The sequence below is a fragment of the Hyperoodon ampullatus genome (genome assembly GCF_949752795.1).
Source record: "Hyperoodon ampullatus genome assembly, chromosome: 19".
Classification (NCBI taxonomy): domain Eukaryota; kingdom Metazoa; phylum Chordata; class Mammalia; order Artiodactyla; family Ziphiidae; genus Hyperoodon; species Hyperoodon ampullatus.
This window is the reverse complement of record NC_136932.1, coordinates 53,931,764-54,075,942: the sequence shown is the minus strand read 5'-3', so window position 1 is coordinate 54,075,942 and position 144,179 is coordinate 53,931,764. Positions and strand designations below refer to the sequence as shown.

Below are 144,179 nucleotides of genomic sequence, written 5' to 3'. Positions count from 1 at the left end.
AAAGGGCACTAATCGCATTCACGAGAGCTCTGTTGTCATGACCTAGTCACCTCCCAAAGACCCCACCTCCTAATATCATCACATTGGGTTTCAACATAGGAGTTTGCGGGGGGAGCATAAACATTCAGACTATAAAAATTACTCTCTTGCATTTAAAATAATTTAATCATGTATATGTATTTCTAAGCAATGTATTACTTAGTTTTGTTTGTGTACCTTATAAAAATGATATTCTGTATGTAGTTTTCTGCCACCTGTTTTTTTTAAACCAGTGTTGTGTTTCTAAGATTCATCCTAAGATTATGTTCTAAGATTCATATGCTGTTGTATATAGCTGAAGCAGTTTTATGACCTACTTTTCCCACTCATTCTTGTGTTTCTAAGCTACATCCTTGTTGCTGCGTATCTGAGTGACCTTGAGCTTTCCTTCTGAGCCAGAGCTTTATTACTTTAAAATATAAACAATAATAGTAACTACCTCATAGGGTTGTTGTGAGCACAATAAATTATTTTTATACTTCCTTTTAAAAAAGCCTTCTGGTAGTTTATTGTTTGTTCCTTGTAGATACCCTGGCTTTTTTCTCTGAGATTTTTAAGGTCTTCACTTTTGGTGTCACACCATTTCATTATCCCAGTATGTCTAGGTGTGGATTTCTCTTTATTTATCATACTTGATCTATGCTGTGCTTTATCTATGCATTTATCTTTAATGACTTCAGGAAAATTCTTGGCCGTTGCCTTTCAATTTCAATTTCAATATTGCCTTTCTCCTATTTTTTTCTATTCTTTTCTTCTAGAACTCTCATTAGCCATATATTAAACCTTGTTCTATCCTCCATGTCTTTCAATCCCTCTTTCATATTTTCCATCTCCTGTACTCTCTGTGCTGCATTCTAAGTAATTTCCTCAGATATAGTTTCCAGGTTACTAATCCTGTCTGTAGCTGTTTTTGTTCTGTTTTTAACACATGCACTGAATTGTTAATTTCAAAATCTATACCTATACCTATTGGCCAAAAAGTTCTATTTGGTTCTTTTACTGATCTTTCTGGTCATTTTTTTTTCTGGTCATTTTAATAGTCTTTTGTTTCTTTATCTATTTAATTCCATATTTGATTTCTTTAAATAGTTCATAAATGGTTATTTAATAATCTGTAAATGACAGTTCCAATTCCAGTTCTTCAGTTCTTATAAATTTATTTTTTATTGTTTCTGTTGATCCTAACTCATGGTGGCTTATGTGTTGGTCGTTTTTTTTAAATTGTGAGCTCATATTTTATTGAACTTAATTTATGGAAATCCAAGGACCCAAGTTGGGAGTGGCTTTCCTCCAGAAAGTACTTACATTTGATTCTGAGGAGTGGTCTGGGATGCAGTTGATCAGAGATCTTTGAAGCTCCTCTTGCAGAACCAGGCTCAAAGCAGGAATCTCAGGTGTAATTCTTATACCTCTCAGTGTGCCCTCATGCTTTGTCTCCTTGTCCTGGACTGGTACTGGCATTTGCCCATGGCAACTCTGACTTTTATGACTGCTTATTGCTTCCTGTTCTTATTTGAGCTCACTTTTTTTCTTTTTGAGCTCTTTCATGAAACCCCAGAAAAGCTTTTAAATGCCTTTTAGTTTTGATCCAAGTCAGTGTTTAACTGTCTCATAGCTAATAGCCCTTCAGGTTATCTAACTTTCCAGTTGCCAGAAATACATGTCTGTACAACATTTCTAGCTGAGTAACAATTCTAGGATGAAAGCTGTGGAGGATTCTTCCATTAGTATAATATTAAGCTTCTCCTTTCACTAAAGTCCCTGTCACAGAACTTAAGTTGTGCAAAACGAACACTCAGTTGAAAGTATACATGTGAATTATTGTCTATGTTACCTTGGGAAAAATCATTTATCCTGGATAAATTATTTAACCTCTCTGTTTCCTTTTGTTGTACTATAAAAGGGGGATATACTTACCACCATACCTACCCACAAGTTGTAAGGATAAAATGAGAAACTGTACTAAAAACAAAAAACCAAAAAAAACAAAAACACAGAAAAAACCTTGAAAAATAGTGAGGTGAGAAACAAAATACAATGATAATTTATAGTAACTAACATTTACTGAGCACTTACTATGTTTGGCAGTTTGCTAATAAGCTCTTTATAAAGCTGTCATTGGCTGATTACAGCAACCCAATAAGATGGGTACTAATATCCTGACTTAACAGTTGAGGAAATTGAGACTCAGAAAGACTAAAAGTACAAGATGATGGTACTGTTATTTAGGAGCTCCTTATTTTCATCACATCCAGTTCAGTTGTTATATTAAAGGGCAGATGATTCCTCAAAGTAAGTTAAGTACTACCATATCTCAATTTTCTGGATGATTTTCTCTCAAGTAATGAGAAGTATTTTGCAAGGATGCATGCCCATAGAGATGCCTGCGATGTTAAAACTTCCACCCTGAAGAAGTGATGTGTTTTTGATAAAAGCAACTTAAGCTATGAAGACTCCATTGCAATTTGTACAGCTGTGTAATCGAAACTACTAAAAAGCAAGTTAATATATTATTCTACTCACAGAACAGCAGTTTGATTCCTATGACTTCTTGGCACATCTGTTTGGGATATAAATCCTAAGCAGACTGAGCAGTCACTTTCTAAATCTTCAAAATGCTTTACTAAGCAAAGTCTTTTGTGTGGTTAAGGGGAAAAAAAATTAATAGACTCCCAAGTGAGTGGAGTAGTCTAGCTCACTGTGGAGTGTTTAGGGTAGGTGCAGGCAGACTGGGAACTTGAAGAAGGTGCACTCTGAGGTAGAGGATGGCACACAAGCCTAAAAGCACCAGAAGGTGAACTCTCTTGCCAACTTGAGATAACTAAAGAGGGTCTTTGGGAAATGGGTTGCCCATGTTTGCAACATGTTTAATTTTTATTATTGGCAAGAGTTCAGATTATATTCAAATGGGCTTGATTAGAGATGCCAATTCTTACTGGCCTGCTCACATCCCTTTCTAATAAAATCCCGACCCACTGACCTTACTGAGTGGTCTGTGGGCCACATGACCATGACCATGGCTAATTGGACACCTGGTCCAAGGGCCTGACCATAAACTATATCCAGTGACATATGCCTCATGTATTTTTGTTTAAAAGGAAAAAAAGAAGTCAAATCTTCTCTCTTGGGAACTTACAATAAGAGACACAAAGGGAAGCTACAATTTTGGTATATCCTGGAACTGGAAGGCCATAAAGGTATAGAGGCTAGAGTGGCCACTTTTGTAGACAGGTACAAGATGAGTCAGTGAAGAAGGCTGGTCCGGAGAGAGAGTGGTGCTGATTCACTGAGAGGTCAGAAAGCCCTGAGAGGGATGACGGAGTGGCTGTTGCGTACTGTCGCTACAGTTCCACCTCTTCCTTAGGCCTTCTGGTTCAGTTTACTTAAGTTTTAGTGCACGTATATGTTTTTTCTATAAACTCTCCTTTTGACTTATGTCTTAGTGATGAGTAACTTATCTCTAGTAACTTGACTCAATCTCTGTTTCTTGCAAAGAAAAGAACCCAGTATGGATCAGACAGTTCATCACTATTCTGTGAAATGCTGCTCTGGGTGTTAATACCTAGACTATCCTCAAAAGTACCCTACTTGTTTCCTGTTTTAGTAGGACTCCTGCACTGCAAGTGGCAGAAAGCCACATCAAACTGACCTAAAAGGGGTAGTTTATGGGAAGAACTGAAATATCTGATGAAACTATCAAGTCTGGAGAAGGACAAGGATGTTCCTGAGCCTTAGGAACAACTGGGACCAAGGACTCAAGCCCTGTTGGAATCTAGCTCTACCTCTGTCTCTGCTTCTCTCCCTCCTTTTTTTATTTTTTCCTCTTGCTGCAGACTAACGTCTCCTCCGTGATAGAAAACATGGCCTCTGAGCATCCCAGTTTTCTACAGAGCTGTACGGTTTAGTGATTAGGGAACATGGGACCCAAGTCAGGTGGGGTGGTTTTGAATGCGAACTTAGCCATCAACTGGTGGGGAGATCTTGACCTTTAAGCTTAACCTTGACTTTTGCATAACTTCTCTAAGCCTCTGTTTCCTCCTGTGTAAAATGGAGATTAAAAATAGGTGCCTATCCAGAAAGAGAGACACAGATGTAGAGAACAAACGTTTGGACACCAAGGGGGAAAGGACAAGTGGGATGAACTGGGAGATTGGGATTAACATATACACCCTAATATGTACAAAACAGATAACTAATGAGAGCCTGCTGTATAGCACAGGGAACTCCACTTCGCTGTACAGTAGAAAGTAACACAACATTGTAAAACAACTAGACCCCAATCAAAAAAAAAGTAGGTGCCTATCTCCCAGCATTATTGTGAAGATTATGTGTGATAATGTATGTAAAGCATCTAGCTCAGCATCTGACACTCAATTAAGTTAGTACTTAGCAAAACCAGAAAAGGCTTTTCCTTTGAGAATGTAGATCTTAGCATCTGATACAAATACATTTACAGGAAAAAGGAAGGCAGGACCTTTGGTAAATTTCTCCATCAGCAAGTTGCAGGAGGTTGAATTGCAAGGGACCAGTCAGAAGTAAGGTTTGCCAAGATCTGATAGTAGATTCTGATAGCAGTTCCTTTTAACTGTCACTGGAGGGCCCCAACAGGCCTGGGGATTCTCAAGTAGGACTTAGCTCTGAAACTCACTGCTAGCCAAGGCATAGTCATCCATGACCACAGGAGGGTGCCAGATCGTCAGGATGGGGAGTTGGCACTTCACTGGCCTAGGAGACTGTTCGTGGAGAACAAGCTGAGAGAAGGAAAGAGCACCAATAAAGAAGTGTGTGCCTAACTGGCTTATTGGAGGTATCATGCCAGCCAGGGACACTGGAAACCTAGGAACAAGAAAATCCAGAGCCTCAGGAAATCTCTGTACGTGCTTGGTCTGGGTTGAAGTCTCAAACAACCAGGTCTCAAAGAGAGCAGGCTGGAGAACCAGGGAACTGGTAAAACATCAAGACAAGAGGGTTGTGAGAGAGAAAGAATCAAATTTGAGTTGAAGAGCCTACACAGAAGGCAAGCCAAGGCCAAGAAGAAGACAAAGATGGAGCCTAGAAATATGACCTAAGGCAAAGTCAGCAGAGGGCAAGAGCATCTAGGGTGCTATCTGGGTGGGGTCTGCTGAAACTATCAAACCAGTTCAGACTAAACTGTTAGAATGATTATTTCAGTCTTAAAGTAAACTCTGCTAATTAATTCAATCATGCTCCAAGATAATAGATATTAAAACACAGTTATCTGATATGGAATTATCTAATATATAAAATGGATTTGCCAGTTATTATCTAAGCTGCAGTTCTTTGTGCTCCATCAGAAAATTCATCATAGGATAAAGTTGTAGAAAAAAATGAAAGTGCTACTAGTCAGAAGTCCAGAGGCAATTTAAAGGATAATATTTATTGGGCTTCAAAAATATGGAAAATATAGAAAAGTATAAATAAAACAAAAGTGATTTGTACTCCCACAATTTTAGTTGGTCTTTTAGTCTTATTTTATTTATTTATTTTTTATAAATTTATTTATTTATTTTTGGCTGCATTGGATCTTCATTGCTGTGTGTGGGTTTTTATCTAGTTGTGGCACGCGGGGGCTACTCTTCGTTGCAGTGCGTGGGCTTCTTGTTGTGGTTGCTTCTCTTGTTGCAGAGCACAGGCTCTAGGCACACGGGCTTCAGTAGTTGTGGCACGGGCTCAGTAGTTGTGGCTTGCGGGCTCTAGAGCACAGGCTCAGTAGTTGTGGCACACGGGCTTAGTTGATCCGCGGCATGTGGGATCTTCCTGGACCAGGGCTTGAACCTGTGTCTCCTGCATTGTCAGGCAGATTCTTAACCACTGCGCCACCAGGGAAGCCCTGTTATTCTGTCTTTTACACCTACCATCACTTTACAAGTATCTCTCTATGTAACATTATTATTATTATTATTATTATTTGTGTGTGTGTGTGTGGTACGCGGGCCTCTCACTGTTGTGGCCTCTCCCGTTGCGGAGCACAGGCTCCAGACGCGCAGGCTCAGCGGCCATGGCTCATGGGCCCAGCCGCTCTGCAGCATGTGGGATCTTCCTGGACCGGGGCATGAACCTGTGTCCCCTGCATCAGCAGGTGGACTCTCAACCACTGCGCCACCAGGGAAACCCAACATAATTATTTTTAATGACTGCATATGGGAGCCATGAATTTCATGTGGATGTACCATAAATTACTTGAACACACTTTCACTCTTACTGAATATTTTGTTTTCAATTATAAATTATACTATGATAAATATCTTTTGTGCATAAAACTGTTCACATTTCTGATGATTTCCTTAGAAGCTATTCTGGGAACTTCCTTGGCGGTCCAGTGGTAAAGAATCTGCCTTATAGTGTAGGGGACATGGGTTCGATCCCTGGTCAGGGAACTAAGATCCCACATGCCGCAGGGCAACTAAGCCTGCTTGCCACAACTACTGAGCTTGTACGCCTCAACTAGAGCCTACGTGCTGCAAACTACAGAGCCCACGTGCCCTGGAGCCCATGCGCCACAACTAGAGAGAGAAAACCCCCCACGCCACAACTAGAGAGAAGCCCATGCACCACAGTGAAGAGCGTGTGCGCTGCAACGCAAGATCCCTCATCCCTTAACGAAGATCCAGTGTGCTGCAACTAAGACCCGACACAGCCAAAAAAAATTTTTAAATAAATAAGTAAATAAAAAATAAATCTTTAAAACAACAAAAAAGAAGCTATTCTGGAAAACAGAGTTGTTGGTTCAAAGAGCCTGAGTGTTTTAAGACTCTTGGTATATAAGGTCAAATTATTTTACAGAAATTTTGGCCAAATCTACATTTTTTTCTGCATTCTCACCAGCACTGAATGTTTTCTGCTTAAGTAATATGGTTTTTGATAAACAATACTAATAGAACTGTAGATTTTAAAATATTTTTTATTCAGTTGTATTTCATCTGTTATGAATTATCTGTTTATGTCTTTTACCTACTCTTCTAAATTTGAACCACAGTGTTCTTCTTATGCATTTATTTAAATAAAACATAATGAAGATTTTAAAGTATATTAACCTTTTGTCATATTAACAATTGGCATTTTTTAAAACATTTATTTATTTGGTTGCACCGGGTCTTAGTTGCAGCAGGCAGGCTTCTTAGTTGTGGCTTGCCAGCTCCTTAGTTGCAGCACGCAGGCTCCTTAGTTGTGGCATGCGTGTGGGATCTAGTTCCCTGACCAGGGATTGAACCCAGGCCCCCTGCATTGGGAGTGCACAGTCTTATCCACTGCACCACCAGGGAAGTCCTGGCGTTTATTTTTATTATGATACCTTGGTTAGAGAAGATATTTCTTTTATTTAATTGAATTTATTTATTATTTGGCATTTCATCTATTGATTTAATGATTATAAAGTTTTTCCTTATCTGAGAGATAAGATGAATATTCTTATCTTTTTATCTTATTGCATTTTCTTTTAGTATTTTAAGATTTTATCTTATATTTAATGCTTGAAATTATCAGGATTTCCTTTTGAGCTATGATACAAGGTGAGAATCAATGTACCCTTATAGTTAGGCAAAGTGCTTGTGACATACAGCCACTGGACCTGGTGAAGGAGCTTCATAGCACTCAGGGTCTCCCTGGCTTACTCCTGGGTGGCTCTAGTTCTATGCTGGTTGCCTATGCTAGGCACCATGAACATCACACACTGGATTGCTTCTGTTAGTTGTAGCCACAGGAGGATTTCCAAGGTTTTCCCTACTCCCTGGTACTTTGAAATAGGGAACCCACCTGGCCATTTCACTCCCTAGTTTATAAGAGACAGAAAAATCAGAACACTCAAAGAAAGGGGTTCACTTGGGTCTATCTCAGCTGTTCCAGGCTCTAGTGGTCCAAGCACATTGTCACACGATACTGGATACCTTGTATCCAGTTTGATGCTTTCAAACCTCTAAGGTAGCAGTGACAATAAATGATTCCCATTCTTAAATTAGGTAGTTGATATCAAAACCAGGCCAGCTTCTTCCACGTGTATTGATTGTTGCCAGAGCCACTGTTCTCTTGTGTAATTTTGGGCAACATGGCCCTCACTGCACTGTTAAGGGCATTGGTTCCAATGGTGTAGAGCTGTTTGGATCAAGGGAAGTCAGAGTTGGGAAGGAGACAAGCAAGTCATCAACTGCTAGAATGCTTTATCTAACTCTGGATCTGAGGGAAACTTTTTCTTCCTTTTAAGAAGGTTAATTTTGGTCCAGGAAAGGCAGAGGCCTGTGAGAATTCCAGGAATAACTCAATGCCTTTGGTGAACCTGGCTGAGTAGAAAGTACAAGGCCACCACGTAGACATCTATGAGGATCTCTAACACAGTTTCTGGAGTTGGCCTGGAGTCAGTCAGCCTTCTACTTACTGCCAGTGGTCAAAGAATCTGTTTTGTGGGCTCATGTCAGATTGGGGAAGTATCTCCTGAAATTGTGCAGATAGAGCATGACCTCCAGGAAGTCGTACAAGTTGCTGTTCATAAATGATGAAGACAATGCATAGGCAACACAGCAATGCCACGCATTTAGACTTAATCGTAGGCAGTCTTTCTTTCATTTCCTTCCAGATCAGGGAGAAGTTTCAGGTTCCTTAAAGTTTTTATTTTGTAAAGACCTATGCCGGATGTCAGAGATCAGTAGGAGCAGATAGTGGTCTCAGATAGAGGACTTGTAGACGTTGTAATTCTACAGAGGCAGAATTCCGTATTTATTACAAAGGACACTGGGACTGGGATGAAGGAGGTAAAGAGACTGATAAAACTGTCACAAAAGCGAGGTGGCCAGTTACACTGCTGAAGGTCTCTGACTCTAACTCTGAAGGGAATATACGTGAAGGACACTGGAACTGTTGAATGGTCTCACTTATGTAGTAGGGAGGCTTCTATACTTCTGCCTAAAACCACTTGCCTGAAGGTCTCGTGCTCATCCAGAATTCTGGACACCGAGATCATGGGTGAGATCTGGCTTGGATGGGAGCTGGTGTGATAGGAGGCACAGACTGTGATGATGGCAGAAATATGACAGTGAGGAGAGGGAGCGGGTTTTCCAGGACATGGTGGGGTCGTGGGCCTCTAGTCAGAGCCAGAAAGCCAGGGACAACACATACATTGAATGTCCCCAGCTTCTATCCATGCTGCAGTGGCCTTATATCAGGTGGGGGAGAGACCAGCCAGACCAGAGAAAGCTGTCTGACCCACCGGAGTCCATCATTGTTTCAATCTAAAGACTGGAACCCACAAACCTATGTTCCACTGGCATGTGAAACATCCCCTCATGAGCCTAAGAGCCAGGCTACCCCATGGGCTGAGGTCCAGCAGACTATCTGGTGGGATGAATGGGACCTCTTTGAACCAGGCATCAATAGATAAAGTAGCCCGCTCTTTTTCAGGCAAGCCCAGCCACCCAGCCTGCTAGCTGTGGAACGAATAGAAAATGCCAACTAGTTGAGTTGAAACATACCTCACTTTATTTGGCCAATTGTTTGGTTTAATTAACAGACACACTTCCAGACACACTTTGTCTCAGTTGTTATTTTCAGTTTAACATTGAATCTTAATTCAGTCCTTTTAAATAATGACAAAGGAATGGCATTGCAATGGGCCTGTTTTCCTGAACATCTTTCTGTTACTGTAAATAAGTATATTTATTTCTGTAAATAAATGAGATAAAACCATGGTTACTTTTTTTTTTTTAATTTATTTATCTCTTTTTGGCTGCTTGGGTCTTCGTTGCTGTGTGCAGGCTTTCTCTAGCTGTGGCAAGCGGGGGCTACTCTTCCTTGAGCGGGCTTCTCATCGTGGTGGCTTCTCTCGTTGCGGAGCACGGGCTCTAGGCATGCGGGCTTCAGTAGCTGTGGCACATGGGCTTAGTAGTTGTGGCTCGCAGGCTCTAGAGCGCGGGCTCAGTAGTTGTGGTACACGGGCTTAGTTGCTCCACGGCATGTGGGATCTTCCCGGACCAGGGCTCGAACCCGTGTCCCCTGCATTGGCAGGCGGATTCTTAACCACTGCACCACCAGGGAAGCCCCATGGTTACTATTGAATACAACCACTGTAGTTATTATGTCATCATGATATAGAGCATAGTGCAGGGCTAGTAATTGATAGCCTGCTCCCGGGCAATGTTTATGTTAACCTTCCCTCTGTCCACCCACCTTGGCCTTCTGAGGCAAAAGTGGAGCCCATTACTTCTCAATGACATGAATTATCTTTTTTTTTTTTAGTTTTTTTGTTTTGTTTTGTTTTGTTTTTTAAATATTTACTTATTTATTTGGCTGTGCCGGGTCTTCGTTAAGGCATGCGGGATCTTCATTGCGGCATGCGAACACTGAGTTGCAGTATGTGGGATCTAGTTCCCTGACCAAGGATGGAACCCGGGACCCCGCATTGGGAGCATGGAGTCCTAGCCACCGGACCACCAGGGAAGTCCCATGAATTATTATTTTTGTATGTGGGGATGACATGGTATAACTATGTCCTCAGTAGATTTATGCTTTGAGTTGCTTTACAAGTTGTAGTAGCAGATTTGCCCTGATTGATCAACGTTCTGCAGTTAGGGTCTATATTAGTTAGAGTTCCTCAATTGTACACAACAGAAACAGACTCTGGAAAATTTGAGTAGAAAATAAATGTTTTAGAAGGATAATGGGGGGCTCCCCTGGTGGCGCAGTGGTTGGGAGTCTGCCTGCCGATGCAGGGGACATGGGTTCGTGCCCCGGTCTGGGAGGATCCCACATGCCGTGGAGCGGCTGGGCCCGTGAGCCATGGCCGCTGACCCTGCGCGTCCAGAGCCTGTGCTCTGCAACGGGAGAGGCCACAACAGTGAGAGGCCCGCGTAACGCAAAAAAAAAAAAAAAAAAAAAAAAAAAAGAAGGATAATGGGAAATCTGGGGAATCTTCCTAGAGAAGGACAGGAACCAGGATATCTCTAGAGGCTTGGACGGCAGGAAGTCCTTGACAGTCTAAGGGCACAGGTACGGGACAATGGGTGCCAACCAGATTTTCAGTGTCCAGGTCACATCATTCAAGATTCATATCTCAGGGGCTTCCCTGGTGGTGCACTGGTTAAGAATCTGCCTGCCAATGCAGGGGACATGGGTTTGAGCCCTGGTCCAGGAAGATCCCACGTGCCAAGGAGCAACTAAGCCCGTGTGCCACAACTACTGAGCCTGCGCTCTAGAGCCTGCAAGCCACAAATACTGAGCCCACGCGCCGCAACTGCTGAAGCCCACGTGCCTAGAGCCCATGCTCCACAACAAGAGAAGCCGCTGCAATGAGAAGCCCGGGCACCACAACGAAGAGTAGCCCCCACTTGTCGCAACTAGAGAAAGCCTGCACGCAGCTACGAAGACCCAACGCAGCCAAAAAATTAAAAATATTTTTAAAAAAAGATCCACATCTCAGGAGAGCCTGTTGGCCTAGCTCCTTGATTATGGGATAACAAGGCAGTTTGATTTAGTCCCACCAAGACTATACACACTGGGGGCAAGGTAGTTTCCCAATCAGAGTGCTGTTCCAAAATAAGCCTTTTGTGGTACAAGGGCTCCAAGCCCCAACTGTCCACAGTTGCTCTAATCCTGAGTGCCCCAGGACTTGCTCTCCTTCAGTGGCTTCTGCAGCTCTCCTAGGGTCAAATTTGAATCCTCACCCCTTCTCCTGGTCACCAGGACCACCACATGTCATTGTCCTCCACCACTGTGGCTGGGACTTTGGCTGCAATGAAAAGGTTTCCTACAATTACAACTTTTATAGCCAACAGGCAAGACATTTTGCCTACAGAGAAATGATAGTTCTGTTTTTAGGCCCCCAAAATACCACATGGATCCTAAAGTTTTCAGTTCTCCAAGTGAGCTCCCCAAGTGGGAATATTTGAGTGCACTCCTCTGTATCACACTCAGGAATACTTCTCCCTGCCAAAGTCATCAGTGTCCTAACCTGAAGCATGTTTCATCTTATTCTAACCAACATCAGGGTGAATTCTTTTCTTGATCGTGCTCTCCCCTCTTCAAAGGTATTCCTAGGCTTATCCTCCCTCCCAGTGTTTCAGGGGTGGTATTACTCCCAAAGTCTCCTACGCCACTTCTCTCATGAAATGAGGACTCCTGGTTGTGTCCGCTGATGTCCCAGAGATGTGCAAGTGAGGTCCTTAATGTGACAGAGTTTAAGTGTCAGCTTGTGGTAGGGTATGCAAGGCATGTACAAATAAGAGGCTCCATATTGTGCTGGGGAGGCTAAACTTATCATGGGCCAGGATACATGGTGGGGGTTGGGATCGTTTCAGTGGAGATAAATTACTTGGAACTCCAGCTTGAATCCTGTAGCAACAGAAAGCAACTAATCTGCCCTCTACCACATATGGGGCCATTCTGATAAGAATCAGCACTGTGGGAATAAGGTCAAGAGTCTAGAGGACTCCCAGGGCTGAGGAATATGTGTTACTGGTACTAAAATTCTAAATGCACTTTCCCACAGAAATACCGTTATAAATAGTGGTCAGGGTCTTTAGTATTATTAGTACAATATTTAGGTACATTAGGGTTCTGTAAGCTTTTGTGGGCTTGCCTTGGGGCAGAGACACAATTTGTAGTATTGTTTCTAGAGGAAAACTGGTTCCCAGTTCCAGACAACAACCCAACAAATAAACTAATAAGCTGGGAATTGCCTATCTTGAGGCTTTTCACCGGTACACACAACAGATTCATAAGGCTTTCGTAGTCAACATGAACGTACAGCCTGTAGTCTAAGATATTGACTCTGAGCCCAGAAGCCCTCCTCTGCCCCTCTGTCCTCTCTCTGCTGAGGGTTTTGATTTAATTCCTCATAGCCTCAAGAGTCCATCAGAGGCTGTATCCCCAGATCCACCTGCAGGCATTCCACTAAGTTAAAAGCTTAGTACAGTCGGCCCTCCACATTGATAAGTTCTGCATCCAAGGATGCAGAGGACCAACTATGGGATTTGAGCATCCATGGATTCTGATATCTGTAAAGGGTCCTGAAACCAGTTCCCCCACAAATACCGAGGGCTAACTGTACCTTTAATCCTAAAGTTTTAAATGGAAACTTTTCAGAATTACAAAAAGGCATAAAGAATAATGAATGCTGGTGGCGCAGTGGTTGAGAATCTGCCTGCTAATGCAGGGGACACAAGTTCGAGCCCTGGTCTGGGAGAATCCCACATGCCGCGGAGCAACTGGGCCCGTGAGCCACAACTACTGAGCCTGCGCGCCTGGAGCCTGTGCTCCGCAACAAGAGAGGCCGCGATAGTGAGAGGCCCGCGTACCGCGATGAAGAGTGGCCCCCGCTTGCCGCAACTAGAGAAAGCCCTCGCACAGAAACGAAGACCCAACACAGCCGTAAATTAATTAATTGATTAATTAATATTAAAAAAAGAATAATGAATGCTTATGTCTCCATCTTCAGAAACAAAGTATGAACTATATAGTTGAAGCCCTTATGGCCTGTCCCTGATCTTATCCAATCCTGGCCCTAATCCAAGTGTTTGGGGATGGGGACTCAGCCCATGTTGTAGAGGTATCGATTTTAGGAAGTGGAGAAAACAGTCAGTATGTGTCAGGCCCATATTCTACAAGGAGACAGGGAAGGCAGTCCAGGAAGAATCAGGACAGGGTGTCTCATGAGCCAGACTTGTCTAGCCCGGCAGATGGTCTATGTCTGACAAGCATGGAATCAAGGCCCGGAAATCAGTAATCATAGGAAAGGGTGGGCAAACATGGAGAAAGTCTCATCAGAGAGGCCACCTCTGTGAGTTCAACATTTCTAGGCTACAGGAACAGGGCAATCATAGATAAAAGTCCATTCACTCACTCACTCATTCATTCAGTCATTCATCCAACAAATTAATCCCTGTCTAGGTCACAAGCATTAGAGGGGAGAAATATAAACAAGAACAGCAACAACAACAAAAATGGCCCTGTTCTGAAGAAACCTTGACTAGAAGAGGAGAGGACATATAAAAATAGTTACAATGTAATAGGGTAAGTTAAAAGATAAAAGGGGGCTTGACAGGGCTCAAGAGACAGGCTGGGTCAGCATCAAACCCGTACACCAGGTGTTAGTTTAAGAAATAATCCAGAATGAAGCTTCTTAGGAAGGGAGTGGAGGGTTTGGTGGCACAGTGAGGATCTAAGGGATGATCTGGGCCAAAGCAAGGAGATGAGATGGCGGAGGTCAGAAATTCAGATTCAGTGGGTAGAGATGAATCAGGAGCAGACAGAGATCTGGAATGAAACTGGAGTTAGGCACTGGACAGGTGGGACAACTGTCACCTTGTGCTTACAGGTCCTCCTTTAGCTACCATTCTAGATACCACCTTCCTGACACCACCATTTGGACTCCATAAACTGCTCTAATCCCCATACTTCTCTATTTCTGCTTCTCTTTACCCCACCAGACACTTATTTGTGTCCTTAGGACTCCTGTCTGTTGGTGAACAATTTCTCCTACTTCTTCAACTTCTTCACAGAATTGACTCTAGTAGACAAGATGTGGAGTACCTCCACAGCTCACGAAGACCTCATAGCACCTCCCCTCACCAATAATGGTTCCTCCCCCAACCCTCTACTCTCTACTGGCCACAGATAGCTAGAGTTGATTTCTGTTACATGCAACTTAGAGACCTAGGTCATCTCCCACCACCTTCTAGCCTGAACTGAAACCTGGCTTTCCCCTGAGGTTACCACTTCCCCTGCAGTCCTTTCAAGTAGGAGCTATTTATTCCTCCCTGCGCCACGTAGAGAGAGGCACTAGCAACATTCTTCTAGCTCCTGAAGCTAGAAATTGAGCAGTTTCTCCTCTATTCTAGTATGGAAAACCTGCCCCACTGAGATCCGTGCCATTCAACTAGCCACCTTCTCTCCTGTCATCTGCCAACCTGGTTACACCCTCACATTTTGTTAAACGCCTGGCTCCTTTCTTCATCCCGTGGGGAGAGGGATTTTGCTGACTTTGTGGAACACCCACTCAGTGTCCCAGCTTCTTAGTTCCTTGACCTTTCAAACTCAATGTCTTCACTTCCCAATCTACTTCAGTGTACTCCTGTGACCACACCCTGTACTTTGTCACCACCAGTACAGTTTCACCATGGAAAATGTAAACTCTCTATCACTATGCCTACCCGTCCAGCTCTCTCTGACACAATCTGATGGATTGAGGCCTCTACAAATTTTCAGCTATGTTTTCAGCTTATTGGATAAAGCTTTTTACTTGTTTCTCATTTTACTTGCCCTTTCATCCCCGGCAATCATTACAAACCTTCACTATTCGTCCCAAGCTCTACACAATCAGGTGAAACTCTGTTCCTTTATTAATGTACTCATTAATACTATTCAACAAATATTTATTACATACCTACTATGTGCCAGGTACTGTGGCTACAATGGCACAGCTTTGCCAGTGAGGAGCTCAGAGTCAAGAAGGAGGCCAATCCAATAATCACAGAACATAATTACAAACCATGATAAGACCTGGGGGTGGAGCCAGGAGGTAGAAAGGAGAATTTCAGGAAGAAACAGCATGAGCAAACCTCTGAGGCAGCATGGAGTGTGGTGTGAGGAAATGAAACAAAAAGACCTATATGATTGGAGACAGAAAACTAGAAAGAGAGTGGAGCCAGGGGAAGCTGAGTGAGGGGAGTGATAGGGTAAGATCTGCACTTTGAAAAGACCATTGTCGAGGGATGAATAGGTGGAGTCCAGGGCCTTTTTTAGGGCAGTGAAACTGTTCTGAATGACACTGTAATGGTGAATACATGACAATATGCATTTGTCAAAATCCACTGAACTGTATAATACAAAGTGTGAACCCCAATATGAAGATGGGCTTCAATTAATAATCATAGTATATTAACATTGGTTCGTCCACTGTAACAAATGTACCACATGAATACAAGATATTAATAATAGAGGAAACTGGGGGTAGAGTAGAGCGGGGGTGTCAGGGAACTCTCTGCTCTATGTGCTCGACGTTTGTAAACCTAAAACTGCTCTAAGAAATACAGTCTACTAATTAATAAAAAATAAATAAGGGTGAGGGAGAAGACCACTGGCTGCTGTGAGGAAAGCAGATTGGAGGCAGAGGAATTGTGGGCAAACCATTAGAAAGCTGTCTCAGAAGTCCAGACAAGAGAAGGTGGTAGCTCGGACTAGAGTGGTTATAGAGAAAAAGGAGAGGGACTTCCCTGGTGGCGCAGTGGTTAAGAATCTGCCTGCCAATACAGGGGACATGGGTTTGACCCCTGGTCCGGGAAGATCCCACGTGCCACGGAGCAACTAAGCCCATGCGCCACAATTACTGAACCTGAGTTCTAGAGCCTGTGAGCCACAACTACTGAAGCCCACGCGCCTAGAACCCGTGATCTGCAACAAGAGAAGCCACTGCAATGAGAAGCCTGCATACTGCAACAAAGACCCACTGCAGCCAAAAAATAAATTAATTAATAAATGTTTAAAAAAAGAAAAGGAAAAAGGAGAGAAATGGATAGAAGATGGTATTGACAAGACTTGGTATTGGATTGGATATGGGTTGGGGACCAAGGACCACTAAGATTTCTGGCTTGCCCTACTTGATGATTGAATGATGTCCCCTGATGATTAAATGAGGGTCTAGGACAACTTTATCAACACTGTTACTACTTTTGCTAAGAAACCATTGAACACAGATTCTCAGGATGCATGTAAATATGACGCTCATACGAAAGACATTTCATTGCCTGCTTTTCAGCTCTGACTGTGATGATTCCCCACCAGACCTTGTTTAAAAGGGGGGCGGTCATCGCATGAGTTCTGTTCTTTTTTTTTCTTTTTTTTTTTTTTTTTTTGCGGTACGCGGGCCTCTCACTGTTGTGGCCTCTCCCGTGGCGGAGCACAGGCTCCGGACGCACAGGCTCAGCGGCCATGGCTCACGGGCCCAGCCGCTCCGCGGCATGTGGGATCTTCCCGGCCCGGGGCACGAACCCGTGTCCCCTGCATTGGCAGGCGGACTCTCAACCACTGCACCACCAGGGAAGCCCATGAGTTCTGTTCTTGTTTCAACCATTAACTGAAGTAGACAAGGTTATTTGGCTTTTCTGGGCCTCAGTATTTACACCAGTAACACAAGAAAGCTGAACCAGATGGCCTCTGAAGGGTAGTACAGAGTTGGAATGGGGGATGCCAGTGGTTTCCGGTAGCCAGAGGTCTTCCAAACACTGAGTACTCTTCATGACTGTCTCTCCCCAGCCCCTGGGCTTTCACAGTGAATGCTAATATAGCCTATTGGTTGGTCATTGTTCTCCTGGCAGAGCTACAGTTCCTGGATTCCTGCTTCCGTGTTCCAGGACCGTGACTAGGGTCTCTGCATGAACCACCATAACCTCAAGTAGCTATGGACCAACATCAAATACTTCTCTCTAAGTCAGTTTTGGGACACAATACCAGATGGTCCCAGAGAAACTTTAGTCCTCTGTGGGTTTTTATTTCAAAATCAAACCTGTCTTCAGACAGCAGAACAAATGTGCCGAAATCCTGTTCCAAAAACCAAAATACACAGACTCCCAGGAACCACCAGCCCTTTAGTCAATCTGCCTTCTAGAGAACGCTCTTACTATTCAGTACTCCTGGGTTTACCTCCTTTCCAGCCACACCACTAACACAGCATAGCACCTGTAGCCAGTTGAGCCATGCCAGCTTTGTTGCCAACCACAATCAACAAGGTAGGGGGCTGCCCCTCGATCTGAATTTCTCCACGTAAACTCCTATCTATGGGTTCCTACAGGGGAACTCAGGGTCATATGCTTTAGTTGTGGCCGTGATGCCTTTGCATACCATGGCTTGTCTAAAACGCTTCGTTGAGGGAATTCCCTGGCGGTCCCGTGGTTAGGACTCCGTGCTTCCACTGCAGGAGGCACGGATTCGATCTCCGTGGTCGGGGAACTGAGATCCCGCAAGCCGTGCAGCATGGCCAAACAAACAAAAAATAAAATAAAATAAAATAAAATACTTCATTGAGAACTGCCTAAAGTAAACACGATGACATAAGTCTGGCATAAAAACCAGCACTGTGTTGAAAGCTTTGGCACTTAGGCTCAGACTAAGGACTGTCTCAGAGGATCCAAAGGCCTCTTGCTCTTGCCACATCTTCCAGCCAGCTCTAGGAAGCACACCTCATGGAAACTATCACTGATTTATCCCTACCTAAGGCTATGATACCTTCCAGCAAGGAACAGGGCAGAGCTTCCCTACGCCTCACTCTGGCCATGGTTTGAGTGATGAACTCTGCCTTACGTTATGTTCAAGACCACTCCTGCTCTCTGCCCTGCTTCCTTCTCAGAGTCCCTGAATCAGATAAGTGCCTTCTAACTTTCTATCTCATGAATGAGAAAGCTCCCTATGGATGACATCCTCCCACATTTAGATTACTGCTCTGGAGTGTAAGCTTATCCCCCAGTGGTAAATATGTTAATTCTATATACTGTCTGCTACACTATAATTTCTTCCTTCTATGGGAAGCTTATTATTAATAGTGTGAGTCAAACTGCAGTTTCCTGGCCAGCCACTGTATTAATTGTCCTTGGTCAGATGCCAGCCCTTAGTCTGATCAGCTCTGTCTGGGGAAAGGGGAGTGTCCGTCGTAATAAACAGGACGACCTATTGCTGCTGCTCCTGGAGGCAGCCAGTTGGTCCACAGAGTTTCCAGCAACTGATCCCAAGGCCTGGATTGAACAAAGAAACTGAGGCGATTAGAATACACCTGAAGGACTTTTGTGATGATGTGATGAATGTCTCTCTTTCTGACTAAACAATAAGCTGCATGGGGGCACATAGTAGGGGGTCAATAGGTATTTTTCAAATTAATGAATAAATGCATAAATAAAGCTGAAAGGCGGTAGGATTAAGAGAAGTTGGGGAAGTCAGGAGGAAACTTGAATGAGTCAAAGCTTTGACTAAGTCAAGTTATGAGTAACCTAAGTTATGAGTAAGCAGAGCCTATTATGCAGAAAAGACACAGAGTAGATGGTAAGAAAGCCAGGAGGTAGTGAGTGGAGAGTGTGGCGACACACAGGGAGTGGCTGAGTCACTTTAGTAAAGATTCACAAAATCTGTGGCTGAGGTCTTGGAACTGCCTGGAATCCACAGCCGCTCTCCTATTCCTGTTCTTCCTTACGCTGATGGCTCATCCTTCCCTGGGTTTCCATAAATATGTATCTTTATAATAAACCATTTATTAGGAAAGGTAACTTGAGTGAATTGCCATTTGTTGGGGGGTCTCAGCTTTGGGCAGCCTGAGGATAGTACATGAACTCCAAGGAATCCAGTTATTATTTGAAGCACATTATCCCTTTCTGTGGCCAGCCCATATGGAAGTGTCCCGACATGCTTGAATTCAGAGTGGAGCTGAGGCTCAGTCTACAACTCCCGCCATCCATATCTTATTTTTTTACTCCACATTTTAAGAAAACTCTCTTATCATTCTTGAGCTAGGGTAGCCAGATTTGCTTGGCCACATCTGCATTTTAAAATGGAAGATTAGAAGGAAAAAAATAAGTATTATTTTGGAATAATATTTATGAGTTATGAAGATCATTTTTGTCATATCATCAATAATTACTGCTTGATTATTATGAGTCATCAATTGGTTAATTAGACAGCCATGCCGTCATTTATCCCCATGGTCCTGAGCCATTTTTGGTGCCTGTATATATTGGTTTCTATTGCTTCTAGAACAAATTACCACACCTTTAGTGGCTTAAACAACAGAAATTTATTATCTTACAGCTCTGAAGTTTTGAAGTTCAACAAGGGCCCCGCTGGACTAAAATCAAGATATCATCAGGGCTTCATTCCTTTCTGGAGGCTCTAGGGAAAAATCTGTTTCCCAGGCTTTTCCAGCTTCCACAGGATGCCTGCATTCCTTGGCTCATGGTACCCTTCGTCCATTTTCAAAGCCAGTAATGGTGAGTCAAGTCCTCTTTCCATCATATCTCTCTGACCCTCCAGAGTCACATCTCCCTCTGACTGACCTCACCTGGAAAAGGTTCGCTGCTTTTAAGGACTCATGTGATTACCTTGGGCCCACCTAGATAGTCCAGAATAATCTTCCCATCTCAAGGTGTTAACCTTAATCACATCTGCAAAATCCATTTGCCAAGTAAGGTAACATATTCAACATACTTGCAGGTTACAGGGATTAGGACATGGACGTTTTTGAGGAGCAATTATTCTGCAGTTACACACTGTAGTTCCAAATTCTTTTATGTTTTATTATCTCCATTTTATAGTTGGGGAAACAGAGACTCAGAGTGGTTAAATAATATGTGCAAAGTCACATAGCTGTTAAGTGGTAAAGCTGAAATTCAAACTAGATTTGTCAGACACTAAAACCCATGCACTTTCACTATGTCACTTGGCCTCCCAAATTTTCTGTGGAACTTAGCTCATCTATTTAAAAATTGATACACCACCAGACAAAAGATTCCTTCAGGGGCTTTAAGATTGACATTTTTGGACTCTTTAAAGACGTACTTGGCATTGCACATCTGAAAGGAAAACATATTTCTAGGGCAATACTCTCTATTTCTCCACTGAGGTGTAAAACCAGAAAAACTACTAGACACATTAAATATTTTCCTCAGAAAGACACCGTGGATAATCCTGCCATTTTATTAGCCAGGAAGGCTGTGGACCTGAGGACTGCCCATGGGGATTTACTGATCCGATTCATGATCCAATCAAGTCTCTTTCCATCAATGACCCTCAGATAAACCTGCCTCCAAGAAGTCAGTGAAGACAGCACTGAAATACTTTGGATCCAGAGAACTTTGTCAAGTCTCACCCCCACTCCTAATCATACAGTGACTTATCACCAGCAAGAGTACAGGCCAGGCTCACTACAGATGCATTGTCACCAGGGTGAGAGGACTATAATGGCTGCTGAGGCTAAGAGAGCGTGTTGCTTCTGTATTGAGAGTCCTTATTTGCTGGATCTGGGTATGTTCTGTATGTTCTGTATGTTCTCCCTTCAACCCTGCCTCTTCCACATTTCCTGTGACCCTCTCTGACGCCAGCTGTTGGACTGATCAGCAGCTCTTCTCCCTGCAGATTGTTTACATGTACTTTGGTCGCCCTATCTTGCTCTGCCCTCTGATATTTATTTACTCACCCTTGATTTCTGTCGATTAATTGGCCTTTGTCTTATTGCTGCTCAAACCCTTGCACTTCTCGTTGCTGCCTTGTTCTCTCATAACCCTCAGCCTGCTGCCACATTCAACATGAACACTGTTTCTCCCTAGAATTCTATATAGGTAGACTGAGCATAGAGTACTTTGGAGCCAACTTCCCTTAGGCCCTTCCACAGTCAACAGCCATTTATTGAGATCAGCAATGTCTTAGGACTGGTGACTTTTTCTTGATTCTATCATTTTGTTACTATTTGTGTTTTTTAATGCATAATGTGATTTTGGTGCTTACTTTTTATCCTTGAATCGCATTCTTCTGCACCTCAGAATGTGCTTCTTTGCAGAGCTTGTTGTGTGTGCTTCTCTCGGTGGACACTCATAGAGAGGGATTCATTTGTGTGCTTCGCAGCAAATGCATTTTATTTTTCAGATCAGCTGAACTCCTTAACGCTATTCAGTAACTGGGAAGGTGGATAATAACTGTTCTCATAACAAATCTTCCAATAATAATAACAAGCATTTAGTAAGTAGTTCACATAAGTCTCACGTAATATTACTTAATCTTCCCAACAACTCTCCAAGACAAATCACTATTTTACAAATGACGAAACTGAGGCTTAAAAAGGTCAGGTAGGGCTTCCCTGGTGGCGCAGTGGTTGAGAGTCCGCCTGACAATGCAGGGGACACGGGTTCGTGCCCCAGTCCGGGAAGATCCCACATGCCGCGGAGCGGCTAGGCTCGTGAGCCATGGCCGCTGAGCCTGCGCGTCCGGAGCCTGTGCTCCGCAACGGGAGAGGCCACAGCAGTGAGAGGCCCGCGTACAGCAAAAAAAAAAAAAAAAAAAAAAAAAGGTCACGTAACGTGTCCAAAGTCTCCTCACTAGCAGGTGATAGACAGATTCAGGAATTCAACCCCATTTTACCAGCTTCCAAAGTGCAGATGTCCACTACCCATTATTGCTGCTGTTGGTTCAGATCCTAGTTTGCAACATTTTAAGAAAGAGAATATCAAATAGCCAGGTAAGCAGCAAAAAATACCATAGAAACAAAGGGAATTTTGATTACCCTCTCCTGATAGGATAAAATGGAACAAAGGTGGCCAAGTAGGGTAGCATCCTAGAGGGACCAGGATACAGTGCCTGGTCCCCTCACTGCCCTAGAGTGGTGCCAAGGTATGGAGCCAATATGGGTAGGAAAACAAGGGGAGGCAATGAGTAAGTAGAAGCAAAGGGGACAGAAAGGCCTATAGCCTCGAGGAATCCCCAGCATGGAAACAGACATCAGTGGACTTTGTTATAAGACTCCCACGTCAACTTGCGTGGATTTGCCAAGTACAATAACACAGTCTGAAAGGGACCAAACTAGAACAACGGGCAGAATAAGAGACAGCATATGGTGGCTCCAGCAGCGAAGAAATGATCTTGAGTTCTGAGGCAATCGGCTTGTTTGGTTCTTTCTATCAAGGATCTCCTGCACACCCTCTTAGGGTGATGGTGACTGAAGGAGAGGAGTATGGTTGACCTGGGAGGGGTCAGGAGGTTGTTGGCTAATGTGTGGAATTTCTCACCCAAGGCAGTGAGAGATGCCCAAATCATAGAAGCCAGCAGAGCTGAGAAATGTTCAAGGAACCAAAATCCTAGAAGCTAGGAGGAGAGTTTGGAGGTAGGAAGTGAGTGAGGAATGTCACCCAAACAAAGAGCCGAGAAAGGGAGGCTGGATAGAACAGTGGAAAGAGTATAGCATTTTGGTCGAAAACAGCTCAGCCCTTTCATGGTTCTTTCCCAGTCCACGAAGACTGTAAAGGCTTTGTGGCCAGCCTGTGGCTGCTCACCCCCCTGCTCCAGTTTCTACCAAATCCACTTTCTCTGTCCTGATGGTCTCCATTTCTGTCCTGTCTTCCTGTACCTACCCTCTGCTGCTCTGCCTGTTTCTTTGGCTGGGTAAGATAATTCAGTAAGATAAGATAATCTAAGATAATCCTCTTGGTCCTCTATTCCAGCTTCAACCCTTGCCAGTGCCCAGATTTGCTATGGCCCCATGCTCTGCAGCCTGCAGGCTGTCTTACCCAGCCAACCTGGTTCACTCATCCCAGAACACCCCCCTGAATCCTTCTTAGAGCTAGTGGTGTTCCTTCCATTCCACCTGGGGACCTGTAGAGTGTTGGCTGTGTGCCATACCACGGACCATGTCCTGCTAAAGATTATGATGTTCACTTAGAGGTTGGGGGGAATGTGTCCATTAGAGCAGAGGAATCTGTAGGCTTTTTAGGTTAATAGGAATTGCTAGGTTTTCCAGAATGACAAATAAGAAGACCAGAAAACCCATTTACTGAGCCACTAACCTTGAGCATCCTTTATAACGACATTTTCAAGACAAGGCAAGGAAATGTTTCTTTCTGTCATGCACTTTATTCACGTATACCATCTATAGGAAAATACATGAATCTTAAGTATACAGCTGGATGAATTTTTGCAAAATGGACACACTAGTTTAATCAGCACCCAGATTAAGAAACAAAACATTATCAGCATCCAGTCCTCTCATATCCCCACCTGATTACCACTCCCCATATGATAACCACTTTTCTGACTTCTAACAACATTGATCAGTTTCTTCTGTTTTAGAATTTCACATAAATGGAATATATATTATGTATTCTTTTGTTTGTGGCTTCTTTGGGTCAACATTGTATCTGTAAGAGTCATCCACGTTGTCGTGCATAGCAGTAGTCTGTTCCTTTTCATTATTATATAGCCTCTTATATGAATATATATTGAATGAACTCTTTATTCATTCTACTGCTGTTGGACATTTGGATTGTTTCCAGTTTTTAGCTATTATGAATAATCCTGCTATGAGCATTCTTGTACATATCTTTTGGTGAACATATGTATGCATTTCTGTTGGGTATATATCTAGGAGTAGAATTGTTTGGTAAAAGTATACGCGTGTTCTATTTTAGCAGATACTGCTAAACAGTTTTCCAAAGTTGTTGTAACCAAGGATTTTTTTTTATCCTTCCTAAATCTCTTGGATCCAGAAGGAAAGGGGTGCAGCGGCAAGCAGAAATTTGGCTGGCAGTGCCAGCAAGTGCGAGTTAAAAGCAGCTCTTCCCTCTCCTCTGCCATTGTGTTTGTCAGGTAGTTTTCTTTCCAAGGCAAAGGGCTTGGAAAATAGATGCCACCCAGCTGCAGTTGGCTGGTGGAATTCCACAATACCAGGGCTTAGTATGAAAGAATCTCAGCTAAGTCAATATAGGATACCAAGCCAGAGGAGTTAGAACAACTGAAAACTGGGCAAGAGGTCAAAGTCCATGTGGCCTAGAGGAGAAAGTGGAGCCCCGTGAAGAAAGAAGTGGGATTGACACAAAGAAAGAGGGAGGGCCAAGAATCCAGGATGAGGAGAGAAAGAACAAGCAGGTGAAAGGTGAATGGGAACGGGTATGTGGTTCATGACCAGCTTTTATACACCAGCCTAGAATGGTCAACCAAGTTAAAAGAAATGGGGAAAAAAAAATCAAAACAAAATAATCTCATCCTACTGAAAACCAAAGCTGACTAAGCCTTGTTTGGAAACGTCTTTTGAGGATAATTGCAAACTTCTGGGAACTTGAATGGAGAATGTGGGGGTGGAACAAATATGGAGTTTTCTGTCAGAGATGTAATGTTTGTGTAACACACATCTCTCCAGACCACTCTAGTTTGACACTACAATTGGATAATATGGACAGAAGCAGCCTCCACAAGAAGGTCATTGGAACCACAGGTCCCTTCTGTACCTCTCAAGGATATAGGGGGGAGACAAAGTCTCACATGCATTTCTGAGTGGCTATTCACTGACTCATATCATTAACCACAGCCGGTGTGCAGCCACTTCTCTGCTGAAGTAGAGAGAGATACCTTCCTCCCACCTGTTCCATAATTAAGCCACAAAAAAGGGTGACTTTGGGCCCTGTTTTCTTGGGTGTCTTTAACGGTACAGGATGTTCATTTGACTTTGTCTTTCACTTGAACAAGAAACTGAGATGACAATGTGAGTGATTTCACAATGCGCCATACTCAAAAATCATCTCTTCTTACTGACCTCCCCCGGCCCACCCATGTACTTCCTAATACTAATTGTGTGACCTCAAACAAGTTCCTCAACCTCTCTAATATTTAACTTTCTCGTGGGTAATATGGCAAGAAAAATATCTACCTTTCAGAGTTACTGTGAGGACTAAATGAGATAATATGTAAGGGGTCACCCTTGGTGTTCCCCTACCTCCACGAGAGGAGTGACTAGTCTGGCTGGTTAGATTCCAAGACACTGACCAGGCCATTTCCCCCAGCAGATAGCGTCATGCATGATGTGTTGGATCATACGCAAGAGAAGGATCGCTCCGGGTTTTTCTCCCTTTGTCCCCATGGGACCGAGTGACCATCCAACCCAGGCATGCGCTCGGGCTTAGGGAGAGGGAACAGCTAGGCTGTAGTTACACTGTGAAGGTGTGGCCTGGTTCAGCCAGTGTCCATTTTGATTAGGCAGCGTCCTAGCTGTCCTAGTGGTTAGATATTTTTAATTTGCCCCTGAGAAAGGGCCCTGTAAGCCTCCAGTTCTAGGACCTCAGACCACCTTATCAGAAAGTGTAAGCCTAGCTAAAATTCAGGTGTTATTTTTCTTCTGTCACTGTCTCCTGTGTATAGTCCTCTCTCCAGACCTGGAAGGCGGGGGATGGTTGTGGTCTAAGGTGGGATTCTAGTATTCTTTTTTTTCTTTAATTTTTACTAGGGTATAATTGATTTACAGTGTTGTGTTAGTTTCAGGTGTACAGCAAAGTGAATCTGTTATACGAAAACATATATCCACTCTTTTTTAGATTCTTTTCGGATTCTGGTATTCTTAAGCCTCTTGATCTAATATTAATTAATGGGACTCCAAACCAACCATAACCTTTAACATTATTAATATTAGTACTGTTTTGGTTATCTATTACTGCTTAATAAACCACTCAAAAATGTAGTGGCTTAAAACAACAGTCTTGGGTTTTTGTTTGTTTGTTTGTTGTTTGTTTGTTTTTGGCCACACGGCTTGTGGGATCTTAGTTCGCAGAGCAGGGATTGAACCCAGGCCCTCAGTAGTAAGAGCACACAGAGTCCTAACCACTGGACCACCAGGGAATTCCCAACAACAGTCTTGTTGGGAATCAAGATCACGCAAGCTGTGCGGCGCGGCCAAAACAAACAAACAACCACAGTCTTTTGTTGTTGTTGTTCTTAATTTCTCGTGATTGTGTGGGTTGCCTGGTTGGTGCTCCGCTGGTCTCATCTGGGTCTCTAACATGGCTGTAGTCAGATGGCAGCCGGGGCTGGAATCTCCAGGATGGCTTCACTTCCAGGTCTGACACCTTGTCAGGGATGTCCAGAAGGCCAGACCCAACTGGGATGGATGTTGGCAAGGCAAGAACTCACTTTCTCACCGTGAAGACCCAGGGCTTCTCCCTCTCCACATGGACTTATCAAATGGTGCTCAGGGCTCCTGCAAGCAGAAAAGTAGAAGCTACCAGACATTCTTAAAGCATAGGCTTGGAACAGACACAGTGTCACTTCTGCCATTTCTATTCCTTAAAATAAGTCACACGTCCAGCCTTGATTCAAGGGGAGGGGCTACATAAGGATATGAATGCCATCAAGCGTAGTTGACTGGGGGGTCACTGATGTAATTGACTTCCCTAAGAAGTATTAGTATCAGTTTCATTTGCAGTCTCTAGATTTAGTAAATGTACACCAGGATTTACCTCTCTTCTGACTCAGGATAAGTTTTTTTCTGCATATGGTACAATCTCCATAAAGAGTTTCCTGAGAGTTGGGGGTCTCAGTGTATATATAGGACTGGTCATATAAACCCACGGATCCAGTCACTATCATTTGTATGTGGTTTAATTTAAATCATTCAAATAAAGCCTCTGTTGACCCGCCCTCTCAAATTTGACCTCGAAGGGCTGTGTAGAGGATTAAGTAAAATCACCTATGTAAATTGCCTGGCACTCTGTGTCAGTAAGAACTCAATAATGGTAATTATTATTTTATTATTACCAGGGTCCCTAGGGTATTGGGCTGGCCTTGGTAAAACCGTAATGAGATGACTTTGGGACGTCCCAGTTTCCCAGGGCACATCAGTGATTAATACCCAAGAAAGCGGGTGGAATTGTTAACCTGAGATAATGGGGACAGAACAGGTTATCAGCTGCCCACATGCAAGACGAAAAGAGAATCAACAAGTGCAGTGGTAGGAAGTATCAGAAAAATAACAACAAGAAGAAGAAGAAAAAATAGAAATAGTCTGAGGTCAGGTGAATTGGAGAAAAGAATTTAGAGGATAGATATCAGAGCAAAAGGAAGAATCATTTATTTCTTAGTCAGCAATAGACCCCTAACAGGTGATAAGGGTAAGCTAATAGAGAGATTACTTGGGAGGGGAATGAGATGAGGAGCTGCCAGTTTCCAGCTTGCAAGGAAGACAGAGCCAGGTACTGACTAGACTGAGAGAAAGTGGGACCTACATTCCCTTTGGAGCAGTATCAGCCTTCCAACACAACCAATTATGGATGATCCAGACAGCGGAGGACAAAGGAAAAAACAGCCCTTGGAAGGTAATAAATCAACTCTGTCCAGAGTGAGGAACCTGAGCCAATCAAAACAGCTTTGGTCTCATCATGATTACAGGGTTAGCATTTAGTCAGTTTATAACTCACTATCTAGAAACTTCCTTTTCCCACATCTGTTACTCAAGCTTTCCTCTTAGTTCTCTGAGAAAAACATATAATCTGTTTGAGAACAAAGAGATTAAATAAGATGTAAGTAAAATCATAGAGGTAAAAAGCATTTTGTAGACTTACAAGTACTCTACAAGTGTCAAGTGCTATTATTTTTAAGGGAAGCAGATTCAAGTGTTGCTCAGGGAGGGGCGTGTTAGAGCCCCATGACTGAGGTGAGCAGCTAAAGCTGAAGAGGGAGGGGGAGTTGTAAACACCACAGAGAGATGGTAGCAAGACCATTGCTAATTGTTGCCCTTCTGAGCCCTCCTCCAACCCCGCCACCCCCCACCACCCCTCGCCTCTGACCCTCACCTCTGCCCCTTTTCCCAACAGCCCTGAGAGAGAAAGTGTTTGGTATTATTTACATCCAACTAAGTTTGTGAACTGAAGCTGCAAGGAAAAAGCTAATGAATATTTAACCACTCTATTAAATTAATAAACAAATATCTAGATACAAGTAATTCAGAAAGAAGTGCTGGGAGTAAAGCATAGATAATCATCTCTCTCCTAGCTTCATTTCTACCAGGGAAAGAAGAATTTCTGAACAGAAAGGGAGCAAAATTTATGGGGAAATACTTTAGCAGTAGGCTGAAAGGAGGGCAGTCGTCGCAATAATTTAATTTTATCATAAACACAGCAGGAGGGTCTTGTAGGGGCTTTTGGTACTAAATTAGCCTGAAGCTACAAAGCTGTAGAACTGTATCAGAAAAGATGTTTGACTTTGTCTATAAGGTTCAGTATAATTTTCACTTATTCTTTAATTCAGCAAGTATTTGTTGAGTATTTATACATATGGTCTGTCTGCCCTCATGGAACTTCTTTTCTGGAGGGTGAGACAGAAAATAAAATAATACATAAACAAACAAATATGTACGTGGAATTTCAGGTAATGATAAATTCTATGAAGATAATTAAATTGGGAAGGGGGATGGAGAATAATTGTGTACTCATAGTATATTTGTTCCCTCTGAACTTAGCACGGTAAGGGTCCGTAAGTGCCAACCAAATAAATGAATAACTGACTGCTTCCTCCCAAGTTCAGGCCCTCACTACCTCATGCCTAGCATATTGTCAGTCGCCAATAGGGTCATTCTGCGTACATTCTCCCTTTGTTTTCAGGCATGATGCACACCATTGCCTGATTTAAACTGCAACTTTTTAAAATAGATTTTATTTATTTGTTTGTTTATTTATTTATTTTTGGCTGCGTTGAGTCTTCCTTGCTGTGCATGAGCTTTCTCTAGTTGCGGCGAGCAGGGGCTACTCTTCGTTGCAGTGTGCAGGCTTATTGCGGTGGCTTCTCTAGTTGTGGAGCACGGGCTCTAGGCGTGCGGGCTTCAGTAGTTGTGGCACGTGGGCTCAGTAGTTGTGGCTCACGGGCTCCAGAGCACAGGCTCAGTAGTTGTGGCACACGTGGCATGTGGCATCTTCCCAGACCAGGGATCAAACTCGTGTCCCCTGCATTGGCAGGCGGATTCTCAACCACTGTGCCAGCAGGGAAGCCCTGAGCCCCAGGTTTCTCATCTGAGTGAAGGGAATGACAGCACAGTTGTATTGGTGAGGTTAGGCTAAGTTATGCTGCAGGAACAAACAATCCCAGATCTCAATGGTTTAATACACATGAACATGTATTTACCACTTATTTGATATGTCCACTGTGGGCCAGCACGGACTTTGTGTCACCTGCACTGGTGGAGGCTCCACCCTCTAGTAAATGCCTCAGACTCCACGGCAACTAAGTCACATGATCTCACAGCAAGGGAGCCTGGGAAATGTGAGTGGGCAGATAGAAGCTGTGGAGCATCCCTGGCACACCCTTTCCCATGCCCCACATTCTAGGCAGGAGGCTCAGTGTGTTGTCTGCTTGTTATGTTAAAAAACGGAGACAGTCTCTAGGTCCATCCACGTCTCTGCAAATGGCACAATTTCATTCCTTTTTATGGCTGAGTAATATTCCATTGTATATATGCACCACATCTTCTTTATCCATTCCTCTCTTGATGGACATTTAGGTTGCTTCCATGTCCTGGCTATCGTAAATAGTGCTGCAATGAACATTGGGGTGCATGTATCTTTTGGAATCATGGTCTTCTCTGGGTATATGTGCAGGAGTGGGATTGCTGGGTCATATGGTAGCTCTATTTTTAGCTTTTTAAGGAACCTCCGTACTGTTCTCCATAGTGGCTGTATCAATTTGCATTCTCACCAACAGTGTAAGAGGGTTCACTTTTCTCCATACCTTCTCCAGCATTTATTGTTTGTAGATTTTTTGGTGATGGCCATTCTGACCAGTGTGAGGTGGTACCTCATTATAGTTCTGATTTGCATTTCTCTAATAATTAGTGATGTTGAGTCTTTTCATGTGCCTGTTGGCCATCTGTATATCTTCTTTGGAGAAAAGTCTATTTAGGTCTTCCACCCATTTTTTGATTGAGTTTGTTTTTTTTTTGTTTTGTTTTTTGTGGTATGTGGGCCTCTCACTGTTGTGGCCTTTCCCATTGCGGAGCACAGGCTCTGGACACGCAGGCTCTGGACGCGCAGGCTCAGCAGCCATGGCTCCCGGGCCCAGCTGCTCCGCACCATGTGGGATCTTCCCGGACCGGGGCACGAACCCGTGTCCCCTGCATTGGCAGGCGGACTCTCAACCACTGCGCCACCAGGGAAGCCCAGTTGTTTGTTTTTTTGATATTGAGCTGCATACGCTGTTTGCATATTTTGGAGATTAATCATTTGTCCTTTGCTTCATTTGCAAATATTTTCTCCTATTCTGAGGGTTGTCTTTCCGTCTTGTTTATGGTTTCTTTTGCTGTGCAAAAGCCTTTAAGTTTCATTAGGTCCCATTTGTTTATTTTTTTGTTTTTATTTTCATTACTCTAGGAGGTGAATCAAAAAAGATCTTCCTGTGACTTAATGTCAAAGAGTGTTCTGCCTATGTTTTCCTCTAAGAGTTTTAGAGTGTCCAACCTTACATTTGGGTCTTTAATCCATTTTGAGTTTATTTTTGTGTATGGTGTTAGGGAGTGTTCTAATTTCATTCTTTTACATGTAGCTGTCCAGTTTTCCCAGCACCACTTATTGGAGAGGCTGTCTTTTCTCCATTGCATATTGTATATTCTTGCCCCCTTTGTCATGGATTAGGTGACCATAGGTGCATGGCTTTATCTCTGGGCTTTCTATCCTGTTCCATTGATCTATATTTCTGTTTTTGTGCCAGTACCATACTGTCTTGATTATTGTAGCTTTGTAGTATAGTCTGAAGTTAGGGAGCCTGATTCCTCCAACTCCGTTTTTCTTTCTCAAGATTGCTTTGGGTATTTGGTTTCTATACAAGTTGTAAATTTTTTTGTTCTAATTCTGTGAAAAATGACATTGGTAATTTGATAAGGATTGCATTGAATCTGTGGATTGCTTTGGGTAGTATAGTCATTTTCACAATATTGATTCTTTCAATCCAAGAACATGGTATATCTCTCCATCTGTTTGTGTTGTCTTTGATTTCTTTAATCAGTATCTTATAGTTTTCTGAGTACAGGTCTTTTGCCTCCTTTGTAGGTTTATTCCTAGAGATGTACAGCAAAGGGAAGTCTACTCAACATTCTGCAAAAACCAGCTCCCCAGCAGCCTGCGCTCTCTTGGCCGTGACAGTCAGAGCCTTGCTTTGGGTGTAAGTCGTAACACCTGGTGCTGGTGAGTGGTGAGCAACCTAAAATGCATCTTTTATCATGCCACTTTTCTACTCCAAAACCTTCAGTGACTTCCTATTGCCTTTTTGTTTTTTTAAACAAAGTTTAAAGAAAATAGTACATTTATCTATCACTGAATCTTATTTATTGATGGAAATTATTTCTCTCCTAGGTGTTATTAAAGACGTGGTATCCTTTTACTATTATTATTAACCTGAACAACTTTACAGGAAAGAAGGTAGTAAACAGTAAACTGTATTTATGTCACTCCAAACCTTTGAACTATGAAATCACTAGACGTTAGCACTGAGAATGGCCTTGAAATCAGTCGAGATCAACGCCTTCATTTCATAGGTGAGGAAACTGAGAACAAGCAGATAAATTGCTCAGATATGGATACCCAGCCAAGTGAAGGCCCTGTCACAACTAGAACTCAGCTCTTCTATTCTCTTTCTTTCCACTACACTACATTATACGTATATTTACATATATACATTATACATATATTTCTACATGGTTTAATCAGAATATACGCTATTTTGTGTCTCTTCTATTCACATTACTCTATGTACACATTTCCACGTGTACATTAAGCTAGGTTCTTGTCATTTTTGGTAGCTACATGGCATTCCATCGTATCCATATAGGCTCTGGTCCTTTATAAACCATCATTTTGAGTTGCATACGAAAGAAAACTAGCCTACACTAATACTTTGTGTTAACTGTTTTCAATAGTAAAATAATATCTGGGGCTTCCCTGGTGGCGCAGTGGTTGAGAGTCCGCCTGCCAATGCGGGGGACGCGGGTTCGTGCCCTGGTCCGGGAGGATCCCGCGTGCCGCGGAGCGGCTGGGCCTGTGAGCCATGGCCACTGGGCCTGCGCGTCCGGAGCCTGTGCTCCGCGGTGGGAGAGGCCACAGCAGCAAGAGGCCCACGTTATGCAAAAAAAAAAAAAAAAAAAAAAAATCTGCTACTTTGTAAATTAAGTTTGAAAAAGTCATACATTCTTAATCTGGTTTACTCATATTTTCTTTTCTAACACCGGGCCTGCTCATTTTGTGTGTTTTCTAAGTGCCATTTGTATTTAAGTTTTTTAAAGTATGCAAATAGGTCAAGGTATAAATAATATGAAGTATGAAATTATTTTGCATTGGAAACTGCCAAACCCACTTACTACTGATTCCAACTATGTACATATTTGTGTTCCTGATCATTCTTTGTAATTCATCTTTTTGATCATGGCTGTTCTACATTTGAATATATAAAAAGGGCTTTGGGGGCTTCCCTGGTGGCGCAGTGGTTGAGAGTCCGCCTGCCGATGCAGGGGACATAGGTTCATGCCCTGGTCTGGGAGGATCCCACGTGCCGCGGAGCGGCTAGGCCCGTGAGCCATGGCTGCTGAGCCTGCGCGTCCGGAGCCTGTGCTCCGCAATGGGAGAGGCCACAACAGTGAGAGGCCCGCGTACCACAAAAAAAAAAAGAAAAAAAAAAGGGCTTTGGAAAGTATTATTCTTTTCCGCCTTCCATCTGAAAAACAGAGGGAAAGAGTCTTAAACAAAGGTGAATACCTCCAAAGTTCATTCAATACTTCTCAAAATGTCTCAAGATTTATGTCTTTGGGAAAATTAAGCCCAGAATGGTAATCTAATGATCATTTTGTGGTGTTTCAGTATCTTATTTTTCTTGAAATTCATTACTGTAAGAAAAAGCAGATTTAAAAAAATTTTTCTAGTTCATATTTGAATTGGGTATTGAATGGACTGCTTTGCATCCAGAGAAAACTTTAAAGAGCAACACACTCATAAATTGAGCTTTTTTTTTTTTTTTTTTTTTTTTTTGCGGTACGCGGGCCTCTCACTGTTGTGGCCTCTCCCGTTGCAGAGCACAGGCTCCAGACGCGCAAGCTCAGCGGCCATGGCTCACGGGCCCAGCCGCTCTGCGGCATGTGGGATCTTCCTGGACCGGGGCACGAACCCGTGTCCCCTGCATCGGCAGGCGGACTCTCAACCACTGCGCCAGCAGGAAAGCCCATAAATTGAGCTTTTTAATCATCGTTATTTTTGTAGTTCCTTCATTTCAACATTTGAAAATCACTAACCATGGATGCTGTGTAGAACTAGGAGTAGGTAAGAACTGAAGAGTAGAAGAAACTTCTCATAGGTAGCATTTCTTGCCCAAATTGTTAATAATAACTATCATTCATTGAGCCCTTACTCTAATTGGCATTGTGCTAAGCATTATTACTACATTATATCATCTAATTCTTATGGCAGTTTGGTGTTATTACCCCCATTTTACATATTGGTAAACAGAGGTTTGGAGAAGTTAGGTAACTTGCCCAAGGTCACACAGCTAGCAGAATCAGAATATAGAGCTTTAATTCCAAAGCTTATGCTTTTCATACACCACACTGCCTCTGTTTGGCAAATCACTGAGGGAAAGGACAGTAGTTTACCTTTGGAAGGGTCTCATAGGGGAGAACTACATAAAGGGTGAGGTGGTTCCTATGAGAAGAATATAAGTCCTTTTATTACTTGAAATGTAACATCTATTCTGGACATATAATTTAGTAACTTATCCCACATTGAAAGATAAAGGTTTTGAATGAATGCAGTGGGCTTATTAAAGAAAAAGAAATTACTGATTATTTACATAGTTTTCATGTTTTTTAAAAAGAAGCCTTCTAAAATCAAGCATGTCACATATTACACATACCTGTCCCAGAAAAAGACAGATGAATTTGTTTATGGTGAGCAGAGAAATGAAACTGGTATCATGATAATACATTTCCTCATCAATGATGACTCTTCAGCCTTTGGATCAATCTTCATTCTTAAGAGGTTCCTGACTTGCTTAACTTGTGCAATAGAGACATTTTTTTTTTTAAAGATAGAAATTCAGAAGGCTGGCTTAATTTGTGCTGAAATTCTTTAAAATTTGACCAGGTAATATGATGTTTTTCAATACAGCATACATGATTTGGCTGCCCAAGATATATCTATTTTGAAAGTAGCTTTGTTGAGGGAAAGAGTATTAACAAAGGAACCTAGAAAGGTAGAAAACATGCTATGGTAGCCAGCCTTCAAGATAAACTAGAACGATCCTCATGTATTGGTATTCCCCTCGTACATTGAATCAGAGCTGATTTGTGTGACAAATAGATTACTGTAGAAGTGACAGTGTAGGATTTCTGAGGCTAGATAATAAAAGACATTGTAACTTCTGCCTTGGTGCCTTAGGTCCCTTGCTCTAGGAAAAGCCACCTACCGTGGATGCAAGGACCCCTGAAGACAGACCTATGTGAAAAGATTCTGAGGTCTCCTGCCAACAGCCAGCACCAACTTGCCATCCATGTAAGTGAGCCACCTTAGAAGCAGATCTGGTAGCCTCAGAAACTGTGAGAGATAATAAATAGTTGTTGCTTTAAACTGCTAAGTTTCAGAATAATATGTTACACAGAAATAGATAATTAATATAGATGTTGCTACCTGGAAGTAAGATTCAGCCATAACAAAATCCTAAGATGCATAAGTAACTTTGGAACTGGACAACAGACTTTGGGGAGAGTGTTAGTGAAAGCCTAAAGTACCTTGAAGAAACTGTTAATAGAAGTATCCCACTCTTTTATATGGCTGGCTGCAGGTGAAGGCTTGCAAAAAAATGAGATAATGTAATTGGAAACTGGAGGAAAGACAATCCTTATTATATAGTGGCAGAAAGTTCAGTAACACTGTTCCCTGCAGTAACCAAAAGGTAGAAAATGTGTCTAATGAACCGGGTGATCTAGCTAGGGAGATTTCCAAGCAAAGGTTTCTTCTTGTTGCTTGTAGTAAAATGTGAGAGGAGAGAGGTAAACTAAAGGAAGAACTGTTAAAAGTTTAAACAAAAAGGAGACAGAATTTGATGGTTTTGAAAATTCTCACCTTCTCTGAATGGCAAACAATGCTAAAATTAAGATGTAGCTTCTGAGCTACAAATCCAGGGCACTGCTAGTAAAACATGATCCTAAGATGAAGCCAAGAGAGTGATTGTAAAATCTTTTGTTACAGTCTCAGAAAGATTTAAGGTTGTGCCTCAGAATACTATTTGGCCAGACAAAAAATCCTCTAAAGAGATTAAAGGTATGTGTCACACAGTCTCTCAATAAAATGATAAAGCACCTAGGAAGCTTAAGGGCATTGTCCATCAGTTATCTCACCAGAAGCCCAAGGTAGAGAAGAGCTTATCTGAAAGATATTTGTAGGTGTGGCTTTCATCTAATGGAGTGGACCCCAATAACATTCATGGAAGGCTCATAACATTTAAAAAATAAATATGTATGAAGAAACATTGCCATCTTGGACCAAAAGGGATAGAGATAGTACAAAATGAAAAGAGGTCTTTGGACCCTCTAAGTTCCACTGGCAAGAAGTAGGCTGAGAAAAGTTCTCAGTGGTAAATATGGACTATCTTTCATTAAAAAAAAAAAAAAAAAGAAAAAGGAGAAAGGGAGGATGACTCAGGGGTCAGATCCAAAACTCCAGAACATGGAGCTGAGAGCCAGGGAGAATTATTCCCAGGATTTGAGACTTAATCAAGGAATGTTCAACATTTGTTCAGCTGTTTTTCAGAATTATAATGGACCAGTGACTCCTCTGTGCCCGCCGTTTTCCCTCTTTTTGAACAGTTACCCTGCTACACCTGTCTCACCATGGTGTGTTGGGTGTATGGAGGGGCACATAAGTTGTTGTTTTAGTCTCACAGGGGGAGAGGAACTGTACTCAAGGGGCTGTACTTAAGGAACTACACCCAAGGAGCCTCAGATGTACCTAGACCTGATTTAGAGGATGAGATGTTGGACTTCAAGCTAACTCTATAATGAGATGAGACTCTTGGTGACTTTGGGAGGAAATGAGTGTATTTTGCATGTGGGAGGGACATGAATCATTGGAGACCAGAGGATGGACTGTGGTAGCCATCCTTCAAGATAGCCCTTAATTATCCTTCCCTCCTTGTATTCACACCCTTCTGTAGGCCCCTCCCACACTCTATCATAGTTGGTCTGTGTGACCAAAATCATATAGCAGAAATGATGGTAAGTTACTTCTGAGAATAGGTTATTAAAAAAACTGCACCTTCCATTCTGGTATCTCTGTCTTTCTCTATCTCTATCTCTTGGATAACTCCCTATTGGAGAAACAAGCTGCCATGTTGTACGCAGCTCTAAGGAGAAGGCCACCTGGAAGAATACTGAAGCCTCTGGCCAATGGCCAGCTAGGAACTATGTCCTGCCAACAACCATGTGAGTGAACTTGGAAATCAAGTCTTCAGCCCTACTCTAGCCTTGAGGTGACTGCAGCCCCAGCCAATATCTTGACTGCAACCTCATGAGAGACCCTGAGCCAGAACCACCTGGCTAAGTCGCTCTCCGATTACTAAACCTCAGGAACTGTGTGAGATAATGAAATGTTTGTTGTTTTAAGATGTAAAGTTTCAAGGTAATTTATTATGCAGCAATAGATAACAAATGCACCAGCCCAAGAGCCAGGACTTCACAGCAGAAGCTGAGACCACAGAGGGAGTTCTGATGCACTCTTGCATATTGCCCCATCATCATAACACCTAGTACAGACCCTTGCTCATAGTAAATTTCAGCAGGTATTAAGTGAATGAATGAGTGAATGTCAAAGTCAGTGATAGAAATGGTATAAAACTCTGTTACCTTCATCTATATTACTATTAGATCCCTTATATACTCTTGGTGGAACCAAGAGATTCTAGAATAATCTTCCTATTTTCTTGGCTGGTCACATCTTTTGAACTCCTTTGAACCTTTTCTTGGGGAACGAGAACAATAAAATTGCAAACCGGTTTGTATCTTGGCAGGAGTAATTATCCTGCGTGACCAAAGTCTTGCCTGGAACCTTTTAGCAGGAGGAGGAAGTTCAGCAAACTGCACTTGTCTCCTCTCTCAACTTTGGCTATTCTGAGAAAAATCATCTGCTCACTAAGAAAGGAATGCTCAGCATTTTGCAGAAGTGATTTCCTCTACTTCCCTATCTTCCTTGCTGATACCTTGATGGAGGGAATAAATGTGAAACAGAAAGAAAGGATGTTTTCAGATAAGCTCCTCTTAATTAGTTCAGGCCTCTTCACTTCCTGCCTGGATTAGGACAATGCCCCCAACAAGTCTCTTGGCATCTTGTTTCTAAAAACAAATCTTAGCTCAGCACTCTCATGTTTAAAGTTTTCAGTGGTTATTCATCCTCTTCTGGACGGAATCCAAACTCTTCATGCTTTGGCCTTGAGGGTTACTTCTTCAGCCAAATCTTTTCTCCCCAACACCAGCCTTTCCAGTCCTACCCCTCTTCCTCTGTCCCTCTGCTTCCCCTCTCATCTGCATCTCCTAGCTCAACCCAGCTCATCCTTCAAGATTCAGTTTCAACTGCCCATCCAGGAAGTTCCTCTGGAGCCCCTCACAATAGATTAGCACACTTTACAGACCTCTTTGGCCTTGGGCAAGTTGCTCTCTAAATCTCAGTATCCCAATCTAGAAAATTGGGATAATATAGTATGTACTTACCTTAGAAGCTTGTGGCAAGGATTATAGATAAGTAATGTAAAGTACTTAGCACAGGGCCTGACATATATTAAGTATTACATATTAGGTGATAAATCACACCAATTATTTAATCCAATCTCTTTATTATGTTTGAGGAAACAGAGATCCAGAGGAGTAAAAATGACTATCTCAAGTAGAATAAAGATAGGGGGAGGGGCATATCTGATTTGCATATGCAGGTTTACAAGCCAAATTTCAAAGTGAGGAAATTAGGGGGAACTGGCTTCAAATTTAATATTAAAATAAAACATTTATTGAGAAATAAATGAGGTTGAGAGTCGATGCTGTACTACTAAGAAAAATGGCAAGTCAGGGCAACTGTCAAGATAATTCAGGATATTTGAGGCTTAGAACTGTAAAGTGTTCTTATTGTCTCAACTTGCTAATTTACTTTATCTGTTTATTTCTATTTTTAACTAAGAGTGTCTGTGCATTCACTAAATAAAATGGTTTGTAATGCCTCAGCCTTTTGTTTTCTATTGAATTAAGTACAACATTAAACTATTAACATGACCTTAAGGAAATCAATATTGTCCCCAGGCTCAAGACCACTCACTCCACAGCTTAATTGGTCCTTGGCTCACGGGCCTAGCGGCATGTGGGATCTTCCCGGACCGGGGCACGAACCTGCATCCCCTGCATCAGCAGGTGGACTCTCAACCACTGCGCCACCAGGGAAGCCCAGCTTTCATATTTTGACTGTAGACTTGTATTATCCAACACAGTAGCCACTAGGCACATGTGGCTGTTAGGGCACTTGAAATGTGACTAGTCCAAACTGAAATGTGCTATAAGTGAAAGTGCATGCAGATTTTAAAGTTTTGGTTAAAAAAGCAAACCATCCCAATAATAAATTTTTATGTTGACTACATGTGAACTAATAGTATTTATGTTACATTGGGATAAATATAATACATAACTAAAATTAATTTCACCTATTTCTTTTTCTCTCTTTTAATGCGGCTACTGAAAAAATTCTAATTATTTGTTTAGCTCTTGTATTTCTACTGGACAGAGCTGCTCTAAACCCTGGGATTTTTCAGGATCAGGAGGGGAGTATAAGTCCTGAGGCCAAACATTGCCCTCTCCCGGACTTTCTCAGTCTCTGGTGATGTAAGTCTGTCACCCTTCCTGGAGGCCTGGCAGCTCCATTTTCCCATTCAGAATGGATCCCTTAAAAGGATGAAGAAGTTAAAGAACAGTTTTATTTTTTTATTTTTTAACATCTTTATTGGAGTATAATTGCTTTACAGTGCTGTGTTAGTTTCTGCTGTATAACAAAGTGAATCAGCTACACATATACATGTATCCCCAGATCCCCTCCCTCTTGGATCTCCCTCCCACCCTCCCTATCCCACCCCTCTAGGTCGTGACAAAGTGCCGAGCTGATCTCCCTGTGCTATGCTGCTGCTTCCCACTAGCTATCTCTTTGGTAGTGTATATATGTCCATGCCACTCTCTCACTTCGTCCCAGTTTACCCTTCCCCCTCCCCGTGTCCTCAAGTCCATTCTCTATGTAAAGAACAGTTTTAAATGTAGATCACTGAGTGAATCCATGTTTCAAAGAGTAGAAGACAATAGGTGATTATTGACTCAAGGCAACCTCTCAGTGCCTCTTAAGATTCCTGGTTGGCTCTCCTATTTTACTTGGATTATCTCTTTTAATTGTCACAACAACGCTAACATATATGCGCTATTATTACATGCATTTTATAAATTAGTAAATGGAAGTTAGGGAGCTAGCAGGCATGGTGTGGAGTTTTGATCCTAGTTTGTCCAACAGTCCAAGTGCCATATCTAGCAAGATTATGAGCTCCTTGTGTATCCTGTACCTTGTCCTTACATGACCTGACTGACACATTCTAGATGACAAACATGTGTAGTAAAGTGTATATATAGTATGACTTCAACCATATATGTGTATATATATATATATGATGTATATATGGAAAGTCATGGGCATATGGGGGGGTAATATACATTTAAAATTTTTTCATCTTTACACTTTTCTGTATCTTCCGAACTTTTGACAATGTACATATATTGTTATTTCCCTTATTCTTTAAAGCACACAAAATGTCATTTTAAGAGAGTGTAGGTGGCTACTGACATGTTCTCTGTATGCTGACATTGCTCTTTTCTCTCCTCCCCATGATGTTTCCAGTCCTCTCACAGTTGGTGTCCCTTTCCTCCACTTTGCTTCTCAATTCTTTCTCTCTCAATCTCTCTCTTCAACTTTTTCACCTCTCCCTCCCGCCTCCCCACCCCACTCTCTCCCTTCTTTTTGAGAAGATTGACATTCAACTGAAAAGTCAAGCAAATGTTACTTCCCACCTGGTGGGTTTCAGGCAGATTCTATCTGCCTCTGGAGTCCTGAGGAAGGTGCTCAGGTTTGGGGGGCGGGCAGTGGAGGGCAAGACTTCTAAAAAGGATGGTTTTAGATAAAATAAAAGGTGGGGGAGGACTTTTCAGAGGGACAAAAGCAGTGGGAACAAGGTTCTGAGGATTGTCTCAGGGAAACAGAGATGAGCAGAGGGTCTCTTACCTTACTGGGCCCGGAGAGTGCTGTCTCCCAGCGTGGGAACTCAGTTAGAAAGGATGTGAACCTTAGTTGATTTGAGCTCCTGGACTGAATTAGTCCTGGTTGTGTAATTGACTTTGATATGTGGCCTTTGGATCTGAATTGGGTTTAATAAGATTTAACTGTTTCAAAGGGCTTTATAAGAATTCATTTTATCCTTCAAATCTGATTTCAAATGCTACCTACTTTGAGATGCCTGCTCTGACTTTGGTGCTCCTCCTCCAGCACTCCTATTGTGCCATAGTTGATACATACATATTAAAGCAATTACCTACATTGTATTTTATCTTTTTTAAAAAAATTTATTTATTTATTTTTGGCTGTGTGGGGTTTTCGTTTCTGTACGAGGGCTTTCTCTAGTTGCGGCAAGCGGGAGCCACTCCTCATCGCGGTGCGCGGGCCGCAGCCTCTCTTGTTGCGGAGCACAGACTCCAGACTCACAGGCTCAGTAGTTGTGGCTCACGGGCGCAGTTGCTCCGTGGCATGTGGGATCTTCCCAGACCAGGGCTTGAACCCGTGTCCGCTGCATTGGCAGGCAGATTCTCAACCACTGCGCCACCAGGGAAGCCCCTGTATTTTATCTTATTCTGTGGGAAATGGTTCCTTTATTGCCTTGCTTCAGGAATCTTTAGGGATATGCATGTATCTTATTCATATTTGTATCGCAGGCCTAGCACAGACCAGGAACACACTCAGTTGAGCATGAGGTGCTCAATAATGATTTTTAAAAATATAGCCAACATTTAATAAATACCGTGGCAAGCCCCATGCCTGCACTGTTTCATCCACCAGACACTGTAGGAGAAAAGTACTTTCATTATTTTTTAAAAATATTTATTTATTTATTTATTTTTAAATTTTTGGCTGTGGTGGGTCTTAGTTGCGGCATGTGGGCTCTTCTTTGAGGCTCGAGGGCTTCTAATTGAGGCACGTGGGCTCCAGAGCGCGAGGGTTCTGTAGTTTGCAGCAGGCAGGCTCTCTAGTTGAGGCACGTGGGCTTAGTTGCCCCGTGGCATGTAGGATCTTAGTTCCCCCACCAGGTATTAAAGCCACGTCTCCTGCATTGGAAAGTGGATTCTTTACCACTGGACCACCAGGGAAGTCCTGAAAAGTACTTTTATTATCCCTATTTTACAATGAGAAAACTGAGAGTAAGAGAAATTAATTTGCTCTGAAGTCAAATTTGATCCAAGTGGCAGAAGTTTTTCTATAGGCCTTTGGCTTCAAGATCTGGACTCTTCACCACCATGTGTGAATCTATATAGGTAGAGGAGGAAAGCTTTTTAATCTGTGGCTGAAGAAGTGACATATAAGAATCCATCATTATTTTACAGAGGCAATTAAGATTAAACATTGGTAGAGTCCTAACTCACTCACTGATGTCTCCAATTTTTTTTTTTTTTTTTTTTTTTTTTTGCGGTACGTGGGCCTCTCACTGTTGTGGCCTCTCCCGTTGCGGAGCACAGGCTCCGGACGCGCAGGCTCAGCGGCCATGGCTCACGGGCCCAGCCGCTGCGCGGCATGTGGGACCTTCCCGGACCAGGGCACAAACCCGTGTCCCCTGCATCGGCAGGCGGACTCTCAACCACTGCGCCACCAGCAAGCCCTGATGTCTCCAGTTTTTTGAATCACCTTTACTTCTCCCTCCTTCCTTCCTCCCTTCCTTTCTTTCTGTCTCTCTCCTTCTCTCCCAGCTAAAACTCTCAGGCAAAAAATGTTTGCACTCCTTGAAGTGTAATCCAGTCAAGAACTAAATGTTTTGTGGGAAAGGGAACTAACATTTTATTTGACTCCTACTTTTTACCATTCATTCATTTGCAAATTTACGTCTATCAAGCATCTACTGTGTGCTAGGAACCTGTTTTAGACACTAGAGATGCAGCGGTGAACCAAAGTAAGTCCCGGTTCTCACGGAGATGACACTCTAGTGGGCACTTTAGATACACTGGTTCACTTATTCCTCACAATAGCCGCACCTAATGATGACAACAATAATAGATAACTCCAAACAGTGTTTATCTGTGCCAGGCACTGGGCTACGTGATTTCTTTGTGTTAATCACCACAACAACCTGTGAGGTAGGGGATATGTTTTCCTCATTTCGCAGATGAGTAAACTGAGACGCAGAAAGGTAAGTGATTCGCTCGAAGTTCGAACCCAGGTAGGGTGGCTCTAACTCCCAGGCTGGTAACCAAAGGCTATATTGTTTCATTTATGTTTCTTAACATCACAACTTTCAAGTGACCGAATCCTCTCTCAGATCATCTGACTCCCAAGCCCAGGGGCTTGCTCTGCGCCCCACGGCCTTGTGGAATAAATGAGAATGGCTTGGAATTTTTGCAACACTTTCTCTCCCAAAGAATTCAAACTGATTTCAACGTAATTCTCAGATTTGTGATGTGAACCCTCTTGTACTGTAAATTCTCCGGCAAGGAGAAAGATAGCGCCAGGGCCCGGGTCATCTCACACTGGCCGGGGCACCCAGCAGATGGCGCTATTTTAGTGGCCACCAGCTGGCTACCCCGTGCCCCTGGGCTCACCGCCTCTGCTGAAAGCTTCCCGGCCCTCCCTCGCTCCCTCCTCTCTCCTCCTCCCCACGGAGACCCGGGCCCATGTGACCTTCAGGCGGCCAATGGGCGAGCAGAGAGGGCGAGCTGGTCCCTGTGGCCGCCATTAAAGCGAAGGGAAAACCCGTGAATTCGGATTAAAGGGGGAAAAACACCGCCCGCTGGGCCCACAAAATGGGGGAGTCTACGGCGTCCCGGCGGTGAGGCCGCAGGAGAGCGGACGCTGGTCCGGCTTGGCTCAGGGACGACACGAAGACACAGCCAGAGAATGGTCTGAGCCCGCAGACGCCGCCACCACCTCCGTCAGAGGAGACTCTGGGCTTAAGGACATCGCCGCTGCCGGGCCGGGGGCCTCGGCTTCTCTCCCGGTTCTCGCCCTTCCCGCCCCTCTGCGGGCGCCTCTCTGCCCGGGAGAACCCCCCAGGGCTTGGGCTCTGCCCTCTCGGACTCGATTTTAATTATTTATTGTGTAATTTATTATTTTTTCTTGTGGCAGGGGCACACATCCCCTCTGTCCCCCAGAGAGGGACGAGCGTCCGCGGGCTCCGCGGCGGCCTCAGTCCGGCCGGCGGGGCGAACGCGGCGCGGCCCTCCCGCCTCCGGCCCTCGGCCCCGGGCGGCTGGGTGCCGGCCGGCCGGGCGGCGGGGGCTGCTCGCGGCGGCGGGGGGGTGGGTGGAGAGGGCTGGCGGCCCGGCGGCCTCCTCTTCCACCGCCCCCCCCAACCACCACCCCCCCGCCCTCCCCGGTGTCTGTGTTTCTCTCTCTGGTCGGAGGCGGCGGTAATGGCGGATGGTGGGTTGTGGCGCCGGCGGCGGCTGCTGTGAGGGACGATGAGTTCCTCCTTCGTGCCGAACGGGGCCAGCCTGGAAGATTGTCACTGTAACCTCTTCTGCCTGGTGAGTGCCGGGCGGGGGCCGCGGCGAGTGGGCGGTGGGGGAGGGGCCGCGAGGTGCGCCCTTGGGCCGTGGGGGAGGGGGTCCGGGTCGGATCCAGATGCCCAAGTCCCCGGGCGAGGCCCAGCCGGAGCCGGCGCCGCGGCGAGCTCCGCACCAGCCCGGAGACGCGTTCCACCCCCGCCGTCCTGGGCTCTGTTTTAGGACTGTCGGCCTTTTTTCTTGTTTCCGACTCCTTTTTCCTCACCGTAGTCTTGTCTTCAACTTGGGCTCCTTATCTGGCAGGACGCTAGCATTTCCCTCTGTGTTTCTTGCTTAACTGTTGCTTTTCTCCTTGTTGACCATGTACCCCCTCCTCCCACTTTCCACTATCGCCCGTTCTCCCACTGCCTCACTCTGGTCATTTGGTTTCTCCCAGTAAACAGGACCCCGGAACTTAAGCACTCTTTTCGTTTTGCGTTTTTTCATATGAGTCAAACTGTAGGGGGTTAGTTTCTTCCTTGGGTGACTTCAGACTCTGTGTAAAATACAGTAAATGCCATTTCATATGTTTTCTCTTTTAAACTCTGAGAAGAGTTTGCCATTTTGACAATTTCTGGCCGTCTTGCTTTTATTAGAACATTATGTTTGTGTGAGAGTGGAGCGGGCTGGTGGAGGAGGTGCTGTGGTTCTGTACTAAATGTTTTTATATTTGTTCTGCCTGCGTTTTTAGAGTGTTTTCAGGAGGCTGCTCCTCCTTTTATTGAAAAGTCAGGGGAAGCTGGATGTAGGGAAGACAATTGTGTAGGTTGGCCCAGGTCTGGGAACATCCAATAAAGAGTTTCAAAAGTGCCAACTGTTGCAAAACTCAGTCTTCAATTAGATAGTAGCTTAGCTTCATAAATGATTTAAAGTTTCCGTAACTTTCTTTTTTCGTTTTCCCTGTCCTATGAGAAATATTAAGAGTGTGTGATAGGTAAGTGAATTGAGTGGGCGGAGCACAACTAGTTGGCAAGTGTAAACTGCCAGTCGTGTATCAGCAGTTTCATTTTCGGCACCTTAGGCTTTGCACCTTTAAGTTAGATTAAAGAGTTACTGAATTCGCTCTGATGAATTTCTTTCACAATGCTAAATTGAGCTCTTTAATGCCTTTCCCCCTTCTAAAATGTTTTCTTGTACAATATCCATTAATCAGCATCTCTTCAGATGGTATAAGACAAACGGGTTTTATGTTTCTGTCTTCTCCAACTCAGTCTATTTTTGGTACTTTTAGGATCAGGTTCTTTGAAGATAAGACTAGCACAAATCTGACGGTTCTTTGTGAGCAGCTATTTGACTTTTCCTAAAAGGGATGTGTAAAGATTTAACAAGATTTTTTTTAAATGTAGTTCAGATTTCATTAGAGCCATGACTTCTATAAACATGGAATGATGAATCTTTAAAAGTTAATTTTGTTGTAAGTTTGACACCAAGAAACAAATGTAACCAGTTAGAACAGAATTTAGGACAGAGAGTAAATGTTGACTCAGTGTGCAGCGTCAAAGTACATGTTTATATTTAACATTGTTAAGTTTCTTTTATTTCTCCTTGGGACACATATTTATTGACACTATTATTCAGTGACATGTCAGTTTTAATTTTTTAACTGTCTTTGTTCTTTTTCTTTAATTTTTGGTTGCTGAATTATCAGAATAAGCATTTTTTTTGTCAGTCTGCTTTAATATCGTAAGCATATGTTGAAAAATTGTAGTGTCTTAATGAAATAAGGGAGTTTAATAGTGAGTACTTTTGATTTTGAGTGAATACGCAGTAATAAAAAAAAATCATGCTTTCTTTTCTTCAGGCTGACTTGACGGGAATTAAATGGAAAAGATACGTATGGCAAGGCCCAACTTCTGCCCCCATTCTGTTTCCGGTGACAGAGGAAGACCCCATTTTGAGCAGTTTTAGTCGCTGCCTTAAGGCAGACGTCCTTGGTGTTTGGCGGCGAGATCAAAGACCTGGAAGAAGAGAATTGTGGATATTTTGGTGGGGCGAAGACCCCAATTTTGCCGACCTTATTCACCATGACTTGTCAGGTGAAAGCAACTTATTTCTAACTGACAATATAGCAATGTTGTATACTTTTCTTAAAAACATTTGTATTAAAAATTAAGATTTTTTTGGTGGAACATTGTTGAGTATGAAACCAGATAAAAATTCAGCTTCATGTTTTAGTTCACTGGGGTTATTTTATTTTACTTAAAATTATGCATATTATGGCAGCTTTTTTAAGCCTTGAATAACTTTATTCTTTTACCACCCAGCTTTCTCATGAATTTCTGGCAGACAGGGCCCAAGAAAGGCATGTTACATGAATTAACTTAGGAAAAATGGAATTGGGGAGCATTTCCTAGCAGAGTCATAAAATACTTTGGAAGCCAAGTGTAACTCATCTTTGAGTCAGTTCTGCCACTGCTGTCTTCTGTATGAATGTGTAAACAGTTGTAGAGGATCTAGAAATGTATTGTAACTTTCTCGTGTTTTTTTCCCCCAGGCATATAGTTACTTTATTATTTTTATTTGTGGCTGTTACATTATTAACATATGAAGGCATATGTTAATTTTCTTACTCTTGGAAAGTGATACTTTTATTTTAGGTACTGTTCCATCAGAGAGTGTCTTTGACATGAAACAGTGCTAACTTGTTAGCTTTTACAGTGGGACATGGGATCATAATCTGAAAAGTTAGAGAAATAATTTTATGAGCAAATCAGTAAAATTGAAATAAAATTAAAGTTAAATGTAAGCTGTTTTGATGTCTATTAAAATATTAGGTGGGTATTTTTTTTTCGATGTTTCATGTTATGTGTTTAAATATGTTTTCTCCTGGAACTTCAGTTATATAAAAAAAAAATTTCTTCTCTAGTTTAACTGTTTTTTTAGCATATTTTCTTAAAAATGGTAATACCGACACCTTAAAATATTGATTTGAACATAATGAAAGTAATTTTGGAAGATTAGGCTTTACTTGTCAGATTTTGCTGAATGCCATTGAATACTAAGGATTTATCAGAGTGAAAGCAATTGAAGTAGTAAAGAAAAATATATTAGTAGTCGTATGTAATCATATTCACTGTTCCAAGTCTGTCCTGTACTGTTGTAAACAGCTGGTGTAGCCAATGGTATTTTTATAATGTTTTAGCTTTTTTTTTTTTTTAACTTGTCATTTACTTTAGAATGTTTTTACCTAAATCAGACATATCTTAGAGAATAATAAGGTCTTTGCAGATAGAGTATATTTGTCGCGCCCTTTTGTTTGCTCCAGGGACGCCGTCTGCCTCCCTTTTGGGGTAATTAGTCTGCCTCTGTCTCTCTAGCTAACCCCTTTTTCATTTCTTCCCATCTGTGGCCCTCTATCCCCTTCTTTTAAGCTCCCCTGAGAAGAGAGCAGCTGGACGGTAGGGGTGGCATCAGCTGCAGGAGGCAATCCTGAGTTCCACGTGGAGGTGTAGTAGTGAGGAAAGGGGAACCGGAAGGACCCAGGTGGTAACAAAAAGCTGGTTAATTTAGTTTCAGCCTGCTCTTCACAGGCAGTGTCCTTCTGTTTGCTTGGCACCTACCGCATCTTGTGACTGAAATGTTTGTGGTTATGGTGATAATGGTGCTCCTCTTGTTGGTGAGGGAAGGAGGGAGGCATTCCTTTTTGCAGATTAGAATTCTCAGTTTTTCTTACTAACTCAGTAATAAAAGTACAGAGTTGCCTTTGCTTAACCCCCTTAATCTCCTTTGTGTCATCCATAGTGTATTTTTTAAAAGTAACTTTTTGTTTTAAAATAGTTTTAGATTTACATAAAAGTTAGAGATAGTATAGAGTTCCTGAATAACAGCCCTCACCCAGTTTCTTCTATTGTTAACATCTTCCATCAAAACGTACATTTTTCACAGCTAATGAACCAATATTGATACATTGGTATTACCTAAAATTGATACTTTCTTTGGTTTTCTTTTATTTTTACCCAATGTCCTTTTTCTATCCTATGATCTTCTCAAAGATACCATATTACATTGAGTTGTCATGTTTCCTTCAACTGTTCTAGACTGTGACAGTTTCTCAGACTCGCTTTATTTTTGATGATCTTGATAGTTCTGAAGAGTTCGGTCAGGCTCCATAGTGCCTTTTAAATTTCTGCCTGCCTTTTACATGTAGCACATGTTTGGGTCACCACCTTCCTTTCAAGATTTGCTGATATGTAGAAATAGAATGTAAACTGGTTTTATTGCTAATTGGTAAAAGTCTGTTACAGCAAACCAGATCTGATTTGATACATACTTTAACTCTCAGTTACTTGTTTTGTAGCAGTAGTCGATACTATTTAGTAATTTGCAAAGACTTGCTGATTTCTGGGTCAGGATTTGTGCTAACTAGTACTGGCCTAACTGTTAACATTCCAGAAAGATAATTTGTTCATAATGTCCCTTGAATCCCAAAGCCAAACACTTTTTTTTTCTTTTACTTTTTGCTCGGTTCCCTCTAAGAGAATGGATAGTTGGATCAGTATCCATATGTTTTGATAGAAAAAGGATTGGAGAACAGAACTCCTCTTTCATTACAACCTTTTAAATTTTAATTTTTTTAAAAAATAAATTTATTTTATTTTTATTTATTTTTGGCTGTGTTGGGTCTTTGTTGCTGCAGGCGGGCTTTCTCTAGTTGCGGCAACCGGGGGCTACTCTTCATTGCGGTGGCTTCTCTTGTTGCGAAGCACGTGCTCCAGAGCGCAGGCTCAGTAGTTGTGGCTCACGGGCTTTGTTGCTCCGCAGCATGTGCGACCCTCCCGGACCAGGGCTCGAACCTGTGTCCTCTGCACTGGCAGGCGGATTCTTAACCGCTGTGCCACCAGGGAAGCCCCAAATTTTAATTTTTTTAAATTTAAACTTTGTAGCGGCCCTCGTTCAGTGGTTGTGTGATAGAGATGTAAATGTGGTGGTGGGAAAATTTTAGCTTAATTCCTCTGGTCAAAAGTCTTTATATTGGTTCTTTTAAGTGTACTGTTAGTTTGCTTCAGAGCGAGGTTGTTTCATTATCATTAGTGTGTTCTCGAAGGAGAAGAGTTTTGTGGGTATTTTTATTCTGTGCCTTACCCTTTTTTGAATTTTATTGCTGTCATCATTGGCTTTTAGTTTTTCCCTTGAAACAAAAAGAAAAACAACTGCTCCCTCTCTGAGGTTTGCATCTTAAAAAGAAAATCATAGTAGCTAGAATGTGATAAGACTCTTTGAGAAAACTGATACCTTGAGAACTGAACAAACAGAATCAGTCCAGGCTAAAAATATTTATTTTTCCTGGCTCCTGTGGTACATATATGGGATTTGAGCAACATGTCCAAATACTTTTCATCATAACAGAATTTCATTGTAAATAGTGTCAAACTAAACAGGCCATCGTTTAGTCTTAGAATTTAATTTTGGATGCTTTTACTGAAGGATTTTTTTTTTTTTTTTTTTTTTTGGCTGCATTGGGTCTTTGTTGCTATGCACGGACTTTCTCTAGTTGCGGAGAGAGGGGGCTACTCTTCGTTGCTGTGCGTAGGCTTCTCATTGCGGTGGCTTCTCCTGTTGCTCTAGAGTACAGGCTCAGTAGTTGTGGCTCATGGGCTTAGTTGCTCTGTGGCATGTGGGATCTTCCCGGACCAGGGCTTGAACCCGTGTCCCCTGCATTGGCAGGTGGATTCTTAACCACTGCACCACCAGGGAAGCCCTGAAGGATATTAATTACGGTGGAATTTAACCTTAAGTGGCAGCTTTAACAAGGTTGACAAATAGATAAATAGCAGCCAAATATAGGAGTTTAGTGTCAGCCAAACTAAAAAATTGTTTTGTTCCCCAGGTAGCCGAAGAGAGTTAATTCATTTCTGTCTTCTGTTCCATAATTTACTTGTGACCCAGCTTTTTATGTTTGCTAGTCTCTAGGGACAACTTTGTTTGCCATGCTTTTTTGTGTACTATCCATTTTGAGCAAGAAAGTGTGTCTTTTAAGGCTTCAAGTCAAAGGTTAGCATATTGGGCTTCTTTTAAACCAAAATTTGTCAGGTTTTGCTGATCAATAATGCTGCCAGTTTAAGGCTGTCAGTAATATTTGTTGAATGAATAGCTTATGAATGGGCAGTTGTTGTTCAAGACAGACACTGAGCTACACATTTAAACACTTCTCTTTATTCTTTCAAGAAATACACAGTATTTTCTACAGTGATCATTTTTGGCCCATTTATTATTCATTAGTGCATGTTGCATTTTAATAGTTTGGCAGACTTACTTAGGAAAAGATTCCTTTTTTAGTGGCTTACCGCTGTGGAAATATTTAAAGATGTCAGTTTTGAGAAAACTGAGTACAAGTGCTAGGTATATCAACTTTTTTTGTTTTTTTTTTCCCCCACTCATGGAGAATTATTTTGATGACCTATCACATACTTTTGCATCACTATAATACGTATCCTCAGAAAAAAATTTTTTATGGAAATCAAATTTAACATTTGAACTTATGCATTGTTTTCTTCAAATACTTTGTAAAATTTTTTCAAGTAATGACGATTAAGAGTTCTAATGCTAAGGGTAATGGAACAGTACTAAAAACACAGAATTGAAACTGTTTTCTCTGGGGATACAGATACAAGAGGAGGAAAACATTTATTTAAATACATTAAGCAGACTTTTTCCATTAGGCTATGGTTGATTAAGTTCAAAAGAGCTAGGTAAAGATTTGCCATGTGTTCCTCCTCCCTCCCTTCTCTGTTATAATACTGGTGTTGAGATTCAAGGACTTATATTAATTAATGTAAGAGGTGCATATCACTATGTCTTGGGTGGCTTTGTTGTACCATTTCACTTTTAAAAAAAAAATATTTATTTATTTGGCTGTACTGGGTCTTAGTTGCGGCATGCGGGATCTCTAGTTGTGGCATGAGGGAATCTTTTATTTATTTTTAAATTTTATTTATTTTATTTTTGGCTGCGTTGGGTCTTTGTTGCTGCCCGCGGGCTTTCTCTAGTTGCAGCGAGCGGGGGCTACTCTTTGTTGCGGTGCGAGGGCTTCTCACTGTGGTGGCTTCTCTTGTTGCGGAGCACAGGCTCTAGGCTTGCGAGCTTCAGTAGTTGCAGCACACAGGCTCAGTAGTTGTGGCTCACAGGCTCTAGAGCACAGGCTCCGTAGTTGCTTAGTTGCTTCCTGATATGTGGGATCTTCCTGGACCAGGGATGAAACCCGTGTCCCCTGCATTGGCACGCGGATTCTTAACCACTGCACCATCAGGGAAGCTCTGAGGGAATCGTTTAGTTGCAGCATGTGGGCTCCTTTAGTTGAGTAGTTGCGGCATGTGGGATCTAGTTCTAGTTCCCTGACCAGAGATCGAACCTGGGCCCCCTGCATTGGAGCACGGAGTCTTAATCCCACCATTTCACTTTTTATATCTCTGAACACAACATGTAGAAGTACTTTTATTATGGTTATAATATCAAGATAGAAGCTTGGCTCAGTAGGCTTCTTGTTGCTAAGTGACCCCCCCCCAAAAAAAAAACCCTTCAAGCTTTTCATTGAATGTTATTAGGAATTATTATTTCCTCAGCAATGAAAAATGAAATTATGTTACTTTTGTAATGGTTGCTTTGTTACCTACCATATAGGTGAAGATATACTCAAGATACTTGTTGGCCTTAGAAAATCCTAACAAGTGGTCCGTTTGTTTTATGCGTAACTCCCATTTAGTGTTAATGAGCATTGTGGGCATTTGAGGGTACAATGTACAATGCGTAGTAAGTTCACCTGAGTTTCTCTAGACAAAAAAATTAAGAGCAATGAGGGAGAAATGCTTGAATATTAATACTGGTTAATTTTCTAAACTATATTTAGTATCCTTAAACTATTTAAGTACAGGTTTAACTGAAATAGATTTTTAAAAATAAAACCATAAAATATTCAGAATTTTATGTGAACATTTATATAAATTGTATTTATGTAATACAGTCGTATTACTTACTGTTCTAAACATTTTTAATTTACTCTTTTGGGGAAGAAGGTAAATTCAGTCTCAAGTTTTAAGTGAATAATTTTCTGATATTTGAAGTTTATAGTGACTGTACAACTTTGGAATGTAATGGTAACTGTGTGCCTTGGCTCTTTGTTGGTTTAAAACTTAGAAGTAGTCAGAAAAAAGATTTTGGTAGGGGCTACTTACGTATGAGAAATGTTACTCCATTGTGCTTCCTAGAAGGTAAGAATTTTTGAGGTAAAAGGCAATAAAAATAAAAGTACACTAAATAGGTTATGAAGAAGTGAAGAATTCCGGCATAATTCTCTTGGAATTAAGAATATGTGTACTTTTAGTAATCATAAATCACATAACTTTAGATAAAACTCTTAATGTTGTAGGTATTTAATTTTGAAATAATAGAACCTGATTAGGCTGAAAGCAGATTGCAAAAGATTCATTTTTTTTCTTTCAGCAACTCACAAATATGCTTGTGATCTAGACCTTTTAAATAAAGTGAAATCACTATGTGCCACTTCCCTTTTCTTCTAGCCTGTTTTCTTTAATAAAGTGAAACTTGTAAAATTTTGGCTTTAAATGGAAGTAGATAAGGATGTCTGTAATATAGTAGAATGTGAAGAACTTTCTCTGTTTATTATTAATGATTTAAAAATTATTTCAACTCTCAAGTATTGTAATTTTCTAAAGCTTACCTCATTTTTTAAGAGCTTACCTTTTTGGAAAAAGCACAATTAGTTTATTTGAAAAACTTCAACTATAATTTAAGAAACACTTTAAAGAACAACATAAAATCAACATTAACCTTTGTAGTGGCACAAATTTCTAGTGCAGTTAAAGTCCACTGTCAGGCTTTTGAGTTAATGTTTATTCTGCCCATTTGTTTTGTAAGTTATGAATATAAACCATGTGTCACTCTTTTAATATGTGTCTCTGATTTTATTCAAAAGCATCTTAGTTTATTATTTTTCTATTGGAATGTTATATACATTTTTAGTGTTTAATTAAGAAAGATTATTTTTACTTAAATTGAAAGAAGACCCATATTTATAAAATGTTTATAAAGTTATAGAAGTTATAAAAGGATACTAAATTATATTTGAAATAGCAGTTTAAAATATTACAACAGTTAAAATGCTGACTGTAGTAGCTATCATTTATAGTAGGATTCCTTGGATGCTTTGTTATAGGTATGAGATGGATAGAGAGTAAAAAGTTTTTTTTTCTGAACTACATCCATACTTACATCAAAATGACTGCAATTTTTTTTTGCGCGCGGTACGCGGGCCTCTCACTGTTGTGGCCTCTCCCGTTGCAGAGCGCAGGCTCAGCGGCCATGGCTCACGGGCCTAGCCACTCCACTGCATGTGGGATCCTCCCGGACCGGGGCACGAACCCATGTCCCCTGCATCGGCAGGCGGACTCTCAACCACTGCGCCACCAGGGAAGCCCTGACTGCATTTTTTTTGTTATTGGTTTTTTTGTTTTGGTAACTTCACTTGGGTGGTTAATAGATTTGCTGGAAAAATTGAGGCTGTATAGTTAGCGAAGATTGCTATAACTTTATATCAGATGTGCCATTTAAAATTTGTCTTTAAATTTTTAAGTTTCTGCCCCCAAGTAGAGAATCCTATACTGAATAGTAAACATGGGAATCATTTGGTTGTAATGAGACCTAAGGTGGCTGATAATGCACTGCTTGTTGGGCTCTTTGCCAAAAGCTTCCTTTTTATCCATCACTTATTTTTTTTTTTTTTTTTTTGCGTTATGTGGGCCTCTCACTGTTGTGGCCTCTCCCGTTGCGGAGCACAGGCTCCGGACGCACAGGCCCAGCGGCCATGGCTCACGGGCCCAGCCGCTCCGCGGCACGTGGGATCTTCCCAGACCGGGGCACGAACCCGTGTCCCCTGCATCGGCAGGCGGACTCTCAACCACTGCGCCACCAGGGAAGCCCTCCATCACTTATTTTTATAGTTGAGTCATGGATTAGAATGCTGATGGACATAAAATATTTTGAGTTTAATTATTAACTGTCTAGTTTTTTTGGCAAGGTCAGTTTTGTAAAGTAACTAACAAGTGAGCCAGCTTAGAAATTGGCATCTTAGGTGTAGAATGTGTAATATTTCCCTTGGTTATACAAATGTCCTTTTCATTTATACAGAAACGAAATCAGTCTGTTTGCAGCATATCGTTGCCTTTTTATATGGTGGAAAAATAATTTTCTGGTGGTTTAATAGAATACATGGCACTTTGGCCTTTTATTCTCTATGGAGTAGCTTTGAAACCTGATATTTTAATGTCTAGAGAGATACCAAAGTGATTGTAGCTCACTATTCTGAGGTGAAGTAGGGTTTATGAATTTAGGGATTAAACTATCACACTTTTTACTTAGCTCTAAGTAGATATAGTGCCACAGTGTTACCTTTTGTTTCTTTCATTTCTTTTATAGAAGAGGAAGATGGAGTGTGGGAGAATGGACTTTCCTATGAATGCCGTACTTTGCTTTTCAAAGCAGTTCACAATCTGTTGGAACGGTGTTTAATGAACCGGAACTTTGTACGTATTGGCAAGTGGTTTGTAAAGCCTTATGAAAAAGATGAAAAACCTATAAATAAAAGGTAAGCTATCTTATTTAAACTCTTACTTGATATTTCTTTAGGCTTGTTAATTTTAATGACTTTATAGAAAATGTGTGCTAAAACAAACTAGTATCTTGCAGACATATTCAGGAGGTTAAGTTTGGCAAAAAGTAAGTATTTAGTTTTCTTTGAGCCCTTCATTCTTCCTTTTACACGTTTGAATAATATTCTTGCAGTGAGGATAGGCTGTGTGTCAGTGCAGTGGCCTAAGTTTTGATTTGGGATGGTAGAAAAAAAGTGGGATGAAAGCAGAGACTTAGGCATTGAAGTATACTTTTTTAGTACTAGTGGAAATACAGTCATGGTACTCTGTTAAAATTAAGCAGTATTAATATTTGTTTTTAGATGGTGATCTGTAGTCATGTTTTGGGTTGAGGTAATCCTTCTCACTCTCAAACCTCTTTTTGCTCAAAGTAATTTAAATTTGTAATTTTCTGTATAAGACATGTTTACTTTTGGGGTGTTTTCCAGTTTTCTTCAACTTTGAATTAGGCAAATTTAGGACACTTAATTTTTAGGATAATTACAGATGCACAGAAGACTTTAAGACCTGTAGTGTTGAAAGCTTTAGGTTACTACAGTTCTCTGATTTAAATAATATAAGGCACGCTCTGTTAGAAGATTTAGTCCCAAGCAGTTGGTGAATTAGTGAGACTTCAAGAGAGATGAAAGAGTGGTGAGTAAGATGGGATGTGGGAAAAAGAGAAAATGAAGGAAATGTATTAGTTTTCCCTAAAAGATGTGAGGATATGAAGTACTGGTTGTGATTGTAATCATTGTTGAGGTGTCATTTTTTTACGTCACGTGCACATCTTTTTTCATGTGCACCCGAAATTTTTTCAGACTTCCCTTATTAGTTTCAGTGGAATGGATGACGAGGTAAGCCTGGAGAAATCAAGACTCTTTTCATTTTTTTTCTCTCTGAAAATTAAAATAAACCTTTATTGTCAACAGAATAATTAATCTTACAAGTTAGGAGTGCATTCAGTTGCAAATGACAGAAAACCTAACTACCTGGCTTATGTAGGAATTGATTTTTCTCAATAGCAAGGAGTCTGGAGGTAGATAATCTGTTCACTAACGTCATCAAAACTAAGGTTCCCTCGAGTTTTCTCCTCTTTCATCTTTAGCCTTTGGGTTTTATCCTCGTGGTCCCAGTAAGTGTTGCATCCGCAAACCTCACTCACAGTGGATACCAGGCAGGAAGAGGAAGGGAGGGAGGAAGTGAGAAGGGGTGACCCTTGGATCAGAAAGTAGATTCTTTTCTGGAAACTTTAGCTGACGTTTAGTTGGCTATACTACTGAGAGAAATATTTTTTTATATGGGAACATTGCCACTCTGAGCAAACTAAGGCTCTGGTTAGTAAGAAGAAATGGAGAATAGATACTAGGTAGGCAGTTAATTAGAGGAGGGGGAATAAGTATCAGGTAGGCAATTAGCAGTGTTCACTGTATATATTTATATAGTTTTAAGAAGAAGTCAAGCTGATTACCAAGATTTAAAATGAAATGCTGTAATCCTGGGCCTAGCTACTAGATGTGCTCCTCAGGGGCAGTCCCTTTTAATTCTTTTAACTGTCTTTTAATTTATGTATTTAAAAACTTATAAGCAAATACCGTGCTGATTCCTGAGCTTTCTGTTATTTCAGTTATTCAGGATTTAATCTATTGACTTTCTATTAATGGTTTAGCTATCTAACTACCCCAGATGCTTAGACATCGGCATACCTATATACTCTCTTCCCTCTTCCCTTCTCTTTTTTCCCTTATCTTGCCAATATAGTTATGAGATTTGGTAAAGACAATACCTATTGTTTCTATTACTATAATTTTATAAATATTATTTTCAGTGAGCCATTTGGTATATTAAGATTACATTCCATTTCCTGTCTATAATTTTGTTTTCCCCAGTGTTAATGATTATCTCTTTTTTCACTTAATTATCTATGTCAGGGGCTGGTAAACTACCACCCCACAGGGCAAATACAGCCTGCCACCTGTTTCTGTAAATAAAATTTTTATTGTAACACAGTGCCTGTTCCTTCATTTGGATTATTTTATGCCTGCTTTCACACTACAGCAGAATTGAATAGTTGTGACAAGAGACAGATGACTCCACAAAGCCTAAAATATTTCTCTGGCTCTTTACAGATAAAGTTTGCTGAGCCCTGATCTATGTACTTATTGGTAATTTGCCCCTAGGCTATGTACCAGAAGTATAAATCTCCCTTCCCAACCTTTAAGGAGTATGTGTAATCTTTCCGTTTCTTCCCTCCCTCCCTCCCTCTCTCCCCCCTCTCTCTCTCCCTCTCCCTCTCCCTCCCTCCCTCTCTCCCTCTCTCCTTCCCTCCCCCCTCCCCTCCCTCTCTCTCTCCCCCTCCCCCTTCCCCCTCCCCCCTCCCTTCCCCCCTCTCTCTCTCTCCCCCTTCCTCTCTCCCCCTCACTCTCTCTCCCCCTCCCCCTTCCCCCTCTCTCCCCCTCCCCCCTCCCTTCCCCCCTCTCTCTCTCTCTCCCCCCTTCCTCTCTCCCCCTCACTCTCTCCCCCTCCCCCTCCCTCCCCCCTCTCTCTCTCCCCCTCCCCCCTCTCTCCCTCTCCCCCTCTCCCTCCCTCCCTCCCTCTCTCCCTCTCTCCTTCCCTCTCCCCTCCCCTCCCCCTCTCTCTCCCCCCTCTCCCTCTCTCTCTCCCCCTCCCCCTTCCCCCTCTCTCCCCCTCCCCCTCCCCCTTCCTCCTCTCTCCCCCTCCCCCCTCCCTTCCCCCTCTCTCTTTCTCTCGCTCCCCCCTCTCTCTCTCTCTCCCCCCCTTCCTCTCTCCCCCTCACTCTCTCTCCTCCCTCTCCCTCCCTCCCTCTCTCCCTCTCTCCTTCCCTCTCCCCCTCCCCTCCCCCTCTCTCTCCCCCCTCTCCCTCTCTCTCTCCCCCTCCCCCTTCCCCCTCTCTCCCCCTCCCCCCTCCCTTCCCCCTCTCTCTCTTTCTCTCGCTCCCCCCTCTCTCTCTCTCTCCCCCCCTTCCTCTCTCCCCCTCACTCTCTCTCCCTCCCTCTCCCTCCCTCCCTCTCTCCCTCTCTCCTTCCCTCTCCCCCTCCCCTCCCCCCTCTCTCTCCCCCCTCTCCCTCTCTCTCTCTCCCCCCTCCCCCTTCCCCCTCTCTCCCCCTCCCCTTCCCTTCCCCCTCTCTCTCTTTCTCTCCCTCCCCCCCCTCTCTCTCCCCCCCTCCCTCTCTCCCCCTCACTCTCTCTCCCCCTCTCCCTCCCTCCCTCTCTCTCTCAGTATCACTATTTGAGCCCTTCATTGTTCTCTTCCAGTCTGGACTTCTTGTTCTATAAGGGCTGTTTCACAGCAGTCATCTTGGGAATTCTCTTTGCCTTTTTGTCTGTGTTGGATCCCTTATTTTCTGGATCTCATGTTTTCTTTTTTGTCTTACTGTTTTGGTAGTGCCCATCTACCTGTAGTTTCCTGAAGTGCATAAGAAGTAATATTTTTGAGATCCTGAATGTCTGAATTACCTCCTTTTCTACTCTTAAGACTTTTGGGCACTAAAATGCTGACTGGAAGTCCTATGTATGTGAATAGCTCTGAAGTTGCAGGCTTTAGTATGGTGACTGGTCAGGAACCTGGCCATTTTTATTTAGAACTGTGCTGTTATTATAGTAGCCACCAGCCAGTTGTAGCTATTTAAATTTCAATTAATTGAAAAAATAAAAATTCAGTCCCTCAGTTGTGCAGACCACATTTCAAATGCTCTTATGACTGCTGGCTATTGTATTGGGTAGTGTAGGTCGAGAATATTTCTATCACTGCAGAAAGTTCTTTTGGATGGTATTGCTTCCACCAGAGCCTTTACACTTATAATTAAAATAATACCTTAGGAGCATCACTAAAGAAGTCAGTCAAGGTTTTTTTGTTTTATTTTTGGCAGTAAATGAAAGACTATAAATTTCACCATAAAGCTATGTTTATCTTCTGCCACACCTGTGGCTTTTACACAGTCTCTTTATCTCCATTTTAATTAAATATAAGCACCACAAGATTTAAGGTGGTATATTAGTAGCCATTTTATATAGCTTTAGGATGTCCTTTGGTTGGGTTCCTCAATACCTCTGAAAACCTCAACTTCTAGGGAAGCTAAGAGCTACTATCACTGTTATGTTTTCTAAGGACTCAGTTCCTTTCTTGTCTTCTAAGGTAGCACTGTCTAATAGAAATATAATGTGAGTCGAAATATAATGTGAGTCGCATATGTGTTTTTAAATCTGGTAGTAGGCACATTAAAGAAAGTTTTTTAAAAAGTGAAATTAATTTTAATATATTTAACCTAAAAATCTAAGATATTTCAGCATGCAATTACATATAAAGATGATATGAACGAGGTATTTTCTTTCTTTTTTTTTTTTTTTTTAACTAAGTCTTTGAAATCTAATATGCATTCTGTACTTAGAGTACACCTCGGCATTGTCTGGTCACATTTACAAGTGCTGAATAGTCATTTGTATATAGGTTTGCATTAACAGCGCAGTTCTAGGGCTTGAAGCCCAGCCGGGCTTGATAGTGCTTATTGGTAAAAGATCTCTTCTCTCTGGCTTACGAACACTCTTGGAATTGTATGCTAAATTGTGAGTGTACTCTAGAATCTCAAAAGTAGGGGAAACTTCCATCTTATGTCAAGGTATCCACTGTTTGCCAAGTTGGGCATAGTTACTGTCTTGTTTTTCCTCCTTTTAGCCTGTCTTTGCTAGTCTGTTATTAATGTCTGTCATCAAGATTATTATGCATCCTATTTCTGAAGTCTTAAGTGATGATATAATAGTACTTATGACCCATGAAATTTCTCTGTGATGCTTGAGTCATTAGGATTTGCATGGTCAGTTTTCCACGTTCTCATGCTTTCCAGAAACATTAATGAGAGAAAAAATGAAGTGCTAAGAAAGACTTTTTTCTCTCTCTTTTTTCCTCCCCATTAAGCTTTTCTTACTATCATTTCTTACTGTGATTCTTAGAGATTCATACAAATCTGTCTTTTTCAACTATTGGTTTTAGATATGAACCATAATAGAGAAATTTCTTTTCTGAAGGGGAGAAGGGAATGAGCATAACTGGCCAAGCAGTGTTTGAAATCAGGGCTTAATATGTATTAAATCAATTCTCAAAACGACCTATTACTCCAGTTTTACAGTTGATAAATCTGAAGCACAGGGAGGTTAAGGAACTTGTCCAAGGTTGTATTTCTTGCAGGTATTGGAACTGGATTATAGGGCACGAAAAATATGAGGCAGATTGTGGACCCTGTAGACCACTATATCTCCTGTACCTACATCTTTTTTTTTTTTTTTTTTTTTTTTTGGCGGTACGCGGGCCTCTCACTGTTGTGGCCTCTCCCGTTGCGGAGCACAGGCCCTACATCTTTTTAAAGTTATTGGAAATAGTAAAACAGAAGACTTAAAAATTAAAAATATTAGGGAGATACTATATTTCCTGAGCACTTGAAGTTGTAAACCAGAATAATATGTCATTGCTTTCTAAGTATTCTTTACTGTATAATGTAAGTAATGTGTTCACTGAGTCAGCAGAAGTATGTACAAAATCACAGATAAGGTGTTTTATTCTGGATTTTAATATAGATCTTTTGTTCATTGAGATATGGCAAGGATACCCGATACTGAAATTACACTTATAAATTTAAGAAATTTAAAAAGTTACTGAGGGGGCTTCCCTCATGGCGCAGTGGTTGAGAATCTGCCTGCCAATGCAGGGGTCTGGGAAAATCCCACATGCCGCAGAGCCACTAAGCCTCTGCGCCACAACTACTGAGCCTGTGCTCTAGAGCCCGTGAGCCACAACTACTGAGCCTGCATGATGCAACTACTGAAGCCCGTGTGCCTAGAGCCTGTGCTCCACAGCAAGAGAAGCCACCACAGTGAGAAGCCAGCGCCCTACAACAAAGAGTAGCCCCCACTCACTGCAACTAGAGAAAGCCCCGCGTGCAGCAACGAAGACCCAATGCAGCCAAAAATAAATAAAATATATATATATATATATATATATATTTTAAAAAGCTGTAAAAAAATTACTCTGAGGGCTACAGAAATACAGATTAATGCAGTGGTTCCCAAACTTGTCCAGATGTGGAATCACCTTGAGAGATTAAAAAAATAACCTGTGTATTAACCTGGAAGTGTGGTCTGGGCTTTGGAATTTTTAAAAGATCTCTGTGTGACTGTAATGAAAGACAGGTTTGAAAACTATTGAATTGATGGAATAAAAATCTAGGAATTAGGATGACTAGGATTTTTTTGGGGGGGATGTTAATTATTTCAAATAATGTTAAAATGGATGATTGTGAAGAGTTGTGCATAATTTTAAAAGTATCACCATAACATGTTGCTATTAGATAACACAACATAAATAGAAATATAGGACCAATTACATAAATTTTATCAACCCAATGATAGAATAGGATTCTTTTTTTTTTTCATTGTGGTAAAATATACGCAACAAAATTTACCATTTTAGCCATTTTTCAAGTGTATGGTTCAGTGGCATTAAGTACATTCACATTGTTGTGCAGCCATCACATTATCTCCAGAACTTTTTCATCATCCTAAACTGAAAATCTGCCCATTAAATGATAACTCCCTGTTTTCTCCCCCTCCCAGCCCCTGTAACCACCATTTTACTTTCTGTCTCTATGAATTTGACTGTTCTAAGTACCTTACATAAGTGGAATCATATAGTATTTGTCTTCTTGTGTCTGGCTTATTTCACTTAGCATAATGTCCTCAAGGTTCTCATCTAGGTTGCAGCATGCATTTTCATTTCTTTTTAAGGCTGAATAATTTTCTGTTGTATTTTTATACCACATCTTGTTTATCCATTCACCTGGCATCTGACATTTGGGTTGTTTCCACTTTTTGTCTATTGTGAATAATGCTGCTGTAGGTATTAGTGTACAAATATCTGCTTTCAGTTCTTTTGGGAATATACATAGAAGTGGAATTTCTAGATCATGCAGTAGGTCTCTTTTTATTTATTTTTTGAGGAATCACTGAAGTCTTTTCCACATTGGCTGTACCATTTTATATTCCTACGAGCAGTGCAGGAGGATTCCAATTTCTCCACATCCTCACCAACACTTCTTTTCTTTTTAAAAAAGTAGTAGCCATCCTTAGGGGTGTGAAGTGGTTATCTCATTGTCGTTTTCATTTGCATTTTCTTTTTTTTTTTTTTTTTTTCTTTTTTCTGTACACGGGCCTCTCACTGCCGTGGCCTCTCCCGTTGCGGAGCACAGGCTCTGGACGCGCAGGCTCAGCGGCCACGGCTCACGGGCCCAGCCGCTCTGCGGCATGTGGGATCTTCCCGGACCGGGGCACGAACCCGCATCCCCTGCATCAGCAGGCGGACTCCCAACCACTGCGCCACCAGGGAAGCCCCGCATTTTCTAAATGATTAATGATGTTGAGCATCTTTTCACGTTTGGTGGCTATTTATGTATCTTTGGAGAAATGTCTCTTCAAGTCTTTTATCCATTTTTAATTGGTTGTTAGGATGACTAGAATTTTAAGTCAACATTCCCTTTAACTAGGTTTATGATTTTAAGACAAGTCACTTAACTTCTTTGTGCCTTGAATTCCCTACCAGCAAAATGGGATGTCATCTTTCTGTAACGACGTAACAAATGCTAAAAATAGATTAGATATAGTACCTCCTAAAGCAGTATAGATAACTGTTATATTATTAGAACAGCTAAGTTTATTAGCATATTTTCATTTTCTGTCTTAGAATAAAGAATCTTTTGTTTAATTTCAGTACTTAAGGAACATTTTTCTACAATAGAAGATTATCTTTGGAGGTTTCGTCTGTAAAATACTGCCTCACTCATGCCTTTTTGTTTTGGTTATTATAGTAAAAGCTCCTGGAGAGCAATTTTACTGTCTACAGTACTTTATAGTAGCCTAACAGTACCTTGGAGTCTCATTGTAGTTACACATATTTGTTTTAACTCCACTTTTCTAAGTGCTAAGTACCAAAAATTAGGTGATGTTATAAAATGATCTCTCTCCTTGAAAGACAAGCCATTGTGAATTTAGTATGGCAGTATCACCTAACATTCGCTTTGGCCTATAATATTTTCTGACTAGATTACCTTTAATATAGACATACTTTGGAGATATTGCAGGTTTTTTTCCAGACCACCACAGTACAGCACGTATAATAAATCGAGTCGCAAGAATTTATTTGGTTTCCAGTGCATTTAAAAGTTACGTTTACACTAACTGTAGTCTATTAAGTGTGCAGTAGCATTACGTCTTAAAAAACAGTGTATATAACTTAATTTAAAATACTTTATTTAAAAAATACTAACCATCATCTGAACTTTCAGCAAGTAGTAATTTTTTTGCAACAGTAACATCAAAGATCACTTATCACAGATCACCATAACAAGTATAATAATGAAAAAGTTGGAAATGTGAGAATTAGCAAAATGTGACACAGAAACATGAAGTGAACATATGCTTGAAAAAATGGTGCCGACAGACTTGCTGGATGCAGGGTTATCATACACCTTCAGTTTGTAAAGCAGTCAGTTATCTGCGAAGTACAATAAAGCAAGGTATACCTCTGTAAGGATTTCAGAAATTTTATCCCATATTTAGAATGTATAGTTTTTTCCTCCTATATCATGCACAAACTTGGCTTATTTTAAACCATTTTATAAGTAGATCAGACTGTATTGGAAACATATGCTAGCAGTATAGGAGGTGATGTTTTTCTTAAAATAGGTAACTGAAAGTGAGAGCTTGCTGTTAAGTAGGGCAGTGCAGATAAATAGTGGGAGCAGAGAGATTATTCTCTTTTAGTATTTTATGTATGAAATGGAACAGTTGAAAGCTGTATTTTTTTTAAGATTTTTTTTTTGATGTGGATCTTTTTTTTTTTTAAATAAATTTATTTTTTTGTTTGGCTGCTTTGGGTCTTCGTTGCTGTGCGTGGGCTTTCTCTAGTTGCAGCAAGTGGGGGCTACTTTTTGTCGTGGTGTGCGGGCTTCTTACTGCGGTGGCTTCTCTTTGTTGCGGAGCACAGTCTCTAGGCATGCGGGCTGCAGTAGTTGTGGCACGTGGGCTCAGTAGTTGTGGCACGTGGGCTCAGTAGTTGTGGCTCGCGGGCTCTAGAGTGCAGGCTCAGTAGTTGTGTGGCACACGGGCTTAGTTGCTTCACGGCATGTGGGATCTTAACTGGGCCAGAGCTCGAACCCATGTCCCCTCCATTGGCAGGCAAATCCTTAACCGCTGCGCCACCAGGGAAGTCAGATATGGACCATTTTTAAAGTCTTTATTGAATTTGTTATAATATATATTTTTTTATGTTTTGGTTTTTTGGCCATGAGGCATGTGGGATCTTAGCTCCCTGACCAGGGATTGAACCCACACCCCCTGCATTGGAAGGTGAAGTCTTAACCACTGGACCCCCAGGGAAGTCCCGAAAGCTGTATTTTTTAAGAACTCTAGTTCACTAATTAAGTATGAGGATATAAAGTTCAGTCTCCTAGCCTCTTTGTCTTTAAGGATAAAGAACATGAGACTGTTTTAGGTTGTTGCATAAACTTACAGATATTCTTGGAAGTATTTGCAATTTAGATTTTGGAATTTGCTATTGAGTTACTGAGTAAGCACACAGCATTCAAAATCATTTGTATAGAGAGCATACTTACTTGATCCCTAAAACTAATCAAATTACAATTTCTCTGTGTTTAGATTATTATTGCTTGAGTCACTTCCTTAATAAATGTTTTCCTTGACATAAAGTATTTTTAGTAATTTCCCTTTATACTCTTAAATTTTGCCCCCTACCAAGAAATTTATCTTTTAATGTTACCTGAAAAACATGTAAAAAGCTTGTAATGTTAAAAAATATATATTCGTTCTAACCAGTTTAATATGAAATTGTCTTAACTTTTTTAGCGTGTTGTCTTTTAAATTCTCATATCCTTTTTTTGCTGTTTAGAGAGAGATGCTTTGAAAATTGATTTCTGCCTGTTTTATGTCAACACATATAATGGGCATTTTCCTCTCAAAAGTTAAACACTAGTGTTTGCTAAGATAAAAATACTATTTAGAAATTGTTACGTATTTATACGTTCTATAACTCAACCTTAACAGTTATAGAAGAATTCTACCAGAAGACACTCGAAAGAAAAACACAAATATGGCTTCATAGGCATTCCCACATTTAGTAATGAGATTAGTTGCATATATGTTCGTTTACTTTAGGTGCATTCTTTGAGGAAAATAAATGTATGAGACTTACGAGTAATTTTTAAAAATTCTAATGTTTCAACTGGTATCAAGAGTAATGTTTGGGAGCTTCCAGGGGCTTCCCTGGTGGCGCAGTGGTTGAGAGTCCGCCTGCCAATGCAGGGGACACAGGTTCATGCCCCGGTCCGGGAAGATCCCACGTGCCGTGGAGCAGCTGGGCCCGTGAGCCATGGCCGCTGAGCCTGCGCATCCGGAGCCTGTGCTCCGCAACGGGAGAGGCCACAGCGGTGAGAGGCCACAGCGGTGAGAGGCCCGCGTGCTGCAAAAAATATATATATATATTTGTTTATTTATATATATTATATATATTTATATATATAATATATATAAATATAAAAAATATTTATATTTCCTTAAATTATGGTTGTAAACCAGCAAGTTGTTTTCTGAGTTCTTCTCTTTCTTTTAGTACTTTATCAAGTGTAACTAGTAACAGTCAAACTACATTTTCACTTGATGTGTTCCCCCAATTCTGTAAGTTCATTTAGCCATGTTTTCTGCATTCCAGATTATTTCAGGCAACAGTTTTATGAAGTATTTATCCATTATGTAATATGGGTTACCATTATTCTCACGGTTTTTCAGTATTTTATATTCCTTGCTACCAATCCTCTGATTGCAAAACTAATGCCACATATTTAGGTTTTTGTCATGATAGTCCCTCACCTTTGGTGCCAGTTTCTGTATCAGCTGTTGCTGTGTAACAAACTACCCCAAAACATAGGGGTTTAAAACAGCAGTTACCACTCAATGGGGAAAGGATATTCTCTTCAACAAATGGTATTGGGGAAGCAGGGTATCCACATGTAAAAGAAAGAAGTTGGACCCTTATATACAAAAAGTAACTTAAATTGATTAAAAACGTAAGACCTATAACTATAAAACTGCTAGGAAAAAACATAGTGGAAAAGCTTCATGTCACTGGATTTGGCAATGATTTTGTGGTTATGACACCAAAAACATAGTCAGCAGAAGCAAAAATAGACAAATGGGACTATATCAAGCCTAAATACCTTTGTGCGTCAAAGGACATAATCAACAGGGAAAAGGCAGTTTATGGAATGGGAGAGAATATTTGCAAATCATGTATCTGATAAGGTGTTAATATCCAGCATTATAAAGAACTCCTACAACCCCACAAAATATCAAATAACCCAATTTAAAAATGGGCAAAAAACTTAAGTAGACATTTCTTCAAAGAGCATGACATATACAAATGGCCAATAAGCATATGAAAGATGTTCAACATCACTAATCAGAGAAATATAAATCCAAACCACAGTGAGATACCACCTCACATATGTTAGGATGGCTACTATTGCAAAAATAAAGAATAACAAATGTTAGTGAGGGCAGAGAAATTGGAACCCATGTGCACAGTTAGCGGGATTGTAAAATGCTGCAGTCACTATGGATAATGATGTGGAGGTTCCTCCAAAAATTGAAAACGAAATTACCATATGATCCTACTACTGCTTCTTTTTTTTTTTGCGGTATGTGGGCCTCTCACTGTTGTGGCCTCTCCCATTGCGGAGCACAGGCTCCGGACGCGCAGGCTCAACGGCCATGGCTCACGGGCCCAGCTGCTCCACAGCATGTGGGATCTTCCCGGACTGGGGCACGAACCCGTGTCCCCTGCATTGGCAGGCGGACTCTCAACCACTGCGCCACCAGGGAAGCCCAACTACTGCTTCTGAGTGTGTATCCAAAAGAAGCAATCCTACTTCTGAATGTGTATCCAAAAGAATCTAAAGCAGGATTTTGAAGAGATGTTTGCACACCCATGTTCATAGCAGCATTATTCCTAATAACCAAGAGGTAGAACCAACCCAAATATCCATTGATGGATGATGGCTAAGCAAAATGTGTTATATGCATAAAATGAATTATTATTCATCCTTAAAAGGAAAGAAATCCTGTTACGTGCTACACCATGGATGAACCTTGAGGACATTATGCCAAGTGAAATAAGCCAGTCACAAAAAGACATACTGTGTGATTCTACTTATGTGAGGTATCTAAAGCAGTAAGGTTCATAGAATCAGAAAGTAGAATGGTGCTTTTAAGGGGCTGGTGGGGGGGAAGTAGAAAGGGGAGTTGTTGTTTAATGAGTGTAGTTTCAGATTTGCAAGATGATAAAGTTTTGAAGATCTGTTTTACAACAGTATGCATATACTTAACACTACTGACTGGTACACTTAAAATTGGTTACGGTGGTACATTTTATGTTGTGTTTTTTTTGCAGTGATTAAAAAAATGAGAGAGGGGTGAAGAATTGGGACCAATAACTCTTATCTTCCACAGATACTAAAGTTATGATTCCTTTTATCAAGGAATTTACAACCTGGCAGGGAGTTAAACTAGTAAATAATAGTAATTCTATGATAAATATTATTATAAGCATAGAATATTATGGGAGCACAGAAATCATGCTTAAAGGAGTCTTAAGGAATAATTAAGAAATGGAGAGAAATTTGTGGTAAACAAAGGGGTAGTTCTTGGTGGATTAAGTATAAGTATCTGTCTAGAGAGTTTGGCAAGGATCAGACTGTGAAGGGTCTAAAGTGCTGTGCTAAGGTTTTAGGGGTTTTTTGACTTAGTCCTGAAGGCACTGGGGAGCTGTTGATGTTGAGCCTCCCAGTTACATGATTAGAATTAATTTTTAGATAGCTGACAGTGGTGTAAAGAAAGATAAATTAGAGATTTTAACAGCTGCTCAGACCTTCAAAAGACAAAAAACAAAAAATAATAAATTACTTAAGAACTAGAATCACTAGCAATTGGTGATAGATTAGCTGAATGTAGGGAGTTTAAGGAAAGTGAAAAATTTGGGATGATTTATATTTCTGGCTTGTACAACTATATACAGATATAGACTTGATAAGAAAAGAAATATGTTTGGTAGAAATAATAGGTGGCTCAGATGTGGACTTTACAGTATTTAGTACTGTGTGCCAAGGACCTATTCTAGATGCTGAGGATACAACATTGAACAAAGGAAACAGATTCCTCCTCCAATAGCACTTACAATCTTGGTGACTATAAGAAATAAACTGTATAATATGTTAGATTGTGAGTATTTTTTTAAGCCAAAACAAATCCCAGAAGAGGAATTGAGGGACAATTTAAAGTAGGGTGATCAGTGAAGACCTCACCTAGAAAGTCTTTAAACAAAAACCTGATGAAGGTGAATATAGCTATTTAGGGTGTTCCAGATGGAGTAACAGTAGGTAAAAAGGCCTGATGTGTTTAAGGAACAGCAGAGAGGTCAGTTGAGGGAGAAGGGGAAGTATTAGAGGAAGACTAGTAAGAAATGAGATTGGCGAAGTAATAGGTATTGGGGGGTAAGCTGGTGTAAGGCACCATAAGAAATAAGAATAACTTTTATGATGTTACCCAAGTGTGATTCTTTTTCCCTTAGGAATTAAAAGTTTATTTTCATTATCTAGGTCTTGTTAAGACCGTATCTTAGTATCCTGTATCTGATTTTTGTTACAGCACTTACCATAACTGTAATTAAATAATTGTGCTTAGCATAGTGTTGTGTGCTTTGCTATAAAATACTTTTTGAATAAAGCATTTTATACTTTTGAATAAAGGAATAACACTTGCCTTCACTTGGTGGTTTAGTATATAGTGCATATAGATCTGAATATAATACTAAGTTTAATGCAGAGTTGTTTTGAATGTGTGTGGGTGGGGAGAGTGACATGTATGTTTTGTTTTAAGTATTTAGAGTTAGGTTTGTGTTTGGTTACTTTTTTTTTTCTTTTGTCTATTTTCTAGTATAGGTTCCTTGCCACTGCTGGAAAGCAATAATAAAATTGAGTTTATTTTAAATGAGCATTAGCAATGGTCTGTCTTTGGATGGATGGTTTTCTTTTTTTTTTTTTTTTTTTTTTTTTTTTTGTGGTACGCGGGCCTCTCACCGTTGTGGCCTCTCCCGTTGCGGAGCACAGGCTCCGGACGCGCAGGCTCAGCAGCCATGGCTCACGGGCCCAGCCGCTCCGCGGCATATGGGATCCTCCCAGACCGGGGCACGAACCCGTATCCCCTGCATCGGCAGGCGGACTCTCAACCACTGCGCCACCAGGGAGGCCCGGATGGATGGTTTTCTAAGTGTATTAGTTAACAAGTCTCTTATCTCGATTTGGTGATTATTTTAGATTTATATGTCGACCCTTGAACAGCACGGGTTCACTTACATGCAGATTTTTTTCAGTAGTAAATACTGTATAGTACTGCATGATCCATGGTTGGTCAAATCTGTGGATTCAGAACCTTGCATATGGAGGATGGACTAGGTTATATGGGGATATTCCATTGCATGGGGAGGGTTGGCACCCCTAACCCCCCTGTGTTGTTCAAGGGTCATCTGTACTCTTATATCAAAGCAAATGTCTGTAGTCTCTGTAATTACTCAACCGTAGTTATTCCAGTAGACTTAGTTTTTTAATCAGAAGAAACAAGCTTAATTTATTTATTAAATAATGTAAATAATTTTATTTCCTATAATCATCAATTATATCTCAATAAGGCAGGAACAAAAAAATTGGCTAAATGCAGTGTGGTATCTTGGATTGGATTCTGGAACATAAAAAGGGCATAAGTGGAAAAATCTGGTGAAGAAATAAAAGACTGGTGTTAGTTAATAGTAGTAATGTGCCAATGGTAATTACTTGTTTGACAAATGTAGCATGATTATGTAAGATGTTAGGGGAAACTGGGTGAAGGGTATATGGGAACTTTCTATACTATCTTTGTAACTTTCTATAAATTCAAAACTATTCTGAAAATAAGTTTGTTTTTTTTTTAAAGCAACAAAAGCTACTGGGATGGGGAAGAATACAGTAACCACTAATTAATGTATAGAATTCATAAATTTAAAAAATTTAAGAGTAAAATGATTCAGTCGTACAGAATGGTATCATAAATTTAGAAAAAGCAAAGATCCTTGCTTAATTACTCTAGTCCCGTTCCCTGGAAGTAACCAGGTTTTGTTTGTTTTTTATTTTTGTTTTTTAGTTTTTTGTTTACTTCTTCTGGTGGTTACTACCATAATTCCAGAGATGCTTATACCTCTAGGCCTTGATTGATCAACTTTAGACAGTGTCTACTGACTCTTTACCATGAAAGATTTGTTTTATTAGTTATATTATTTTCAGGTTTTGTTAGTATCTTTTTAACTTGAATGATATGCTTAAATTTCAGTTTCTTCTTCTATCAACTTTAGACATTATTTGTTGACATATATATGATGAAGAAATTCTCAGCTCTGCATTACTCTTGACCTCTTTCCTACCTTCTGTTTCCCCACTTCTGTTAACTATAGTATTACTTTTACTATAACTTAATTTTAATTCATTATGCCCTTGCCTTGTCCAGAAAGGGGCTTATAGATATATGCAACAGATTTTGAGCTTATTAGTGGTTATATTTTAAAGAACTGGTTCTTTAAGATGATTTTTAAGATAAATGTGTGGAGAAGGAATAAGGAAAGTAGATTCTTCTTAGTGTATAATTTCATTCCCTTCTGGGCCACTTGACATTTAAATTTTTTTTTTTTTGCGGTACGCGGGCCTCTCACTGGTGTGACCTCTCCTGTTGCGGAGCACAGGCTCCGGACGCGCAGGCTCAGTGGGCATGGCTCACGGGCCCAGCCGCTCCGTGTCATATGGGATCTTCCCGGACCGGGGCACGAACTCGTGTCCCCTGCGTTGGCAGGCGGACTCTCAACCACTGTGCCACCAGGGAAGCCCTTGCATATAACTTTGATTCTAGGATGCCTTCAGTTGTAAGACCCATCATTGCTTTAAAATAACTGTTCATTGGGGATGGGTAGGGGGCAGCACATTAAATGCTTGGTTAATTGAATTCAGCCCAATTTCAGAAATAGTAAAATGAGAAAATATATTTGTATTTAATTTTTTTATAGAGAGGGGAAAACAAACAAAAAAATTAGGTCATCTTTAATTCTATTGTACACCTAGATTTTTTTTCACCAAAGTAATAACTTTTCTTTTTTCCTTTAAAAAAAATTGAGACTATAAGCCTGCCTTTTCCGTTAAACCCACTCCCCCACCTTTATTTATTTTGGTGGCTATATCATAATTGTATGTGTGGGTGTACCTAACTTGTTTAACTGGTTCCTTTCTTTGCAGCTTTTTCTGTTATAAGCAGTACTGTGAAGGACTTTTCTTATAGCTAAATCTTTGCTCATATCTGTGGTTTTGGGGGGTTTTTTTCCCTTTAGATGATGAGGTGGAATTTCTGGGTTAAAGAGAATGTACATTTTTGTGGTATAACTTCGTAAAAAAGAAAAGCAACTTGACTTTTTTTTGGCTATAAATCATTACTAAAATATAACTTTTTCTTCTTTATTAGTGAACACTTGTCCTGCTCTTTCACCTTTTTCTTGCATGGAGACAGCAATGTTTGTACCAGTGTGGAAATTAACCAACATCAACCTGTATACCTTCTTAGTGAAGAACATATCACCCTTGCTCAACAGTCTAATAGCCCATTTCAAGGTAGATTATTTTATTGGCTTAGTTATTTGATCTTTTATTGTTGTTTCAAGAAAAAATTCTTACTGAAATTGGTAGCGATTAATGAGATTTCCCCCAATCTTTAGCCTAATGATGATTCTGATGTAGTTTACTTCTTTCCCATTTGAGTATTAAGTCAATGAAATAAGTTTTTTAATACAAATATTTTTAAAATTTCTTGTACATGAATGTTAGCGTAATTTAAAGTGTTTCTTTAAATAGCCTCTAGATGGTGTACATGTTTATATTTTCAAAGTTATCTTGTGTATCAGGTCACATAAGCCTTTTTTTTTTTTTTTTTTTGCGGTATGCGGGCCTCTCACTGTTGTGGCCTCTCCCGTTGCGGAGCACAGGCTCCGGACGCGCAGGCTCAGCGGCCATGGCTCACGGGCCCAGCCGCTCCGCGGCATGTGGGATCTTCCCGGACCGGGGCACGAACCCGTGTCCCCTGCATCGGCAGGCGGACTCTCAACCACTGCGCCACCAGGGAAGCCCCAACACATAAGCCATTTTTAACATAGGTACACAGAACTTTTGATATAATTCTTATTGTGAAAGTGGCGGAACTCTAGAGGAAATATTTTGTAAGATTCATGATTTGTTTTTAAGAACTGGCAGTATGTTCTTGTTTTAATTCTAAGCCTAGTATTTGCTCTTTAAAAATTTACATGGCAGCATATAATAAGTACTTATATTTATTTACACACACACACACATATTATTTTTCCTCAAATTGCTTTTCCTTAGGGGAAAGTCAAGAGAAGTTGAAGGATATACAAGTATTCCCAGTTTATGTAGGAATTCTATCCATCTGAGATTTTTGGGTAGACAAAATTTTAAGTTTTTATAATAAACTCAGTGTTGTACTTTATCTTCAAAATAATGAAGTACAGTAAATTGATTTTCTCTGGAATTGATCATTATGGATTTCCTTTTTTTGAATTGCATAATTACTTGCCATACTGTTCAGTGTCATCGTATTTGGTCTAATCATCTTTAGTTACTTACTTGATATCTGTTTTGGGTTTCTAGTTATCTTAAGCCCATTTGGACTAAATGGCACTCTCACAGGACAGGCATTCAAGATGTCCGATTCAGCTACAAAAAAATTGATTGGTGAATGGAAGCAGTTCTATCCTGTCTCATCTTGTTTGAAGGAGATGTCTGAAGAAAAACAGGAAGATATGGATTGGGAAGATGATTCTTTAGCTGCAGTAGAAGTGCTTGTTGGTAGGGATTCCGAGTATTTAATCCTAAGGGGGGAAATATGTGACTATATGTATTAGTTAGATTTTGCTGAATAATAACTCTGATATCTTAGTGGCTTTTAACAGCAAACATTTATTTCTTCCTTATTTCCTGCTTACAGTACATAAGGGCTGCAGTTTGGTTGTGGTTTGGCTCCTTGTGTCTTCTCATCCTGCGACCTAGGTTCATGGAGTACCCCAGTATCTGGGACATACCACTCTTACAAGAACAGAGGAATAATAGGGACTGAGCCTAACCATATGAGTGTATTTAAAGCTTCTGCTAGGGATATGATGTATGTTGCATCTGTTCACACTCCATTAGGTAAAACTAGTCATGTGGCCAAGCCAAAGTTATTGGGGTGGGGAAATACATTTCACCTAGAGGGAAAAATGCTAAAGGTGGGAAGAAAATAATTGTGAATGAATAATACTTGGAGGTTGGAAAGTTGACAGCGTGTGTGATGCAGTATTTTAACATTTGGTAAAGCTGTTGCCTCTGATAAAAGGCAGAAAATGTATACCGAAAGGACTTGTGGCTTTGATTTGCTTTGTCCAGGTCAGCACTGTTTAGGTTGGCTTTATTATATTTATCTTCTTACTTAGGGACCTAGGTTAACAAGGTAAACTATATTTGAGACATGCCAGAGACAAGGCAGAGGACATAAAGTAGGAGAGGCTGCATTGATCCTGCAAGTACTTCTGAAGTTCCTATTGGGATGTGGCATCTATCACATGCGCTTACATTCCAGAGCAAGTTGCACAGCCCAGCTTAACAATGAGGTGAAGATGTATACTCCACCTTAGAGAGACATGGGAGGTGTGGGGAATGTATGGGTGAACAGATAATTGGTTGAGCAGATTAGAATTTGCAACACTGTATTTAATGGATTCATATGGTAAATGTTATATATGAGATTACCTTATTTTTTTAATAAAAGAAATATCAGTATTCAATTTCAATAAATATATTATAAGAGTAGTTGTGTCAAAAACAAAAACAAAACACAAACATATATTTGGCTTTTTAAATAGAGGCATATAAAGAAGAAAACAGAAAATGGTCTGTATTTCTAGTGCCAGTTACCTTTGTTAAAGTTTTAAAATAAACTTGGTCAAATTTGCAAATAAAGATCTTTTTTTTTTTTAAGAAATACATATTCATGGTTAGAAAATCCGAAAGCAAAAAGAGAAAGCTGCTTTCTTCTAAGTCTCTGTCGCTAAAGGTAACCACTACTACCAGGCTCTTGTGGCTTGTTCGAGAAAAACCTTATGCCAGAAAGAGTACATTTATAAAAGTACATTAAATGTATTTTTATTTTAACAAGCATGATCATATTATATCTACTTTTCCATTATTGCACTTTCGAGTGAAACTAATCCCACTGCACTCACAATAGTAATTGATTTTCTTATCCTTTCTTTTTTTTTCCTTTTAGCTGGTGTCCGAATGATCTACCCAGCATGCTTTGTTCTAGTCCCTCAGTCAGACATTCCTCCGCCTAGCTCTGTGGGATCCTCTCACTGTTCAGCTTCTTGCTTGGGTGTCCACCAAGTGCCTGCTTCCACAAGAGATCCTGCTATGTCTTCAGTTACTCTTACACCACCTACATCTCCTGAGGAAGTTCAAACAGGTATTGTACTAGTTTGTTTCATTAGCTCTAGTGATAAATCTGTTATCTTGAATATAGTAAACACTTAAAAAATAATTATTTTGGAATAATTTCAAACTTACTGAAGTGTTTGTAAGTATAGTGCAAGGAACTCTTCTCATTCAGATTCCCAAACTGTTAACATTTGCTCCATCACCCTCTGTCTATGCATACATTCCTTATCACTGGTCTTTTTCTGAACCATTTGAGAAACAGCTGCAGACATGATGCCCCATCATGGGATGATGCCCTGTCACCCCATCACCCCTAAGTACTCAGTCTGTTTCCCCAAATTAAGTACACTTTCCTATATGACTACCATTTAATCTTCCAAGTCAGGAAATTAATGTTGATATAACACTATCATCCAGTTCCCATTCCCTGTTCAAATTTTTTTTTTTTTTTGCTTTCTGTATTTTAAGTAAAGTGACATGCTTTTTTGCCTCAAAATATAAGTAGGCTTACCAGATAGCTACTGGTAAGCTATCTGTCCAGCTGTCTATCTTACCAGGGCAAGTTATATCAGAAATTAAAAAAAACCAAAAACACAATAATGTTATTTTAAACCTACCTTTATTCTCCTACAGCCTGTTCTTTTTTGTTTTCAGTTGATCCTCAGTCTGCCCAGAAATGGATCACATTTTCTTCAGTATCTGATGGCTTCAGCTCTGATAGTACTAGCCATCATGGTGGGAAAATACCCAGAAAATTAGCAAATCATGTGGTGGATAGAGTTTGGCAAGAATGTAATTTGAACAGAGCACAGAACAAGTATGTATTTTCATCTTCAGGTTTAAAAATTGCATGTTGGTAGTTACTTGTAGATAAGAGATATTTAAAGTATAAACCGTTATTCATATGATTTTAATTGAAAAAATGGATTTTTAAAAATTCAACTTTAATGCTTAATTCAGGGTTACAAAAAATTTTATGAATTCTAAAGAGTTTTACAATTTCAAATCGTAGGAGGAAGTATTCGGCTTCATCAGGTGGTCTATGTGAAGAAGAGACAGCCGATAAAGTAGCATCCTGGGATTTTGTTGAAGCTACACAAAGAACAAATTGCAGCTGTTTGAGGTAGATTTTTTTTTCTTTTCCATTTGATTGATGTCGGTATATACACGTATGTGTGGTAGTTTCTTATGCAGTTGCATACTTAGGCCCCACTTTGTTTGAGATACCTTACGTAAACACAGGATTTTTTCCAAAAGAAAAAAATAGAGGAAAATAAAAATTCAGTAATACGGAGCTGATTGTAGAAGGACACACAGATGTATGTCATAGGTTCTTATACAGTTACCAGAGCTGGACTGTGAAAGCTTGGATTCATAGCCAAATAAAAGAATTTTATACTGAATTATGGAATATATGGCATCTATAAGGTAAGAGGAACACAAGTCTCTTGAGAAAAGTGTTCATAAATGGCACTGTGCTTGAGAAATTTCTCCCAAGCGTTCTCGTAGAAAAGATGATGTATGATATACTGAGATAAACTTTTTCGCAGTCTTTTTTATAGTAAATACAATATTGGGTTTTGTGCAGCAGTTTCTTATAACATCCCTTTGGTCAAGCTGCAGGTGAAGTGCTGAACTAAGATTCAGAAAATAAGATTCTACAAGGGACCAAAGCTGTACTGTAAAAATACAGGCTTTCTAATAGACTGTGTTGGTTGAAAGGTCGGTAGAAGAATGGATGTACTTGGAATGTTTTAGGCAAAGATACTTATTTTATACATTGGGGATTTTGATGAGATTTGTTTATCACAGGCATAAAGATTATGTTGCCTAGAGTTTATTATTTTATTCTACAGATTAAAGATAGATCATATGTTTTTGTAGTCAATTAAATAAATAATGGCATTGACATCCCTAACCATGACTTACAAATGCACAGTTGGCCACCCCTTCTTGTCATGGCTGTGAGCCAAAGGGATGGAGTGCTTGCAGGTTAGGGCTGAGGTTTTTCTTACATTAGCTCTGTTTGATTGAGTACAATGACAGACTCTCAAGTGTTCTGATGTGTTTTTGCATAGATTAAGTTTTCTTTTATATAGATTCTTTGGATTAAAGACTGTACAATTTTTTAAAGCCTGGCAACTTTGTTAAAAACTTGCCTCTGTTGGAATAAAAATATGGATAGATTAGCTCCTGTTTAACAGTTTAAAAGAGTAAAAACCACACTCACCTTGAGGGGAAAAAATCCAAACTTAGTCCCCTTTTTTTTTGGCCGTGTTGGGTCTTCGTTGCCGCGTGTGGGTTTTTCTCTAGTTGGCAGCGAGCAGGGGCTACTCTTCACTGCAGTGTGTGGGCTTCTCATTGCAGTGGCTTCTCTTCTTGCGGAGCACGGGCTCTGGGCATGCGGCTCAGTAGTTGTGGCTCGTGGGCTCTAGAGGGCAGGCTCAGTAGTTGTTGCACACGGGATTAGTTGCTCCGCGGCATGTGGGATCTTCCCGGACCAGGGCTGGAACCCGTGTTCCCTGCATTGGCAGGCGGATTCATAACCGCTGCACCACCAGGGAAGTCCTAAACTTAGTCTTGAAATGCAGGGCTTCAGTGCATTATTTGTCTAAGACCAAGGGTTGTTGGCAAACTACGATCTGTTGACCACATTTGGCTCACCTATTTTATATGGTGTGTGAGCTGAAATGATTTTTGCAGTTGTAAATATTTGAAAAAAATGAAAGGAAAATATTTTGTAAAAGTTATGTGAAACTCAAATTTTAGTGTCCATAAATAAGAATTTATTGGGACAGAGCCACATCTGTTCATACACGTATTAACTGTGGCTGCTTTTACAGAGCTGAGTGGTTACAAGACAGACTCTATGGCCCCCCAGAGTCTAACGTGTGTAACGTCTGGTCCTTTACCAAAAAAGTTTACCAATCCCTGGTCTAAGACCAACAGAATGCTTACATGAAATTAGACGTTTCTTTCACTGTATTGGCATTTTTATCAAGCAGCTCTTCTTTTTTAGTTTCTAACTTAGGCATTGCTTTATTCTTTTTGAAAGATTTGGGTTTTAAGTCTATTTGTCTAAAATAGTTGTAGAGGAAGACACTCAAAATGCATGTTGGTAAATGTAAGTTTTAATGCTTGCTCTAAGCTGAACTTTTATTTTTAAAAACCTACTTTCTTTCCTAATTCCAGAAATTCCTCCTAGGTATGTAGAGGTTTGATATGATGAAATTTCATATAATCTATATATTTGACCAGCTTTGGTAAATTTACCCTTCTAGTAAATACAGTGTTTCTAATCATTTACTTTTTAATTTTTTTCATTCACTTTTTTTTTTCTACTGCATATTCTAGACTCCTCCTCTACCCCTGCCTCTCCCCCCAAATCTGGTTCTCTTCTTTAGTTCATAAGTAAGGCTTGAAACAGACTTGGAGCCACCCTAATTATGTGTATCCTCTCCTGGTATAGAATACAGGAGGTAGCGCATACATTGATAACTGACTGTACTAGTCAGCCAGTCTGTTCTCATATCTATCCCTACATTTTCCCTGCTCTGTTCTGTTCTGCAGGGAGTTACAATTCCTAGGCTCTCTTGCTTTTAACATGTGTTTTTTGGTTTCCCCCCGCCCCCAGTTTTATTGCGATATAACTGACAAATGATATTGTATGATTTTAAGATGTCAGTGTGATGATTTGATTAGGCCCACCTTTTGGAGTTGGCTAGTTGGAGGCACTAAGAGAAGACTGGTTGATAAGAGGAGGGAAGAAGCCAGGGTATTTCCCCAACCCTTTTTGAGCCAACTCCAGCAGCAGCTCTGTGTCCCATGAACAGCCCCTTCTTCTGTGGTCCCAGTTACCATTGGGCAGTTCCTGCTGTGGTTGTAGCACCATCCCAAGCTTCTGTGATCTGATGAGACGACTTCCTCTTACTGTCCTTTCAGCCATAGAAGTGATTGAAGCTCCCCTGCTGTTACTGCTTTCTCCGTTACCTCATTTTCCTCTGTTTTTGCGGGCCTCTCACTGTTGTGGCCTGTCCCGTTGCGGAGCACAGGCTCCGGACACGCAGGCTCAGCGGCCATGGCTCACGGGCCTAGCCACTCCGCGGCACGTGGGATCTTCCCGGACCAGGGCACGAACCCGCGTCCCCTGCATTGGCAGGCGGACTCTCAACCACTGTGCCACCAGGGAAGCCCTGTTTTGTTTTTTGTTTTTTTTTTGTTTTTTTTTTTTAATTAATTTATTTATTTATTTTTGGCTGTGTTGGGTCTTCGTTTCTGTGCGAGGGCTTTCTCTAGTTGCAGCAAGTGGGGGCCACTCTTCATCGTGATGCGCGGGCCTCTCACTGTCGCGGCCTCTCTTGTTGTGGAGCACAAGCTCCAGACGCGCAGGCTCAGTAGTTGTGGCTCACGGGCCTAGTTGCTCCGCGGCATGTGGGATCTTCCCGGACCAGGGCTCGAACACGTGTCTCCTGCATTGGCAGGCGTATTCTCAACCACTGCGCCACCAGGGAAGCCCCTGTTTTGTTTTTTGATAAATGATTGTAGTACATTTACTCTGTGTGAAAGATAGCACTGGACCCTTCTCTTAGAAATTGATTTGAAAAAAAAATTGCATAAATGTAAGCAGTTTGCATGATATATATGTGATTTTAAGGAATTTAAATTATACAAATAAAGCTGAAGTACTGCTTGAGCACTCTCTTTCCAAATCCTACACTCTCTCCCTAGAAGTAACTATTTGCCAATTAGGTATTATCCTTCCATGCTTTTCTCTGTAATATTGTGTGTATATGTGTTTTTCCTCCCAACACATAAACATAATACAGATGTATTTAGCAGTTTATTTTTTCACTTCATGTGCCTTAGGTCTCTCCATTCTAGTTACTTGTGGATCTGCTTTATTGTTTTAAAAAAACTTCTTGGCATTCCACTGAATGGAAGTACCATAGTGTATTTAATCATTCTGGGTTTGATGGACAAATAGGTTGTTTCCAAAGGTTTTTTTGTTTGTGTTTACTTTTTAAAAAATAATACTTTTGTGACTATTAGTTATTTATTAGTTTTTTTTTTGGACACTCTGTGATAGACGATGTCCAAGGCTCAGGATACATTAATGAACAAGGCTCCTGCTGTTGTGAAGCCTGCATGCTAAGGGGAGTGGGGCAGATAATTAGTTTTCAAAAAAAATTCTTAATCCTTTTAAAATTTAAGAGTGGTGAGTGCTAAGAAGTAAATAAAATCAGGTGGGTGATGTGATAGAGAGTTGTAGGCAAGGGGGCTATTTAAATACCTTTGCTTGTGACTTCAGAAAGCTTCTGCCAGTTTCACTCCCACTGCTTGCATATAAGTGTGCTGGTGTTTCTTACACTTTCACTGATCTGAGAACTGTCCTTAAAATTATTTTTTTCCCATTATAGTAAGTGAAAAGCATAAAATTGTTCTAATTGGCATTTTTCAGTTGTTAGTGAGATTAAAAACTGCACATTTATGGATATTAGGCTTTAGTCTGGTGGAATGTTCATAAGAAAATGAGCACTTAGCAAGCTGTATAAGTAGAAAGCAATACAATAAATTTTAGATATTAACACCAAAATACTAGGAACTTCAATTAATAGGAAAAATAATTAAAGGAATCACTCTGTGATACTTTCAGGACAACTTCTTTTTTAGAAAGATTCTCCAACTTGGTTGACTTCTAGTATGAAATTCAGTTGTCTCTAAAGAAGACTAGCTTCTAGAAAAAGGTCTATATAGAAGAAAGGAACTATGATTTAATGTTACCAAAGTTTTGGAGAGCCATTGCTATTTGTATATAGCCCAAATTAATAGTTTCTTTGTCTTATGGAAGGACAAAGGAATGTATGGATGTTTACTGTTTACTTTTCCCATCCCTTGTATACTTGGAATGTAACCAGGTAGCTCACCTCAGATTATTGGAGATTGTTTTTTTCCTTAGTGCCTTGCATAACTTGATGAATTCTTAAACTTTTGGTTTCAAAACTCATTTACACTCTTAAAAATTATAGGGTATCCGAACATGCTTTTATTTATGTGGGTCACGTCTGTTTATATCATTTTAGGGAAATTTTAAAGCAGTGCTTAATTTATTTAAAAAATAACATAAGCCAGTACAAATTAACATGAATAAAATACTTTTATAGAAATCAACTCTATTTTCCAAAGCCAAAAACAGATTAGAGGACTTCCCTGGTGACACAGTGGTTAAGAATCTGCCTGCCAAAAACGCAGGGGACATGGGTTCGAGCCTTGGTCCAGGAAGATCCCACATGCCGGGGAGCACCTAAGCCCATGTGCCACAGCTACCAAGCCTACGCTCTAGAGCCCGTGAGCCACAACTACTGAGCCCACGTGCCGCAACTACTGAAGCCCACGTGCCGAGAGCCTGTGCTCCTCAACAAAAGAAGCCACCACGATGGGAAGCCTGTGCACCACAATGAAGAGTAGCCCCCAGTTGCCGCGACTAGAGGAAGCCCGCACACAGCAACAAAGACCCAATGCAGCCAAAAATAAATTAAAAAAACAAAAAACTATATGTCATAAAATAACCTTAAAAAAAAACAGATTAGAAGAGATAGTTGACGTTCTTTCTTTCATAAATGCCTTTAAAAATTGGTGGATATTTTACACTTAACAGCACATCTCAGTTTGTACTCTCCACGTTTTGAGTGCCTAGTTAGCCACATGTGACTTTGGATACCATTCTTGGACAGCACAGCTTTAGAAATAGAGTTCAAAATAGTACTAATGTCTGGATATAGGAAAAAATATATACATATACACATATATATAAATGATATAGAAAAGACAAGTTGCTAGTCAATATATTATTTTCTAACAACTGGAGGAGCTGCATTTTCTCATAAGGTAATGTGGTCCTTGTCATTGAAAATATTCGAAGAGGGGTTGGTTAGAGAAGGGGTTATTCTTACATTGGATAGAACCTGTTTGTTTTTTTTAATGACCAATAACTTTATTAAATTTTTAAAAATGCTATTTAAAAAATTTAAATAATGCACACGAATATAAAACTTAAAATGACAAGCTCTCCCTGTTATGCATGTATGTAGATCTGCCTGCCTGTTTTCTTTTCCACAAATGGAATCATGCTTTGTATACTGTTCTTCAACGTGCTTTTTTTGAAAAACAGTTATCCTGGGTATCTTTCCTTGTTAACACATATAGTTCCACTCTCTTTTTTCTTTTAAGTTCATAGTACTCCATGATACTGTTGAGGTATAATGCTTTATTTGGCCAGTCACCTGTGCTGCACTCTTGCTGAAGATTTTTAAAGCAAATCTTAAATACCGTCATTTCACTCCTACTTCAGTATGCAACTCTAAAAAGTGTTAATATTTTCTTACGTAGCTATAATTCCATTATCACACCTGATAAAAGGAACAGTATTTTATTGGTGTCATCTGATACCTTCTATAGATATGTCTCAGAAATATCTTTTTGTAGTTGGTTGGTTTGGCTAGGATTCAAACAAGGAGTAGACATTTGATTGTTAAGTTTTCCAGGTCTCTCTTTTAATCCTCTTCCTCCTTTTATGACATTGACTTGGTTGGAGAAACTAGGTCAGTTCTATAGAATGTCCCACATTATGGATTTTCTCAATTTGTCATGTATCTTAACTTGTTCTTCTGGTGTCATTTAACTTCTTTTATCCCTTGCATTTCTGTAAATGGAAAGTAGCTCTAGAGCCATGTCCTCTAATACTAGCTATGTTTGTAACCACTAGTGACTATTTAAATTTATTTATTTACTTGGCCACACCACTCGGCATGTAGGATCTTAGTTCCTGGACCAGAGATCGAACTCATGCCCCCTGCAGTGGAAGCATGGAGTCTTAACCACTGGACTGCCAGGGAAGTCCCTGTGGCTATTTAAATTCAAAGTAACTGGATTTAAATAAAATTAAAAATTTAGCCCCTCCATTGCACAAGTCACATTTCTAGTTCTCAGTAGCCACATATAGAACATTTCTATCATCACAGAAAGTTATTTGGACACTGCTGATCTAGAGGCTTAATTAAGTTCAGGTTTAATATTTTTGATGAGAATACTACATAGGCAGTGCTGTGTTGCTTTGTATGATGTCACATCAGAAGAGACATATGCCCAGTTATCCCACTTTTAATAATGTTAAAACTAAGAAAGTGGTGATCAGCCTGATGCCTTCATTGTAAAGTTCTAATCATGTTTACTATGAATAAAGACAGTTTTTCTTCTTCTTTTGAAATCTCTGATCTCTTTTTTTTTCTTGACTTATTGCATTGGCTAAAACTTTCAATAAAATTGTTGAAAAGAAATGTTGAGAGTTAATGTTCTTGCTTTGTTCCTAGTCTTAGGGAGAAAATATTTAGTCTTCCATCATTAAGTATGATGTTAGTTGTAGTTTTTCATAGACGTCCTTCATTGGACTAAGTTCTAATACTTGCTTGCTGAGTCTTTTTATATGAATAGGTGTTGAATTTTGTCATGTTTTTCTATATTTATTGAGATAATGTGGTTTTCTGTTTTATTCTGTTATGTGATGAATAATATTGGTTTTTTTCTTGTGAATGTTACACCTTACATTCGTGGGACAAATTCCATTTGGTTATGATGTATTCTCAGTTTATATATTACTCATTTGCTCATTTTGTTAATGACTTACATCTGTGTTCTTAAGGAATATTGTTCTGTGATTTCCTTTTCTTTATGATGTCTTTGGTTTTGGTGTCAGAGTAATGATGGATTTCTCTTGTGTCCTTTTGACATAACTGCAGTTTTCTTTGATAACTTTCATGCTTTTTTTCCCCTCATGTACAATAAGAGGTCCCAGGCTGTGTACAAAAGGGTGTCTCAGCATGTTCCCTTAGTAGAGAGGGTTCTTTGAAAAAGTGCCTGCCACTGCTTTTTAATAGTCTTTCAAGTTACCTCTGATATAACAAAACCATGAATGAAGTATATTGTAAAAAGAAAACAAACCAAAAAAACCTAATGAATACTTAATGCTTTAACTCCAAATCCCTGCAAAGTTTTTTTTCTATTTTTTTACTTAAAAAATATTTTATATACATTAATATCAGTTGAGTTTGGAAATCTCCAAGTGCACAGTATTTTTACTGCACTGAAACAAATCTTAAACTTTGAATAAAATTATTAGATTTTAAGGTATATAGTTTTAAATTCTTCAATTTAGAATTGCTTCACATCATGAGGAATAAATTCTTTTAGGTACTTCCTTTTCTTTTTCCTTTCCAGTCAGCTTATTCTTTCTGTATTGGTAAGCCTTGGGAGAATGAAGGTAGGTATGGTATGGGACATCAACCAGTCAATTCCAGAACTATCCGGATGGATATAACTACAGTCTTGATTGATCTAACTTCAGTCCAGTAGAGTAAGTTTCCTAGCTGGTTGCTGTAGGATCGTAAATGATGACTGAGCTCAGCCAAGCTGTTGACATTGATTTATAACAATTACTAATGGTAAAATATCAGGTACATTCATAAATGAATAAATTTGAGGACATTTTGTACCTTTTTATATCAAAATAACTAGAATCTTATCTCTGTATTTATTCAGATACTAAGATATTTAGATTATGTAAGGCAGATCATCTTTGGCTATCTGATCACATGTTAAATGAGGATGGGAGGTTGGCTTTTATGAAGCTTTCTGCATGCTCTTAGTTTTAGGCCACTGAACAAAGTATTTTTTTTTCTATGTAAATTCAAATAATTTTACTTTTAGGATTATGTGTGAAAAACAAATGACATCCAAAATTTCTAATGCCGTTAACTTGTATACTCTGATATAATAGTTATACTATAAATAAACCTTTCTTTTAACTTTTCAGGCACAAAAGTCTCAAACCAAGAAATCCTGGACAACAAGGACAGGCACCAACTTTAAGTCAGCAACAACCAGTACTTCCGAAGCACAAGACCAATGAAAAGCAAGAAAAGAGTGAAAAACCACAAAAACGCCCCTTGACTCCTTTTCACCATCGTGTATCTGTTAGCGATGATGTTGGCATGGACACAGATTCAGCCAGCCAAAGACTTGTGATCTCTGCTCCAGACAGTCAAGTGAGATTTTCAAACATCCGAACTAATGATGTAGCAAAGACTCCTCAGATGCATGGCACTGAAATGGCAAATTCACCTCAACCACCCCCACTTAGTCCTCACCCATGTGATGTGGTTGATGAAGGAGTGACTAAAACACCTTCAACTCCTCAAAGTCAACATTTTTATCAAATGCCAACACCGGATCCCTTGGTTCCTTCTAAACCAGTTGAAGACAGGATAGACAGTTTATCCCAGTCTTTCCCAGCTCAGTTCCAGGAAGCTGTAGAACCTACAATATATGTTGGTGCAGCAGTACACTTGGAAGAAGATGAAGCTAATATAGCCTGGAAGTATTACAAGTTCCCAAAGAAAAAAGATTTAGAGTTTTTACCACCTCAACTTGCAAGTGAGAAATTCAAGGATGATCCAGTTGGACCTTTTGGACAGGAAAGTGTAACATCAGTTACAGAGTATGTATTTTTTTTAATAGTCACTATTATAATTTAAGGGTGGAAATGATGTAGCTTCTTAATAGTAGGACTCCAGAATGGTTTCAGGGTAGGATTTACAATAATAAATCCTTTGAGTATTTGAGTATTAATTTTGCATAATTTCTTTACTGTGTTTTCTCCTCAGGGGACCTCTTTGTTACGAAATATTTTAGTCACAAAAAAGTGGAGAAAATAATAACATTTATCCATCAGCAAACTTAAGAATTTTACGTACAGTTAGAACCCCTGTGTACTATTTTTCTTCCTCCATTCTTCCTTCCACTGTCCTGAATTTGGTATTTATCATTTGTATACATGTTTTTATACATGTAGCTCTAGTTAATTCATTTTACTTGCTCTCTAGTATTTCTTTGTTATGAATATGCCATAATTTATCTACTCTCTTGAGATGGACATGTTGGTTATTTTCAATTTTTCACAAAGGATGTAGCAGTGAACTTTTTTGTACACATTTCCTTGTTTACTTATATATATAAGAATTCCTCTAGGGAATACAGCAAAAAGTGGAATTGCTGGGCCATGGGGTATGTCGATATTCAACATGAAGGGTTGTTGCCAAGTACTCTCCAAACTATACTAATTTACACCCTCATCAACCAGCAGAGTATGGGAATAGCTGTTCTACATTTTCCTCAGTACTTGGTATTATTCGACTTTTAATTTGGCTAATCTGCTGCATGCAGAATGGCCTATTATTGTCTTACTATGTTTTACAGATTCCTAGTGAGGTTAAGCATCACTTAAAGTGTTTACAGGCCTGTATATCATAAGTTTTAGTCTATTTTCGTTTCTTTTTTTTCCTGATTTATTCTATTCATGTTCGGTTATTAATCTTATATTAATTATATGTGCCTCGGATATCATTTTTAGTCCCTTTTTTTTTCTTTTCTTTTCTTCCTAATTATTCTTTGTATATTCTGGCTATCAATCTTGTATTAGTTATATGTGCTACAGATATCTTCCTCTGTTCTGTGGTTTGCCGCCTTTGTCCACAATATGTATGACATACTTTGGGGCAGAAATAGGGTTTTTTTCAGGTCTCCCTTTACTTTCTGTGTTGTTCTGATTATATTTATTATCTGTCCCACAAGCTTTTTGCATTTTTATCTATAGTGGGGTTTTTAAAAATTTTTATTGGACTATAGTTTACAATGTTGTGTTAGTTTCAGGTGTAAAGCAAAGTGAATCAGTTACAGTGTTTTTTTAAAGGTGAAAGTCAGCCAACCATTATATTCATTTTACCATTATATTCATTAAAACTGTCTACCTATTTATCAATGCAAGGCCAAGTAGTTTGCAAAGATTACATTTCCTTCTCTATCAGTCTCTAAAACTTTTCGGGTCTTTAGCTTAGAATGTTGAAATTTCACAAGAATATGTGTATACATAGTGGTCTTTTATTCATGCCTTGTACTGAACTTTTGAGGAGGGCTGGTTCAATTTGAAGTCTTTTTTGTCCCGTCACTGGGAAGTTTCTCTTTTCTTGGAAAATATCTCCATTTTTTCCCCCCATTCTCTGCAGAACCTCTAGAATTCAGATGTTGAACTTGTGTATTTTCTCTCATTTTCCATCTTTTTTTCCTGAGGGGATTCCTCAGCTTCTAGCCCTTTTCTTAAAGTCTTAATATTTGTTTCTCATGTTTTTTTAATTTCTAAACTTTTTTTTTAAATAACAACCCCTTGTTTAATGTCCTGTAACTTTTTTTCCTTTAGAATTACTTTATTTTGGTCTTTTTCTTTACTATACTGATTCTCATCATATTTCTTCTTATCGTTTGATCTTATACATTTTAGAATGAGGGAATGAATAGATGAGCTGATTGGAAATTTTGTGTATAAAGGCAGAGCCTTGTTGATTGGCAGGACTTAACTCACTCAACAAATATTTTAGAATGAACTGTGTATCAGTTCCAGAAACTTTGCTTTATGGTAATGGGGTAGGGGATGCTTAGGAGGGGAGGCCTTGTACCTAAACTTCCAGGATGAAAAGGATCTTATGCCTTCGCCAGGTAGTTTATTCATTTTTCTTAGAAAAGGAACCCTTTCAGGACTGGGGGGCAGGGGCAGGGGGATAAATTAGGAGTTTGGGATTAACAGATACACACTACTATATATAAAATAGATAAACAACAAGGACCTGCTGTATAGCACAGGGAACTATATTACAATAGCTTGTAATAACCTATAATGGAAAAGAATCTGAAAAAGAATATATATACACACACACACACACACACACACACACAAAACCCAATCACTTTGCTGTACACCTGAAACACACAACATTGTAAATAAACTATACTTCCATTTTTAAAATGGTTATAAAAAAATAGGAACACTTTGTTTCTCCTTTTTCTGCTTTTTTTCATTTCTGTCTAGAGATGTCAGTCCAGCTTTTCTCTGGTTTTTAGGCAGTTTGGCTCTCCTGTTGTTTGTATAGTTTGCCCTTAGCCCCCTCTTGCATATTGTAAGCCATGAACGTTCTCTGCTGTGTTTCATTGATTTTGAGCTTCCCTGAGACTAAGTAAAATTCCTGATCTATTTATAGCTTCTTTCTCATTTTCCCTACTGTTAGAGATATATTTTCTTTTAAAATTCCTTGGTTATTATTTTAGTAGACAAACCCGTGTGCTTCATCTAGCACTTTGAATCTTAAAAGCATTCTAGTATGACTTTTTTTTAAATTAAAATTAATCTGGACTTGAAATTGAGGGACTTGAGAATATCCTTATGATCATGGAAGACGACTCACTTAGTTAATAAATTAGCAGATTTCTTGAAAGCAAATGATGTCTTGGAAACAAGGCTTAAAAGATCTTAATCTTATCTGTGCTGGATGTAATATAAAAATCCAAGCTCACTTCATCTCTTGCCTGAAACTGTTGGTCTCCTTGATTCTATACTTCTCTTTATATAGTCTCTATACAGCAGTCAGAGTGATCATTGTAAGTTACATATAATGTTACTCATTTGCTTAAAACTCTTCAGTAGTTTCCCTTTATATTTAGAATAAAATCCGTGCTCCTTCCCTCATCTGTAAGGTTCTACACGATCTCCTGCGTACCGAGTTCTTTACTTGTGTTTACTGCTCTCCTGTTTGCTTCCTGATTGAACCACACCAGCTTTCTTGCTATTCCTTCAAAAAAGTTAAGGTCATTCTTCATGGCCTTTAGAATTGTATTACGGGGTGGGGGGAATACCTCGCCCCTTACTCTTCAGTTGAACTCAAAAGTTACCTTCTCAGGAGGTATCTCCTTGACCACAGTACCTAAACTGTGACCTCTCTTTAATCCCCAAGTCTATCCTGTGTACTACTTTCATTTTCTCCATATATATAGTTATCTGAAATTATATATTTGTTAATGGTCTCTTCCCTATTAGAATGTAAGCTCTATGAGGGCAAGGACTTGGTCTTGTGCACTACTGTGTTGTTCCAACTTACATGCACGCACGCACGCGCGCGCGCCTTCCGAAAACAATCCTAGGCACATAGACATTCAGCAGATGTTGGATGAATGAAATGACAGTATGATCCTAGATTACTTTATGATTTTAAAACATTTCTTTCTAGGTGTTATATTTTCTTATTTAATGTATGTAAAAATGTAGTGATGTAAATATTTTCAGTTTTAAGAACTTTAAGAGTGAGTTTTTATGGACATATTATATTCATTAGGTTTAAGAATTCTAGCCATAACTTTATTTAGTGTATTGGCTGCTTGTGTGCATGAGCATCTGTAAGTGAAATGAAAGTCTCTTAGAAGTTAATACAGTTTAACCTTAAGAGTCGGTTCTAAAATTACTTCGGCATTTTTCTCATTGAATAAGAATGAGAAAGAAGCATAATGTAGAAAGGTAACATGCAGAGTAGAATGGTTCTGGGTCATGATTGCGTAAATTAAGGAAAATACATGCCTCTACCTGTTCCTGGTCACCATCTTTTTCTACCTCATAAAAAGAAGACATAAAAGATTGAATAGAGGTTTTTTTGTTTTTAAAGTTGAATATGAATACAGTTTTGGTTATGCTAGTTACTAAAATGTGTGTTCTGTCACAAATTACTTGTAGATAGAATCCTTGTTTTCGTATTGTAATACTAGATTAGAATAGGGTAGATATCACAGAAGGTCAACCATCAGAGTCCTTGCTGCTATATGAACTGAGAAATATTTGTGGAATACACCTGTTTTATACTTGATAGGTTAGAAGTTTGGGTCTTACGTTTTAATCATCTAGATGATTTTATTTTATCTTCCTGAAGTTACCGGCCATAGTTCTCAATTGGAGCAGTTTCTGGCCGCGTCCCACCCCCCACCCCCAGGTGACATTTGGCAATGACTAGAGACATTTTGGTTGTCACAACTGGGCGTGTGCTACTGACATCTGGTAGGTAGAGGCCAGGGATGCTGCTAAATATCTTACAGTGTATAGGACTGTCCCCCACAACAAGGAATTTTCCAGCCCAAAATGTTAGTAATGTTGAGGTGCTTTAATGTTACAAATAACTTACTCTAGAGTTCAAGTTTCTGTTAAAAGTTATTAAATTAGATATGCCAAACATGTTTAATGATTAAGTTTCACTAGGGAGCTCTCTCCCATACTGCTTTAGTCTCCCCCAAACCACAGTAAAATACCTGGCATGGTCTTCAGTGTTCACGTTATGCTAAAACAAAAGTTATTTTTTCTCATAGTTAAAAAGATCTTGTTGGAATAACTTACTAATTCAAGTACCTGCTCTTAATATTACTTGAGATGGGATATCATGAGGATAGTCATCTTCTTATAGCAAGTTGGCAAAGCCAGTTGACAAAGTCAGATGATGTCCCTTGTCATTAAAAATAAATTCTAAAAATTACTATTACGCTTTCTTAGTGTCATTTAAACAATCTTAAATTCTTAGTAGAAGCATTCTGTATTTTTGAAGATATAATATGATCAAACATATTTCTGGTAATAAGAGTAATCCATTCAAAAACCTGGTTTGTTTTATATTAAAAAATTTGTGAATTTGTGTTACCCAGTCATTGTAAATTTCTATTATCTTTTTCCATGCTTTGAGTTTTGAAAATGTTTTTAAATACATAGCAGTTAATTTTAATGAGGTTAATTAGAGGACTGTTGCAACTCCTATATTCTTTCTCCTTTCTTAGGAAGATTATCTTTCTTTTTTAATTCATACTCCTCAAAGATACACTTTTTCAGTTTGGATAGAACTGAAATTTCTATAATATACAAGATACTGTAAGGCACTGTTGGGGTATAAAGTAAATTTGGATCCTGGCCCTAAATGAAATTGTAGTCTAATGGAAAATAGCATTAAATTCTCTGATACAGCTATATAGATAAGATATAGTCGGGATGCAGAGCCAGAGTGGAGAATAATTCCATTTATGGAGATCAGAAGCTTTATGTAGTTTTGTATGGATAGATTATAGGGTGCTCCTTAGTGGTTTGCTGTGTTATGGTGAGAAATGAGACCTAAAGAGTGGGGTAGGGCTATATAATGGAGTGGCAAAATATTATTTATAAGGTGATATAGGGGCCTCATTAGGAAATTAGAAAGACGTGGTAGGGATGGAGGGATTTTATAGATGTTGTGGAGTAGACTAAAGAACTTTATGGCCAATTAGATATATAATACAGAGGGACAAGAATGCATCAGCAGAAATTTAAAAATGGTTTCTTTATAGTAGTTGACTTCTACAGATGTGTGCCTTTTTAGAAAATTATGGAGGAGAAGTTTAGACCTTTGTTTTATTTATGTTAAGTGACAACTCAGTTTCCATTTGGCATAAATAAATGAAGTTTTCCATTGATTGGTTTTAAGGGGTGAGCACTAGGCTTTCATAATAGGTAGATAAACAAAAAGAGGTACTCTTTTTCAGTTTTAGATGGTGGTGGCTGCTTAACTAGTGCAGAGTAATTTCTTCATCATTTCTAAGCATTTCCTTTATTCTTAGACTTCATGTGCAGCAGTTGATGCCAAATTTTTTAGCAGCTACTTTAAAGCAAAATTCCTTTTCTAATTTGTTAGAATTTATTTGGAGGGGAGAGAGAGGTTGGGGGTGGAGCATAGCATATCTCCCACACAAGATATACACATCTGTAGCAAATATCTTTATTTTCTTTTTGCTTCTAATTATTTTTAGTTTCTTTATTAGTTAATGATAACATCTATTTTAGATTAGTGGCTTAAGACCTTGTAAGTTTTAAAGAAAGCAAAATTTCTGCCAAGAAACATTACAGTTGTTTTTAAATATATTTTTTCAAGGGTCTAGCACTTAGTTTTAATAGAATTTGTGCCAGCCTAAAACAGTCTGTAACTCTTGATTCAGAAGGAACCTTTCTAAACCCTGAACAAAGAACTGTACTGGAGCATAGTTCTTATTATGTCTTGTTCAGTATAAAAAATACATCATGATATCTTAACCGTAATATCCCTCAATAGAATTAGCTCTTACCTTGTATATAATATGTATATACCAGATTTTTATTGTATGTATCTAGTTATATAATGCATTATTTGATCTCTAAAAGATAGTTTCTAATTTTTTGTTTCATAGAAAGAAGTCTATGATGAAATAAACTTGTTTTGATTTATTGTATTCTAAACCTTTTAAGATTTTTTTCTTTTTAAGGTTTTTTTTCTTTAAGTCTTCCTTATTTGATATCTTATTTTAATGCAATAAAGCTATACTTTTGACAGCTAGCTTGACTCAGTTTAAGGATTGGTTATGAATATTGGAGATGGTACTGGAAAAGTTACTATTAAAATTTTTTTGAGATTTATTGAATTCATTTCTTCATTAACATTTCCTGAACTGTAGCTTATCTCCTGTAATTGCCAATTCTAAAATATTGTCACACCTTGTCTAGAAGAATTTTTATTGAATAAAGGCATAAAAGCATATGCTATAGGCCATGTTAGATTCTCTACAAGTACATTTTAGGATAGTATGTAACTTTGTCACAGTGAGAGGAAGGAGATATAGTTAATGAATAATATAAAAGTAATTTCAGTTTGCTATGGGCATTGCAAAGCTTCCTGTTCATGGCTGTACCTAATCATTCTTTTCCAGTTTGTCTGTATTTAGCTTTATATTTGATTGAAACTATCTCTGTAGTTAACTATTTGGCTATATGTGAAAGTTCCTTTTAGAAAAGGAGGGGTGTGTTGTTCCTATTCACAAAAAGTGTATGTATACTATATAATTGGAGAGTGAAGAAATGCTAACTTGAGTTTTTAATCTGGCATCTCTTAAAAAACTAGCAATTTTAATTTCTATTTTTATCAGTTTTAAATATAGAAGGATGTGTAATGTAAATAATTTATATTTTTAATTTATTGTGAAGATACTCTTGATATTATTGACTTCATTTAAATTCTTTGCATATCCCATTGTCTGTGAGAACCATTCAATAAAATAACAAAAAGTTGTCTTTAGGTATTGCATTTGGTTTACTCATTTTTATTCCTAGTAGAGCCCTGTGCAGTAGGATTTTTCCTTTTAATGTTACTGCCTACTAGCTTAGCAACTACTTGTATAAAGAGTGTGGCAGTTTTCATGCTTCTGCTAGAGGACAACTTTATATGAAAAACAGTTGTTTTATTCACCTCAACACAGAGTAGTCTTTCAGCTTAGTGACTGGGGTTGAGGGGGTAGGTTCTTAAACTTTCCGCCTATGAATAGTTATGTGAATTGGCATACTTAAAATCTTTCCAGCCCTAAATCTGCCACCATGTGACCATTTCTTTCAACATAATTTTCATATCAAAGAGAGCACACCCTCTGGTTCCTATTTTCATGATGTTATTTTAAGTGTTAAATAAGAAAATACATGTCAAAGTAGATAGAAACGCTATTTTGAAAAGATTCACATTGGTATCTGATAGACAATTCAGGAAACATTTAGGGTCTAATATGGTGAGGTACAAAGCTTCTTCTAAGAAATAAATTCTTATTCATTTATAGACCAGAACTATTCTAACAGATAATTGTAGAATATAGCTCATTGACAGTTATGTTAGCACTATGTTCCTATGGAAGAAAGTTTTTGTAGACTTGGGATTTTAGTTGGGGAATAAATCTGAGGCACATTGAAATAACAGTGACATATATCATATTTGATAGCATGTTTAGAAAATGTCAATTATTCTTTTGCTGACCTCTGTTTCAACCTTAGTTTATAGGGTATAGAGTGCTTCTAGTGCTGGACATTGGTGAATAGATTAACAAGATACGATATCTCTGTCATTCAAAGAATTTATAAACTAGCAAATACCTTTATTGATTCCAAACCTTACTTCTCTTATGATTGTTTTGTTCTGATACTCAGGACAGACAAGTAGCGGCAGCAGTATCACTTCCTAATGAATAAAGATGATTTATTTCAAAGTACAACATACTGTATTTTAGAATTATTAATGCAAACACAGTATCTCAATCCTGTGTGGCTTTTAGATTTCATGTATTAATTTAGCAGGTATTTATTAACACCTATTATGTGCCAGGCACTCTTCTAGGCATTTGGGATAGTTCAGTAAATAAAGATAAGATCCCTGACATTTAGAGGCTTATAGTCTAGTGGAAGTGACAGACAACCATGAACATAAGCAAATTATATAGTATATTAAGAGATAAATGCTATGGAGGGAAAAACAGAGCCCGGTAAGGGAGATCAGTGTTGAGGCAGTGGACATATTGCAATTTTAAATAAGATCTCGTAGATAAGGTGACATTTAAACAAAGACTTGAAGGAAGTGAGGGAGTTGGCCATACAGATATTTGGAGGAAGAATGTTCCAGACAAAGAGAACAGCCAGAAGTGTGTCTGACCTGTTTGAGGAATATCAAGGAAGACCTTGGAAGAAGAGTAAGAGAGGGAGGAGTAGAAAAATAGAAGATGAAGTTGGAGGGGGGAAAGAGGAGACATCATGGAAAGCTTTGGTAGGATATTATAAGGACTTTGTTTTTTACTCAGGGTAAAATAGTCATTGCAGGATTTTGAGCATTATCTGACTAGAAGCCTGGCTGCCATTATTATGGCAGCATGGGAATCTCAGCTTTGCAAACCATAGAGAACATGAATTTGGGAGTCTAAAAGTGTCATACACAAACCAAAAATGAATCATTTGTCTATTCCCACTCACCAAGCACCTTGGTCTTCAGAGATGTAAAAGTCCTGATGATTTCGAGGGTTCTGTGGTGCAGATCAGCTTCTTTTGTCTTCCCTCTCTAAGCCTTAGATTTCACCTTTTTCTGGTCTCTTTCCAATAGTTCATCTTTCTAACTTCAGTGTTGTCTTCTCGCCTGTTCTGTTGTCCTTTGTCATTTTATTGGATATTTTAGGGGAGTATAAACATATTTATCATTCACCATGTGGAACCAAAAAGACTAATAATTGATTTTCCAATGTGATTAGTAAAAACCTCTGAGATACTTGAGCCGAAACTCTGTTTGACGCTGTAAAACGTTTTGCTGGATTTATGGTAATAATGTTATTTTTATGAAACACAAGTCATTCTCTTTAAGTTTTTTAAACTTAAAATATATCCACTCATGGCAGTAGGAAAAGGATAATCACTTTCATTGTATAAAGGTATAAATTGTATAAAAGTAGTGTCTCACTGTATAGCCCACATTTTGAGAGTTTCTGTGCTGGAACAGTTTAGATTTGAATCCCAGTCAAGTGAATGGATTTGGACAAGTTAATGCAATTGAGGACTTGGGAACAGAGTGGATAACCAAAAGACAGCACATTTTGGTGGAAAGACTATGAGACCAGGATTTTAGCTCCATTTCTCTATTGCTAAATTTGATACTTCAGTAAATCACATAACCTTTCTATGCCTCAGTTTTTTCATTTGTAAAATGAAGGATTGTAAATTAGATCATCTTTAAATGTTTTTTTTAATAATTCTAAAAAGTTTATGATACTTAAGTCATTTTGGAAATTTGTTATACTTTTATGGAGAAGATGATTAATTTTCTGTTTTTATTTTTTTATGCAGGTTAATGGTGCAATGTAAAAAACCTTTAAAAGTTTCTGATGAATTAGTGCAGCAATATCAAATTAAAAATCAGTATCTTTCAGCAATAGCATCTGATTCAGAACAAGAACCTAAAATTGATCCATATGCATTTGTTGAAGGAGATGAGGAATTCCTTTTTCCTGATAAGAAAGACAGACAAAATAATGAGAGAGAAGCTGGAAAAAAACACAAGGTAAGAGAAATCAAAGTACACCAAAGTGTCAGTGATCTGTAGCTCTGCATATAGTACCACACTTGTATTTGGGGAAAAAAAATTTATCATTTTAACTTAAAAAAACATTTTTAAAAAATAGGTAAATCAGGCACATTGTACACAATTTAAGAGCTTGTATGGGCTTGCAATTACAGCTGGTCTCTGATAATGAAAAGATCTTTATTGTTGTATAAGTTTTGAGGTTGGAGAAAGAGTGCATTAATTTCTGTTATATTGAAATCAGGACATTTAGGTAGACGAACTGTTTTGATTCTGAGTTAAACTATGCTGTAAATGAATTACCAGTTTTCAAAAATGCAGTAAAATGCACATCGCTGAGTTTATAAAATACATGATATTTTGAATATGTGAATCAAGAATCTATAGTGCCCCTGAAAGTAAAATGTTATGAGAATAAAGTGTGAGAGGTACAAATACTTACTTGATTAAAATTTTAAAAATCAAATATTTGAGGATCTATTAAGGACAGAGAAATCTATTAAGATAACTCTGCTAGATAAGAATTTTGCCGTAAGTTCAAAATTGGAAATTGAAAGCTGTAAGAAAACTGTAAAATTGCAAAAAGGACCCAATAATATGTTTAATACAAAGAATTCATTTCACAAAGTTTTATTTAGCCTTACTGTGTGCCAGGTACTTGACATTTTGTTCTTCTGTAAATGTGAAAACAGTAGTATCTGGGAAGGCAGTAGGTATTGTAGAAAGAACATGGACTTCGGAATTTGGCAGATTTAGGTTGAAATCCCAGCTCCACTACTTATCAGCTGTGTTTCCTGGGTTATCTTTAGAACTATTTTTTGTCTGTAAAATGAGTGTACTACTTCCTTATCATATAGGTTAGTTGTGAGAGTTATCGATGTCTGTACTACACCCAGCAGAATGCTTGATACATAGCTACTCAATAGTTGGTATATTTTATTATTGGTAAAATATGTATTTCAGTCTAATATGTAATATTGTATGCAGGTAGAAGATGTGCCATCTAGTGTAACAGTGTTATCACATGAAGAAGATGCTATGTCATTATTTAGTCCCTCTATCAAGCAAGGTAAAACTTTAATTTTCTAATTAAAATACTGCATTCCAGGATTGTCACTCCAAAGTAATCTGACATTGTTGGACTTTTAGTGTTCCTTTTTGCATAATTCATATGTTTCATAGAAAGGGACCTATCTTAAAATGATGGATTTATTGTTTATCTTGTACTGGGAGAAGCAAGTTTAGGTGATAGAAATTCTGTTTTGAATTGTTGGAACTTCTTTCCTTTTTTTTTTTTTTTAATTTATTTTTATTTTTGGCTTCCTTGGGTCTTCATTGCTGTGCGTGGGCTTTTTCTAGTTGCGGTGAGTGGGGGCTACTCCTCATTGCGGCACACAGGCCTCTCAATGTGGTGGCTTCTCTGTTGTCAAGCACGGGCTCTAGGTGCTTGGGCTTCAGTAGTTGTGGCACGCGGGCTCAGTAGTTGTGGCGCACGGGCTTAGTTGCTCTGCAGCATGTGGGATCTTCCCGGACCAGGAATCGAACCCGTGTCCCTTGCATTGGCAGGCAGATTCTTAACCACTGTGCCACTAGGGAAGTCCCTCCTTTTTTAACAAATAAAAATAATTTTCAGCTGTCAAATGAGGAGATAGGATGAGATCATCGCCTGAGATCTCTCTCAGATCTAAAGACTCCATTTACGAATTAGACTTTACTGTACTTTGGTTGTCCTTTTCTCCCCGTCTCCCCAAGTTAGAAGAGTTGTTATTGAGGTCATTAATGTAACAAATATTTATTGAGCACATGTTATGTGTAGGCATTGTTCTCGGCACTGGAGATAGTGGTGAAGACTCCACTTTGAAAGTGTCTGATTTGTGCTACTTGTGAATAGAATAGAGAGATATGATATATTAGTTCTTTTACAAGATCTATTTAATTTTTGATCGAGGCAGAAGTAGTTGTCCTTTGTTATGTCCTTTGGTAACTTTTTAGGGGCAAAGTTTGGTTTTAGTATTTGGAATAAATAGAGAAGGTCAGTCAGGCTCTGTGCAACCATAAACAGGAATAAGAAAAAAGTCCATCTGAATAAGGAAGAGATGGTCTTTCATTAAATAAATTTAGTTGTCAGTGGTTCTAAGTAGCTTAAAGTGAGTTAACAATTTGGGTTTTTTTAGCCTGTTTACCTACCCTAGGATATAGGAAATGTGTAATTGTCCCTGTGGTGTGGCTTTCTCAAAATGTGGACCATCTGCCACATTCTGGAGCATGTTTTGAGGTGAAACTGGGAAATCTTGGTTTTTAATAAATATCCTAGATGATTTTTACACACTAAAAATTTCAGAACTACTGCTTTAGTGAATCTTTAGGACAATGTGCAGAGGCACTTGGAAAGTGACTTTCACCTTTCTGAAAAGGGAGGGCTATTTCAAGTTGTTTAACCATTCTGAGGATGCTTTGGAAGGTTTATACACCAAACTGCTTTTTTTTTCTTTCTTGTGTGGGAATGTAAGAGGAATTTAACTTTCCTTTGTATTTTTATTTTTTCTAAAGTAGTCATTTTTTTCCCTAAAACTGGGGGGGGAAAAAAAAAGGAAAATAAAATTTTAGAACTGAAATGAAACTTAACTAAGAGGTACTTAAGTGAGTACTTAAGTGAGTACTTAAGTGCCTGGCTGGCACTGGGCAAAAGTGCTTTATCTACATTCTATCACATTTAATTCTTGTCATACTGTTAGTGTTGGAGTTGGGATTCAAATTAATAGTCTGTCTGACTCAAGAGCCAGATAACTTAATTATTCTGTGCTTCCTTTATATTTTAGGAAGATAGAAAAGTTAATGTGTGTGTTTAATTCCCTTGTCCTGATAGTGTTTATATTTTTATTTGACACATTATTAATGTAGATTACTTAGCTATGTTATGGATTACATAGCCTTTGGTGAGCTTCCTGGGGAAGGTATGACTATATTTAAAACTTTATTTCTATGAAACAAAATGTCTAAATTTTAAACAAGTCACCATTTCTTATTGCATAACACCCTTATAAAGTTACATGTCTAGCTTAAATAAATAGAATAATACTCATTTGGTCAGTAGTAGAATTTTTGATTTTGTTTTTCTGGTTGACATATGTAGATGCTCCACGCCCTACTAATCATGCCCGTCCTCCATCAACCAGTTTGATTTATGACTCAGACCTGGCTGTCTCTTATACTGACCTTGATAATCTTTTTAATTCTGATGAAGATGAACTGACAGTGAGTATCCTATTAATGATTACAATTATAATTTGTTTTCCTTGATTTTATATAAGTTTATTTTTCAGAAGTGATATGTGACTTGAATACTGTGTTTTAGCCCTGAACAATAGGAAATATTTTGGAACAAAATTTCTTTAATTGGTGTCCTTTTTTAACCTCATGCTTGAGCCTTTTTTGTTTTTGTTTTTTGTTTTTTTTGGCTGCACCGCCTGGCTTGCAGAATCCCGACCAGGGATTGAACCCGGGCCCTCGGCAGTGAAAGCACAGAGTCCTAACCACTGGACCGCCAGGGAATTCCCTGAGCATTCTTGATATAATGTCACCTATAAACTTTGAGCATTCTTGATATAAACTTTGAGGGTTTTTTTTCTTTATGTTTTGTCTTTGAAGGACATGTATAATTAAGCTTAATTTGAGCTCTCCATATATTCTTTTTCTCTAGTCCTTACGAAACAGAATTATTATTTTTTTTAATAACTAGAATTATGACTTATAACATTATACCAGAACATATAAGATTGTTAGAAATTTCATGTAATGTCTGAAACATTTATATTAACATACTTCCATACAAATAACCCAAAGAAAGTTTAGTATTAGTTGTTTTTTGTTTGTTTGTTTGTACTGCAGGTTATTATTAGTCATCAATTTTATACACATCAGTGTATACATGTCAGTCCCAATCGCCCAATTCAGCACACCACCATCCCCACCCCACCGTGGTTTTCCCCCCTTGGTGTCCATGTTTCTTCTCTACATCTGTGTCTCAGCTTCTGCCCTGCAAACCAGTTCATCTGTACCATTTTTCTAGGTTCCACATACACGTGTTAATATACGATATTTGTTTTTCTCTTTCTGACTTACTTCACTCTGTATGACAGTCTCTAGATGCATCCACGTCTCAACAAATGACTCAATTTCGAGGAAGCAGAATTATTAACCTAATCTTTGATCCTCTAGTTTTAGAAATGACCGAAAAATTGACTCAATTAGAGAATAATAAGTAATTAACAGTAAAGTTATATGCCATGTCAATTTGTTAAGGAATACCACTTCTTTTGAATTTGTTTGGCTTCACAGCCATTATTATAAGACACCTACATACTATAATAATGAAAGAGGAAGAAAAAGTGATACTTAATCTTTAACACCCATTTGCAGAGAAAGGTGAAGATAAAAGAAATTAAAGCTTAAAATGAGATTCCCTAGAATGTCAAGTCTCTGGCAAATTAATGAATTGGGTGCTGCATTAAAAAAGGGAATTCCTTTTTCATCTGCATAAAGGTAGCTTCGAAACTTCTATAGTACATTTGGTCTCTTCAATTAAGTGACATAAAGCAGATATCACTATACATAAACTTTTACTCCACATCCCATAATATAGTATATTTTAGGTGAATATATCCCTGAATACTTTGATACTTTTGTACTTTCTCTCTCTACCATTCACATATCAGCAGTGGCTCTTCTGAGGTCAAAGGTTGTAATCAGAGCTCAGTCTACATATCTAAGACAAGGTGGCTAACAGGAGACAAGGAACCAAGTTGTCAGCTCTGACAACACCGGTGACAGATTAGAGATTCTAAAACTTGTTTTGTTCAATGTATTAAAACTTACCTTTAGTTAGGCATCCTATTGCTTTGTCGTATGAGATCTTTCTGAAGTTTTGCTTAGTTTTACCTGTTGTAGCGTTTTTGCAGGGCAAGAAGATTATTAAACAAGGTAAAAGTGTAAACAAGACTTTGGAGGGGTGATTGATTATATAGGAATCTTTAATGTCTTTTATTTAAAGGGACAAATGCTTTATGAGTATCTTTTACTAAGAGGCAATTCTGATGTTAATTACAAACGCTCATAGTATGTTTTCTTACTTTTTTTTTTTTTAATAGGTTTTAAGTAATAGGTTGTTCTATGTATTTTGAAAGTATTGGTCATTTTCTTGAAGGAACTTTTTCTTCTGTTATTTGGAGCATTATCAAATCAGTAGAAAAACTAATCTGGGTCATTGATTACCTAAAATGTGTTTCATGTCTTTAAATTATTTTGTATCTTTAAATTGTATTTGTATATATTTGGCTCTAGCACAAATGGGCTCTACTTTCAAGTTACATCTGAACGATTACTATCTTGATCACATTGGATTTAAATTTCAGAACAATATGTGTGTGTGTGTGTTTTTTAATAGCCTGGATCTAAAAAATCGGCGAATGGATCAGATGATAAATCCAGCTGCAAGGAATCAAAGACAGGAAATCTGGACCCATTATCTTGCATAAGTAAGCTTCCCAAATCTGTGTTCCAGATAAATCTGCAAACTTAATCTCAACAAAGTTCCCCACCGCTTTGTTTTAAGCACAGAGTAACTTCTTTTTAGTCTTATGTTAAAATGTGTGTTTTATTAAATATAGGCACTGCAGATCTTCATAAAATGTATCCTACACCACCATCATTGGAACAACATATTATGGGATTTTCCCCAATGAATATGAATAATAAAGAATATGGTAGTATGGATACAACACCTGGAGGAACTGTTCTAGAAGGAAATAGTTCTAGTATAGGAGCACAGTTCAAAATTGAGGTTGATGAAGGATTCTGTAGCCCAAAACCTTCTGAAATTAAAGTAAGTATTTTATTTTTCTAGAAAAATAATTCACTTCCTATATTTTTGTATAGAATTAGTTTATTCCTAGATTCAAAAATCCTTTCTTAGTGATTCTAATTTTGTTATTAACAAATTTGAATTATGGTGACACTATTAAGAATGCATTTAAGAAAAGAGTAGAATTACATTTACATTGTATTATTTTGTTTAAAGACAGGAAGAAAGGGCTAGAGTCAGTTTGTTGTTTTTTTTTCCCTTGGAAAATAAGATGCTAAAAGTCATGGTCTTTATATTGTAGGATTTTTCTTATGTCTATAAGCCTGAAAATTGTCAAGTTCTAGTGGGATGTTCCATGTTTGCACCTCTAAAAACTCTACCAAGCCAGTGTCTGCCTACTATCAAATTGCCAGAAGAGTGTATTTACCGTCAGAGTTGGACTGTTGGAAAATTGGAATTGCTTCCTTCAGGGCCTACAATGCCATTCATCAAAGAGGGGTATGATTTAAATATATAGTATTGGTATAGTATATGAATGCTTATATAGCTTTAATTTTTTTCATAGAAGCACCTAGTATGTTGGTACCTGGAAAAAAGATACTGGTTTTTGAAAATTCTAAAAATCATTTTCTGATTAATAGCTTATAATGGTGTTTGTTCGGTATGGTTAAAGTATTGAAACACTTAAGACCAATAAACTTTGTCTTTGGAAGCACCTTTTATTTTGGTCTGAAATTCTAATCACTCTCATTTGTACATTTGCCGTATTTCACACACTTTTTATATTTAAGTATCTCTGAAATTGGGGTGTCTTATAATTCGTAACATCTTAGAATTGCCATTGTCCTTTTTTTACACATAAATATCTCTAAAATTGGTTTGTTTTTTTTAAACAGTGGCATCTTAGAATCAATGAAATATGGGTATTTGTAGTACAAGACACATATAGATAGTAATTGTGGATGTCTAGGTGTGGAAGAGTGTATACAAATTTTATTTATAATGGAACTAGTTAGTTGGGCCTCACCCCACAACAATCACCTAGAGTGGATGTACTAACCAAAAATACATTTTAATTGTACTTGTAATTTTTGCGCTAATCGTATTTTTATAATTTTTGGTGTTATTGAAAAACATTTGGGACATTTTTAGTTGTATTTCACATTACTAATATGTTCCTTTATGCGTGTTTTTGGTTCTCTTTTGCCCTGGTGACACTAGTGATGGAAGTACTATGGATCAAGAATATGGCCCTGCTTATACACCTCAAACTCATGCTTCTTTTGGGATGCCTCCTAGCAGTGCACCTCCTAGTAACAGTGGAGCAGGAATTCTTCCTTCTCCATCTACCCCTAGGTTTCCAACTCCAAGGACTCCAAGGACTCCAAGGACTCCTCGTGGAGCTGGTGGACCAGCTAGTGCTCAAGGTTCAGTCAAATATGAAAATTCAGACTTATATTCACCAGCTTCCACCCCATCCACGTGCAGACCCCTTAATTCTGTTGAACCTGCAACTGTTCCTTCCATCCCTGAAGCACACAGTCTTTATGTAAACCTCATTCTTTCAGAATCAGTTATGAATTTGTTTAAAGACTGTAACTTTGATAGTTGCTGTATCTGTGTCTGCAACATGAATATCAAGGGTGCCGATGTTGGAGTTTACATTCCAGATCCAACGCAAGAAGCACAGTATAGGTGTACCTGTGGCTTCAGTGCTGTCATGAACAGAAAATTTGGAAACAATTCAGGATTATTTCTTGAAGATGAACTAGATATCATAGGACGCAACACAGAATGTGGCAAAGAAGCAGAAAAACGTTTTGAAGCTCTCAGGGCTACTTCTGCTGAACATGTTAATGGAGGACTAAAGGAATCTGAAAAGTTGCCTGATGAGCTGATATTGTTGCTACAAGATCAATGCACTAATTTATTTTCACCTTTTGGAGCTGCAGACCAAGATCCTTTTCCCAAAATTGGTGTAACTAACAACTGGGTACGTGTTGAAGAGCGGGACTGTTGCAATGACTGCTACCTTGCATTAGAACATGGGCGTCAGTTCATGGATAACATGTCAGGGGGAAAAGTTGATGAAGCACTTGTGAAAAGTTCATGCTTACACCCCTGGTCCAAAAGAAATGGTAAGTATGCTAATGGAATAATTTTTCTCTTTATTTTCATTTAGTTGTATGACTTTTCTTTCTTAGGAAAAGGTATTAAAGGCAGTTTCCCATGTAGCTGATAGAGACACTTAAATTTGGGCTTAAAACTCCTTTAAGAATGATATTTTTAGGGCTTCCCTGGTGGCGCAGTGGTTGAGAGTCCGCCTGCCAATGCACAGGACACGGGTTCGTGCCCCGGTCCGGGAAGATGCCACGTGCCGCGGAGCAGCTGGGCCCGTGAGCCATGGCCGCTGAGCTTGCGTGTCCGGAGCCTGTGCTCCGCAACGGGAGAGGCCACAACAGTGAGAGGCCCGCGTACCGCAAAAAAAAAAAAAAAAAAAAAAGAATATTTTTAAAGGGAGAATTTCCTAGCAGTTTAGTTTAATTTCACCAACAAAAGTATGGTTATTAGAGGTCTGTAATTATGTACTTGCGTCGGACTATAAAAGATACTTTGCACATGTTAATTAGCAGAAAATTACTAGTTGTCTGATTTATTCAACATTCTATCACTCATTATTTATTGAGCAACTAGTATGTGCCAGGCACTGTTCTTTTACAAAGTACAGTATTAAAACAAACATATTTCCTGCCCTTTTTGAGCCTGTAATTCTCAAAATAACAAAATAAACAAAAAAATAAGTAATTATATGATATCAGTTAGCGACAAGTGCTTTGAAGGAAAAGCAGAGGAAAGGAGTGGAAAAAGACAAGAATATGCTACTTTAGATGTATGTTTAGAGAAGCTATTACTGAGGGACAGCATTTGAGCAAAGACCTACATAGAGTGGGGGAATGTGAGCTGTGTGGCTAACTGAGAGAAGAGTGTTTTCAGGTAGTGCAAAGACTGTGAGGGAGTAGTGTGCCTAATATGTTTGAGAAACAGTAAGGAGGCACTGTTGCTGGAATGAATTGAGTGATGGGGAGACTGGTAGGAGTTGGAAGGCTAAGAGATGGCCGAGCACCAAAATCACGTAGGGTCTTACATACCATGTAAGTAAGGCCTTTATAGTTTATTCTAAGAGTTACGGGAAGCTGTAGGACAGTTTTGAGCAGAGAAGTAACATGATCCTTTTACTGTTTATTGTTTTAAAAGATCACTCTAGCTGTTGTGCTGTGGGTGGTGAAGGTGAGAGCAGAAGCAGATAGATCAGTTAGGAGGCGGTTACAATAGTTCAGGTGAAAGATGACAGTACCTTAGACAAGATTGGAAGCAATAGAGATGTGAGTAGTAGGTTCTAGGCATATTTGGGAAATAGAACCTACAGGATTTGCTGATGTAAGGAAAGATGAGGCATCAAGGATAGCTTGAGCGAATGGATGAATGATGGTGCTAACTATAGAGGAGGGGAACAGCTGGGGGAGAAGGTCAAGTACTTACTTGGAGAAACGAATTTTAAATTCGGAGGAGTAGGTGGGGCTAGAAGTTAAACAATATTGTGTATGAGTTATCAGTATTTCAAGCTATGGAGATGGATGAAACAACTTAGAGAGTGACTGTAGATAGAGAAGTCCAAGGATGGAACTGACATTTAGAGATGGGGGAGAAGAGGAGGATCCAGGATAGGAGACAAAGGAGGTAGGAAGAAACCAAGGGAGTGTGTTGTGCTGGTAGCTAAGTATAGGAAATGTTTGAAGAAGGAGAGAAATGTCGTCAATGTCAAATACTTGTGTGTAGTTATAAAGATCTAATGAGTTAATACATACGAGCTGCTTAACACAATCCTTGGCACATAATAAGTACTGAATTTATAGAAGCTGCCATCATTAAAGTCATCATTTAGTTTTTTTTTTCAAGCATAGCCACTGGGAAACATATTTCTAAAAAGATGTCTCAGTATACCACTCGTTAACGTTTTCCTAACTTTTGGTAATTATGCAGAAAGTTAGCCTTTCTTCAAAATGTGGTTTTTGTTAAGAATTTTTGTTCTTAGGTGATATATGCCATTTAATAACTTTGATTTGGTTCCTTATGTCATTTGCTGATCCAGCCATTTTTGGACATATGTGCAAAACAGTGTGCTTGGTATTCTGGGAGATATGAAGGTATCCTATATTTAAATTGCTTATAGATGACTTGGAGAACTAAAACTAATGCAGGGTTGAAGTAAAAATACTCTAAATGCCCATTGACAGGAGAACGGATAATAATTATGATAGTACAGATAGAATGTTACATAAGCTCTGAAAATGAGTAAAACTCTTGTAACAGATGAATCTTGGTAAAAGTTTTGAGGGGAGGGAGAGGGAACAAGTCCCAGAAGATTGTATATAGTGAGATATTTTTTCATAAAGTTCCAAAACAGGCAAAACTACATGTATTTTCTAGATGCACATAAAATTCAGGATGGTGGTTAATTCTTAAAAACTGAGGGATAGGATAGGGAGAAGCACTTAATAAGATTGGGTAATATTCTACTTCTTGGGCAGTGAGATCGTAGTTGTTTATAATATTATTAAGAAAATTTGTGAATAAGATGAGGCTATGCATGGACCAGTGGTTACATTTTGTTCATGATAATAGTTTGATGATTCATCAAACTCACTATACTCAGGGATCAAATTTTTAAAGAAAAGGGTATAAATAAATGTCATAGATTTTCAAAAAAAGGGCAGGATTATTTTCAGCCATAGATAGTAGTTAAGAACATAGGCTGTGGAACCGGGCTTCCCTGGTGGCGCAGTGGTTGAGAGTCTGCCTGCCGATGCAGGGGACACGGGTTCGTGCCCCGGTCCGGGAAGATCCCACATGCTGCGGAGCAGCTGGGCCCATGAGCCATGGCCGCTGAGCCTGCGCGTCCGGAGCCTGTGCTCCGCAACGGGAGAGGCCACAACAGTGAGAGGCCCGCGTACCGCCCAAAAATAAAAAAAGAACATAGGCTGTGGAACCGACTACTTGGGTTTGAAACATGGCTCCATCACTGTATACTATGACCTTGGGCAAGTTATTTAAACTCTGTCTCAGTTTCTTGAGATAGTGTCAATAATAGTATTTACCTCGGTGTTAGAGGATCAAATGAGCTAATACATATAAAACAGACCAGTGCCTGGCACAAAGTACTCAAATATTACCAGTAGTAACAGCAGTAGTAATAGCAGCAGCAGTAGCATTAGTGGTATTCTGTTTATTTTTATTATTATTATTTGTTTTTAAGATCCAACTCATCTTGAAAGTTGTCACAAAAAAAAAAAATTTTGTAACTGTGTATGATGATGGATGTTAGCTGGACTTACTGTGGTGATCATTTTACAGTATATACAAATAACAAATCATCACTTAGTACACCTAAAACTAATATAATGTTATGTCAATTATACCCTCAAAAAAAAAATCCAACTTATTTGCCAAGTAATAGAAAATATTGAGCTGTTAACCTTGTGTGCATTTTTTCTATAACAATAAAGATTGATGTAAACAGATTACTCTGCCGCCATAAAGATGAATTTCATCCTAAGAATTTATATTGAGAAAATAATTCAAAACAAAAAAGAAATATCTTTATATTTCAATTTAAAATTTCAACATTAAAACAAATAATGCTGCAAAACCTAAATGGGCAATATTGGAATACTTTCGCATTAAATTATAACAGCTTCGTCAAATGGTACCAAGCTCCTGTGTTAGGACCTTTGCCCTGATTGTTTCCTCTGCCTGGGACACTGTTCCTCCAGGTGTTTACCTGGGTGGCTCTCTTGTCCTTTTACATTGTGTCGGAAGTCATCTTCTCTGTCGTGCTCCTTTTTATTTTTCCCGTAGTGTTTGCTTATTACCTTCTAATATACTGTATAATATATTGATTAATTATCTCTCCATTAAGTTCAGCCTATGCAAGTTCTGTTTAAGAGAAAGGGTTTTTGTCTATTTTGTTTGTGTGTTGATGTGTCCAAGTACCTAGAACAGTGCCTGGCATATAGATGTCCAAGGTGTTGAAATGTTTGTTTGAAGGAATTAAAAGTCTACAAACTGTAGTTTGTATAATTTAGTGGTAATGTTTATTTTTCTCAAGATAGAAAAAGCTTTTTTCCAATTATAAAAAACACATATTTGCTGAAAAGAAAGTTAAGAATCTAAACAATACAGAAAAGTAGAAGTAAAGATTGCCCCCAATTTTTGCCCATCCCCATCATTACACCACTCCATGATCACTCATTTTTAAGCAACTTTATTGACACACCATACAATTCATTTAAAGTGTACAATTGAATGGTTTTTAGTATTCACAGAGTTGTGTAGCCATCACCACAATCAATTTTAGAACATTTTCATCATCCACAAAAGGAATCCCATGTTTATTAGCAATCACTCCCCATTTTCCTCCAACCACTCCCTCCCAGCACTAGGCAACCACCAGTGTACTTTCTGTCTCTGTAGATTTGCCTCTTTTATATATTTCATATAAATAAAATCATATCCTATATGGTCTTTTGTGACTGACTTCTTTTTCTTAGAATAATGTTTTCAATATTTATCCATGTTGTAGCATGTGTTAGTACTTCACTTGTTTTTATTGCCAAATAATATTCCATTTATGAGCATCCCACAATTTATTTACCCATTCGTCTGTTCATGGACATTTGGACTGTTTCCACTCTTTGGCTGATATGAATAATGGTACTGTGAACATATGTGTACCAGTTTTTGTGTAAACATACGTTTTTATTACTCTTGGGTGGACTTGATAACTCTGTTTTACCTTTTGAGGAACTGCAGGACTATTTTCTAAAGCAGCTGCACCATTTTACATTCTCATCAGCAATGTGTGAGGGTTCCACTTTTTCCATATCCTAATTAAGACTTGTCCTTGTGTGTTTTATTATTATAATCATCTTACTGGGTTGTGAAGTATTATCTTATTGTGGTTTTAATTTGCATTTGCCTAATGACTAATGAAGTTGAGCATCTTTTCATGTGCTTATTGCCCATTTCTCTTTCTTCTTTGGAGAAATGTCTTTTCAGATACTTTGCCCATTTTTAAATTAGGTTTTTTGTCTTTTCATTATTGAGTTATAAGTGTTCTTTATATCTTCTGGATACAAGTTCCTTATCAGATTATGATTTGCACATATTTTCTCCTGTTCTCTGGGTTGTCTTTTCACTTTCTTGATGGTATCATTTGAAGCAGAAAAGTTTTTAATTCTGATGAAGTTCAGTGTATTATTCTATTTTGTTGTTTGTACTTTTGGTTTCATGTCTAAAAAGGCTTTACCTAATCCTAAGTCATGAAGATTTACTTCTGTGTTTTTTTCTAAGAGTTTTATAGTTTTAGCACTTATATTTAGCTCTATAATCCATTCTGAATTAACTTTTGTATATAACATAAGGAAGGGATTCCAAATTCATTCCTTTGCATGTGGATATCCAGTTGTCCTAGAACCATTTGTTGAAAAGGTTATCTTTCCCCATTAAATTGTCTTGGCACCTTTGTCAAAAATCAGTTGACTGTAGGGCTTCCCTGGTGGCGCAGTGGTTGAGAGTCCGCCTGCCGATGCAGGGGACACGGGTTCGTGCCCCGGTCCAGGAGGATCCCACATGCCGCGGAGCAGCTGGGCCCATGAGCCATGGCCGCTGAGCCTGCGCGTCCGGAGCCTGTGCTCCGCAACGGGAGAGGCCACAGCAGTGAGAGGCCTGTGTACCGCAAAAAAAAAAAAAAAAAAAAATCAGTTGACTGTAAATGTGAAGTTTTATTTCTGGATGTTTACTTCTATTGATCTATATATCTGTCCTTCATGATCACTCTTAAAAATCATTATATATTCTAAAAAACCATTGCTTTCCACCAGATCTCACCATAGAGACCTGGCACTTGTCATAATATACAATTATATTATTTTTCATGCATTCTCCTCCACAAGATTGTAAGATCCCTGAAGACATGAATAAGAATTTATTTACACAGTATTCCCAGCAGCTAATAGCATAATTCCTGACCCGTAGTAGGTCTTCATTAAATATATATTTTTTAAGAATGAAAGAGTATCTATGGGAATCTCTCTGAATTAAAATCAAACTGTAGTTTCCTGAGCTTCACTCAGATCAGAATTTCTCAGGGTAAGCTCTGTGTATATGTTTTTTTAAAGTTCCCCATTTGATTATGATAAACAACCTTAGCCAGTGACAACTTTTTCTAGCTTTTATGTAAATACTCACATATGAATACACATAGTTCTATTTGTGTAAAATTATCTTCCATAGATAGTTTTAAAACCTGTTTTTTTATTTATTAGTGTATTAGTCATTAGTCCATTCCAAATAGCTCTGTTATCACTTTTAATGACTAGTATTCTATTATGTATATAATAGTTTATTTAAACATAGTAGTGATTAAGCAGTATATCTGAAATTAAATTATTTCTGATTCTGTATACTATTTAGATATAGGGAATTAAAACAAGAAATAAATTAGGCAATAATAATAATAATTAAAGTTGAATGATTTAACATAACAGAGTGCTCAAACAGGTTTAATGATACAGCTGAACCATAATGGAGGGACAGATTACTTATATCAGTAATATTTCATGGTTTTTTAAAAAGCCATTTGACATTTAAGAGCAACACCCTCCATATCCATCCTGATAGTTGGTCAGAAATGTAGGTCATAATAATCTGACAATCTGTAAATCTATTACGTCTAGGTTAATAAAATATCTTCGGATATTACCACACTTTTTAGCAGTATGAACAAGTTTATCTGTTACTGTACAAGTTGTATACTTCAGAGTTGTTACAGTCTACTATTTTTCACAAGTTAAGCTTTAATCATTGTAACCAGTCTTGTCCATCTGGTCATTTTACCAAAGTGGTGGTAATGAAGGTGCATAATTTATAACTCATTTCTGTGTGAGGCAAAGTTCTTTCTAGTAAGATACCTATAAGCACCAAAAACAACCAAAATAGGGACTTCCCTGGCAGTCCAGTGGTTAAGACTCTGCGCTTCCACTGCAGGGGGCACGGGTTTGATCCCTGGTAGGGGAACTAAGATCCTGCGTGCTGAGCTGCACAGTCTAAATAAATAAATAGATAAAACAACCAAAATAAATGCAAAAAGGAAGAAATTTATTTGATTAATTTATAAATTGATCAATGAGCTAATGAATGACTTTTTATGAAGACGAGTTACAATAACTTTTATTGTCTCTTCTTGGTTTTAAATACCTAGAAAAACCATTTCTACAGATCACTTTAGATAGAACTTGCTATAGTTCTCTACACAAGCAGATGCTTAATCTTGGTGATGAAGAGCTAAACTTCCCCAGGTGTCTTGTTATCATAAAAATTTTTGTGTTGACAATAGCAATTCTTATTCTTTTTTTTTTTTTTTTTTAATGGTTGTAGATGTGAGTATGCAGTGCTCACAAGATATACTTCGAATGCTTCTATCTCTTCAGCCAGTTCTTCAGGATGCTATTCAGAAAAAAAGAACAGTAAGGCCTTGGGGGGTTCAAGGTCCTCTCACTTGGCAACAATTTCATAAGATGGCTGGCCGAGGCTCTTATGGTAAGTAATTTATAGTAATGTGTATTGACTTATTTTATATCATTTCTCAGTTTCTTTGCCCAACTTTAATAAGCACATTTATCTTTAAATATTTTGGTGGCATATGCTTGACGTAAGGCCAGTGTGGTCAATCTTAGCCTTCCTTACTTTGAACGTTTTCAGCATTCACTTTACTGGGTTCTCCAATCCCACTTCAGAAAGAACAGCTTGTTTTTACATATTTTACTGACCAGTAAGATTTTGTGTGAAGAAAGAATCATACTGCCAAATAAAGACTGAAACACGACTTTTCTTGTAAGTTACTATTTTACAAAATTGAATGAAAAATGGGGTAAAAAAGAGAGGGTAATACTAGTGATAAAAGGCCCCAAGGTCTTCATTTAAAAAAAAAAGAAAAAGAACAAAGACAGAAATTTGCCAGTTGTGACAAGAGTAGCAAATGAGTACTCTCAGTATGGTAAATAGTAGATTTATGGTCAACTGTAATGGAAGGAACATTCAAAATGCTTGAACTATCTGTTGAAGATTATCTCTGGGGAAAAAAACCCAAAAAAGATTGGGGACTTCCCTGGTGGTGCAGTGGTTAAGAATCCGCCTGCCAATGCAGGGGACGCAGGTTTGATCCCTGGTCCGGGAAGATCCCACATGCTGCGGAGCAACTAAGCCCATGCACCACAACTACTGAGCCTGTGCTCTAGAGCCCACGAGCCACAACTGCTGAGCCTGAGTGCTGCAACTACTGAAGCCCACACACCTAGAGCCTGTGCTACGCAGCAAGAGAAGCCACTGCAATGAAAAGCCCACGCACCGCAACGAAGAGTAGCCCCCACTCGCCGCAACTAGAGAAAGCCCACGCTCAGCAATGAAGACCCAACACAGCCAAAAATAAATAAAATTTTAAAAAACCCCAAAAAACAAAAAAGAGTGTCTCTGAAAGGTGGGATGTAATTGGAACTTTTAAAATATATGTGGAATAATAGTTTTTATTCTGACGTCCTTGACTTTTTTTGCATGGTTTTAGAATGCATTATGTACAGAAGTAGTAGATGATTTGCTCATATTTTCCTTTTCCTCCTTTTATTAATGGCTGAATAATTCAAATTTCATTTTAAAAAACTTGATATTCAGTGAAAAATGCAGTTTAATTATAGTATTTTTATATATGTATTCTACTTTTTAAAAAATGTTTCAATTTTATTGGAGTATAGTTGATTTACAATGTTGTGTTAGTTTCAGGTGTACAGCAAAGTGATTCAGTTATACATATACATACATTCATTCCTTTTTAGTTTCTTTTCTCATATAGATCGTCACGGAATATTGAGTAGGGTTTCCTGTGCTATACAGTAGGTCCTTGTTGGCTGTCTATTTTATATACTAGTAGTGCGTGTGTATGTTCATCCCAAGCTCCTGATTTATCCCTCCCCGCCACATTTCCCCTTTGGTAACCATAAGTTTTTTTTCTATATTTGTAGGTCTGTTTCTGTTTTGTGAATAAGTTCATTTCCATGTTTTTTTTTTTTAATTGGATTCCACATATGAGTGATATCATATATTTGTCTTTCTCTGACTTACTTAGTATGATAATCTCTAGGTCCATCCATGTTGATTCAAATGGCATTATTTCATTCTTTTTTTTAATAGCTGAGTAATATTCCATTTTACATACGTGCTGTATCTTCTTTATCCATTCCTTTGTCGATGGACATTTAGGTTGCTTCCATGTCTTGACTATTGTAAATAGTGCTGCAGTGAACATTGGGGTGCATGTATCCTTCCAGATTATGGTTTCCTCCAGATATATGCCCAGGAGTGGGATTGCTGGATCATATGGTAGTTCTGTTTAAGGAACCTCCATACTGTTCTCCATAGTGGTTGTACCAATTTACATTCCCACCAACGGTGTAGGAGGGTTCCCTCTTCTCCACACCCTCTCCAGCATTTATTGTTATAGTATTTTTACGTTCTTTTTGAAGCCCAAATAGTAGACACACACAGAGTTCTGCACCTTCCTGTTCAGTACATAGGAGCTTTTTTTTTTTTAATGGCTGCATATATTCCATTGTTCTATACATATGTTATTTTACCAGTCTACTGTTTATGGATATATACATTGTTTGCATCATTATCATTACAGCTATTCTAGAATGCACACAATCCCTGGCTTAAGGCATGTGTATATTTAAAAATATATATATTGCCAAATTACTCTCTCTGATAGTGGTTTAAACTCCCAGCAATAAAATGCTTGTTTCCCCAAACCCTTGCCAGTAGGGTGCTGAGTAGATGGGAGAAAGTGGTTTGTTTCATTATAGTTTGAGAGGTAGACTAGTACAGACTTTGAGGGTAGATTTCCTAGATTCTAAATCCCACCTCTGCCACTTCTTATGTGATACTGGACATGTTGTTCAACGTCTCTATTCGTGCTTTTTCATCTCTAAAATAAGGTTGATATTAGTATCTGCTTCATGGTTTTTGTGGGGATTAAATGAGTGAATACATGTAAAGATCTTTGAACATTACCTAGCACATAGTAAATGTTATAATTGTTTGCTATTAATTATTTTAAATTCCTTGCTCTTAATGAGATTGAGCATCTTTTTATGTATAAGAGGTATTTCTGTTTCTGTGGACTTTGTTCATATCCTTTACCTGTTTTTCTGTTAGGATGTTGATCAATTCCTTACGGATTTATAGGTCCCCTTTCTATGGTAAGGAAATTAACCTTTTGTTATACACATTGCAAATCTTTTTTCCAATTTATTGTTAATTGTTTGGCTTTGTTTATAGTGTTTTTTTCATGCCAAAATTTAAAATTTATGTTGTCAGATTAATCAGTTTTTAAATGGACAGGTTTTACATTATGCTTAAAAAGGCTTTCCCCAGTCTGAGTTTATTCAAAATAAAATGATGACGATATAGGTGAAGGTGATTAAGAGGTACAGACTTCTGGGCTTCCCTGGTGGCGCAGTGGTTGAGAGTCCGCCTGTCGATGCAGGGGACGCGAGTTTGTGCCCCGGTCCGGGAAGATCCCACATGCCGCAGAGCGGCTGGGCCCGTGAGCCATGGCCACTGAGCCTGCGCGTCCGGAGCCTGTACTCCGCAACGGGAGAGGCCACAACAGTGAGAGGCCCGCGTACCGCAAAAAAAAAAAAAAAAAGAGGTACCGACTTCCAACTGTAAAATAAATAAATCATGGGGATGTAATATACACATGGGGAATGTAGTCAGTAATGTTATAACAACTTTGTATGGTGACGGATGGAAACTGGTCTTATTGTGGTCATTATTTCATAATGTATAAAAATATCAAATCACTATGTTGTACACCTGAAACTAATATAATTTTTTTAAAACCCTCCCATATCTTTTGGAGTAATAAGTTTTTCGTTCTAATTAATTTTTTTACATTTAAGTGAAGGTATAAGTCACATATTTTATAAAAGGTCATTTAGCAAATTCCTAACTGTGAAAGTCTCAATCACTGGCTTTTAGGTATTTTTGTCTTTAATTAAATATTTTTACTAATAATAATGACTACACTAACTCTTGACATTTAAATGTTCCTCTTGGGACTTCCTTGGTGGTCCAGTGGTAAAGAATCTGCCTTCCAATGCAGAGGACATGGGTTCGATCCCTGGTTGGGGAACTAAGATCTCACATGCCGAGGGGCAGCTAAGCCTGCGCACCACAACTACTGAGCCCGTGCGCTGCAACGAAAGAACCCTCAACGAAGATCCTGCATGTCGCAACTAAGACGTGACATAGCCAAAAATAAATAAAATTTTAAAATATTCTAAAAATAATATATAAAAATAAATGTTCTTCTTTTAAATCTTTTCTTAAAATATGTCTTTTCTTATTTAGGAACTGATGAATCCCCAGAACCACTGCCAATCCCCACGTTTTTGTTGGGTTATGATTTTGATTTTCTGGTGCTTTCTCCATTTGCTCTTCCTTATTGGGAGAGACTTATGCTGGAACCCTATGGATCTCAAAGAGATATAGCCTATGTTGTACTGTGTCCAGAAAATGAAGCCTTGTTAAATGGAGCCAAAAGCTTTTTTAGAGATCTTACTGCAATATATGAGGTAGGTGCTTAAAAAGAGGTGTCGTTTTAAAACTACCTTATGATTTGTATGTTTATATATAAAATATACTGGATATTTCAGTTGATTGGTAAAGAATAATAACAATGTCAGACTAGATGTTTAGTTCTCATACAAGCCAGTTACATTCTTTACAGCTTTGAGCCAGACCCTTTGTTAGATGTGTGCGCCATGTGTCACCGTGGAAATTGCCATACTGGGGGAAAACCGTTGAGAGCATGTATGTCCCATTTAAGATAATCTTTTTCTGAAACAAAGGGTAACATTGTAAATGGCCAGGAAAAAATTACGTTTATAAAAATTCTAGTCTTGATTCTCTAGGACCTCAGGTTTAGACACTAGGCCTTACTTTCCTCATATGTAAAATAAAGCTATGATAGGCCTCTCTAAGATCCATTTTATTTCTGAAATTCTTGGCTGGTCTTTTAAGTTATAATTCTCATGTTGTATCCATCATTGAGTACAATGATTATAAATTTTAAGTACCCTGGAACATACAGTCTTAAACTTCATTTTATAGTCGTTCCTGAATATCCTCAGGGTGTTGGTTCTAGGACCCCTTGCAGACACCAAAATTTATGGCTGCTCAATCTTATATAAAATGGCATAGTGTTTGTATATAATCTATACACATCCTCCCTTATACTTTAAATCATCTCTAGATTACTTATAGATATTTACATAGCATTACATACCTAATGCTATGTAAATAGTTGCAGACATGGCAAATTCAAGTTTTGCTTTTTGGAACTTCCTGGATTTTTTTTTTTTTTAATATTTTTGATCCATGGTTGGTTGAATCTGTGGATGCAGAACCTAAGGACACGAAGGGCCAACGGTATCTCCCTTTTCCCACAAATGCTTGGAAATCTAGTCTTTAAAATTTAGTTTCTTTTACAATCTGAATCGTTAGTTTGTGCTGGTTTAGCTCCTCATTAATGTTCTACTTAACTTTAATTGCAAGGTATCTGTAGTGTGTTTTGTAAAAGTAAATATTTCCAGAGAGTGTTATTTAGAACACTAGTCCTGCAAAATCTTCCCAGAAAAAAGTTCCTTAGTTAGATAGGTTTGGGGACACATTTTGTATCTATTTACCTTTTAGAGATTCACTATACATGTTAGATTATTAAAGCCTTTGAAAGTCTTACAGTAAAGAAATCGTTTGTCTAAACTTTCTTAATCCAGTGTTGCAAACCTGTTTGAGATTGGGCTTCCTGTAACAAACGTTAGTGGCCTGCAGAATTGGAGGGAGAGCTGGATAATGCATTTATATACATGAATTGGGATGGATGTACAACTTAAAATGACTGCATATTCACGCTCAGTTATTTCTGTACTCTGCAAGTTTTCGTTATTCAAACTACATGGTTCTAGTGCTGTTATTATCTAGGTGTTTTATTTCATTGGAGATATTTTAATTTTGATAGAAATTCAATGGATTTCTAATGTAGAAAAGTAAAAAGACCTGTGGCACCATTTCACCTTGATACTATTATTGCAAATGTTAATTATAAATGATAAAGCTTATTTTTAAATAGCTTAAATCCTTTATTTTATGATATGAACTAAAAAACTATAGCAAACTCACTAATTCTGATTTCTGTGTCTGTATTTGTAGTCTTGTCGATTGGGTCAACATAGACCTATTTCTCGACTATTGACGGATGGGATCATGAGAGTTGGATCTACTGCATCAAAGAAACTATCAGAAAAGTTGGTAGCAGAATGGTTTTCTCAGGCAGCTGATGGTAACAGTGAAGCATTTTCTAAACTCAAGCTTTATGCACAAGTCTGCAGATATGACCTAGGTATTGAATTTGTATTTATTGTATAAGGTCATTTTAGCAAAGTATGACCCAGTCCACCAGCTTTTTGTAAATAATATTTTAATGCAACACAGCCATGCTCATTTATTTACAGATGTCTGTGGCTTCTTTTATGCTACAAGATCAGAGCTGAGTCGTTGTGACAGAGACTGTGTAACTTGGAAAGGCAAAAATATTTACTATCTGATCCTTTACAGAAGAAGTTTGTTGATCACCAAAATAGGGATCCCATCAAGTAGGAAGATTTGTGTTTTTATTGAAGTTTATTAAAATTAAGATTTTTGATTTGTTGTTAATGGTTTAGAGGTAAAACAACTTTAGTTCCCTCTACAACACAGAGAGACAGTTCTTTGTTGGAATTAAGAAAATGACAGCTATTGAAGACTTGCTTTTAACACCCTTGAATTAAATATCAGTGGACTTAACTTTAGACTTAATCCAAAGAGACACAGAACCAAAACATTGAACCTCATTAGACATTCCTATAATTTGAACCCCATAACATTCCTCCATTTTATATTTAATTAGCTCCCAGTATAGTCACTATTCAACTTGTGACCTAGGAACTTGTTGAATGGTTTAATGAAAATTTGCTAGATACTGTTATTTTTATTTAATTAATTATGCCTACAAAATAGAATTTTATTATATTTCATGGAAACCATTTATTTATTTTGTATAAACTGGTTTATTTTTCAATTCCATTTAAAAATTTTTTTCACTTTGTAGGGGAAATAGAAAGCTAGTGTTTGCTACACTGTTAGCAGGCAAATTAAGGGGAGGGTAGTCACCAAAAGAGTATAAACTAGAAATTATTATTCACATAGTAGATTAAATAAAGAACCAGTCAGTGAAATAAAGAATTAAATATCCTGTTTTTATTGTCTTTAGGTCCTTACCTTGCTTCCCAGCCATTGGACAGCTCTCTGCTTTCCCAGCCAAATTTAGTTGCCCCTACAAGTCAGCCTTTGATTACTCCACCTCAGATGACAAGTACTGGAAATGCTAATACTCCATCTGCCACCCTAGCATCTACAGCGAGCAGCACTGTGACAATGACTTCAGGTGTTGCTATGTCTTCTTCAGTTGCTACAGCTAACTCAACTTTGACCACAACCTCAGCTTCATCTTCATCATCCTCCAACTTGAATAGTGGAATGTCATCAAATAAACTACCTTCATTTCCACCCTTTGGCAGTATGAACAGTAGTGTTGCGGGATCCATGTCTACGCAAGCAAGTACAGTTCAGAATGGCCAGCTAGGAGGGCAACCACCATCAGCTCTACAAACAGCTGGGATTTCTGGAGAGTCGTCTTCGATTCCCACTCAGCCACATCCTGATGTGTCTGAAAGGTATATTTAAATATACCAACCTTTGCAGAAATATAAATATATACTGCTTCTTGTCCAAATAACATAAAGAGCCTTTGATCTTATCTTTGAAATTTTAGTGTTTATAATGTCGAATATTTAACCTATAAAATTATAATGAAGACTCTTCATAAAGTCTTTATCATAGAGTCTCAGGGTGGGAATGAAGACCTTAAAAACCATTTAGTCTAACTATCCTGTGATGTTTGAATCTGTTCTGTGACATAACTGTCAAGTAGATTCGCCTATGCAAGTCACTCCAGTGATTTAGAAGTCACTATTGAATGACCCTGTTCAGAGGCATAAGAGTTGTACCAGGATTTGAATCTGTCGTTTACTGGCTATGTCACTTTAGGAAAGTTACCTAACGTTTTTGAGCATGCTTTCTTATCTGTAGAGTGGGAGCAATAGGATATAATGTATATTATGCTCTTTACAAAATGCTTCCACTTAAGTTATTTATAACGACAACAATGATGGTGACAGCTCTCTTTATTACTTTTATGAAGAAGGTATTCCCTCTCAATTTATAGATTAAGTTAGCCTAAGCTTGGTTATATCTTTCAGCTACCCGGATGCAGTTTTGCCCAAAGTTATACTTATATGTGATTAAAAACAAACTCTTAATTACCCAGCTAGATCTTCCATTTTGAACATCTAAATAGATTTGGAGTTTTAAAAAATCATATCACCATCAAAGAATGAAGCTTAATCACCATTGACGTTATGAAGTATGAAATGAATATGTATATTCTAAAAATGTAATAGAACATTGACTAAGTCTGGAGAATTGGTTTCTTTTTGGTCTAGCTCTGCCTCTAGCCAGCCTTGTGATCTTGGGCAGCTCATTTAACTTATCTTTGTCTCAGTTTTATCACTTAAGCACTAAGCTCTCTGACGTTTCTGATGCTATGCGGTTTTAAGAATTCTGTTTCTTCTTTTTAATTCAAGACCTCTAAATGCCAAGGGTCTTTGTACACCATCAAATTGTGAACTTTTTATGGTTCTCTTTGGAGAGAAAGATGTCCCTCATTTTTAGAGAGGCTCTCAACACCACATGCCCCCCCCCCAAAAAAAAAAGGGAAAAGGGTATTAAGAACCTGCTTTGATGCTATTCCGAGAAGGTACAGGAGAACTTTTTCCCTAACTGTCTTATTTCTACTTCAAATTTTAGCACAATGGATCGGGACAAAGTGGGCATCCCCACAGATGGTGATTCACATGCAATCACTTATCCACCTGCAATTGTTGTTTATATAATTGATCCTTTTACATATGAAAACAAAGATGAGAGCACTAATTCTTCTAATGTATGGACTTTGGGGTTACTTCGATGTTTTCTGGAAATGGTCCAGACTCTTCCTCCTCATGTTAAGAGCACTGTTTCTGTACAGGTGAGAATGATAAATGTTATAAGTTAAATTTATTTAAAACGGTTGATGTTGATAGAAGTTTCAAAGTTACTATTCTGTATCCACATTGATTTTCTAAAGGCCAGGTTCTATTATATTGACTTTACTATAAATGATATTATAATAGAAACCTTAGTTTATAAAAGATAAACTTGCAATCATACAACAGTAAGACTAGAGAATTAAAAGACCACATTAAGTATGTTAAATATCTCTCCCGTGTTACTTTTATAAACGAATTTTTAAATTTATAAGCTTAAATAGGGAAAGAATGGACTTATATAAACTAGAGTTCTAAATAAGAGGTTACAAACTAGAAATGGACTTATATAAACTAGAGTTCTAAATAAGAGGTTACAAACTAGAAGTAGAGAGAAATTAACCGTATTAAGTTGTATGCAGAGAATTTGAATGATTCTTTATAGACTACAACAGGACTATGGCAGTCAATGGCAGTATTGATCAGTATAACTGCTATGTAGAAATGTTTAAAGATTTTTACGTAGCTTATTAATAAAATGGAGTATTCACTAAAAATCTATATAATAAGAAAATATCATTCTTTAGATTATCATTTTAATTATGTTTTGTTTAAATTTTCTAATAAAATGTTTAGAGTTTTAGACTCACTGTTCTTTTTATTCTCTTGTGGAAAGTTTAACATTTGTAATATTTGCCTGTAATTCTTAGATTGTTCCCTGTCAGTACCTGTTGCAACCTGTGAAGCATGAAGATAGACAAATCTATACCCAGCATTTAAAATCCCTGGCTTTTTCGGCCTTTACCCAGTGTCGGAGACCACTTCCAACGTCAACCAACGTGAAAACATTGACTGGTTTTGGTCCAGGTTTAGCCATGGAAACTGCTCTTAAAAGTCCTGATGTAAGTATGTTTTCCATTACCAAAGTTATTGAATGACTACATTTTATGATTTTATGCAAAACTAAGTGCAAGTCTCTGATTAGCTCTCATCTTCCATTTATCTTATAATGGGTAGATATACTATATCCTTCTTTCCTTTTTTTAAAAAAATTAATTTATTTTTGGCTGCGTTGGGTCTTCATAGCTGCGCATGGGCTTTCCCTAGTTGCGGCGAGTAGGGGCTACTCTTCGTTGCAGTGCGTGGGCTTCTCATTGCGGTGCCTCCTCTCGTTGCAGCGCACGGGCTTAGGCCCATGGGCTTCAGTAGTTGTGGCATGCAGGCTCAGTAGTTGTGGCTCACGGGCTCTAGAGCACAGGCTCAGTAGTTGTGGCTCACGGGCTTAGTTGCTCTGTGGCATGTGGGATCTTCCTGGACCAGGGCTCAAACCCATGTCCCCTGCATTGACAGGCGGATTCTTAACCACTGCACCACCAGAGAAGTCCCTATCTTTATTTTCAATAAAAGATTTTTCTGTGATTGTATAGTACCATAGTAACTTAATTTTTTACTTTACAGAGACCAGAGTGTATTCGACTTTATACACCTCCTTTTATTCTGGCTCCAGTGAAGGATAAACAGACAGAGCTAGGAGAAACATTTGGAGAAGCTGGACAGAAATACAATGTTCTTTTCGTGGGCTACTGTTTATCACATGATCAAAGATGGATTCTTGCATCTTGCACAGATCTATATGGAGAACTTTTAGAAACTTGTATCATTAACATCGATGTCCCAAATAGGTACTTTTATTTCCTTAAATGTATCATTGTATCATCCCTTGAAAAAAAATTCATACACGCACATTATGTTTCATTTTTAATGAATAGAAAATGGTTTGGAAGGTATATAAAAGTATTAAGTCTTGGGATTGTAGGTGCTTTTCATTTCTTTTGTAGTGAATATTTACATTGTATAATTTAACGGACTCAAAAATAATTTTGATTATCTCGGTTACATAGACAAAAGAGGTTAAAGCCCCTGTATTCTGTGTAATAAACCTTGAGGTAATGATTTTAGCCTAACAAATTTTGAAACATGGAACTAGAAAGCCATCTGCAAATTAAAATCTAGTAAGGCATCCTAGAACATTTACTTTTCTCATATACCATCTAAGATATAATCCCTAATAAAGTGAGTTAACTTTCTTTACTGAAAATTTTCCTCTTTAAATGTTGGAGTGTCTTCTGAAAATGGTGGCCTTCTTTTTAGAATTCTTCTTGATAGTAGTTAGGTATCATGACCAGTTATTCATGAAGACTGTAACTAGTAGGTCATAAAAGATGAGCCTCATATTGAATTATCACTTAATAGACACTTCTAATAACATATTTCAAGGCTAGTGAACACTGCCTAAGAGAACCTGAAAAATCCATGAAGTAACTTTAAGTTTCAGATTTGGTTCTGTTCTTTATTTTCTTCTTTATTATCTAAACGTTCTGTTCTTTTAAGTTCAGAAATTGGTTATGTGCAAAAAAACTTAGTGATTATTTGGTTATAGTGGCACTGAAGAAACAGAATATAGAAACATTGATCTGTGAAGGATGAGAAAGAGAATAGCGGAAGAATAATAACCACCTTCCCAATAAAAAAATAGTGTATTGCCATTTTACTGAAAGTAGAAGTGAGATGATGGTTAAGAGATCCAACTCTAGAGTCATAGAGATCTGGGTTCAAATCCCAGTCCTGCCACTTATTGGCTGTATGATCTCGACAAAATTACTTTATCCAACTGAGTTGTAGCTTACTTCTCTGTAAAATAAGGAAAATAATTTTATCTGCCTTATAGGGTTGTTAAGATGAAATGAGGTATTACATGTAAATTGATTGGACATACTGCTTGGTACATAGTAAGTACTCAATAAATGGTAGCTACTGTTGCTCAGCCACAGAGCACTTAATGTTATGTACTTGCCTAATAAAGGACGTGCATGCAGAAAACACAGCATTGTTCTGTTCTGGGAAGTGTGGGGGGGTTTTGTTCGATATTCTTCAATTTGAAGTATGAAGCAAGGGACTTCCCTGGTGGCGCAACGGTTAAGAATTCTGCCTGCCAATGCAGGGGACATGGGTTCGAGCCCTGGTCTGGGAAGATTCCACATGCCGCAGAGCAACTAAGCCCGTGTGCCACAGCTACTGAGCCTGCGAACCACAACTACTGGGCCCGTGTGCCTAGAGCCCGTGCTCCGCAACAAGAGAAGCCACCACAATGAGAAGCCCGGGTGCCGCAATGAAGAGTAGCCCCTGCTCGCCGCAACTAAAGAAAGCCCGTGCGCAGCAACAAAGACCCAACACAGCCAAAAAGAAATAAAAATAAATTTATAAAAAAAAAATAAAGTATGAAGCAAGGGTTGGCAAACTCCAGGCCATAGGCCAAATCTGGCCACACTCATTTGTTTAATTATTGTGCATGGCTGCTTTAGTTCTGCAGCAGGTTGAATTCTTGCAGAAGAATCTTGATGGCCTGCAAAGCTTAAGATGTTGGCCCTTTAAAGAAAAAGTGTGCCAGTCTCTGGTATAGAGCAGTGTTTCTGGTGAATTTTGGTCGTTCTTGGATAATTTTTAATTTTAAGTATATATTTTAATATGTATTAAACAAAATACAAACTATCATGCCATACCTGTGATTTTATATATATTCTTGCTTAGGACTTGTGTAAAAAATATCAAGCATTAAAATGAAGGGACCAGTTTTTCACAAATTTGAGCTCTTTCGAAATGTCATCATAGGAATTTTAGAAATATTTATGACTCTATTCCATACAACAGGGCCCGTCGGAAAAAAGGATCTGCTAGAAGATTTGGTCTGCAGAAACTTTGGGAGTGGTGCTTAGGACTTGTACAAATGAGTTCATTGCCATGGAGAGTTGTAATTGGCCGTCTAGGAAGGATTGGTCATGGAGAATTAAAAGGTAAAATTGTGCTTTTATTATTTAATACTTAAATTTCTGTGTTTTTTTGAATTTTATTTTTTTATACAACAGGTTCTTACTAGTCATCAATTTTATACACATCAGTGTATACATGTTAATTCCAATCGCCCAATTCATCACACCACCATCCCCACCCCACCCCCCACCACAGCTTTCCCCCCTTGGTTTCCATATGTTTGTTTGTTCTCTACATCTGTGTCTCAACTTCTGCCCTGCAAACCGGTTCATCTGTACCATTTTTCTAGGTTCCACATATATGCGTTAATATACGATATTTGTTTTTCTCTTTCTGACTTACTTCACTCTGTATGACAGTCTCTAGATCCACCCACGTCTCACCAAATGACCCAATTTCATTCCTTTTTATGGCTGAGTAATATTCCATTGTATATATGTACCACATCTTCTTTATCCATTCGTCTGTCAATGGGCATTTAGGTTGCTTCCATGACCTGGCTATTGTAAATAGTGCTGCAGTGAACCCTGGGGTGCGTGTGTCTTTGAATTATGGTTTTCTCTGGGTATATGCCCAGTATTGGGATTGCTGGATCATATGGTAATTCTATTTTTAGTATTTTAAGGAACCTCCATACTGTTCTCCATAGTGGCTGTATCAATTTACATTCCCACCAACAGTGCAAGAGGGTTTCCTTTTCTCCACACCCTCTCCAGCATTTGTTGTTTGTAGATTTTCTGATGATGCCTATTCTAACTGGTGTGAGGTGATACCTCATTGTAATTTTGATTTGCATTTCTCTAATAATTAGTGATGTTGAGCAGCTTTTCATGTGCTTCTTGGCCGTCTGTGTCTTCTTTGGAGAAATGTCTATGTAGGTCTTCTCCCCATTTTTGGATTGTGTTGTTTGTTTCTTTAATATGGAGCTGCATGAGCTGTTTATATATTTTGGAGACTAATCCTTTGTCCATTGATTCATTTGCAAATATTTTCTCCCACCCTGAGGGTTGTCTTTTCGTCTTGTTTATGGTTTCCTTTGCTGTGCAAAAGCTTTGAAGTTTCATTAGGTCCCATTTGTTTATTTTTGTTTTTATTTCCATTACTCTAGGAGGTGGAACAAAAAAGATCTTGCTGTGATTTATGTCAAAGAGTGTTCTTCCTATGTTTTCCTCTAAGAGTTTTATAGTGTCCAGTCTTACATTTAGGTCTTTAATCCATTTTGAGTTTATTTTTGTGTATGGTGTTAGGGAGTGTCCTAATTTCATTCTTTTACATGTAGCTGTCGAGGTTTCCCAGCACCACTTATTGAAGAGACTGTCTTTTCTCCATTGTATATCTTTGCCTCCTTTGTCATAGATTAGTTGACCATAGGTGTGTGGCTTTATCTCTGGGCTTTCTATCTTGTTCCATTGATTGATCTGTGTTTCTGTTTTTGTGCCAGTACCATATTGTCTTGATTACTGTAGCTTTGTAGTATAGTCTGAAGTCAGGGAGTCTGATTCCTCCCGCTCCATTTTTTTCCCTCAAGACTGCTTTGGCTATTCGGGGTCTTTTGTGTCTCCACACAAATTTTAAGATTTTTTGTTCTAGTTCTGTAAAAAATGCCATTGGTAATTTGATAGGGATTGCATTGAATCTGTAGATTGGTTTGGGTAGTATAGCCATTTTCACAATATTGATTCTTCTAATCCAAGAACATGGTATATCCCTCCATCTCTTGGTATCATCTTTAATTTCTTTCATCAGTGTCTTATAGTTGTCTGCATACAGGTCTTTTGTCTCCCTAGGTAGGTTTATTCCTAAGTATTTTATTCTTTTTGTTGCAATGGTAAATGGGAGTGTTTCCTTCATTTCTCTTTCAGATTTTTCATCATTAGTGTATAGGAATGCAAGAGATTTCTGTGCATTAATTTTGTATCCTGCAACTTTACCAGATTCATTGATTAGCTCTAGTAGTTTTTTGGTGGCATTTTTAGGACTCTCTATGTACAATATCATGTCATCTGCAAACAGTGACAGTTACTTCTTCTTTTCCAATTTGTATTCCTTTTATTTCTTTTTCTTCTCTGATTGCTATGGCTAGGACTTCCAAAACTATGTTGAATAATAGTGGTGAGGATGGACAGTCCTTGTCTTGTTCCTGATCTTAGAGGTAATGCTTTCAGTTTTTCACCATTGAGAATGATGTTTGCTGTGGGCTTGTCATATATGGCCTTTATTATGTTGAGGTAGGTTCCCTCTATGCCCACTTTCTGGAGAGTTTTTATCATAAATGGGTGTTGAATTTTGTCAGAAGCTTTTTCTGCATCTACTGAGATGATCATATGGTTTTTATTCTTCAGTTTGTTAATATGGTGTAGCACGTTGATTGATTTGCGTATATTGAAGAATCCTTGCATCCCTGGGATAAACCCCACTTGATCATGGTGTGTGACCCTTTTAATGTGTTGTTGGATTCTGTTTGCTAGTATTTTGTTGAGGATTTTTGCATCTATATTCATCAGTGTTATTGGTGTGTAATTTTCTTTTTTTGTAGTATCTTTATCTGCTTTTGTTATCAGGGTGATGGTCGCCACATGGAATGAATTTGGGAGTGTTCCTTCCTCTGCAATTTTTTTGGAAGAGTTTGAGAAGGATGGGTGTTAGCTCTTCTCTAAATGTTTGATAGAATTCACCTGTGAAGCCACCTGGTCCTGGACATTGTTTGTTGGAAGATTTTTAATCAGAGTTTCAATTTCATTACTTGTGATTGGTCTCTTCATATTTTCTATTTCTTCCTGGTTCAGTCTTGGAAGGTTATACCTTTCTAAGAATTTGTCCATTTCTTCCAGGTTGTCGATTTTGTTGGCATACAGTTGCTTGTAGTAGTCTCTTAGGATGCTTTGTATTTCTGTGGTGTCTGTTGTAACTTCTCCTTTTTCATTTCTAATTTTTTTGATTTGAGTCCTTTCCCTCTTTTTCTTGATGAGTCTGGCTAATGGTTTATCAATTTTGTTTATCTTCTCAAAGAACCAGCTCTTAGTTTTATTGATCTTTGCTATTTTCTTTGTTTCTGTTTCATTTATTTCTGCTCTGATCTTTATGACTTCTTTCCTCTGCTAACTTTGGTTTTTTGTTTTTTTTTAAAAATTTATTTATTTATTTATTTTTGGCTGCATTGGGTCTTCATTGCTGTGCATGGGCTTTCTCTAGTTTCAGTGAGCAGGGGCTACTCTTTGTGGTGGTGCGATGGCTTCTCATTGCAGTGGCTTCTCATGTTGTGTAGCATGGGCTCTAGACACGCAGGCTTCAGTAGTTGTGGCTCACAGGGTCAGTAATTGTGGCACACGGGCTTAATTGCTCCGTGGCATGTGGGATCTTCCCGGACCAGGGCTTGAACCTATGTCCCCTGCATTGGCAGGTGGATTCTTAACCACTGTGCCACCAGGGAAGTCCCTAACTTTGGGTTTTGTTTGTTCTTCTTTCTCTAGTTCCTTTAGGTGTAAGGTTAGATTGTTTATTTGAGATTTTTCTTGTTTCTTGAGGTAGGCTTGTATAGCCATAAACATCCCTCTTAGAACTGCTTTTGCTGCATCCCATAGGTTTTGGATTGTCGTGTTTTCATTGTCATTTGTCTCTAGGTATTTTTTGATTTCCTCTTTGATTTCTTTAGTGATCTCTTGGTTGTTTAATAACATATTGTTTAGCCTCCATGTGTTTGTGTTTTTTAGGCTTTTTGTCCCTATAATTGATTTCTAATCTCATAGCATTGTGCTCAGAAAAGATGCTTGATATGATTTCAATTTTCTTAAATTTACTGAGGCTTGATTTGTGACCCAAGATGTGATCTATCCTGGAGAATGTTCCGTGCGCCCTTGAGGAGAAAGTGTAATCTGCTGTTTTCGGATGGAATGTCTTATAAATATCAATTAAATCTATCTGGTCTGTTGTGTCCTTTAAAGCTTCTGTTTCCTTATTTATTTTCATTTTGGATGATCTGTCCATTGGCGTAAGTGAGGTGTTAAAAGTCACCCACTGTTATTGTGTTACTGTCTATTTCCTCTTTTATAGCTGTTAGTAGTTGCCTTATGTATCGAGGTGCTCCTATGTTGGGTGCATATATATTTATAATTGTTATATCTTCTTCTTGGATTGATCCCTTGAGCATTATGTAGTGTCCTTCCTTGTCTCTTGTAACATTCTTTATTTTAAAGTCTATTTTATCAGATATGAGTATTGCTACTCCAGCTTTCTTTTGATTTCCATTTGCTTGGAATATCTTTTTCCATCCCCTCACTTTCAGTCTGTATGTGTCCCTAGGTCTGAAATGGGTCTCTTGTAGACAGCATATATATGGGTATTGTTTTTGTATCCATTCATCAAGCCTGTGTCTTTTGGTTGGAGCATTTAATCCATTCACGTTTAAGGTAATTATCGATATGTATGTTCCCATGACGATTTTCTTAATTGTTCTGGGTTTGTTTTTGTAGGTCCTTTTCTTCTCTTGTGTTTCCCACTTAAGTTCCTTTAGCATTTGTTGTAGAGCTGGTTTGGTGGTGCTGAATTCTTTTAGCTTTTGCTTGCCTGTAAAGCTTTTGATTTCTCCATGGAATCTGAATGAGATCCTTGCTGGGTAGAGTAATCTTGGTTGTAGGTTCTTCCCTTTCACCACTTTAAGTATATCATGCCACTCTCTTCTGGCTTGTAGAGTTTCTGCTAAGAAATCAGCTGTTAACCTTATGGGAGTTCCCTGGTATGTTATTTTTCGTTTTTCCCTTGCTGCTTTCAATAATTTTTCTTTGCCTTTAATTTTTGCCAATTTGATTACTATGTGTCTCGGCGTGTTTCTCCTTGGGGTTATTCTGTATGGGACTTGCTGTGCTTCCTGGACTTGGGTGGCTATTTCCTTTCCCATGTTAGGGAAGTTTTCCACTATAATGTCTTCAGATATTTTCTCGGGTCCTCTCTCTCGTCTCCTTCTGGATCCCTTGTAAAGCGAATGTTGGTGCGTTTAATGTTGTCCCAGAGGTCTCTTAGGCTGTCTTCATTCCTTTTCATTCTTTTTTCTTTATTCTGTTCCGGAGCAGTGAATTCCACCATTCCGTCTTCCAGGTCACTTATCTGTTCTTCTGCCTCTGTTATTCTGCCATTGATTCCTTCTAGTGCAGTTTTCATTTCATTTATTTTATTATTCTTCTCTGTTTGTTTGTTCTTTAATTTTTCTCGGTCTTGGTAAAACATTTCTTGCATCTTCGTGATCTTTGCCTCCATTCTTTTTCTGAGGTCCTGGATCATCTTCACTATCATTATTCTGAATTCTTTTTCTGGAAGGTTGCCTATCTCCACTTCATTTTAGTTGTTTTTCTGGGGTTTTATCTTGTTCCTTCATCTGGTACATAGCCCTCTGCCTTTTCATCTTGTCTGTCTTTCTGTGAATGTGGTTTTTGATCCACAGGCTGCAGGATTGTAGTTCTTCTCGCTTCTGCTGTTTGTAAGCAGTACTTTGCAGGAGAATGGTAAATTTCTGTTTTATGTTAATTCATATACTGTTCTGACCATATCTAGGAATAGGTACTGAATAAAATGCAAAGGTTCTAAAAATCTAGTTTTTTGTTGTGTTTTTAAAGAGGAACCACATATGTCCAGTCCACAAATGGCTTAACTCAGATTTTAAAAGGACATATTGGAACTTTATATCAGTGTTATTACTACTATTCTTGTCATCTTCCATTTTTTTCCCCCTTTCTGCTTAGTGTGCAACTCATCCTATGTTCAGCAGGTCCTAATTGATATTAATGTACATTGAAGTTGGGATAAAGGATGTTGAGTAAAGTCAGCAATAAGAGTTTTTTGACTTAATGATGACTCTTGAGGAATACATTAAGTTTAAAACCATTATGTTTTAACTTTTTGTTCTGTACAGTGTTAACAATGCTGTTACTTTGGATATTTTTTTTTTTTTACTGTTGATACCCACAGATTGGAGCTGTTTGCTGAGTCGTCGAAACTTGCAGTCTCTAAGTAAAAGGCTGAAAGACATGTGTAGAATGTGTGGTATATCTGCTGCAGACTCTCCCAGCATTCTCAGTGCTTGCTTGGTAGCAATGGAACCCCAAGGCTCTTTCGTTATTATGCCAGGTTAGCTATCTTTAGTTTATATCAGATTTAATTCTTTATGCACTTAAGTTTCTACATATTTTGTAAAATCGATTTTTCATTTATTAAAAGAAAAAATACCTTTCATTTTCTTTCCAGATTCTGTGTCAACTGGTTCTGTATTTGGAAGAAGCACCACTCTAAACATGCAGACGTCTCAGCTTAACACCCCACAGGATACATCATGTACTCATATACTTGTGTTTCCTACTTCTGCTTCTGTGCAAGTAGCTTCAGCTACTTATACCACTGAAAATTTGGACTTAGCTTTCAATCCCAACAATGGTAGGTGGATTGTTCTGTACAGGTTTGCAAATATAAAATAAATCTGGATAATTGTGGCTGATTATAGGCTGGATAATACCTCCCAAAACATCTGTGTCCTGTGAATGTTCCTGAAACCTGTGAATGTTACCTTATATACCCTCTCCCCCACCCAAAAAAAGACTTGCAGATCTGATTAAGTTAAGGATCCTAAGATGGAGAGATTACCCTGGCTTATGCAGGTGGGCCCAAAATGCAATCTTATAGATCCTTATAAGAGGGAGATAGAGAGGAATTTGACTGTACACAAAAGAGGAGAAGGGCATATGGTGGAAACAGAGGAAAGCAAAGTCAGAGAGAAATGACTATGCCACTGACCTTGAAGATGGATCCAGATGCTGGAAAAGACAAGGAAACGGATTTTCCCCTGGAGCCTCAGGGGAGAACATAGCCCTGCCAGTACCTTCATTTTGGCCTAATGACTAACACTTTGATTTGAACCCAATAAAACTGATTTTGGACTTCTCGCCCCCAGAACTGTAAGAGAATAATGTATGTTGTTTCACATCGACGAGTTTGTGGTAATTTGGTGAGGTGCAATAGGAAACTAATACAACCGTTCTTCTACCTTATTGATATCAGAACTAGTGCTATGAATTATCCCATAAATGTTTACTTATTTTAAAAGCCAACATGGATTATAAAATATTTGTACAGGTTTATGTACGTGCTGTTGAGTTACCTGTATATGAACTTTGCAGGTCATTTTATATTGTATTTTGATTTGCCAGAATAATAGAGTAATTTGTAAGTTTTCTAGATGAACCTATTGATTGCATTTTAGTAGAAGAGAAAGTAAGTGATATTCCATTGTTGCTCTGAGTGGTTACCTTAGAAAATGGCATATCTCTAAAATCACAAGTATGGGTATTAATTATTCTACTCTTTTAGTGTGTTATACAGTAACTTGAATATTTTAATAGTAAAGAATTTAGGAATTAGTCATGAATAGTCTCATTTTAAATATGTTTTCATTCCCAGCATTTGTATTAGTTTCCTATTGCTATTTGTAACAAATTACCACATGTTGTTTTAGTGGCTTAAAACAACACACATTTACTATCTTACAGTTCTCGAAGTCAGAAGTCCAAACTCAGTCTTACTGGGCTATAAAGTCAAGGTGTCTGCAGGGTTGGTTCTTTCTAGAGGCTATAAGGGAGAATCTGTTTGCTTGCCTTTGCCAGCTTCTAGAGACCACCTACATCTCTTTCTCATGGCCCCTTTTTCCATCTTCAATGCCAGCAGTTTAGTATGGTCACATCTTCACTGACTCTTAATGGTACTGCCTCCCTCTTATTAGGACCCCTGTGATTACATTGGACCCACCTGGATAATCCAGAATAATCTCCCCATCTCAAGATCTTTAGCTTGATCACATCTGCAAAGTTCTTTATGGTAACATATTCACAGATTCCTGGGATTAGGATTTGGACATCTTTGGGGGCTCATTATTCAGACTACCACATGCTTATTTATGCATAGTTGATTATTTGGCTCCTAGCACAATAGTTGGCACATAGTAGACATTCGGTAGATGTTGATTAAATTAACTCATTTTGTTTAAAATCCATTAACTCTCTCCTGTAAATGACCATAGGATATGAAAAATGGAGTATTTAATTTTTTTCTTCTTCCTGTATAGATGGAGCAGATGGAATGGGTATCTTTGATTTGTTAGACACAGGAGATGATCTTGACCCTGATATCATTAATATCCTTCCTGCATCTCCAACGGGATCTCCTGTGCATTCTCCAGGATCTCATTACCCCCATGGAGGTGATGCTGGCAAGGTAACCTTGTTATAAAAGTTCAGTTTATCTAAATGTCATTCATTAACTTAGTAACGGATTATATCAATGAAATAGAACACTTTTTTCCTTGAAAATTAGCAAGAACATTACAGCAGTGCATTCATGTACTTCTACCTTAGAGACATCAGTATGTTGAGTTGTACGTTATTAAGAGAGTCTCTTAAGGTTCTGCTTTCTTGGATTTTGTATTTTCTAGACTACTTGGCATTAATCCTTCTTCTATATTAATAGTTTTCCTGCTATTTCACCATAGCAGGATATAGGATTGTATTATCTGAGAATCAGTATATTACTCTAAGAGCTGCCATTCGTATCAGGGCTGTGACAAGGAACATAAAGGAAATAATTTTCTAATAAGAACAGAAAAAACACTGACCCTCGTGTGCCCCCCCCTTATTTTTAGCAGCTATGGAAGCAGGCTGTCTTGTCATCCTATTTGAACTCAAAACTAATTGGGCTTCATTTGAATAACATTATTTTAATGAAATTATATAGAGTGGTTATTTGATTATTGTACATAAGTTTAAAATAAAAAAGCATCTTTGTCCAACTTTACCTTGCATCCTTTCCTCCTTTTTCTTTTTTAACTGGAAAGAAATGAGATTACGGAAAAAAGAAAGAATATATAAGGAAAAGCACCAATAATCATACCTCTTTACTAAAATCAGTTTTACCTTTCTTTTGGCTGCTCTGTGCAGCTTGCGAGATCTTAGTTCCCAGACCAGGATTGAACCCGCGCCCTTGTCAGTGAAAGTGCGGGGTCCTAATCACTGGACCTCCAGGGAATTCCCAGAAACCATTTTTGCTTTTGGCAAATTACCTTCCTTTCACATGTTGCAGCTTTCAAAAAGTATAAGCAGCTTTTTATATTTTTTATTTTTGGCCGCTCAGCTTGCGGGATCTTAGTTCCCTAACCAGGGATCGAACACGTGTACCCCTGCAGTGGAAGCATGGAGTCCTAACCACTGGACCGCCAGGGAGTTCCCTTAGCAGCTTTTTAATGTTACATTGTTGCTTTACCATAATTTGTTATATCATTCCCCAAACGTTGGACATTTAAGTCTTATTTTTTTCTGTTTTAGGTAATAATTGCAATGAGCATTTCCATGTATATCATTTTTCTTCTTTTTATGTTTCCTTAAAATAAATACCAAAGAATACATTGACTAATCTAAAGGATATGAGCATCACTTAATAGTTGTCACTTCATGTTGCCATATTTCTTTCCAAAACACTATTAACTGCATTTTATAGAGAGTGCTAGATAAGCAAAGCTAAATTTAATCCACCTTTTGGATTGGGGTGTGATGGTCAGGAATTAGTTGAGGGCGTATTAGGAAATAAGAAAGTTCATTGAATATTTTGTATTTTTCAGTCAGATGCAAAGGTTTATATACACACACACTGAACACGGGCTTGACATAATAATACAAACTTGTTAAATAGTTGGTATATTCATTTCCTCATGCAACTCTTAAAACTCAATATTTAATGCGAATTATGATACATAGCAATTGACTTTCTAAAATATCCTTCAGTATTTTTTAAATTGAAGTAATAAAATAATGAGACTGATTGCCATAAACCATTCTGTATTTATAGCTAGTGCTAGCTCTATCAAATGAACTAACACAGTTTTAATTTTGTCTTTTTAAGGGTCAGGGTACTGATCGGCTACTTTCAACAGAATCTCATGATGAAGTAACTAATATTCTTCAGCAACCATTGGCCCTTGGTTACTTTGTATCAACTGCCAAAGCGGGTCCGTTACCTGACTGGTTCTGGTCAGCATGTCCTCAAGCACAATATCAGTGTCCCCTTTTTCTTAAGGTATTGCTTTTTTTTTTTTTTTTTTTGCCAATTCCTAAGTAATGCTAATTGACGGCTTAAGTCCTAAGCAACATAGAAGTGGCTTTTTGAACTCTTGTAGCTTTTGTCTGAGGTCTTAAACGCATTGCCATGTATGACTCTATAGACAAGATTACAGAGAGAATTATGAATCTAATTATGAAACAACTGTAATTCTTAAATTCATATTAAGTTTAAACCTTTAAATAACTTTAAATCAAATTTCTGGGACCCTTACTCTTAGTTATTTTCAGCTGCACGTATAGACGTTTAGAGCTGGGAGAAACCTTATATTACCCTTAATCTAACTTCTTCATTTTCTCGGTGAGCATATTAAAAGTTCAGGAAAACTCATTTGTCCAGGGCTTCCCTGGTGGCGCAGGGGTTGAGAGTCCGCCTGCCGATGCAGGGGACACGGGTTCGTGCCCCGGTCCGGGAAGATCCCACATGCCGCGGAGTGGCTGGGCCCGTGAGCCATGGCCGCTGGGCCTGCACGTCCGGAGCCTGTGCTTCGCAACGGGAGAGGCCACAACAGTGAGAGTCCCGCGTACCGCAAAAAAAAAAACCATCATTTGTCCAAAGTCATAAATTGGTAGTAGACTCAAGATTAAAACCCGGATCTTTTCATGATTATATAGTGTTATTCTTTGAATTATGTCATTATGCCTCATTATTTTGGGAATTAAAGGTTTCATAATCTTTGTAAAAATATTTGATATTTAGATTCATTTACTGCCTCCTTAAAAAAGCTTTCTAGCTTTGTGCAAATTGCTGTTAAAACTGTTGAGTGGGGCTTCCCTGGTGGCGCAGTGGTTGAGAGTCCGCCTGCCGATGCAGGGGACGCGGGTTCGTGCCCCGGTCCGGGAGGTTCCCACATGCCGTGGAGCGGCTGGGCCTGTGAGCCATGGCCGCTGAGCCTGCGCGTCCGGAGCCTGTGCTCCGCAGCGGGAGAGGCCACGATAGTGAGAGGCCCGCGTACCACAAAAAAAAAACAAACAAACAAACTGTTGAGTGGTTTTCAAGTAATGAGGTTCTCAGACCCACAGTGACTTATTTTATCGAAACAAATTCATTAGCAAGTGATATAACAAGATTGAGATAAATCATAAAATGGTAAAACGAGACGTGAAAGCCCTATTTAGAGTTTGTTCCTGCTGCTACTACTACTATTCCAAAATAACAAATTTAGATCTGATTTCATTTATATAAACCCACCAGAAGTTGACTGATTTAGTCCATAAATCATGCTAATTTAACTACTTGCCAGCTGATTTTTATTTGTAGGGTAAAATTTGAATAGTATGCTTTAGTATTTTAGGGTTATATTTTAGTGGGTACTTTAACCAATAGGCTTGTTGCTGTCTTTTAAGCCTGTTGCTATTAAATCTTGGTTCCCTTGGCTCACATACCATTGAGTCAGTGACATTTGTGATTAAGCAATGAATTGCTGTGGCACATTCATGAAGAATACAAGAGCTGTTGATCTGAATTGACTATTAGTGAGGTAATATAATTAGAGAGTGTCGGCCAAGGTAATAGTTTTAGCATATGATTTTTCTTCCCCTTCCAGTCTATTCTTTGTGCAGTGGTCTACACAGATCTCATTACAAGAACATATACCCAAGGGGGTTTCTGCATCATAATAATCCTTGGAGTTTCTACAAAACAAAGTGTTCTTTGGTCCTTTCGGAAGTGCTTTCTGCCCCCACCCCCCTTTTGTTGTTAGAATACACATTAAAAGCTCTGAAAAACAGCAGCAAATAACATTGTTTACCTACCATTTCCCAAACTTACTTTAATACACAGGAAAAGGGTTGTGTAACACCTATTAATAGTGTTTCACAGAACATATTTTTAAGAAACACCACTTCACAAAAAGTCCAAGGGACTATCCAGATTCTTTTCTACTCAGTATTTGCAGACAGCATAGTGTAAAGTGGGCATTCACCCTCAGATACAGTGTAACAAGATTAGGACTTCTGGTCTGAATTATCAAGTAAGGCATAACTTACCATAATTTTGTTCACCTTTTGTTTTCATACATCCCATTTTATTTCTGTACCATAGGCAAATAAAACCATCTGGTATGTTTCTCTTGGCTTGGGGAAAAAATAGGTTGTTACCTAGATGATTAAAAAATCTTTTTATCATTGAAATTAGAGCACTGGTACTAATTACATTCATTTATTTGTAGTGATCTGCCACATGAGAGACTTCTGCTTATAACTCAAATCAAGAGTTTATGGGTAGTTGAAACATATTTTTGGTTATATGTCTGAATATACAACAAGATTTTATACATATATTACAATTGTAGAGGAGAGAACACCTAAATATAAAATAGTACCTTTTACAGTAGTATACAGAATGAGACCTGTCAAGAGTTTCTACAAGGACTTCCCTGGTGGTCCAGTGGTTAGGACTGTGCACTTTCCACTGCAGGGGGCTCGGGTTTGATCCTTGGTCGAGGAACTGAAATGTGAAATGAGTACCACATTCCTTTCTTTCACCCTTCATTGCCATACCTAAATGGGTGTGCCAGTTGTTATTAAGCCTCCATTATGAAATTGAGTGGGCAAAAGAATGCATCTGTGCTCACAATTCCACCAGAGGTAGCTCTGCTTAAGATTTATCACTTTAGGGGCTTCCCTGGTGGCACAGTGGTTGAGAGTCCGCCTGCCGATGCAGGGGACACGGGTTCATGCCCCGGTCCGGGAGGATCCCACATGCCGTGGAGCGGCTGGGCCCGTCCGTGAGCCATGGCCGCTGAGCCTGCGCGTCCGGAGCCTGTGCTCCGCAACGGGAGAGGCCACAACAGTGAGAGGCCCGCGTACCACAAAAAAAAAAAAAAAGATTTATCACTTTATAAGTAAAATATTTGCATATGTTTACTTCTATTACTTTTTTCAGTGCTAGACCTAGGTTAATTTGCATAGTCTGTGTAACCTAGAGACTGTACTCAGATTTATCAATTTTGTGCTTTCTTAAACATTTACTTTACACATCTAGGCAGGTTACACTTAGCAAATAATTGGAGATCCTTTTTAAGGATTATTATGCTATCTCAAGCAATAAAGCTGAAAAAGTTTTAAGTATGCACTTAAAAATTACTTATGTAATGAATTAAGGAAGAAGATCAAACATGTTTATAGTGGCCCCCATTCATTACAGAGATGTAAAATGTATTTCATCAAGGAAGAGACCTTGCGAGAATAAGGTAGAACCAACAGGTTTTTTCCGTTTGGCTGACTGATTACCTGTTATTTTTTAGGCCTCTTTGCACCTCCACGTGCCTTCAGTGCAATCTGACGAGCTGCTTCACAGTAAACACTCCCACCCACTTGACTCAAATCAGACTTCAGATGTCCTCAGGTACAGCTCTCTTTACCATTAAGAGTTCTCCATAACAACTTTGCAAGAATACAGTGTTGATCCTTATGTATTTTTCTCATTTTTGGTGGTAGTTTACAGTTGTGCACCTTGGATTGCTAGATGAATTATATATCATTCAGAGTGAGTGCTTTTCTTTCTAACACGTGTAATCTACTTTTGAGAACAATTTTAATGAAAATCAGTTTTCTTTAGTCTCCTCAAGACTCTCTATTTCATACCTTCCACTTTTTTCTTTACATTGACTTTGAATCTTAGATGCCATCATTGGAAATTGCTTCCAGAATTTAAAGCGCAAGTAAATACATGACTTATATAGTTTACTTGCTTTTCAGGTTTGTTTTGGAACAGTACAATGCACTCTCCTGGCTAACCTGTGACCCTGCAATCCAGGACAGACGCTCATGTCTCCCAATTCATTTTGTGGTGCTGAATCAGTTATATAACTTTATCATGAATATGCTGTGATCTTCATTTGATGGAACTGTGCAAGAAAAGAACAAGGGAAAAAGATACTTCGCTGCAAGATTAAGTTACAGTTATACTCTCAGTGAAAGTCATTTGTGATGGGGTCTAATTCTTATTACTTCAACAAATATTGTTTTGACTTGGGGGTATGGGCGATAACCCTGTTATTTTTCATTGACTATACTGAACTCTTTAGGATGATGACTGATCATACAAAGCGTATTATAACATTTTCGTAGCAAAATTAACCTTTTTTTTTCCAGTCACAGTATTTGTGAAAAGTAATGAGCCATAGTACCCAGTCATGTTAAATGAATATTAAAAGCATGGAGAAGGAAACATGAGGAACAATGAATTTCAACATATGGCTTCAGAACATCAAGATGTTCTTGTATTGGATTATAGTATCTAGTATTCAAAATGCCTGCATCTCTTATTTATTGTAAGTTTTTAAATGTATAAATTGTCTTATATTTCTTAACCTCTTTTATAAAAATTTTCCTAGAAGGTTTATACTGCCTTCTTGCTTTAAAGCAATTGGTCTAAAATATATGTCATCGTCTTAATTAAAACGTTGCAGTAGGGTTGCTTTTAGAGTATTATTTTTTTGTAAGGGGGTGGGTGGGATAGTAAATTTGTATTGTCTTGATGTACAGTTTAATGGGGATGGAGGGGGAATAATGTCCATACCATTGTGTGTGGAGGATTTACAGCTAAGCTGTAGTTGCAGAGTACATGTACAGTAATGAAGTTCACTGTGTTTATAAATTGAAAAGGTACCAGGTCTTACAACATTTTATATATCAGTCACACTTTACAGAATAACATGATGGCAATATACAAGTGATATTGTTAGGTGGTTTAACTTAGAATAAAATGAGAATTCTTCAGTTATATTTTGTACTATGGTTTAGGGCTATGACTAATATTTCAGGCCATTTCCAGTGAAAGAAACTTAGTTTTACAAGAAAAACATTTGCTACTGAATGCTTAAACTAATTTTGGTGTTTAATGTTACATGCTTACATTTTTTGTTGTTGTTTTAACAGTGGCACATCTAGGCATGGGAATATTATTACTTATGAAAATTATCTTCAGGATCTGCTATAAGGTTGAAATTTAGCCCAGCTCTAGGCATTTTACAAATTATTTTAAGAGCAGTCACTCTTGATTGACTTCTTCTTTTTTTTTTAATTAAAGATCGGGAATGTGTGTGAGAGTATGCATATGTATGGATGTGTGAGTGCAATCAAACTGTGGTGTAAATAGATCCTCAGTGAATTCTGGTATTCAGACTATTCCACTAGTTAAAGAACCATTTTCTAAACTTAACCTGTTTCCTTTTGCCTTTTTATTTATTTAATTTTCTTGGTTTGGAGATGGCAGTCCCAAACACCAGAGTCTGTACTTTTCTGTAACACAGCTCAGATTAAGGCAGGGCATATGCCAAGGAGGTTCTCACCTCCCTAAAGAAGGGACTTGAATTTTAGGGACTTTAATTCACCCCTTCCTTCAATACAGCTTTCCCTCTTCTTGTTTGCACATGCCAAGATAACTGCTTCTATGCAGGCTTTATCCCCTTAAAAAATCCTTTCTACAGTGCTGCTCACAAGAGAGTCCAAGTTAGCCTCCTACCTGTGTTGCTGACTTGAATTCACAGTCGCCAAGTCTACCTGTCTTTCTTGGAAGCAGTCTAGCTAAATTTTGAATTTGTATGTTCACTAATTCTCTACAAGGACAAAATTGATTGTATTTACAAAACTGTAATTTGGTATGTTTTGTTGTTTTTTGGTTGGCTTTTGTTTGTTTTTTTAACTGAAACTTGTTTTGTAAATACTATATGCTTAGCTTAAATATCACTTTCTTATGAACAATGTAATTTCTTCAAATTATATATATTGAAACATTAGCAAGTCTTGTTTTTCCTATAGAAAAAAACAATTGGTGACAGGTTTTTGATCATTTCTTCAGAATAATTATAATGCAATCCCAATGGTCAGCATATTTTGAAGTTAAAATTTAAAGATCACATCTCTGCATTTGTTCTTAAATTATGCTAACACACTACAGATTATGTTGGCATGTTTTGTTCTGTACTTAAAAAAAAAACTTGTCTGAGATTTGAGGGGAAAGATGCTTATTTGGAATTTCTATTAAAACAGTATCCTTTTTTATATATTTTATTAACTCAATAGTGACTCTTACAAATAAAAGCTGTATTCTCAATTGTTTAAATCACTAGCCTATAGTAGGCTAAATCACCACACCTCAGTTTGAAAACAAATTTTTAAAAAATTATTCCCTGATAGTTTCTTTTATATGGAGCCATAAGGAAGGAACCCATTATACAATTCCTTTTTATCTGGGAATCAGGGAATAGTTCCCAAATATACAGGATTTACTGATAAGATTTTTTTTCTGCCCTTCATATATAAATTCACACTCAAATAGAAAATTATTAAATAGCCATTAGAAAAGGTCAGGAGATTTGGTTCAGGAAAAAAAAAATAAAGCCTTTCATGCAGGATGATGGATCTGACTACTAATGTACTGTCACAGACAAGTATGGGTAGTTTTGTTTTGTTTAAATAGGTAAGCAAGGTAATATACTTTATACCAGTTGATCACCAACACCTTGACTTCTTTGTTACAGTGCTAATCTCTGTTTTTTGTGCAGTTATCCATTACAAAGCAGGGTGGGAGTTGAATATTTTGGCATTTTAAAAGATTAGTTATATAATGTCTGCTTCCAGCCAGTGAGAAACATCTAGCCATACCTTTCTTATGCAAGCCATTCAGTTATCAGGACTGTGAATTAACACTGTATGAATAAATTTCTGTACACCTTATTGTTTGGCCAGAAGGCCACCAAGTGTACTTATATGTAATCCTTAAATTTTAAAGTAGCTGTAATTTTTAAATCTTTCTAACTTTTCTTAAACCACTAAAATTAAGCTCTTACTACTTAGTCAACTATCCTCAGCTGTATTCGTACTCAATTGTCAGTATGGCACAGATTACTGTATTAAAATCTTCTCTTTTCGTCTTCATATTTACCTTCTGAGGTAATTTTTTAACTTAATGTGTTACTACAAAGATTTGCAGATCTTTAATCAAGCACTATGTTAATACTGTAATATCAAAGTACTATGTTGCATTATTTAAAATGTTCAAATTGAATACATTAAAAGGAAGTTTTTAAATGCTGTTGCATCATATAATTTGCTATTCATCCACTATGGCATCGCATATCAGTCTGTTAATACATTTAATGTTGCATGAGTGATGTTTTGGTCTGGGTTTCATCTTAAGAGTTTAGTTTGTCTAAATTAAGGAAAAATGTTTTTGACATACATTTTTTTTGTTTCCCCCCACCCCTCAAAAAAATCTGCTAGAAATCTTGACCTTTCGATTTTCCTTGGTGTTTTAATGGGCCCAGAACTGTGTTTAAATTTTTATGTATATGTTTTCTTTTTTGTGGAGTATTAATTTAAAAACTGGATTTGGGACCTAAAATACTCCTCAGGTTGATGTATTCATGAAGTTTTAAAATAGCTTTAGTTTTCAAAGTAAACTGGATTTGTGGACCTTAAAGTTACTGAGTTTAAACTACAAAATGTAATGTCATTACTGGACATGTCCGCATCAACTCTCTCAAAATAGCTTGGTCACTTTATGAAGGGGCGTTTTAAAGTTGTTTAGCAGTGAGATTTAATATGGTCCAATTGCTTTTTTTTTTCTTTAACGCAACAAAAAAAGAAGAAGGAACAAACACTATTGCTGCCGAATGCCATAACACTGAGTTGTACAAATTGTGATTGAGGAAATGAAAAGGTTTATACTTTTTAAAAAAAACAAAAACAAAAAAAAACTTCAAATGGAATAAATTATTCATGAAGCCTTCATTGTGGTGTCTCATTCTGTTGAAAATATTTCTGTCTTAAATTTGTGTAAAAAGTAGTAGTATTTTTTATGTCACTTACAAATGAAAAGGGACAACCTAAAAACTGACTAATGGAGTTTCAACTTCTTCGTCTGAAGTATTTTATTTCTTTAAAGATTTTAATCATACCTCGGTGTATAATATACAGGAAAATTGTATATGTACCTACGTATTAATTCCTTTTAGGCTGATCGGTTTGATATCGGTTTTCTAGTCTAAGCAAGTTACCTTCAAATATTTAAAGCTTAGTTCTGTCCTATTTTCTAAAATCACACAGATGTTTTTGAAACATAAGAAAAGTGGGTGTGTTTTTTTTGGTTGCACCGCACGGCTTGGGGGATCTTAGTTCCCGGACCAGGGATCGAACCTGGGATTTTGGCAGCGAAAGCACGGAATCCTGACCACTGGACTGCCAGGGGACTGCCAGTGAACTCCCAGAAAAGTGTTGTTCACATATGAACAACCCACTGAAAATAGCTCTGCGCATTTTTTATAAGCTGCTGTTGAAAATATTTTTGTCCAAACTTAAGCTGAGTAAGGACAGATCCCAAAATTGTTGTGGACATTTTAAAATCGTTTCTGACAGGGAAGTAAAAACAATCCTGTATGTTGTTGGAACTTTTACTTAAATTTTTTTTGTCTTATGGTTTATGTTACCTCTGATTTTTTTTCTTTTAAAACAGTTTAACTTTATGTATAACTAAAAATAACTGCAGGGACTTCCATGGTGGTCCAGTGGTTAAGACTCCATGCTCCCAATGCAGGGGGCCCGGGTTCAATCCCTGGTCAGGGAACTAGATCCTGCATGCTGCAACTAAAAAAAATAGATCCCATGTGCAGCAACTAAGACCCGGTGCAGCCAAATAAATAATTTAAAATAAATAACTGCAAATCAAGCTTTTGGGGGGGAGGGGTACTCACTTGTTGCCCAACTACATACACCCTTTCTTTACTGTTTGTGGTTTTAAGTATTGAAAACCAATCTCTGAAAAACCCTATTTTGAGTGGCTTACTGAAGGAAATGATATTTTTTTTTCAATATTTGTTAAGAATTCAAGCTGCTTAGAGACAGGCATGTTCCCTACCTTAGGCAAATATACTTTTTACATTGTGACCCACTGTGCTACATCATGGCAAAATCTAAGACTTGAAAGCTCAAGATGGTAGTGAATCCCTGGGAATCTTTTCTTGCAGAACTGCCAAGTTCTCCATGTGAATTAAGAACTACAGATTGAGAGGTAAAATCATGGAATATGGTGAACATTTTGAAATGTTCTACAAGGAATATATTGCACATGCAAGTGACCTTGGCCTCTTGATATCAGTAGCACATTATTTACATAAGTACAGGCATATCTCATTGTACTGCACTTCGCTTTATTGTACTTGGCAGATAATGGTTTTTTTACAAATTGAAGGTTTGTGGCACCCTTAAACGTTAAGTCTATCAGTGCCATTTTTCTAGCAACATTTTCTCACTTTGTGTCTCGGTGTCACATTTTGGTAATTCTCACAATATTTTAAACTATTATTATATTTCTTATGATGATCAATGATCTTTGATGTTACTGGTACTATAGGCTCAGATGATAGCATTTTTTAGCAATAATGTATTTTTAAGGTATGTACATTGCTTTTTTAGACGTAATACTGTTGCATACTTAATAGACTACAGTATAGTGTAAACATAACTTTTACATGCACTGGGAAACCAAAAATTTCATGTGACTTGCTTCATTATATTTGCTTTACTGCAGTGGCCTGAAACCAAACCCACAATATTTCCGAGGTATACCTGTATGTATTTGCTAATGAACTTGATGAGGTGACTTGAAATAATATCAGCTTATTACTAAAGGTACAAATATACATTTACCACAATTCTAGAATCAAAATTACAACATGTTCTAACAAATTTTTTTCTGTTTAATGATTTTATTATCAAAATATGCCCGAGACAAAATTGTTACTACAGAATTATTAAAATATTTGGAGCTATAGGATAAAGAAGTGCTGTTTGAGCTCTATTCAAGCTATTTATAGTAAATAACCTTTGAAATGTTAGTTTCTAGGGAAACGGGCATTTAATGGAAACCATTATCTCTCAGCCATGTTAAATGAAATGTTCAGGCTTTGCTTAAGATATTCAGGGTGTATTGCTCTATTAACAACTAGTTCAGGTAAGTCAATTCCCTATGCCCCCAAAAACATATAGTTAAGAGTATAAAAGTCCAAAGGGCACACTGGGTTATTTGAAGGGTTCACATAAGCAAAAACAGAAGAGAAAGGAAGAGAGTCTGTGGTTTCGGCTCATGGTAAAATTAACTGTTGTGAAAGTATTCCCGAGTCATCTAAACTGATACTAATTCTACAGTTTCCAATATCTTCCTGTGTATACACGAGAAGACATCAGTCCTGGACTGAAAACTAAAGAGCCCTCATTCTCAGGGTCCTGTAGCTATAACCAGAAATTCTGTTTAATGTTGTTTGAGGTGTTTTTTTTTTTCTTTCAGAGTGGCCCACCAGAACTGTTTCAGGAATGACCTTTTGTGAAGGTAAAAGGTTGATGTTTTAAAAACTTCCTTACTTTGCCACCCCCTACTACAGAGAAAAAAAAATCTTACTGTGTGATACATTTCAACAGTCCCCAAACCATGTAGTGTCTTATAGGCTTGCATTCAGAATGCC

General features: G+C 38.5%; 1 protein-coding gene across 1 annotated transcript; it reads left to right on the top strand.

Annotated features, from left to right (window-relative positions):
* Window positions 1–44,284: 44,284 nt before the first annotated feature.
* On the top strand, window positions 44,285–137,548 carry MED13 (mediator complex subunit 13; the record flags this gene model as incomplete). The annotated part of the gene is made up of 30 exons (XM_079725694.1): window positions 44,285–44,350; window positions 46,170–46,404; window positions 54,797–54,965; window positions 71,674–71,819; window positions 72,870–73,067; window positions 74,524–74,718; window positions 75,345–75,507; window positions 75,703–75,813; window positions 84,556–85,239; window positions 95,293–95,506; window positions 96,515–96,596; window positions 98,661–98,782; window positions 100,971–101,061; window positions 101,194–101,408; window positions 101,689–101,885; window positions 102,609–103,525; window positions 110,883–111,044; window positions 114,912–115,135; window positions 116,772–116,961; window positions 117,871–118,333; window positions 119,526–119,745; window positions 120,454–120,645; window positions 121,202–121,425; window positions 123,452–123,594; window positions 129,530–129,688; window positions 129,806–129,991; window positions 131,673–131,821; window positions 133,499–133,672; window positions 136,962–137,062; window positions 137,416–137,548. 30 exons carry the CDS (start codon window positions 44,285–44,287, stop codon window positions 137,546–137,548), a joined length of 6,525 nt encoding a protein of 2,174 aa, XP_079581820.1.
* Window positions 137,549–144,179: the final 6,631 nt, after the last annotated feature.